At 35.3% G+C, this 142,141-nt stretch overlaps 8 protein-coding genes and 1 non-coding gene across 15 annotated transcripts; 6 read left to right on the forward strand and 3 right to left on the reverse strand.

The window, feature by feature from the left end:
- The first annotated feature begins 19,682 nt into the window (after nt 1-19,682).
- ARO1 (armadillo repeat only 1) lies at nt 19,683-22,300 on the forward strand. Its single transcript, XM_059576988.2, has 2 exons — nt 19,683-20,017; nt 20,121-22,300. The coding sequence occupies exon 2, from the start codon at nt 20,176-20,178 to the stop codon at nt 22,138-22,140; it is 1,965 nt and encodes a 654-aa protein (XP_059432971.2). The 5' UTR covers nt 19,683-20,017; nt 20,121-20,175; the 3' UTR covers nt 22,141-22,300.
- A 20,307-nt stretch (nt 22,301-42,607) lies between these two features.
- Nucleotides 42,608-43,658, forward strand: LOC132187834 (cold shock protein 2). The gene has a single exon (XM_059602272.2). It carries the CDS (start codon nt 42,698-42,700, stop codon nt 43,301-43,303), a length of 606 nt encoding a protein of 201 aa, XP_059458255.2. The 5' UTR covers nt 42,608-42,697; the 3' UTR covers nt 43,304-43,658.
- A 9,707-nt stretch (nt 43,659-53,365) lies between these two features.
- Nucleotides 53,366-57,187, reverse strand: LOC132167057 (auxin transporter-like protein 2). The gene is made up of 8 exons (XM_059577952.2): nt 56,879-57,187; nt 56,578-56,763; nt 56,347-56,459; nt 56,026-56,209; nt 55,818-55,915; nt 54,790-54,997; nt 54,443-54,700; nt 53,366-53,911 (listed from the first exon to the last, which is right to left on the reverse strand). Exons 1-8 carry the CDS (start codon nt 57,044-57,046, stop codon nt 53,648-53,650), a joined length of 1,479 nt encoding a protein of 492 aa, XP_059433935.1. The 5' UTR covers nt 57,047-57,187; the 3' UTR covers nt 53,366-53,647.
- Nucleotides 57,188-63,220: 6,033 nt separating this feature from the next.
- Nucleotides 63,221-66,055, forward strand: LOC132167018 (uncharacterized). The gene is made up of 4 exons (XM_059577909.2): nt 63,221-63,372; nt 64,829-65,176; nt 65,271-65,343; nt 65,417-66,055. Exons 2-4 carry the CDS (start codon nt 64,844-64,846, stop codon nt 65,908-65,910), a joined length of 900 nt encoding a protein of 299 aa, XP_059433892.1. The 5' UTR covers nt 63,221-63,372; nt 64,829-64,843; the 3' UTR covers nt 65,911-66,055.
- A 1,355-nt stretch (nt 66,056-67,410) lies between these two features.
- Nucleotides 67,411-74,479, forward strand: LOC132167855 (Pathogenesis-related thaumatin superfamily protein). Of its 3 annotated transcripts, XM_059578889.2 has the most exons (5): nt 67,411-67,604; nt 67,703-68,080; nt 68,225-68,534; nt 74,135-74,238; nt 74,352-74,479. In XM_059578889.2, exons 1-5 carry the CDS (start codon nt 67,541-67,543, stop codon nt 74,357-74,359), a joined length of 864 nt encoding a protein of 287 aa, XP_059434872.2. In that variant the 5' UTR covers nt 67,411-67,540; the 3' UTR covers nt 74,360-74,479. The 3 variants fall into 3 exon arrangements, with proteins under 3 accessions (XP_059434872.2, XP_088369253.1, XP_088369254.1); XM_088513127.1 differs by lacking the exon at nt 74,352-74,479 and having other exon boundaries at nt 74,135-74,345; XM_088513128.1 differs by lacking the exons at nt 74,135-74,238; nt 74,352-74,479 and having other exon boundaries at nt 68,225-68,538.
- A 14,655-nt stretch (nt 74,480-89,134) lies between these two features.
- LOC132191948 (Pathogenesis-related thaumatin superfamily protein) lies at nt 89,135-91,509 on the forward strand. 2 transcript variants are annotated; one of them, XM_059607095.2, is made up of 3 exons: nt 89,135-89,529; nt 89,694-90,363; nt 90,800-91,509. In XM_059607095.2, the coding sequence occupies exons 1-3, from the start codon at nt 89,460-89,462 to the stop codon at nt 91,089-91,091; spliced, it is 1,032 nt and encodes a 343-aa protein (XP_059463078.2). In that variant the 5' UTR covers nt 89,135-89,459; the 3' UTR covers nt 91,092-91,509. The 2 variants fall into 2 exon arrangements, with proteins under 2 accessions (XP_059463078.2, XP_059463086.2); XM_059607103.2 differs by lacking the exon at nt 89,135-89,529 and adding an exon at nt 89,534-89,599.
- A 1,343-nt stretch (nt 91,510-92,852) lies between these two features.
- On the reverse strand, nt 92,853-96,960 carry LOC132162559 (Glycosyl hydrolase family 10 protein). 2 transcript variants are annotated; one of them, XM_059572816.2, is made up of 9 exons: nt 96,756-96,960; nt 96,615-96,649; nt 96,416-96,509; nt 95,697-95,869; nt 95,501-95,602; nt 95,274-95,420; nt 94,665-94,869; nt 94,145-94,578; nt 92,853-93,420 (listed from the first exon to the last, which is right to left on the reverse strand). In XM_059572816.2, exons 1-9 carry the CDS (start codon nt 96,820-96,822, stop codon nt 93,085-93,087), a joined length of 1,593 nt encoding a protein of 530 aa, XP_059428799.2. In that variant the 5' UTR covers nt 96,823-96,960; the 3' UTR covers nt 92,853-93,084. The 2 variants fall into 2 exon arrangements, with proteins under 2 accessions (XP_059428799.2, XP_059428791.2); XM_059572808.2 differs by having other exon boundaries at nt 96,350-96,509.
- Nucleotides 96,204-96,276, forward strand: TRNAE-CUC (transfer RNA glutamic acid (anticodon CUC)). Its single transcript has one exon. It is a non-coding gene; the product is annotated as a tRNA-Glu (tRNA).
- A 2,923-nt stretch (nt 96,961-99,883) lies between the features above and the next one.
- On the reverse strand, nt 99,884-104,910 carry LOC132180837 (protein NUCLEAR FUSION DEFECTIVE 4). Of its 3 annotated transcripts, none has more exons than XM_059593812.2 (4): nt 104,495-104,907; nt 103,425-103,922; nt 102,969-103,336; nt 99,884-100,550 (listed from the first exon to the last, which is right to left on the reverse strand). In XM_059593812.2, the coding sequence occupies exons 1-4, from the start codon at nt 104,828-104,830 to the stop codon at nt 100,070-100,072; spliced, it is 1,683 nt and encodes a 560-aa protein (XP_059449795.1). In that variant the 5' UTR covers nt 104,831-104,907; the 3' UTR covers nt 99,884-100,069. The 3 variants fall into 3 exon arrangements, with proteins under 3 accessions (XP_059449795.1, XP_059449804.1, XP_088370039.1); XM_059593821.2 differs by lacking the exon at nt 104,495-104,907 and adding an exon at nt 104,270-104,319; XM_088513913.1 differs by lacking the exon at nt 99,884-100,550 and having other exon boundaries at nt 102,965-103,336; nt 104,495-104,910.
- Between the last annotated feature and the right edge of the window lie 37,231 nt (nt 104,911-142,141).

The following is a 142,141-nucleotide window of genomic DNA, read 5'->3' on the forward strand; positions in this document are numbered from 1 at the left end:
AAGGAGTAGAGAACTAGTGGGGCCCACGTGTGATGGGTGGCAAGTCACACCTAACAATATGATCCCTTATAACTGCCCCTAGACCCACCCTCCCATTTTCCTTATCAGTCCCTGCATCACAATTCACCTTATACCATTCTTGGGGGGTGGCCGTTCACTTTGGTGCCACAGTGTGACCCGATGAAGAGCTCTCCTGAGATTGTACATTCTGTGCATGTTGGAACGCCTCTATCCCTTGTTTAGCTTGCTGAAAGACCATACTGGGGTGCAAAAAGGATCCCTCTTGAATAAATGCATTACGCCTCAACCAGATTCTTCTGGTCACTCCTACAAATTGTTGAAATTCCATCGTGGAACATTTCCGAAACATATCTTCAACCACGAACAGAAAATCTGGTTTATGATAGTAGCTCTTCTGAAAAATAACATTTCCGGCACTCCAGACATCCCTTGCCGAACCACATTGCCACAAAATGTGAAATGTAGTTTCAGCCTCAGTTTCATAAAAAGGGCATGTAGTATCAGAAATGAGTTTTCTGGGACACAAATTGTCAAGAGTTGGGAGAATATCCTTACAAGCTTTCCACAAAATTTTTTTTCCTCCACTAGAATGTTTAGCTTCCATAAAGCCCACCATATAAGACAGGTGCTAGCCCGAGAGGAAACCTCTGCTTTTGTCGCTAGTTCCTTTTCCTCCTGAGAGTGGTAAGCACTTTTGACCGAAAAAACACCAACAGTTGTTCCTCGCCAAATTTGTTTATCTTCCTGGTTCAAATGACTTATAGGAATTGATAGGATGGCATCAATCTCCCCCTGTGTAAAGATCTGGTCCAGGAGGGGTTTATTCCACCATCTTAATTCCTCATCGATGAGTTTGTTCACCGTATCCAGCGGGTCAAGCACCCTTGGGACTGATTACACCATAAATGTAGCTGGACATGGCAGCCATTTATCCCCCCAAATACGAATTGAAGTACCAGTCCCAATCCTCCATAGTAATCCCTCTCGAACAAGGTCACTCGAGCTGTGGATAGTTCTCCAAGCAAAAGAAGGTTTAAGCACAAGAGGAGCCTCAAGAATCGAACACTCAGGATGATACTTGGCTTTAATAATTTTAGCCATTAGGCTATCTAGTGCTTTCCACATTCTCCAAATTTGCTTGGCTAAAAGAGCTTTATTAAAGCATGATAAATCTCTAAAACCTAGCCCTCCCAAAGCTTTAGAAAAGCTCATTTTCTCCCAACTTATGTCCCAAAAAAAACCTTGCCATCAAAGAATTTATTTCCGAACAAAGGGATTTGGGAATTTTGAACATACTCATACAATACATCGGAATTGCTTGGATTACCACCTTCAATAAAATTTCTTTTCCCACGTTCAATAAGAATTTAATTGTCCAGTCTTGAAGACATTTCCATACTCTCTCCTTAATGCTCTTGAAAGCCTTGATGCGTGAACGACCCACAATAGCTGACAATCCTAAATAAGTATCGTAGCACTGAGAGGGTGAAATTCCCACTACTCCTTGAATTATTTCCCTCACAACTAGAAGGGTATTTTTGCTAAAAAATATACCTATTTTGTTGGTATTCATTTTCTGCCCAGATGCCATTTCGTATTGATGCAGAATAAAGTATAATTGATTCCATTGGGAAAGAGTAGCCCTGCAAAAAAGAAAGCCATTGTCTGCAAAAATGAGATGGCTTAATTCCGAACCTTTTTTTGATGTGGGCGCCCCTATTAGCAAACCTTCCTTACGTGCCTTGTATAACATGGAACTCAAAGCTTTTACACACAATAAAAAAAGATATGGTGAAATGGGATCTCCTTGTCGGAGTCCCCTAGATGGGGAAATAAGCCCATGAGGAGTTCCATTGACAATAATAGAATACCGAACCGAACTAACACACATCATGGTAAGCGATATCCATTTCTCATTAAATCCCATTTTTCTCATTACGGCCTCCAAAAACCGCCATTCAACCCCGGTCATAGGCCTTACTCATATCAAGTTTAATCGCCATATATCCTTTTTCCCCTTCATTCCTGTGTTCATCGTATGTAAAGTTTCGTAAGCAGCTAGAAGATTATCCGAGATGAGTCGTCCCGGAATAAAAGCACTTTGAGTAGCATCAATAATAAGGGGAAGAATCCTTTTAAGTCTATTTGCCAACACCTTAGATACAAGCTTATACAAAACGTTACATAAGCTTATTGGCCTAAATTCCGACACACTTTTTGGATGCTTCACTTTTGGGATTAATGCAACATGGGTCATATTCATCTCAATAGGCATCTGGTCAGAGTTTAATATATCAAGTATTACGCTACATACCCTAACTCCTATTGTCGGCCAATTTCTCTGAAAAAAACATGCATTCCACCCATCCGGGACCGGTGTTTTTAAGGGCGACATTTGGAATAGAGCAGCAGTAACTTCATCTGCTGTAAAAACTTTTGTGAGCTCCAAATTCATCTCAGCTGCAACACAGCGAGTTATGGGCTGTATACAAGGGTTGATATCACCTGCTCGACCACTTGTGAATAAGCTGGAAAAATATTGCATAAAGGCCTCTCCTACCTCTTCTGTCTTACTCCACATCACACCCTTCTCATCCATAATACCCTCCACACAATTGTTGTGCCTTTTTGAATTAAAGTAAGCGTGATAATATTTTGTGTTCCAGTCTCCGAATTTGAGCCACTCCTCTTTCACCCTTTGCTTCCACCACATCTCCTCCTTATCTAAGAGCCCCTGTAAATCCATTTGGATATGTTTTGCCTCATGAATATCCCCCTGGTCTTCAGATTGCAGCAGCCCCTTTAACCGCTTTTGCTTCTTTGAGATTTCGGTTTGAAGAAAATCTTGATTTTGTCGCTTCCAGTAATTTAACTCCCACATGCAACGTGATAGTTTTGTTTCCATCCCCTTCCATTTACTACCCTGTGGGCCCCCTTGCTTCCAAATTTGGTCAATGATGTCTTGGAATATTTTTTCTGATGCCCACCAAGCCTCATAACGAAAGCTATGACATTTTTGATATGGAGCAACTTTTCGAACTAAATGAATAAATAGAGGGGCGTGGGCCGAGTTTGTACTTACATGCACGTTGTTCACCGTATCCGGGAATAAATTTCTCCAAGCCGGATTAGCTAGCCCCCTATCAAGTCTTTCTCGAATAAGTCGCTCGCCTTCTTGACAATTGCTCCAAGTAAATTTGGGTCCACAATAACTCAAATCCGTTAATTCACAATCCTCCAAAGTTCATTGGAATGCTTGCATGAGCCCCCATTGACGCATATTTCCACCACTTTTTTCCGACATCGTCAAAAATTCATTGAAGTCCCCAACACACATCCTAGGTATTGGAAGCAACCTAGCCAAATATTTCATTAATTCCCATGCCTCATAACATTTGGCTGTCTCCGGATGACCATAAAAGCTAGTAAATTTCCAATCTATTGAATGAGTATGGCTGTGTATGATCGCGTTAATGTGGCGGTGGCTGAAATTTCGAATTTCAACTCCGCTCACCTCCTCCCAAAGTAGCGCCAAACCTCCACTTTTGCCCACGCAATCACAACGAACATATTGTCATATCCCAATTTCATCCGAATACTTTCCATTTTATTTTTTTGTAGCTTGGTTTCCATAAGGAAAACCAAGTTGTGCTTCTTCTCCTTCACCATACGCCGAAGGTCATGAATTGTACGAGGGTTCCCAAGCCTTCAACAATTCCAACTCAATATTATCATTGCGGTCGACGGGGCTGGATACCAGCCTCCGCCAATCCCAATCCATGTAAAGAATTTTTCAACTCATTCTTATTAGAATTTTTCTCTTCTTTTTTTCCTTTTCCATCACTCCAAATACCCATTTTCTTCCAAATATTTTGTAGGGTAGATGAAGCATCCTGCTGTTCATCTTCCCTCACCTTCCTCTTCCAAGAGCCCGCCAATCGCTCAAGTTCTCCCTTAGTTTCCTTTCTCCCCCTTGTAATTTCTGCATGTTTTCCTTGCATAGATTTTGCTACATCTGCCAGGATTGGGCCAAAATAGGACCCTCCAGGGCTAGAAAACGTTCCACCAAGGCCCATAGAATTCGGGCTTGGGTATTCTCACATCTTTGAATAGTCCACGAGCCAGGCACCAACACACGGTTTTTGGGTCAAATCTGTGAGCAGTAAATTCTTCATTATATCTGTTGGCTTTACTCCCTCATGATTGCGAATCCCTTTCTCATTTATTTTCATTAACTGCTGTATCTCGCCATTACATCCCGGCTATCCCTCATTATTTAGCTTTGTATTCGCAGAAAATCTTGTATCAAGATTCCCTTGATTCACGCCTGAAGATCCGCCCTCCCCTTTCTTAGATGAGTAACGTTGATTTTCTGGGATAACGCCTTCCCGCTCGTCGTCTTCACCGGAGCCAGAGAAATGGTGTTTCCGGCCATGCCTCGTTCTGCTCTCCTGAGTTTTGCGCCTGGAAAAATCATCAGCTTTGGTCGAAACAGAGCTTGTATTTTCTCTTCTGGCAGTATTTCTTCCAAATATTTTTTTCAGATCTTCTTGTCGGTGATGATGCTCTAAGCCATGGACCGAACCTAGGGGTTTCGTCCTCATTCCGGAGGTTGCTTCTATTCGGGCACCCTTCCTTTCCATGGGTGATGACTCCACATTGAAAACAAAATTTTGGAAGTCTTTCATATTGAAAGGCCACCAAGGTTTGTTTCCCTTCAAAATTCATCAATCGTCCCCTTGGTAGAGGTTTCGACAGATCGATTTGAATCTTCACCCGTAGAGATTCTCCCAGCCGATGCCATCTGAATCAGTGTCCACGTTCTCTACAAGACCAAAAGAAGCTCCAATTTTTAATCCCACCTCTCTCCCCATACGTGCTAGGGGCAGATTCAACATTCACACCCAAAATGATGCTTTGTCAAAATTAAGATCCCTAGGGGAAATTCTTCCGTCAAAATCCTCAACCAAGAAAAGATAGCCTTCAAAAACCCAGGGTCTCACTTCCAATACACGTTTTTTGTCCCTCCCATGTTCAAATTCAATCAAAAATAGATTATCTCCAATCACTTTGAAAGTTAGATCCGCGGACAGCCTCCACCATCGCATAAGCTCCTTCTTGATTGTTTTTTTGCTCACTGTATGATCCGTCACTAGTTTGCCCACAATACACGATTTTCTCCTCGTGAAGGCCCCTTGCACATTATTTGCCTGAATAGCAATCTCAACGCCATCTCCATTCGACAGAGACAATGCTTCCCACAGTTTCGAAAGATCATCCGCCATTGTGCTTAAAGAATACCCGGTCGTCAACCAAATATTTCCTTTCCACGATCTCAAAAAAGCATGAAAAAACAAATCCTTCTCCTCCAGGTCTAAACTAGAGAGAAAACGTTAACAATATTGGAACGGTAAAAACCAGAAAACAATACCAACAAAAGTTCTTCGGTTAAGAAACATAAGCCTAAAAATCAGCCAACACCCACTTCCACCTTCTCCCTAATAGAATACAGACAAAACAGTATGCACCACCTCAAAGGTTCCACCAACCGTTGCCCCCTTTAGGTTCTTCGAAGCTGGAAAAATTTCAGAGCAGCCTAAATCAACCGGGTTAGTCATAATATATGTGAGTATTCCTTTCTTTTACTGTGCAAAACTCTTGGTGCACAGTTTACAAATATCATTTAGTGCAAATTATAAATATTGACAGATGCAAAAGTTTTACATAAATATATTTGTTATTCGCAAAATTCATTGCTCCAAATTTATTGTTGCTTTAAAGAATTAAAATTAATGTTATGGTAGTAAATGTTTTGTCTTTAAGACATTGATTATTTTATTTCATGTTTTACTTTTGTTATTTATAAACATGAATATTTATGTCAATAAATGTTAAAAATGCGTATTATGACTATTCGGTTTACATTGTCATTATTTCGAATTGAGATATATATTACGAAATAATTTGGTGATCACCAAAGTGACCCAACTAAAAAGATTCAAAGATTTCAAGTCGTATGTTTGAAACTTACTATCCATATCCCAGGTATTAAGATAATGGCATTGCAAATTTTTGACCCTTTTTCTAATCATAAGAATATTTTGGATTGGCAGGTGCACCACCTTTCCAGTGACTGATAGACTGAGATATGATAATTAATATGTATCCTTGATTGAGAGTTGTAACCGAATACCCAAAGGTAATAGACCTATCAAATTATGGATACATTATTAATTATTCCTATAAGTGAAAGAGAATCATTATAATGATTAAATTTTTAGTATATCGTTATTTTCACCCACAGGTGAATTGCGATAATGCTACTTATTGTTCGTTGAAATATTATTTTATGCTTGATAACTCAAAGCATTAATGTAGTGAGCATTTATTTAATTGAAGTGTTAGTCTTATTTCGCTACATTTGCATACTTCATCTGTTGCGATTTTTAATGAAACGAATTTCTCAGACTAATTTGAACAAGTTCAGTTTCACCTTAGTGTTCTAAATCTTGATTTGATACTCCAGACTGAGAAACCGTATGCTATTACTGATTCAAGCAGTGCAGAAGAAAAGACTGTATTCAAGTCTCGACAAATTGAGCATTATGTTTATGTGGATGAGCATAACGAATAATATTAAGTAATTACTTTCTAACTGGGAAGAACGTTTTCGTTCAGCTAACAAGACTCTTATTGTGACATTGATGGCTGAACTTACTACTATGAAATTTGATGGTAGATATGGGGATGCATGATCATATCCTTGAAATGACAATCTATCTGCTAAATTGAAGGTTCTTGGGATGAATGTGGATGAGTTCTTTCTCGTGCAAATTATCTTGATTTCCTTGCCTTCTTAGTATGGGCTATTTTAATTCATTACAACACTATTACAGATAAGTGAAATGTAAATGAATTGGCCAGTATGCTTGTTCAAGAAGAGGCAAGGCTTAAGCAACAAGAATATCATCTAGTTCACCATGTAAGTCAAGGAGCTAGAAAGAAGCTTAAAAGTGGCAAAACGATAGAGTCAACTATAGTTAATGGATATCCTAAAGCAATTGAGGTTCATGAGAAGCGATAAAATAGTGTCAAGTGCCATTTTTGCAAAAAGTTTTGGCATGTTGAGAAAGATTGACAAAAACTTATGACATGGTTCAAAAAGAAAGGTAAACATTTAGCTTGTGTATGTTTCGAATCAAATCTCATTGAAGTTCCTTCCTATACGTAATGGATTGACTCAAGTTATAGTGTTTATGTTTTTATTTTGATCCATGGCTTTCTTTTTTGTTTGTTTCTAGATATTGGTTATTGTTTAGATTTGTTTTCAGACACTTTATGTTCCTTCTATTTCTCTAAATTTGGTTTCTTTGTCTAAACTTGATCTTGATGGCTATTACTTCACATTCCGCAATAAAAGCTTCAGTTTATTTTATTTTATTTTTTATTAAAAAAAATACTTCTTTTTTTGGTTTTGGGATTCTACGTGATGATTTGGATAAATTGAATCTTAATAGCCATTTTGCCGAAAGCCTTTTAACCTTGCATCATAATGTTGGAACTAAACATAGCCCGATTAATGAGAAGTTCTTTTAACTCACCATTTTTTTGGTAGAGAAAAGTATTTTATTACTTTTATTAATGACTTTTTACGTTGCAGTTATATCTATTTGTTACATAAAAGAATCTCAGGCAGTGGATGACTTCAAGGTATACATGGCTGAGGATGAAAGACAATTAGATAAAATAGTAAAGGTTATCAAATCAGATAGCGGTGGTGAGTATTATGGAAGCTATAATGGATTGGGTCAATGCCTGCCCCATTTGCTAAACTCTTTAGAAAGTATGGCATTTGTACACATTACACCATGCCAGGTACATCTCAGCATAACAAAGTAGCTAAATGGCATAATCGTAGTCTAATTAGTAATTTCTCTTTACCTATTTCATTGTGGTTGAAAGCCCTTAAGACCGCTTTATATTTATTAAATAGAGTTCATACTAAAGTAGTTTCAGAAACTCCTTTTGAACAGTAGACTAAAGACACCTACATGTTTGGGGTTGTCCAGCGGATGCTAGAATTTACAATCCACATGAAAGGAAATTGGATTTCAAAACAATTAGTACTTACTTTATTGATTATCTAGAAAAATCCAAAGGATATAGGTTTTAAAGTCCTACATATAGTACGAAAATTATTGAAACTGGTAATGCCAAATTCTTTGAGAATGGTGAAATCAGTGGGAGTGATAAACCACAAAATGTGGTTATTCAAGAAGTTAGGGTACAAGTCCCACTATCCATAACTTCTTAAGAAGTTGTTCCTAAAGTTGTACAATCGTTTGACAATTTTGAACAATAAGTTAATGATTGGTCACTCCATAATGAGATTATCACAAATTATAGAAAAATAACAAGAAATGGTGTTAAGGAGTTCTGAAAGAAAACAAAGATTCGCTATTTCAAATGATTATGTGGTTTATTTACAGGAATCTAATTTTGATATAGGGACGAGTAAGGATTTGGTTTGATTTTCATAAGCCATTGAAAGTAATGATTTTGTTAAATGCATTGATGTCATGAATGATGAGTTGAAATCAATGGACCAAAGTACAGTCTGGGACATTGTTGAATTGCTTGAAGGATATAAGACAGTCGGTGTAAATGAGTCTTCAAGACCAAGCATGACTCCTATGGGAATATCAAACGATATAAAGCGAGACTTGTAGCCAAAGGTTTTAACTTAGAAATTAGGCATTGATTATAAGGTGTCTTTCTTTCTCGTTTCCAAGGACTTACTTAGAACTATTATGCCTTTGGTAGCTCATTATGATTTAAAGTTGTACCAAATAAATAGAAGTTTAGAAGAGGAAGTTTATATGGACCAGCTAAAGATTTCTTAATAAAGGGAAAATAGCACATGGTTTGCATATTAAATAAGTCAATATATGGACATAAATAAGCTTCCAAACAATGGTATCTTAATTTTAATTATACCATTACTTCCTTCGGTTTTAAGGAAAACACTGATGATCAGTGTATATACTTGAAGATTAGTGAGAGCAAGTTTTTGTTCCTGATTATCTATGTATGACATTTTTGCTTGCTAGTAGTGATCTTGGTTTGTTGCACAAAAGTCAAAACCAATGAATTTCTCTTTAAGAACTTTGAAATGAAAGATATGGGTGAGGCAACCTATGTAATAGGAATTAAACATTTCGAGATCAATCACATAGTTTGTTAGGGTTGTCTCAGTAATGATATATTGAAAAAGTTTTAGAGAGATTTGGCATGGAGAACTATTCAACTAGTGTTGCTAAAATTCAAAAAAGGGATAAATTTAGTCTTATACAATGTCAAAAAAATAATGGAAACCTCACGCTTCTATTGTAAGAAACTTGATGTATGCATGGACTTGCAATAGACCAAACATCAATTTTGCAGTTGCTATGTTGGGCACATATCAAAACGATCCTAAAATGAATCATTAGAAAGCTACAAACAATTGATGAGGTATTTGTGAGGAATAAAAGATTTTATGCTCATTTTAAAGAGGTCTGATCATTTAGAGAAGATTGACTGGTCTAATTTAGACTCTATTGAATTTGTGGCATGCTTTGAGGCTACATTTCATTTATTATGGTTGCAGAATTTTATCTCAGGACTTGGAATTGTCAACACTAATGCCAAGTCGCTGATAATTTATTGTGATAATTTTGCATTTATATTTTTCTCGAAGAACGACAAATATTCTAAAGATGCTATAAGCATATGAAGATTAAATATTTTGTCATTAAGGAGAAAATTCAGAAACAACGAGTGTCTATAGAACATATTAATAAAGAGATCATGATTGCGGATCCATTAAAGGGTTACCAACAAAGACATTTAAGGAACATGTTAACATAATGAGTCTTGATTGTAACCTATAATGTCCGTTTATGTATTGCATAGTGTTTATTTATGTTATTAGATACTTTTGAGATCACATTAAATATGTTTCTGGATTTCTTGTTTTCCATTTTGTACGTTCATATAAGATTGGATGAATCATGAATGATAATAGGAATAGTCTTTGAAAAAAGACATTTTTGTGGACCATTTTTTAGACACTTCTCATTTATGAACCATGATTGAATAGGTTGCTAGAGTTGTGGTACATGGAAGGGACTACGTTGTCTTTTGATGTACAATCACCATGACTTACACTAGTAGGTTGTTTAATTATGATATTTAGGATTATCAAATTAAAGTAAGAATGGATTAAATTTTTGTGCACATAATGCTATCATCATTGAGTCTAAAATAATATTAGTCATATGGGCCAGGTGGGAGAATGTAAGAATTTAATGTTCTACATTACATGGCACATATGAGTATTTATTAGACTCCTAAAGTTATGAGATTATTTAATCATAATCCTTAATAAATTGTTGGTTAATTAATTAAGAGAAGTGGTTTCCTATTGAATTAACTTTTACTTTAATGGAAAGTTGAGTTATAAAGGAATAAATGACCGATTTCTGATGTTTACGCTTTCAAAAAAAAATTAAAGAAGCAATGGATTCGGGTATGTTTCTTTTTATTAATTTATTGTGAAATTCATGATAGTTAAGATCTTGGAAGTTACAGTATGTTATGTCAATTTTATGTTTACAACAACCTCTTCGAACCCATAATTGACGAGTTGCGTCCGATTCCATACTTGTCGTGGTAGCTGGCTCCGATACCAAATTAAATTATCTTATCCCAAAAGTTTAAACAGATAGAAAGATGTAAATTTAATCATTTAATCAATACGTTCATACTCCTCCTCATGCGTGGGTTCAAACTCCCTTTAAATAGGCGATTCATAACGCATGAAATATTTAATTTAAATAAGGGGTGAATTGACAGAGTCAAGGTTAGCGCAAGAACTCTAGCATTAAAATATGATGAAGCACTTGAAGTTTGTTAAGAAAACTAAATACGGAAATGATGGCGGAAGCAAGCGAGAGACAAATAATTACGGGTGGTTTGGCGTTAGACACCTATGTTCACCACTTAAAATGACCCTTAAGGCTACAATGTGTTTTCATTCACTTATTTGTTTACAATACAAAAGTCTCTATTTATATGGTAGTAAATAAATACAAATATGGTAATTAAATCCTCTCGATTTGATTACAATCTCAAAATTTGATTACAATTAACCCATAAATAACGAATATTTCAATATCAACCAAATTAATATGTTTTTTCATATATTCTAACCAACAAAAAAATTTAACATATGAGGTTCAGTGAAGGGGTTAGGTAGTCAGAGGTTCATTACAATTTCTTAAAGTTAGAAGAAAAATAAAAAATAAAAAAGTTACAAATTGGATGATAAGAAGAAATTATTTTAAGAGTTTTATAGTAATAATAGTCATGATAGCTAATGGCTGTGTGAATGGATGTCACACTTTAAGGAACATTATTTAGATTTATGTGATTCTATATATTTGTGGTATATTTTTTGAATTGTTAGTAATTTGAACAATTCAATTAAAAAATGAGACTGTAAAGCCTACTTCCTTGGGACAAATGACGTTCACAACGCTCTTCTTGATGAAATTATCTGACTTGTTAGCAATTTAAACGCTCTAAAAGCAAAGGAAATCCTAATTTTAAATGCACAGCCAAAATAGTTGGATATAGGGTTTAAGACATGCAATTGATGTCAAAAACTTTTTTTTACAAAAAAAAAAAAAAAAAAAAAAAGAAAAAAAAAGAAAAAGGATAATGATAGTGAAAAGATGGGATGAGTTGATTTTAGAGAGGACACAAACAAAAGTACTGGGGGAGGAATGGATGAATGGTTAAGGTACCTCATGGCAGGGTCATCTTGTCCTGCATTCAATGGAATCTTCACTGCACTTTCCATTGGTTCCCTGTGTTGAGGGGAAGAAGATCCTCTCCGGTCCTTATGCATCGGAGAGGTCTCCGGTTAATGGCGATGATAGCCTTAGGAAAAGTCTCAAGGCCATTAAACTATCATGTCTCACCTATTAAAATATAAAAAAAAATATATTATTTTTTAGTTTAAAAATAAATAAATATTAAATTAATATATATTTTTTCAAATTTTTTGTATGGCCCTTGTGGGAGGCCGGACCACCCCCAAGGGCCACCATTTGGAACGCCAACCCCAGGGGCCGGTTGGGGTTGGTTGAAGCCAGTGGCAGAGCCAGCCTTTTCATATTGAAGAGGCCGCTGAACTAAAATTTTTGTTCTTAAGGTTTTTTTTTTATTATTAGGAATTTTTTTTTTTCACCATGTAATGAACTGGTACTTTTTTCTATTTTTTTATTCTTTTTCTAATCATTGGTACTTAAATACAATGATGAATTGAGCTTAGAATTGTGTTAAATTCTCCAGTTAAATGTTTAAATTCTAACCACCAATATTCTCAATAGTTAATAACAAAATATTCAAATTACAAGACCACTTAGATTAGGAATTGAACTTAGAGTACTAACCTCAAAAAGTGTGACATGCGTTAAGTTACTTTGCTCCTCGTTGATTAACATCATATTCTCATATGTAATGATACAATCCAGGATCAAACTTCAATAAACTAATATCAAATTTACATACCAAAAGCCCTAATTTAATAAAGTTGAAACCTGAGAGAGTTTTTGATTTGAGAAATTGAGAGGGACTAAACCACTGAGGGAGAGAGAGGGAGAAGAGAAAGGGAGAGAGAAGCCGGAAGCTTGAGATACGGAGGAAAAAAAAATAAAACAAAAGAAAGAGAGTGAATAGTGGGAGACAAAGAAATAAAGTAAATAATATAAAACAAAGTGAGTGGTGGGAAGGAGACAATAAATAAATAAAATAAAATAAAATAAAAATAAAAATAAATAAAAAAAGGGAAAAAAGAGGAAGTTGACAAAGAAGGTGGGAAAAGAAGAAAAATGAGAAAAAGAAAGGAAAAGAAGGCTGAAGCGCTAGATTTAAGAAGCCAAGAAGTAATGGAGGAGTTAAAAAAATTTAACGTAGGGGCCACTTATATATTTTTCTTTTAATAGTTTGAACGGGTCTGTGTATAATTTTTTTTTTTTTTTTTTTTAAATCTCACACAGGGGCCGTGGCCACCTCTGGCCTCCACGTGGCTCCGCCACTGGCCGAAGCCATCTCCATGGCCCTTGGGGGTGGATCAGCCACCCCCAAGGGCCAAACAATTTTTTTAAGGTGGCGTTTGACCACCCTCAACCGGCCCCTGGGGGTGGCCGAACGCCACCCCCCATGGCGAAATGGTGGCCTTTGGGGGTGATCCAACCCCAAGGGCGAATGCCACCCCCATGCCGAAATGGTGGTCCTTGGGAGTGGTTTGGTCATCCTCAAAGGCCATACAAAAAATTTGAAAATTTTTATTATAATATTAATTTAATTTTTATTTATTTTTAAAATAAAAAATAATATTTTATTATATTTTAATAACAAAGACACATGGCATGAGGATGACCTTAAGGGGTGGCCGATCCACCCCCAAAGTCCATGGGGTGGCCAACCGGCCGTTAGGGGTGCCCAAACGCCACCCCCATGACCAAACGGTGGCCCTTGGGAGTGGTTTGGCCACCCCTAAAGGCCATACAAAAAATTTGAAAATTTTTATTATTATAATAATTTAATTTTTATTTATTTTTAAAATAAAAAATAATATTTTATTATATTTTAATAACAAAGACACATGGCATAAGGATGACCTTAAGATTTTTCTAAGGTCATCCCAGACCATTAATTGAAGGCCTCTCTAGTACAAAAGTACTGGAGAGGATCCGAATCCATGTTGAGGACCAAACGAAGCCTAAAAATAGATAACTTTAAAGTCAAATTCCATTACATTTTCTAATTTGTTTAGGAAAAAAAATAAAAAATCCCCATCTTCAATCATTCATCACATTTCATTGTGTTTTCTGCTGGTGTTTACCCGTGACCTGTGTGCAATATCCACGGGTACTGATTTGGCCAGGGTTTTCTGCTGGTGTTTACCCGTGACTTGTGTGCAATATCCACGGGTACTGATTTGGCCAGGGTGATAAAAAGAGGGCTTCAAATTTCGGCTTCCCTAGATATACTTACTAAATTTAGTGTATCAAAACTTTAAATTTTGAGAAAAATATAAAAAAAGCCCCCTAAACTACTAGCCGTTTTCAATTTAGCCCCTTAATGTTCCAAAAGTGATAAATTAGCCTCTCAAACTACGAAACTATTGCATTTTGGCTACTCCGTTAGTCAAAACCGTCAGTTTGGACGGAAACTGTAAAACGACGTCGTTTTGCTATGGGTAAGTTACTACAATACCATTTTATGAAAAAAAGAAATTTTGGGAAAAATATAAAAAAGCCTCCCAAACTACCAGCCGATTTCATTTTAGCCCCCTAATGTTCAGAAAGTGATAAAGTAGCCCCCAACAAAACGACGTTGTTTTGTAGTTTCTGTCCAAACTGACGGTTTTGACTAATGGAGTGGCCAAAATGCAATAGTTTGGTAGTTTGGAGGGCTACTTTATCACTTTCGAAACATTAGGAGGCTAAATCGAAAACGACTGGTAGTTTGGGGGGCTTTTTTATATTTTTCCCTTAAATTTTCTAAAATCTATTTTTTTTTTAATAGTAGGCAATGAAGTTTTTTTTTTGAAAACGTATAAATTTAAATGCTAAATTATAATTTTAAATGTCAAACTATAATTTTACTATACATTTAATTATATTTTTAAAGATAATATTTTCAAATCACAAATTTTTAAAACGCATTTTTTTAAAATAACAAATCTAAATGAACTATTCACTTTTATCTAGTATCAAAACACTTTTTTCAAAAAATATAAAATTTATTCAACTTTTACATCATATCGATCAACAAAATTAAAATATAAAAAACAAAATTAAAAAAAAAAAAAAAAGTTTTTAAAATAAATAAATAATTAGTCACTGTAGTTGACTTAAATTATAAATTGCTTCATGTCGTATTAAAGTAAAATCAATTTGGTAGTTTGATGGGCTACTTTAGTATTTTTTTTTTTTTTTAATGCATTAAATACTCCATACCCCCTTAGGGTTTCTCAACTTTATTTTTTCCTCCCTGTGGTTTCATTTTTATCACAGGAGGTACTTGTGGTTTTGATAAGTGATCAAATTAGTCCATCCGTTAGTTGACCGTTAGGACTAACACGTGGACCAATCAGACGTCGCCACGTGGCACATATTTAATTTTTTTTTTAAAAAAAAAAAGGAAAAAAATTGGCCACCCCCAATTTTTTTCCGTTTCTTTTTTCTTTTCTTTTTTTTTTAAAAAAAAAATTAAATATGTGTCACTTGTGGACATCTGATTGGTCCACGTGTCAGTCCTAACGGTCAACTAACGGATGGACTAGTTTGGTCACTTATAAAAACCACAGGGACCTTTTGTGATAAAAATGAAACCACAGGGGGAAAAAAATAAAGTTGGGAAACCCTAGGAGGTATGGAGTATTTAACCATTTTTTTTAATATCTCAAGAACCGTACTTTTTATTTTACTTTAATATGACATAAAGCAATTTGTAATTTAGGCTAAGTACAGTGACTAATTATTTATTATTTATTCCAAAAAACGATCTTTTTTGTTTTTATTCGCCCATTGTTTTTTTTAAAAAAAAAAAAATTGTTTGTCTTTTTTTTTTAAATAAAAAATTATTGTTTGGCTTTTTTTACAATTATTTTATTAGTTAAAAGAATATGGGTATTATAGGAATATAAAAAAAAAAAAGTACTTTTTTTAATATATTTTGATATTTTGAGAGGTTATTTTAATACTTTTGAAATATTAAGAAACTATATTACAAAAGATGGCAATTTGAAAAACTTATATTTTTTCAAAAAAATAAAAAGTACGAAGTTCACGTGTTAAATCTCCAAAAGTTCATAAAAAAAAAAATAATAAATAAAAAAATCTCCAAAAGTTCTGTTCATAACATTGATCGTACCATATGAATAGGAACTTGTGGCAATAATTGAAAGCACGTACAACAAACGACATTGAAAGATCAATTCAACAATAAAGATTCAAGTAATTGCCCCGAAAGCACCTACTCGCTTTTGACGGCTTTTTCGATCTGATTTTTTCGAAATTACATTTTCTCATTTTCGCCGCTCTGATCCTCCTTCGCGCCTTTCCATCGACTGCTCTACTCTCCGTACTCGATTGCTGCTAATCTTTTGGGGGTGGGGACTTTTCTTTTAGATTGTTATTTGCCTGTTTTGTTTGTTATGGTACAATGATACAAGAAAAAAAAATGTTAGTTAGATATGTGTTATGGCCTCAAAATAAATAATTAATTTGAAGTCTCACTAAATTTTTTTATAAAATTAAGTTTCACTTAATAACTAAGTAATATGAGACTTAATACTCATTATTATTTTTATAAAGCACTCATTCTATATAAACTATTTCTCATTTTTCTAACATGAGACTATAGTGTTACATATGGTATGGCCGCTTGTCGATGACCCAAATATAGCCTTTCGCAGTGCAGGTTCTATTCTGCTTGCGAAGATTCCGGTAGGCTTACCTAGAACTCTTTGTTTTGCCTTGATAGCAGCCCTTTGTGATCGCTTCGGTTCTCTCTATGGGCCAAATCATTTATTTGACCCATTTTTTATTATTACTTTGTTTTGCATTGCCTTGTTTTTGCACCATTTTTTGGTTAATTTTGGGCTGTAGTTTGGGTTGCCCCTTCCGCTTGTTTGATAAGGAAAAAAAAAAAAAATCACTTGCCCCAAAAGAGTAGGATTAAAGTGAAGGAATGACAAGTATTTGACTAATCCTTAGAAAACATTTTGGACGTATAACGACTAATGAGTATTTGGAAACCCACCAGAAAGTAAAGAAGCCTTCAAAGTAATTTTATTGACAAAATTGAATTCTTACATTTGTTTTACGATATAGGGGTGAATTTTTAAAAGTTTAAAAAATATTTTTCATATAAAATGTGATTAAAATAATTTAACTAATGTAAAAAATAAAAAATAAACTTAGGTTGTATTTGATTTCAACTTAAAATATTTTTCAATATTTTCGGGGAAATTTTTTTTAAGGAATTTTTTTTTTTCACTAAAGACATTTTTTGATGTTTGGTATGTACGAAAAATCACAAATATTTGTTTTTAATATTTTCATTCAATAATATTAACCTATAAAAATTAATTTTTATTCACAATATGAAAATCTTAATATAAAATAGGCAGTGGCCCGGTGGTGGCTTAACGGTGGCCAAGCAATGGTTCGATGGAGGTTCGACAGTGGTCCGTTGGTGGCTCGTTGGTGGTCCGACTAAAAACCACTTTTTGCTTTCCTATCTAAAAACACTTCATAATAACTTTTCTTATATTTCCATGTACCATTAAAATATATATACAAAACACAAGTTCTTTATGTACCATTATCTCTTTTACAAAACCCCATCACACCCCCCAATGAAAGGCTAAGTATTATCTCTTTACAAAGTATTTTCTGTTAAAATAATAGATATTGAAACTAAAGTGATATCCGGTGCATTAGGTAGGCTTGTGTAGCTTAAGGAGAATACGAGCGGTTGCAGGCAATCGCCTTAGGTGATTATCAAATTTTTTGTAATCGCAATTGTTAGAATAATTTTCTGTCTAAAAGTTTTCGGCATGGTGTGAACTGTGCGTTCTTCAGGGCGTCCTAAATCTACAGTATGTTTTTCGTGTTCCCACAATAGCTACAAAATAACAAGAGTGTCAAAAGATCTGCCAGCGTTTGTGCCGAGGAAACTCCGATGCTTAAGTCAATTTCCGAAGGAAATAGTATGCTTCAGCGAATAAAATTTCAGCATGCCCAATATACAATAATTGAGCTCTATTCTGTATTCTCGAGTATGGTTCTTCTTTGAATTAACTTGAGAGTCCTGAGAGCTATAATTGGACCTAGACTCGTACTTCAGTTTAGATATTGAGTATGACTCTTTACCCAAATTCTCTCAATAGAACTACATCGATATTATATCTCATGTTATTCTGTCATTGGCCTTGAGGCCCAAAATTTGATAGACTTGTAGTGCAAAATTATTCCCAATAGCAACCACTTTACCTTAAGCAGTTAGCGGTTTTAAAATAACTATCCGTTAGCATTACCGAAACTCATAACCGCTTTTTAGAAATGAGCATATTTTAGTGTTTTAGACCTTCTTTAGCCTTTTTTTTTTTATAATCTATTTTAGGTGGTTTTGAGCCTTGTTATCTCCTCCTTGTTGGCATTTTGGAGAGGACGGTGAGCTCAACACCTTTAATCTTTATAAAGCCACAAAGAAGGATGAGTATTTTGGGCAGACTCCAATTGAAATGTCATTTTCAGGGACGTAGTAGTCAAAAAGTAAATGATAATTTTCTGCACATGTCATCGTCACCCTTCGTCGGATGCATTGTATGAAAATAGAAGCTTGAAAGTGAAAGCATTTTTTTTTTTTTTTTTTTTTTTTGGGGGCCTCTCTTTCATTGGAGTAATTTTCTTCACTGTTATTGATTGGTTATTTGAAAAGAAAAATAAAAGTAAAAAGTGAAAAATAGCGGGTGAAATCAAGTGGTTGTTTGAAAGAAAGAATACGATATTAATTATCTACTATTCATAAATATAATTAAATACCGACAAAAACCTTATTGTTTGTACTTTCATCGCACTTCCTACTTTTCCCCACCGATGTAATTTCTTTTCATCACCTACAATTTTACTTTACCAAAACAGAAGTGATTGGCAAACCATTTTCAGACACCCCCTTTTTTTTAATTTTTTTTAATGTGATATAAAAAATAAAAAAGTGAGAATATTTCTATATTAATTTTTTTGAGAAAATGAAGCGTAAATAGTGTTGAGAGGTGGGGAAGGGATTACCAAACGGTGCCTTATATTCTCTTTCATTTTAAGTTAAATGGGAGGTAGGGAATAAGGGATAGAATAAAAAAAAATTATTATTAAAAGGGGTCAAAGTATTAGTAAAGGGTCAAGTTCAGGGCAGAACCACCCCTTGACCCATAGGGTGGTCCAAAAAAATAATAATAAATAAATATATCTTTAAAAATTAACTTTTGCCTCTCTCAAGAATTTATTTATTTTATTTTATTTTTTAAATTTTCCCCCAACTAAACGTTCTAGTTTTACCTCTAATCAAATTTAATTTCCATAAACATCAATATATATATATATATTAAGAAAAACTTTACTTAGTTTCTTTCGAAGCATCAAAGATTTTACAATATTAATCTCGAATAATTATTAAAACTGTCAATGTTGTGCTCCAAATTATAACCATTTTTAATGCCACCCTTATCATATCAGTGTCTAACAGTATTTATATATATAGTCATGCATATTGTAAATATGTTGTTACGTTATTTAATAACATGGTACCTAGCTTACTAAGATTTTTGTTCAATTAAATACCCATAAATTCAAAGGATTAAGCTTTGAAACAAAGGGTTGCGAAAGAATGGAAAAAATTTCAATTGGGTGGTGCAATAATTTTTTTATATTTTAGCTAAAGATTGAAAATTAGTACTCATTAATCTATTGTATTGAGTAATATTATTTATACCCTGCTGCTGGGTTGACAAACTCTCATGCACAATCAAAGAGAACGCAAGCACGTCATCATGCAAAGCCATTAATCCCCCCACGTCCATCTCATGCGCGTAACATCACCTTGTCGACATGCAAAATTTTCCCCCACTCCGGAACTTAAGCATTACCTTTAGCTTCAGATTTCAAGCACCAGAAGCCAATGGTGTATTGAAGGCGCTTGGGCTTTTCCTTTCCTCTTCTTCCAAACTTTCCCAACCAATTCTCCACCTACTTATAACAGAAAAAAGAATGGTGGGTTTTTCCCTTTTTACATAAAAAACGGGAGAAAAACCCGTTTGACCGTCACCAAAATCTCCTCCTCCAAACACCGGCGGCGCCACAACCCCCACGTGAATGTAAAGGAAATGGAATTCACCGTTTATAACAAACCCAACTCTCTCTTTTTCAAATTTGCATCGTTCCTTGCGGTAATTTTTTTTTTTTTTTTTTTTTTTTCAGGGGTGGTTGATTTGTTTTTAAGGAGTTTTGTTTCGGTGTTAGGTCCGCTTTGGCCATGGCGGACATCGTGAAGGAGATCCTGGCGAGGCCAATACAATTGGCGGACCAGGTGGGGAAGATTTCTGAGGAGGCACAATCATTCAAACAAGATTGCCTAGAGCTCAAAGCAAAGACAGAGAAGCTGGCAGGCCTGTTGCGCCAGGCGGCGCGTGCAAGCAACGACCTCTATGAGCGTCCAACCCGCCGCATCATCGACGACACAGAGCAGGTCCTCGACAAAACACTTGCGCTCGTAATCAAGTGCCGCGCCAATGGCATCATGAAGCGGGTCTTCACCATTATACCCGCCGCAGCGTTTCGGAAAACGTCGATGCAACTAGAGAATTCAATCGGCGACGTGTCGTGGCTCCTCCGAGTTTCCGCCTCTGCGGATGATCGCGACGACGAGTATCTGGGTCTTCCTCCAATAGCAGCCAACGAGCCAATTCTCTGCCTCATATGGGAACAAATTGCGATTCTACACAATGGGAAATCGTTAGAGGAGCGCTCCGACGCAGCTGCCTCTTTGGTTTCATTGGCTCGGGATAATGATCGATATGGTAAGCTTATTATTGAGGAAGGTGGGCTTATAGGGCTTCTGAAATTGGCTAAAGAAGGGCGCATGGAAGGCCAGGAGAATGCTGCCAGAGCCATTGGGTTGCTCGGCCGTGACCCGGAAAGCGTCGAACACATTGTGAATGCTGGTGTCTGCTCTGTGTTTGCAAAAATCCTCAAAGAAGGCCACATGAAGGTTCAGGCTGTGGTGGCATGGGCAATCTCGGAATTAGCTGGGAATCACACCAAATGCCAGGACCATTTTGCGCAGAACAACGCAATTCGGTTGCTTGTTAGCCATATTGCCTTTGAGACCATTCAAGAACATAGTAAGTATACGATTCCCAGCAAACAACAAATGTCAATTCATTCGGTTGTCATGGCGAGTAATAACCCGAACCCAAATGATAAAAAGGAACAATTACATGATCAAGACTATGACAAGCAAACCAATGCTCGAATTCCTCACCCATTGGGCAACCAAATTCCGAGCCAGATGCACAATGTGGTTACTAACACCTTGGCCATGAAGCCAAATACATCGCAAAACCAAAACCCATCAACACAAACTCACAGCAATGAAAAAAAGCATCACAATCACAATCACCAGCAGCAGCAGCAGCACGTTTCGCTATCGGGAACTAGCATTAAGGGGAGGGAGCTTGAAGATCCGTCTACAAAAGCCCAGATGAAGGCAATGGCGGCAAGAGCCCTTTGGCAGCTGTCCAAAGGAAATGTATCTATTTGTCGGAACATCACCGAATCAAGAGCGCTTTTGTGTTTTGCGGTTTTGTTGGAAAAAGGGGCTGATGATGTTCAATCCTATTCGGCCATGGCATTGGCTGAGATCACGGCTGTGGCAGAGCAAAATTCTGAGCTGAGGCGCTCTGCTTTCAAGCCTACTTCCCCTGCTGCCAAAGCTGTAGTTGAACAATTGCTCAAAATTATAGAGGTGGCTAACTCCGACCTCCTCGTACCATGCATCAAATCTGTTGGAAACTTGGCAAGGACTTTCCGAGCAACTGAAACAAGAATCATTGGGCCGCTTGTGAGGCTGCTCGACGAAAGGGAAGCTGAGATTTCTATGGAGGCTGCCATTGCACTTAACAAGTTTGCTTGCACTGAAAATTTCCTCCATGATTATCACTGCAAAGCCATCATAGATGCAGGAGGAGCCAAGCACTTAATTCAATTGATTTACTTTGGTGAACAGATGGTCCAACTTCCTGCATTGGTTCTTCTATGTTACATTGCATTGCATGTTCCTGACAGTGAGACACTTGCACAAGAAGAGGTGCTTATTGTGCTTGAGTGGTCATCAAAGCAGGCGCATCTGGTTGAAGAACCTTCTATTGAATCACTACTACCCGAAGCCAAAAGTAGGTTGGAACTCTATCAATCCAGAGGTTCAAGAGGATTCCATTAATTAGCTACAATGTTGCCAAGAACAATTCGAAAAGCTTTTTGTTTTGTTTCTGTCATTTTCATAAGATGTATATAAATTAGCATTGCTGCAATCATCACTGTTGTGCCATTTGTAGTACATTCTTCCTTCTCTTGTTTTTCTTCCATTCTCCATAATATTGTTTCAGTTGTCATCCTTGTTTTCAATCTTATTAGTCTTATGTTTCAAGCTCCATTTGCCGGCATTGGCTGCTTTTGAATCCCAATGACTTCCCAGCTTGAAGCTGAATTAAAGCATGCAGTTGAGACTTTTTTTATATAAAGAATTAACTTTAATCTACACACACCAATAACTTCTAAATCTCTCAAAGGAGCTTCATTGGATTATCGTACTACGACTTTCGTACAAACTGACGTAACAATTTAACAAATACTTATTATGTTAGTCACTAAAATTTTAACTGTCATATGACGGTTCACATATATAGTACTTATCACATTTACAAACTGACATAGCACTACACGTGACACTTATCAATTCAATTACTAAAATATCAACTATAATATAAGTTTAAAAGAAAATTATAGTAAACTGATATTTTCCCCTGAGCGTGCTTGTGCTTGAATTGACCTTCATAGTAGAATGGGAATCAGGATGCTATTGTATTGGACTAGTACTGTCTTCAACATTAGCCCACAAGACAAAAAAGGTGATGGCTCACGAACAACCATATGATATGAACATTGAAGAAAGGAAAACTGCTGTAGATTGCACAAAGTATGGACCAGTAGTCCTGTTTTGGATGTGGACGCTTCGAGAAGCTAGGTATGCTGTCTTGATCCAACACTCTCTTTGTGTGAAAGTGGCACACCCGAAATAATTTCATTATGTTTCTAAATTCTCTCACGTGGATAAAGTCAATACAGCATGTCAAGTCCGACCCCAACTGTTCTTTACCTTTTGAAATTGGTTTAATCTTGATTTTTGTTGAGAATTGGACAGCAGCAGAAGTCACTGACACAGAATTTTTCAAGCTTGGTGGGCTTCTCAGTTCTCTCCAGTCGTTTCAATGGAAGTATTTATATTCCTTTTCGTCACTGGTAGGTACAACTTGGCATGTCACATCCATTTAATTGAGATTACAGAAAGATCTAGACCCTTTTTATGGTAAGTAAAAAAAAAAAAAATGATTTGAGTCTCATTCTAATGATGCCTAATGACGTATTTGAGCATAAAAAGAAAGTACAGGGAAAGTTCTTCCATGCTTAATCAGCTTTGTTAGTGTATCAGCTTCAGACAACCCTTCACACAACTCATCTGCTGACAATGCAGTAGCAGATAAACATCAATATGATGCAACAGCTCACAAAGTATTGTAATGTAAGGGACTATTTTTTATCTTTTATTTTTTTATACTTTGTGACTTTTAAAGTGTTTAGTAAATATCATGGAGTCGACACCGGAAGATGATGAGGCAGAGCAACAACCTAAGCAGCGCCATAATTTGAAGTTTGATCGAGATAAGATGACAGCTATGAATTACAGATTATGTGGAGATTAATTGAGATTGTATTATTTATCATTTCACTTGGAAACTCTGTTCTTAGAGTTTGTGTTTTGGTGTTTGTTGTTGTAAGTTGCTTTGCAGCTTGTGTTCCAGTGGTCAGCTACTGGAGAGATCTTGTAAAGTTTGTCTTGCTATAAAAAAAATTTCATTCATCCAAAAAAAATCAAATTGTACTCGACTGTATATATAAATGCAACAAACTGAGTTTTTTTTAAAAAAATAAATAAAAATTGAATGAGGGAAAAAAGACTAAAGGAAGAGGATCTTTCCTATTTCTAATCCGGATGGAAAAGAGAATAGGAAATCCTGTAAGAAGTGGCCTATTTGGTTAAAGTATGTGTACAAAAATTGATAAATCGGGACACTTTCAAAACATTTCATCTTTGAAAAGAAACTAAAACTAAATTAACATCAGCAATACAAATAGCAAAAGTCCAAGAGAAAAATAAATGATGGTTGTTAATGGTCAACACCACTAAAAGAGCACTTCCTTTCAAAGAAAGACGCTTGCACCCAAAAGAAGCTGCCAAGCATACAGCCAACAAGGCTGCTAGAGCCTTAAGTTCACCAAAATCATTCCTTCAAGGATTTGTTCACCCTCTTTAAGTATAAGGAGAAATGTTTTTAAACTTCTAACGCAGATCAACTAAGAGTGTGTTTGGCCGGTGATTTTGCAGACCAAACATGCATTTTTAAATAAAATCGTAGAAAGTGTTCCATTTGAGAGTTCATTTGAATAAAAAATAAAAAATAAAAGGATAGTTTGAAAACATGAAAAAATGTGTTTCCAAAAAACAGATTAGCGGCAAGTTTTAAAAAATGTACGATTTTAAACGTCGAACCATGATTTTATCAAACTCTTAACTGCGTTTTTTAAGAATCGTGTTTTCATTAACAACATTTTGAAATCGTTATATTTTCAAACAACGTGTCTTAAAACCAAACGAAAACTAAGACAAACTCATACCAACTAAACAAGATTTATAAAGTCTTAATGCAGAAAGATCCATTACATCAATTTTTCCCAGTGTTGATCTTGCTAGTTAAAATTCCTTCTTTCTTTCTTTTCTTTTTTTTGTTTTTTTTCACCATAGGGAATTGTAAACGGTGCGTTTCAATTCAGGTTAAATTTGTCACTCAAAAAATGTTTTCAATTACCGGTGGATCCACGCACATTCTCAGCCCACTGCTGCCCTTAACTCACCACACGGAGAGGATCTTTAGGTAACTTGCAGTTCTGGATGGGCCTTAACCTGGGATATAGGCCTCAGGCCCATCTTACAAACAAAATGTGTGGATCATTGAATCGGGCCCAAGAAATATGCGTGGGCCTACGCATTCTATGGTGTTGGATTCTTTCCATCCTGGAATATGTGTACGATTATGAGAGAGAGAGAGAGCGAGTCTCATGCCTTAATGGGATCCCCCTAAATAGCCCAATGTATTTATTTTCAGATACGGATCATTTATTATTTCTGTCCAAAAATAGGGCCCAAAGATAATTACAAGAAAATTGTGAAAATGACTCCCCCTTACCTGCACATAGGGGCTCCACCCTGTCTAAGGAAAAGAGGGGTAAAAGTGGGGGATTTAGATCTCTTCTAATTACTCAAAATTAGAGATTTTTACGTTAAAAAATTGTAGTTGTTCATTAAATCTAATGGTCTATATTATTTCGGTAATTAAAATAGTTAGCTTGTAAATTTACTATACTACTTCCGGTAAAACAAAAGCAGCTTAAAATCAAAATTTATTGTCTCAATTATACAAAAATAACTTATATTTTATAGACCATTAAATTTAATGAACGGTCACAATTCTATAACATGAAAATCTTTCATTTTAAATAAGTAGAAGGAATCTGAATCCAAAAATAGGTTTTTTTTTTTTTTTAAGCAAATACAAACAAATGGGTATCTTAATTACAGGACCATTTATTCCTTCCCAAGGGGGAAAAAAAAAACAAAAAAGAACACCTGCAAGTGGGTAGGTGGTTTTCTTTCAAGTTTCAAGGATGTCTTGAAAGAAGGGTGTCGTTTACCTCATGCATTTATAAAACATGATTAATGCATAAGTGTCTGCTGTTTTACCAAATGGCAAATTATTTTAATTAGGGTTGTCAGTATTTTCACTTTTCCAGGAGGGTATTTGACAGCTGGTCTCATCTCATTCATTTCATACCATGACAAACTTGTCCTTCTCCTCATCAGTTATATCAGCTTGAACTACTACCATTACTCTGTTTTTTTATAAAATAAATAATAATTTGTACAATCTTTTTGTTATTTATTGGAGTAATTACATTTTTTTTCTCGTAAAGTATAATGCATTATCAATTTGTTTTTATGAACTGATAATCTTATTGTCTAACCTCATCAAACTACTATTTTGTGCTTAAAACTCTCATTCTGTCAATCAAAGGCGTTAACTCAGACGGTTAACACATCACTTTACTTCCATAAACTATAACGTATTGTCACTTTTTCCTCTTAAATTACAACGCATTGTCACTTTAATCGTCTGAGTTAACACCTTTAACTAATGGAAATGAGTTTTTGGTCATAAAATAGTAGTTTGATAAGGTTGAACAGTAAGATTGTCAGTTTATGGGGACAAAGTGACAATACGTTGTATTTTATGAGAGAAAATGTAATTACTCCTTATTTATTTATTTATTGATGTGATAATAAAAATTAATGTTAAGAAAAATAACAAATAAAAGTATATGTAATATATAATATTAATATTCATCATCACATCAAAAATGAGTATTTGAAAATAAGCAAAGCATTTCTTATTTTCTATGCAAGAGAATTGTATTAAATGTGTCCTTTTACTCTCTTAGGGGGAGCAAGGCAAATTAGGATACTCTCCGATTCAAATGAATTGAAGAATATATTCAGTAAGTTATATTGAAATAGTATTTTTGTCCTCCTTAAAAAGTGAAAAGATAAAAATATCTTTCAAGTATAACGAACTAGATACTCTCTAATTCATCCTATTCCGAAGAGTAAAATCATTTATCATGATGATTTTTGTTAGAATTAGCAAAAAAATAAAATAAAAGGAGGAGAAGAAGAAGCAATAATTAAGATATAAAAATTTAATGTGGTATCGGCTCCTTCTTTATGAGATTTTTTTTTTTTAATGAAATTACTTAGGTGAATTAGGCAATCACCTAAGGCCCCAAATAGAAATAATTTCATTAATTTTTTTTATTAACAAACTCTTAAGACCCTAATTATAGTAAAGAGGTTAGTCAATGCGACACGCCGACACCCTAAAAGCAATAACTAAATTTGTAATTTCGCCTGAACTTAAAAAAGCAATAATTAAATTTGTAATTTCACTTGAACTTAAAACCAACATGTTGATTGAGGTCGTTCATATTAATTTATACATGAAAACAATCATATATAGTTTAACACCAAAAAAATGTCATTGTTGAAGCTAAATGTGTCACAGCACTGATGAATTCATGTTGTTTAAAAAAGTCAAGAGTAAATGTGTTTATAAGCTTATTAAAATGGGCATTATTTATAAGAATAAATAATTCTCTCAAGAAAAGTAGGATTTTTAGGAATATAAGTGAAATTAAGATGAATCATTTTTTGTGGTTGAGTTTTTATGTTATTTCATCTAATGGTGTACATAATGTCACATGGTAAATATCCATATCATTTGAAAATTTTAAATTATATTACATTATATACACCATTAAATGAATCAAAATATTTTTTAGGTAAAATAATTCCTCCCTCATTCCATTCCACTTTTTAAATGAAGAGCATCTTTGTTTGTATTGTTAGTCCTAAAAAAATATTGGACTTGTTTGATAAAACTTTTTAGATAGTATTTTTTGATTTTTTGATTGTGACGTGATATAAAAATAAAAATGATTTTAAATGCTTTGTAGATATTTTTATGTGTTAAATTGATTATTAATACGTTTACTTTTTGGTTTAAATTAAAAATAAATAAATAAATAAACTCAAAAAATTGACTTTGAAAATGAGAGGATTCATCCCTTATTTTATAAGGGTAGAATAACCATTTCATATTTTTTTTAGACCATTCTACTTTTATAAAATATCAAACTGACTCCTCTCAATTTCAAAGAAAATAGAGAGGATTCTCCTCCTAAAAACATGGGCAAGGAGCCCATTAGGATTCAAACAAACCTGCATTAAGTGGTGATGGTGGTACTCTTTATTAGGTGACAAGACTTTTGAGGGTGCACTTGAGACTTTGTATATGTCTTAACTTTTTCTTTATTTTGGGCCCCGGGGGGGGGGGAGGGGGGAGGGGCCTTATTTTGAAAAAAAGGAAAGAAGGAAATGTGGCATGAAGTTTCAAACAACAAGCAACTGCCTTATTTTGAAAAATCCAATTTTGAAAATAATGAACTTTCATTTATCATAACTTATTTTTAGGCTAGAAAAATAAACCAAGACGATGAATTCCTCATTCCATATTGAATAATGATACGTTTCACACTAATTTATCACATTTATGTCACATTGTTTGAATTAACCTATTTTAAGTGGTTTAAAGCTACGAACAGCTTAAGACACGTCCTAAATGTAATAATTATGTGTGAAGTGTAACATTATTCTTTCAAAAACATTTTATTTTGAAAGCCACCTTGTCATTCAAGTATATCATCTGCAATACAACTAGACATGTTCAAAGTAGTGGTGCAAAGAACATGTCACCAGTAAGGGGCGGAACTGTATGTAACTATGAAACTCTCCAAAAATTAAAAAAAATATATATATGTTTTTTAATGAAACAAATCCTCTAAAATTCATTTATTACCCTTCAAAAAAGTTTTTTTTTTTTTTTTGCCCTTACACACCTAAAATTATAATTTCCGCCCTTGCTTGTAGTCCAAATGAGGCGTTTTGTAAGTGTTAGGAAGTTTAACCTATCTCCTACCATATTATCTTCCACCCTGAAATGACAGGGTAAAGAAAATTTTCATAGAACGTTAAAGTAGAGTTTACAGTAAGTAGAACGACACTGTTGCACCTCAACAATTTTCAAATAAGAGAACATATGTGATAGGTAAGATATCCTAGTGTTTGAGTATTTGAGTTAGGTAAGATATCTTAGTGTTTGAGTATTTGAGTTAGTACGAGCTTAGGAGTCTTTGAATTTGTTTTGCATTAAAGAGTAAATTGTTATGATTATAAGTCTATTTAAAATGAAGATAAAAATTTAATTACTTAACATATGTTTGAAGGGGTCCAAATTTCTATTGGGTGGTCTTGGGCCTCTCTCAACCCCAAAAGTTAACTAAAGAGATAAGGTTTTCTCTCACACTTATAAAGTGACCACCAGCCCTTTCCACAACCGATGTGAGATAACCTCAATAATCTCTCCCTCACACATCGGGCTTTTGGTCGAAACAGCGACAATCCGTTTTTCCCATGAACTGTTGGGCCAAGATTTGTTGGTAAACTTAAACTCTGATACCAGTGTTAGATGGTCTTGGGCCTCTTTCAACCCCAAAAGCTAACTCAAGAGGTGAAGCTTTCCCTCACACATATAAACTGACCACAAGCCCCTTGCACAACCGTTGTGAGATAACCCCAACAATTTCTTCAAAGAACCTACCCTAATTTCAAACATATGCTGATGTCATCCTCTTTCCAAATGGAAGTAAAGTCAACAGTTCTAACAAGAGTTTCAAGTGGATGGATGGATCGGGTGGTCTCCATCCATTTACTTGTATTACTAATTGGAAGATTTGTATTTTCCTTCTATTTGCCATGTATTAATTTCTCATATATATATAAGGTTAATATAGTCAACATACTGAACATTATAACCTAATTTCTAAGGTCGAATTATTTTTGTTGTACATTTAAAATACGAGTCAAAATATCAAAAGTCAAGAGAAAATCCAGGATTAACATCCAAGCATATATCCCATTCATAAACGGTCAGCGCATTAATGAATGGGGGTGCATATCTCATTCGTAACCATCAAATTAATGACCGAAATCACATTGATTACAATGGCAGTTTCACATTGGTCATAACGGTCAAGAGACATGGTTATTAATTCACCCATCAATTACACTTGAATCTCATTTTTTTTCGTCTGGTTACCATTCTAATTATCAAGCAACCTATATATAGGCATATGCTATGGAGCCTAAGGTACGCAATACATTCAAATTCTTGAGAATATCAAACTCATAAAGAAACTAACTTAGGCATCAGAGTAAGACCTGCTGGCTCTCCACCGGCGACTTCTTTTGATGGGCTATTGTTTTGCAGGAATTAAAGGAGCACGAAGACCAACGAAATTGAAGATCAATGATGCCATGAAGAACACGCGAATCTCACCAATCGGAGACTGTTGGACCGAAAAAAATGCACCAACAATTTCAAATCTCTTTTCTTCTTTTTTTTCTCTTTTCTCATAAACACACTTCCGCTATTTTATTTATTTAACATTTTCCATACGAAAAATTATAGAAGATGGATAAATATGAGTTTTGCTAGAATACAATTAGAAAGAAAATTATAGATAAAGATGAAACAAATTATGCAAAATTTCGGGCAAAGTGGATGGTAAATAATTTGTGGAATTTGGAAACCAATTATGTAATATAATATGATAAAATTATTAAGGGTTTTTTAAACAAGTGAAGCTTCTTCTACAATTCTTCTAAGCAATCACAAGGTTCAACATAGAATATACAATATTTGTTTAACTCAAGAGAAATGCATTCATAAAATTTAGGGAAAACTTCACTTATTCTCCCACAAAATTTCGTGCTTTTTATAGACACCCTTTTATTATTCAAAATCTCTCACTTTGGTATATCTAACTTTTGTTTCATTCCAAATACCTCCTTACTGTTACATATTGGAGTTAAATCAAATGGTAAAATAATTAAAATACCTTCATACCCCTACAATTTTTAAAAATTCAAAATTTATCCTTATTTAATTATGAATAAAAAATTATTATTTTTTTAAAAAAAAGTGACCTCCGACGGGTCACGACTCAACGGAGGGTCTGTGCCGCTTTGGGTCACAAGTGACCGTTTGGAGGGTCACCTTTCTTCTTTTCTTTTCTTTTTTAATAAAAAATTATTTTTTAATAAAAATTGAGGGTATTTTAAGAATTTCATACCCCTCCGTTATGGGGAAAGTGAAAGGAAATAAAAATTAGATACATCAAAGTGAGAGATTTTGAACAATAGAAGAGTGTCTGCAAAAAATGTGTAAGTTTGTGGGAATAAGTAAAGTTTTTTCTAAATTTTTTTATAAAAAAAAAAACAAAAAACTAATTCAATAGCAAGTAATTTTACATGCACTGATAAGAAAATTTTAAAAATTAGAAAAACAAAAAACAAAAAAACAAAACCAAGAGGGTTGCTTTCTACTTTCTAGCCCTTTTTGGCCATGTGGTCGTACAGTCGTACCCACCAAGTCTCAGAAAGAGATGCTTTGACCACCCTTTACCGTGGATTGACTTGCAGTAAATTTTACGAACTTCAAAACTATTGTCAGGACTTTTTTGTAAATAAATAACAGAGTTTTGATATGATTCTTAAGAGAAATAAAATAAATATTAATTGAAAACTAAATACTTGTCCATTAGCCTTAGTTTGATATCTTACTTTAAAATTGCTTGATTTTCATTTTTCACATATATTTTAAAGAGAAATGCTAGACTTACAAAAAAATTTATAATTTTTTTTTGTTGGTAACTTAACTGAAGACCTCTAAACTTTTACCCGATTTGACAAACCCTCCATAAACTTCAAAATCTCTCAATTTAGTCTCCTGAACTTTCAATTGTTCTAAATGTGGACCCCCAGTCAATTTTAGCCTTTAAAAATACAAAAAAAAAAAGGGTAAAATATCACTGATTTTTGTTTTTGTTTTTTTTTGTTTTTAAATAAAATAAATATTTCGGAAGTTGAAATTTTATACAAAAGTCAGGGGTATAAATGTCATGTAACATTTAAAATTTGACGGAGGGATCCAAATTGAGAGCAATTAAAAGTTCAGGAAACTAAATTGAGAAATTTTAAAATTTAGGGAGAGTTTGTCAAATCAGGTGAAAGTTCAGGAATTTTCAATGAAATTACCCATTTTCTTTTTTACAAAGTGATATGTCATATGTTTGTTTGTAATCCTAAAAATGGTTTGAAAAATAAGCCTTCCATAAAATTCGTCAAATATTTATTATATTTTCATATAATATGAGGTAGCCTCCAAACATCAATGTTTTTCTCAATTGTTAAAAATGAGTTTGAGCCCACACGTGTGAAACGAGTATTAAAATAAATCCTAAATTTTCATCTTCTTACTTAAATTGCTTGCTCCAAAGTGTGGTAGATATGCATAAACTGGTTTGTGCATGTGAGAATTGTAAACTATTTTCCGCTTTGTGAATATTATTTTTCTTGGGTAACTGCAAATATTTTTAAGTTGATCAATATTTCATGCTATGATAAAATAAAATAAAATAAAATTAAAAAAAAAAAAACATTTTTAAAAGTCATTTTGCCACAAAACAAAGGGAGTCTAAATTAGTAAAGTGAAAGGTCTAGTGTAATTGGCAAATATTTTTTAGAAGATAAATAAAAAATGAATGAATCCATGTGATATAAAGGGAAACCCCTTTTTACCATTTTCCCTTTATTAATTGTTATTGTAGTTAATGTAGACTAATGTAAAAAAAAGTAAGAATATTTTGTATAAAAAAATAAAAATGTTTTATTTTATAGTGATTTTTTATTTAAATAGTAATAAAAAATAAATAATATGATATAAAAATTAAAAAATAAAAATATTTTGATGCTTTTTATTTTTTATTTTTTTTTAAAATGAAGTGTGAATAGCATCGAGGGAAAGAGAAGGGATTGCTAAATGATGCCTTAATTTTGTATGAGTGAAAAGTGATAAAAAAAATAAAAAAAAAATAAAAAAAAATAAAAAATTGTTAATGTGAAGAAAAGATGTTGGGATTTTTAGATTTTTTTTTTTTATAAAAGAGTGGGTTATCCAAGCGACAAACAAAGCTTGGGCCCGTTTGGTAATAGTTAAACATTATTCATAAAAAAAATTTAACTTCCAACACTTTTACTTTTTACATTACATTAATCAATTTAAATATTTTTCTATACAAAATATATATATATATATATTTTTTTCACATCAATCAATATTTATTAAAAAAAAAAAATCCTAAGAGTTTTACCAAAACAGAGCCCTTGAACAACTTAATCAGAAACAAATACAAGAACAATTACATTAAAAAATTAAAAATAAAAAATAAAATAAGTTAATAAGACAAAATAGCATAATTAGTGTCTAAGTGGAAGCATATGAAGCTCGTTTAGGATTTCATCTTTCGAAACAAACTAATTGAAAACTAATATTTAAATAAAAAAATAAAAATAAAAAATTGAAAACTTGTGCATTTCTTCTCTGCTTTTAAGTGCACGGAAGCTTGAAATCTATTGGATGAAAGGGACAAGACACATTGATATCTACGTCCCATCCTACACTTGTGTTGACTGACCATGGACCTTTTGACCACTCCTCTCTATCTTTGACTATTCTCTTATCCTTTTAAAAAAAATCTAAAAGAAAAAAGAAAGGGTTTTTCTGGTCCATTTGCCACTTGCAAGACACGTTTCGTTGTTGAGTATTCATTAATTCTTAAGGCAATAGTAATGAACATGCTAAACATGTCCGTCTTCACAACTACCAAAACACCCCTACTTTTCTACATAAATTTTTTTTTTATGACCAACTACATTTATCCCCTTAATTCACAATGCCACAATGTTTTATACCGGTTAATGTACCATACCGATTTACTATAAGAATTGTAATGTCACTTTTTTAATTCTTAAAAGGATAAAATCATCTCTACAAATTCTCCAAACCACAACAATATCCTTACAAATACGAAAAAGGCCAAAAATAAAAACCCACTGCTGCGTTGTGGGTCATATTGTGACCACAACCAATGCTTTCGGTCTTGGGATGAGTTTGGCAAATGACTTGAAAAATGAAGTGAACTGAAACTGTATCAGATTTGATTGATATGATAAAAAAAAGTAAAATATTTTGGATAAAAAAAGAAAAAAAAAATTGTTTTATAGTTTTTTTTTTATTTGAATAATAATAAAAAGTAATTGATATGATGTAAAATGTAAAAATGTTGAAGTTGATTTTGAGAAAAATAGTAGTCTTTTTTTTTTTTTTTTTTTTTTGAGTCATTTGCCAAACACACACTAGGTCTTATTAAAGAAAAAATAATAATAATCTTTTTGGCTTTTTTTATTTTATTTTATTTTTTAATTTTGAGAGATCTTTTTGTCTTATTAGGCAAAAATGAGAGACTACAACCTCAATGGTAAATAATATGGTACATTAAATCAAATGAAAGTTTAGAGAGATATTACAAATGTAGTGGTAGATTGAGGGGGGTTAAGTTGATTTTTGGAGTTTTTTTTTTTTTTTTTGAAAAAAATGTTTTGATGTGATATAAAGGTGAAAACAATTTTGAGTTATTTGTTAATATTTTTATTTTGAAAACTAGAAACAAAAAAGAAGACAATAAAAGGCTTTAACAAATAAAGATATATTCCATCCCCGCAACCTACCTCTTTAAGGGTTGATAATAGGTTGTGGAAAACTCCCACACTATGGCCAACCTCGGCAAGGATGGGGGATGACAACAAGGAAACTACCTTCATTACAGACAAAAATTAGCTACAAATTGTAGTTAATCATACAAATTAGTCTGATAAAGTGAGCTATTCCATTCCATTCCATTCTTTTTTATTTTTTTTATTTTTTCCTATTTAGGTTTTAATTTGTATCACAATTGGTTCCTAATTTATAGGTAAATAGTAGTTTAGCACCTCTCTCACTATTGCGTCAGCCAAACTAACATATGCAATGGGAGTGATTTTGGCCACCCCTACAGCCGGTCTAGGGGTGGTCAAACCACCCCTAGGCGAGCCACACCCAAGGCCTTTTGGGTAGTTTTGGCCACCCCTTTTTGGCCACTGGAGGTGGTTAGGAGTGGTTTGGCCACCCGAGACGGGCCACAAGGGTGGCTGAAACTATCCCTATGAAGTTTGGCTTACAAATTAATGACAAAGGTACTAAATTTATATTTGACCATATGTGATACAAATTGAAACTTAGGTGGAAAAAAATAAAAACATAAAAACTTAAGTACTAAAAAGGTAATTAACCATCCTTATTTTAAGAAAAATGTTGATATGAGATTGTTGAGAATGTAAAAATGACAATACTTTACATCTTACATTTTTATTTTTATTTTGTTTCTATATGCATGCCAAAAGTTTTGTTTTTCTTTTACACAGAAGATGAACGAAAAGTGTTATTCACCGGCCCTAGGTTTTCTCTCTAGCAGGAAACTTTGAGAGAAAAAACATGTGGGGAGGACCCCTCCCCCCTACTCCCATCTTCTTTTCTCCCCCATTCGCCCTTTTTTTTTTCTTTTTTTTTTTCAGTTTATTTTTTTTTTTTTTTTGATCAGTCTAATTGCTTAGGCCATCCTTTTGCTTATATTGTGCTATCTCCGTCCGCCGTCCACTGTGTTGTGTTGCTCTTCACCTCCCTAAAATTGGTTGGGCTTTAGATCTAGTTTTTTAAATATAGATCTAGTCTCTTCAACTAGTTTTGCTCAGCCACACGCCGGCCCAACATGCTCTCCGGCCCCTTAGTTGCCCATCGGCGCAAAATGGCTCCATTTCGTCCACCACGCGCTGGCCAGTGCGTTTTGCCTCCATCGTCCTAGCTGTTGTAGCTGCTTGCAAGCTTTTTTATTGTGTTTTTGTATTGTTTTTGTTTTGTTTTTTTTTTAATTAAGGGTTTGACTTCTTCTTAGATTTACTTTTCACATGCAATTTTTGAGGTGAAGGTTTTTATCTTGTTCTTTGGGTCGAGGAGGATTAGTTTTGATGTGAGGGTTTTACTCCCATGGCCAAGAGAATAAAAGTTGAGGATATGGGTTATCTATGTATTAGATTCAGTCTGCCTGGAGTAGATATGTTCTATAATTGAAGTTTGAACATGGGTTAGCGAATGTTGAAGTCATAGATAGGGCATGATTGTAAGATTTTTATGTTTGTCTCTATGACATTGTAATCTCATAGTTTTGGTTATAATTTATCAGAGCTTTATGCTCTTAATCTTTTTTTAATGAATGAATATGAGAGATTTCCCTAAAAATAATAATAAAAGAAGATAAACGAAAAGTATAGTTCCGTTTGTTAATGCATTTTAAATGGTGTTTTATTTACTTATTTATTTTAAAAAAATATATATGTTGATGAGACATATAGATAAAAGGAGTTTTAAATAGTTTTATATTTTGGGCTATTGGTTAATGTTTTATTTTTTATTTTGACAAAGCTAATGTTTTTATTTTGAAAAGAGCAAATTAAATGTTTTATTTTGGATTATATATATATATATATATATATATATATATATATGAAGTTGGTATATTAAGGCTTTATTTTATTTTATTTTATTTGTAGATTTATTCTCCTATTTATTTAGTTTAGGTTTTATTGTTTACAATTCATTAGCCTCTTTATAAACAGAGAGCATTGTAATATAGTTTAATATACTTTCAAAATTCAACATCTAGCTCTACTTGTTATTCTCACTCTTTCCTTTCGTTATAATTATCATATTTTATATTTTGTATAAAATTCTACATGGTATGACAGTGCCTCTCATAATTATCCTTTTATCGCCCATGTCATTTTCCCCCTCACTTAACTGTTTCTTTGGCCTTTTTTTCTCTATGAAAGCAGCACACCAAACGCTTTATTGAGGTTAGCATTGCACTTTACCAAAGTTGGAGTCTATACAAATGTCATCACCTCCGGCTCCGGGCATTTCACATATCTTATCCGGTTGTGCAATTTTTTTTTTTTTTTTTTTTTGGCAAAAACAGCACACCAAACGCTTCGTTGAGGTTAGCATCGGATTATTGGTCATGTGAGTTGACATCGATTTTGTTATGTTTATCACGCTCACAATTGCTTTTACATTGAGTTTGAGGATTGACGTTAGAATATATATTTCATTGGGTTGGTTTATTTTCCTTTAAGAATATTTCTCATTTAGGTTTTGGTTGTAATCAAATCTATATATTTTGTTACCACTTTGTATTCTACGTATTACCGCTCCATTCTATTAACTCGTAGGTTTATTATCTTTCTCATTTAGTTTAAGGGTCTATTTAGGATTGTAATTTCAAAATAACGATTTAAAAATGTGCGATTTGAAAATGTGATTTTTAAAAATGCAGTTAAGCGTTTGGCAAAATCGCGATTTAGCTTTTAAAATTGTGCGTTTTTAAAAAAGTACTTCCTTCCTTGCGATATGAAAACTCTAATTTTTTGTGTTTTCAAATTATAACTTTTTAAAAAACGCAATCCGAAACAATTAATTTTCTGGGATTTGGTTTAAAATTGTACTTTTTGTTTATGAAATATCAATGCCAAATGCATTATAAATTTTATTGTTTACCACTCCTTAGCCTCGTTATAAACAAAAAAGAAAAAATGTGAAAAGAAAAAGAGAAATGATAGAGACACAACTTTTTGACACAACTTTTGCTTAACTTTTCTCTTATTTGGTAATTTTTAAAAATAAAATAAAATAAAAAATTCTAAATAATAACATTCTATGTGGTCCTTTTTTATTTAGTATTTTTTTTTAAAAAAAAAAAGGTATTTTTTTTCATAATAATGACAATTTTTCTAAAGAAAAGTACCATTTTTTTTTATATATAAAAAAATATCAAAGAAAAAAAGGACCACATAGGGTATTATTACTTTAGAATTTTTTTAAATTTTTTTTTTTTAAAAAAATGACCAAATAAAATAAAAGTTGGGCCAAAGTTGTGTCAAAAAGTTGTCTCTATCATTCCTCAAAGAAAAACTTTTTTTTTTTTTTTTTTTTTTTTTTTTTTCATTTGGTGAGTGAATATCACTATTAATAGGGAGTACTATTTACTTACTATTTTTTTGGGTCAAATTGGTGAGGTTGAAAATGAAAGTTTTAAGGCTTTTTCACCAAATTAGCTCACCAAAATAACCAAAAAATAATTTTGGTGAGACTGCAAATAATGCTATGACGATCTAAGGTTTGCATTATGCTCACTAATTTGTTAGAATCTGTTTGAGTGTGCATTTGAGAGGCTTAAAAAATGCGTTTAACATTAAAAAAGCCCGTTTGAAAAAGAAAAAAAATATTTGGTAAAAAGAATTGAAATCGCTTTTAAGGGTCGAAACAGCCTAAATGGTCAAAACACATTTTTTGCAAAAACTTAAAAAATGAAACTTTTGCCAAAAAAGACCTTTTTTTTTTTAACTTAAAAGCTATATTTCTCAAACACAATCCTAAACATGCTTTTAGACTATTTGGTTTGCAAAAACAATACTCTTCAAATTTAGTTGATATTTTCGCTTACCAAGTGTAAAAGAATATTAAAGTATTTAGAACATTCACTTTTCTCTATTTTGTTATCTTTTATCCTCATATTTCTTTCTCAAGCATATACTAGGAAAAATATCACAGAACTTGAAAAATGCTAGGAACATAACAAATATAAGAGTGAAGAACAATCACCTATATAAAATAGGATTTCTAAGAAACACATTAAGCCGATGCATCGTGGTGCTGGTGGATTGGGTTCGGGCCAACCCGCTTTACCACCAAATTTGATAACGGTAAACACGAACAAGATCCATTTAGCTAAATGGGTCGAAGTCTTAAATCGAGTACAACTCGTGAGAGACTTGACACAACCCGCTTGACAGCTTTAATAAAATGGTCACAAACATATCAACTCGTTTGACTCATTTGGACCCAAACACGACATGTTTAACTTATTTGACCTAACACAATACAATCCGTTTAACCCATTTTGACCCGAACATGACCTGTTGGTCATGTTCAACCAGTTTTTACATGTATTTGTTATATGAAATATATATATAATTTCATAAACGGGTCATGCGGGTCGACACATTTATGACCCATTTATTGACGGGTCAAGCAGGCCAATCCGATGCCAAACCCTAACCCTATAATTTCGTGTTGAATTCGCATGTTGTGTAAAAAATTATTAGCCCTGGTACATTATTGGAGAAAGAATAAAGAAACCTTTGAAAAATAGTATTTAAACGGAATTTTGAAAGTATATATAACTAAAATGTCGAGCCTAATGTAAATGATTTGAAAAAAAAAATGAATAGTTTGTTGGGTAATGGATCGGCCACTCTAAGCCCAACAGACCTCTAGGCTTGGTCCAATGTGCAAATCCACTAAAGACAGGCCCAGATAGAAGCAAACCTAACCCACCGTGGGGCATGACAGTCTTTTCACCGCGGGTACAATAGTCCTTCAGCAAGTAAAGAAAACCCACGTTCACTAATGAATGTGGGATGCATCCAGTGCCCAAGCAAAGCCCTCACGTTCAACTCAATGTGGTCCAACTATCAGCGCCAAACCGAGACATGTGCACCTAAGAATAATTCGAGAACCCACGTCCAACATAAGCGTGGCCAAGCCACTCTCCAAACTCACGATCTCAGGATCGTGGAGTAACCCACGACCCATGATCCACTTTGCCACGCATTGCGTATAGTGGATCCTCGGGAACATGGGGCCGAGAATCAGGGAATGACAACTACTTCTTGATGCTTATAAAAGGGAAGCTCTAGTTCATTATTTGGTAATCACAAATCTCTCAAGCTCTCATTTCTTAATTACTCTCCCTCTACAAACACTAATTTAGGCATCAGAGCTATCCCCTGCCGGCACACCCCGGTAGCTCTTATCCTAATTTTTCTCTTTTGCAGGCCAACGACTCATCGGACTTTGTGCAACGTCACTCCTCAGAATATTGTCATCAACAATTTGGCGCCGTCTGTGGAAACTTGATTTTCATCAGTTCTTAACACTTAAAATCCAACATGGTGACTACATGCTCTAGAGACGATGCTGGAAATCCTGAGACATCAAATGATCTGAACGGTCAAATCGCTTCACTAGAAGATGACATGAAGCGTATGACCGAAACCATGAAAGCCTTGAAGAAGCAGAATGAAGATCTCGCTTCCCGACTCATTGCTAGAGGGGACCGACTATCGAGACACGTGCACCTGAGAATAACTCGGGAACCTACGTCCAACATAAGCGTGGCCAAGCCACTCTCCAAACCCACGACCCATGATCCATTTCGCCACGCATTATGCACAGTGGATCCTCATGAACGTGGGGCCGAGAATCGGGGAATGACAACTGCTACCTGATGCCTATAAAAGGGAAGCTCTAGTTCATTATTTGGTAATCACAATTCTTTCAAACTCTTATTGGTTAATTGCTCTCCCTCTACAAAACACTAATTTAGGCATCAAAGCTATCCCCTGCCGGCACACCCCGGCAGCTCTTATCCTAATTCTTCTCTTTTGCAACCCAACGACTCCTTGGACTTAGTGCAACGTCACTCCTCAAAATACTATCATCAACAACTGGGCGCCATCTGTGGAAACTTGATTTTCATCAGTTCTTAACACTTAAAATCCGACATGGTGACTACACGCTCTAGAGACGATGCTGGAAATCCTGGGACATCAAATGATCCGAACGCTTGAATCGCTTCACTGGAAGATCACATGAAGCGTATGACCGAAACCATGGATGCCTCGAAGAAGCAGAATGAAGATCTCGCTTCCCGACTCACTGTTAGAGGGGATAGACTACCGAGACACATGCACCTGAGAATAACTTGGGAACCCACGTCTAACATAAGCGTGGCCAAGCCACTCTCCAAACCCACGATCTCAGGATCGTGGAGTAACCCACGACCCATGATCCACTTCGCCACGCATTATGCACAGTGGATCCTTAGGAACGTGGGGCCGAGAATCGGGGAATGACAACTGCTACATGATGCCTATAAAAGAGAAGCTCTAGTTCATTATTTAGTAATCACAATTCTCTCAAGCTCTCATTGCTTAATTGCTCTCCCTTTACAAACACTGACTTAAGCATCAGAGCTATTCCCGTCGGCATACCTCGACAGCTCTTATCCTAATTTTCCTTTTTTGCAGGCTAACGACTCCTCGAACTTCTTGCAACATCACTTCTTGAAATACTGTCATCAACATAGTTAAAATAGAAAAATGTTATTTTTTAATTAAAATAAATAGTAAATTTGTTGAGCTGATGTTAATGTTAATTTTTTTAAAAAAAATTTTTATAAAAGGAAAATATTAGAAGTAAAATAATTTTCATACAATTAGCTTAGGTACGACATAACACTCCCACATCTATTAAAAAATAAATAAAATTGTACAATCATTACCATGGAGTGCCTGACCACCCCCTTGGAGGTAAAGGGGTGGTCAGTCACTCCCGTTGAACCTCTAGGGGTGGTAGTAACTACTTTGATTTTTGAAGACCCAAATCTTGTCTCTCTAACTATGTGATCTAGGGGTTACAATGACTGCCAGCGTGGTGGTTAGGGTAATGCCAACCAAGAGAATAAGATCCTTGCATCTAACGGTGTTAGTGGTATCATATTGTACCATATCATTTGAAATTTTTAAATGACACAACAACATATACACTTTATTATTAGTGGAATGATTGACGTCAATATATATACATTTTTTTTTTTTTTTTATCATACAAATTCATTATATCAACCATTAAATTTGTGAACTCAACTCTAATTCGATGTAAATTCATCCATTAACCATAAATATGGTTAAAGGATTGTTAAAAATAGAATAAATTATATTATTTATCTTATTATTAACATTGCTTTAACGAACCAACTTAGTCGACATGTTAATTTTAAGTTTAAGCAAATTTACGAGTTTAGTTACAGCTTTAATGTAATTTTTCATTTGGACAATTGAAAAACTCTATATAAGGATCTCCTATCTTTTTTCGTTTCGGCACCTAAACTAAATTCTTTTTTTTTTTGGTAAAAGGAAAATTAATTATATTATTGTTTGAAGCCTTATTCTCTTGTGGCCTTAATTCATTTGGCCAATTTATCCCCTCTTTGCCCCCTAGCCACACCTTTTCTTATGTTTCGGTTTTGTTTTAAAAGAAATGTTGATGTAACAATTCTACATATACACATGTAACAATATTTTATGGGTGTTGGTGACTTTTACCAGTCGAGTAATGTTATACATTATCTCGTGTATAATTAGGATTAGTTTTTTAGGTGGTGAGACCATGTCACACCAATTTTCAAAATATGTAAAAATAGATAATCGAGTGATAAATAAAATTACTCAGAACCCATCATTGTAAAAATTCAAATAATTTTGTTAGGGGATAGATAGATGAAGGAGTAAGATAAAAGCCAATTTTTTTTTTTTCATGGTAAAATGATAAGTCAATGTGAACAAATATGACATTTCACCCATCAAAATATAATATCCAAATTAACGTTGATCTCAAAGTCCAAGAAGATTAATATTTATAAAAGAGTAATGCTATTTATAACTCTTTTACCATTTGATGACAGGTGTTAGAATACAATTAGAATTAAATCAGCCACTAAATAAAAAGACAAATTTAAATTGTTAATACCCTTTAATTACATTTTAATATGTGCGTCCACAATCTTTTTTTTCCGAAACCCTAAAATATATGAACTTTGAGAAGAAACTGACCGTCCCTTATTTAAATCCAACGGTCCAAAATCCGTCGCTTGGGATTCCCAAAAATAGGAAATCCAAAACCCCAGCAAATCACACTTAAAAAGGCAACAAAATAACAAAAAATTGATTCAATAGGAAGAAGCCATTACGCTGCGTCGCACTCACACCCGAATTTGCTCTCCCTAGGTTTGGATATAAGTAGTCCCTCACCCGTAACGCCAAAGTCCACACACACAGTCGCAAAGAGAGAGAGAGAGTTTCTTTGGGGTTTGCGAGAGAGATGGGCGAGAGGCTGAGCGGGACGGTGAAGTGGTTCAATGACCAGAAGGGTTTCGGGTTCATAACCCCCGATGACGGAGGGGACGATCTGTTCGTGCACCAGTCCTCGATCCGCGCCGAGGGCTTCCGGAGTCTGGGCGAGGGCGAGGCCGTAGAGTACCAGATCGAGTCCGGATCTGATGGCCGCACCAAGGCCGTAGACGTCACCGGCCCCGGAGGGGCCGACGTGCAGGGAAGCCGTAGCGGATCTGGTGGTGGCGGAAGAGGAGGCCGTGGTGGCGGCGGCGGGGGGTATGGAGGTGGTGGTTACGGTGGTGGGGGTGGGAGATCTGGTGGGCGTGGAGGTGGTGGGTATAGCAGCGGTGGATATGGCGGTGGTGGCTATGGAGGTGGAGGGGGTGGCTATGGAGGTGGAGGTGGTGGCTACGGAGGCGGCGGCGGTGGGAGTTGTTACAAGTGTGGTGAAAGTGGCCACTTTGCTAGGGATTGCTATCAGGGTTCTGGTGGTGGTGGTGCTGGCGGAGGCGGCGGCGGTGGCGGTGGGAATTGCTACAACTGTGGGGGATCTGGGCATTTCGCTAGGGAGTGTCCTAACAGTGCACGTTGAGCTGTGTGCTGCCGAAAAGTGGTGTTAACCCTCTTTGGTAAACACATTTTATTGCTTTCTCTGGTTTTGTGTTCTGGGTAGGCCTTGTTTATGGGTCAGTCTCGTTATAATGTGTTTGGATTTAAGTAGTATTTGATTAGTTTCTTAGATGGTTGTGATGGGTTGAAGGTTATTTTTAACTCCTTAGTTTTATGTTTTTTTTTGTTATCAGCGATATGGTACTGGTAGTGTGTTTTTGGCTGTGACAGAGTAGAGGTTCTGCAAGTGGTAAAAGAGATGCTCATTGAATGTTAACTCTCTCTGATTTAAGTTTCTATACACACATTATATGAATACAAGCTGGTTTTGGGTTCAATTGTTTGTTGTTTTTTTTTTTTTTAAAAAAAAAAATTCTTGATGTTGGTTTTGTTGTTATTTTGTTTTTGAGTATGAAAGTATTTGGATCTTATAGTGATTGGAATTGTTCAATACCTTATGTTTGATTGGTCTACAGGAAAAAGGAAAAAGAAAACTTCCACTATGCACTCTAGTGTTTGATTGGTTGATTGTTTGTGCCCTTTAGTGCTTTCCCTTTTTCCTTTTCATAATATGAGGGGAACAAGTTACTGAGGGGAAGGAACACTGCCTTTACTGCTTTTGGGAAAAGATTTGAGGCTCATTGGTCCATAACAACATAAATAATGCAACCTAAAGGCATCCAATTGTAGGAACCATTTGTGCTTTTCTTAGAGATTGCTTTGTGCTTCATTCTTCTTGAAACTTGTTGTAATGAGTTCTTTGTAGACTAAATATATTTAGTCTTATTTAGTTAAACAGGATCATGTTGTACCTCTATAACTTGCTCTACGGCACTGGTACAAAATGTCTCTTTCAGGAAATGGGAGACCATGTTGAAGTGGGTGACTTTCTAACACACTATTTAGAAAATTGTCATAAGCATAAATTTTTGGTTGAAAAATTCAATTCTTCTGCTACTCACAACCGATGGCTTTTGTCTGAATTGAAAGCAATCCCGTCTTATTCAAAGCTAGCGCAACAATGAATGGGCATCCTCCTAAATGAGCTTAAACTTTTCGCGACTTTTTCATCATATCAATCTGAGTAGCTGAGCACCTGTCGGTGTAGTCATTTATTGCTTGTTTTCAATGACCAAACCGATGTTGTTTGGTCGTCGGAATATACCCAATGAACGGTGTTAATTGTTGGAGAAAACTTGAGCTGATTCCCACAATATTACTAGTTTTGGATCATCATATTATTAAGTCTAAACATTTGTTTCTTAGACCTTGCTTGATCCATTTTAGCCTTTCAAGCTCTTCTTCGATTTACTACGAGGATTTGTTTCGACCTCCTAAGTTCAGGGGTCTAGCTTAATCCGTTTGGGCCTACACCAAGTACAAAATATGGCCCACCATGAACAAATTTTAAGTTAATCGGTTTTAGATTAGGATAGATATTGACTACCCCTTGGGCCTCTAGAAATATTGTCCTAATTGGATTGCAATCTAATTAGTTCTTTTAGAATGTTGAAGCAAACATGGCTAGGGACGCCCATACATTCTCAACAGGGAAAGGAAAGTTGGACATTTAAATTAAAGGTATGGTAGGTCACGATTTGTCAATGTCGGACCACATTGATTTGGCGATATATGAATTTATATCACAATGTCAGACTAACAGAAATCGATTGATGTCGGTTGGTGTTTTATCTAATGACAAGCCTTGTTGGAGGTCACCCAGACATTCGAAAAAGAGAGCAGAAAGGACAATGCATTAATGCTAGATTACAATTACCTAAAAAGCATTAGAACAACTTTGACATTTACTTTTGTGCAAGATTCTGTGGAGGATGGAGTTGGGGTGAGATAGGCTTAAAAGTTGTTTGGGTTAGAGTAGGATTTCAATTAGTAAGGATTAGCTTGGGTGTTTTTATATTAGTCCTATTGCAAGTGGAGTAATGCTGCAATCTCATATTTCATCTAACTCTCATATCACTAGCCAGGGGTGGAAGATTTTTTTTTTTTGGTTGGGGAGATGGACAGACTTATATAATACAAAAGTATATAGATACATATAATCTTTTTATATGTGTGTTTGTGCGCTTTTATATAAAATAAAAGCATAGAAGTCTTACATTTAATCTCATGGCATCATAAACACACAATAGTATAAACAACTTGCAAAATAAACTAAACGATCTATAGGGTTCAAGAAAACAGTACATTTGAGTGTATACTATTTTTTTCTAACAATTTCCTTAAGCTCTAAATAACAACAATGTTAAGAGTCGAGCTAAACAATGGTAATTGATTGTTGGTTGAAGCTACTCAAAGAACCCAAACCATTTAACTTTTCCTTCTATATATTCAATCAGAATCTCAAACAAAATTGAGCTTTTGGTTAGAAGCGAACTAGAATATAAAGGGAAACAAAATGAATGGAGTATTTTAGGTTTTTGATGTTGAAAGAGGGGGTAACCTAGAAAAAAGAAATAAAGGGGACACAAATATATATATATATATATATATATATATATATATATATATATATATATATATATTTGGGGGGGAGCAAAACTAAAAAGAAAGAATTAATATGGGGCACGAATGTTATTTTGCGGGGACAAAAATATTATTTTTGGAGGACAAATTTATAAAATTTTCGTATTTTAAGCAAATTTTTAAAAATTTTGGGGGGACATCACTAGTTAATCCAAAGGTGGATAGGGAGTGGGATGGGATACGAGTATTTAGAAGTACTCTCGTAACAGTTAAAAATTACTAAATTTTCAAGAAGATATCTAGAGAATTATTTTCAAACTTTGTTTGAAGGAAACTCAAATTAGAGGGCTAATACAAAGGTTGATAGGGAGTGGGATGGGATGCAAGTATTTAGAAGTACTTTCGTAACAGTTAATGACTACTAAATTTTAATAAAGATATCTAGAGAATTATTTCCAAACTTTGTTTGAAGGAGACTCAAATTCTTTTTAATAACCTATCCTAAACTATCATGTTATTCGCATGAGAAATTGATGATATATAAGATTCAATATAATAATTTCTAATAATCCACCTAGTTTCACCCTCATGCCCTATTTGAAGCATATTAGTTGTGTTTATGTGCAAGAAACACATGGCCGCAATGGTATGTGGTGTAAGCTTAGATATGTCACTCTTTTTAAGTAGCAAGTTTTTTAGGTACCGCTTCCGCCATTGCCTTAGGCGGTTTGGAATTTTCAGGAATCACACTACCCTTCAAATGAACTAGGAATCGCACCACCACAATCCTAAGCGATTATTTATGCCCTAATCGACCGCATCCCAGGTATGGGCTTATTTTGACATTTTGGACTTTTTTGGGCCCCTTTTCGAGCATGTTTTAGACCTTTTTGTGGGTGTGTTTGATGACATTATTTTTTAGTGTTTTAGGCTCTTGTGAAAGTGGGTTTGTTTCTTGTGTTGCAGATTAACTTTAATTAATACAACAATTAGATATAGAGGTCTCTACCTTTTTTTTCACCGATCGAGAGTTATGCACAATAAAATTATAAATGAAAATGGTGTGTCACGGTTGGTTAGCGATGGAGCGGCGGTCCATACATGTTTTTTATGCACTTCTCCTTACTTGCTGACATGACACAAACACATTAACAAAAAATTGCACATCATCTCATGGTCGACGCCACCTTTGACCACCACGTGGGGTGATCGTGACTACTCCAAAAGTTCAATTGGAGTGACTAATCATCCCTTTAAAGTGTTACCATGCCATGAATAACTAGGATTTCCCCCAAAATTTGATAATATTATGTGGTTACCAGCTTTCTCATATTTAAACCTACTGCCCGCTATAAATATTTGCTAGACTACGGAGCCAACTCAATGCTGTCAATTCCATCGTCTGAGTCATTGATTTGTTTTAGTCCCTTTCAATAAAGGCCGGAGTTATGAGGCTATGGCCCAACATTTCTATTTCAGTGGCCGGGCTTCCTTTTTGCTGCACTCCTGCAAACAGATGTACAGCGGGGAAGAAAGAAATCTAGCTGGTCTTGTTTCTCTTTTTGTAAGAGCGAGTAATAATGCTGCTTTTCAGGCTTATTTATTACTTTTCATTTTATATATATATAAGGTTTTTTTTTTTTTTTTTTTTTGGTCGATTGATGTAAAATTGCTATAATAAATGGGTGTAAATAATATGATCATCACTTTTTTTCAAATGTCTTTTTTTTTTTTTTTTTTTTTTTTATGTGTTCTATTAAAAATACATATAAGAATAATACATGTTAGTTTAATACATTGAATTTAAATAAAAATAAAAAAACTTAAACTTAAAATTTCAAAATACAAAAAGGTTTAAAAAATGGACAACCCATGGCATGGTGACCGTACAAGCAAGCGATTATTAACCATTAACTACTTTGGTATGGGGTTGGAGAAAACAGTTAACAATATTCATCAAAAAGTTATGGGATTCTCTCTCTCTCTCTCTCTCTCTCTCTCTGTGTGAATGATAGCACCGATTTTAGCTAGGGCCGGCAATTTGGACACGACCCGCGAATCCGACACGAACACGACACGAAATTAGCAGGTAATGGGTTTGGGCTTATCGGGTTCGGGTCTTAATCGGGTCACCCGATTAAGACCCGGATAAAATTCGTGTCTGGCGGGTCGACCCGGCGGGTCCACGGGTCGACCCGCCAGACACGTTTAAATTAACGGGCCTGGCGGGTCTGGCGGGTTACCCGACCCGCCAGACCCGTTAACTTGAAAAAAAAAAAAAAAAAAAAAAAAAAAAAAAAAAACCCCACCCCAAGCGTAAGCCCAACTGCCCAATTGCCCAACCCACAAGTGTGCTGTGTGCATGACAGTGCATCCTATTACTGCTGTACTGCAGTCTGCATATGTGCAACCCACCGACCCGGTAAGAACTAAGAAATTAGAATAACTTGAATAAGTGAAAAAGTGAAACCCTAAATTCTAAAATCAAACATTGATCTCATTGTCTCACGCTCAGTGCGCTCACCCCTCACCAGCGGCCAGCCTCACCCAGTCACCCTCACGCCTCACCCTCACCCTCACGGTCACGGCCTCACGACTCCTACCCCACCAATCGCGAGCCGCCAACCCCCCTCCCCCCCCGCTCCCCACCGGCTGACCGGCGACGCCTCTCTCTCCTCTCTCCCTCTCGGCTCTATCTCCCTCGGACCCTCTCTCAAAATCCCCTGCATCCGCCAGCTTCCCCCCACCCAAACCGACGATCGGTCTCCCTCTCCGGCTGTCCCTCTCCCTCTCTCACGGTCACTCTTTCAGACTTTCAGTTTTCTGTTTTCTGCATATTTTCAGATCGGGTCGGGTCGGGTCGGGTCGAATTACCTATTTAATATATGTTTCGTGTCGGGTCGTGTCGGGTCGTGTTTACCCAATCTTACCCGGTAATGTTAAACGGGTCGTGTCGGGTTACCCGGGTATTTTCCGAGTCGTGTTCGTGTCAAGCCTATTAACCCGATTAGCTAATCGGGTCGTGTTCGTGTTTTGGGTAATCGGGTCGCGGGTCTTAGCGGGTCTTAATCGGGTCTACCCGATTACCCGAATTGCCAGGCCTAATTTTAGCTCATGTTAGCATAGCAAACCCACACAAAGCGACAACTATTCCTATCTTAGAGCTTGTTTCAGTTGTTTGTGGTTATGTTTGAGAAACAGAGTTTTTGGATAAAAGTTTCATTTTTAAGCTTTTGCCAAAAGTGTTTTTTTGACCATTTTTAAGCTTTTTGATTATTAAAAGTGCTTTCAACTTTTTGTTTTACTAAACGAGTAATTTTTTCTTCAAACGGACTTTTTAAGTATTAAAAGCACTTTTAGGCCACTTAAACGCAATCACAAACAGATCCTTAGAGCCTGTTTGAGATTACGTTTGATAAATAGAGTTTTTAAGTCAAAAAGAGCTTTTAGACAAAAACTTTATTTTTAGGGTCTGTTTGGGATTGTTTTTAAAAGGCCTAAAAGTATTTTTAACACTAAAAAAGTCCGTTTGAAGAATAAGCTTTTTGAACCATTAAAAACACTTTTAATTTTTTTACCAAATGAGTATTTTTTTTTTCTTCAAACAGACTTTTTGAGTGTTAGTACTTTTAAGCCTTTCAAATGCAATCTCAAACAAGCCTTTAGTCCTACTCCCCCTTTTTAATTTTTTTTGCAAAAATTTTTTTTCACTCTCTGAGAAGATCGATTTTACTTGTAAAAAAAAAAAAAAAAAAAATCAAATGTTGCGGATATGATAAGTTGATAACTATTTTTGTCATTTTTAAACTGGAATGTCGAATCAAGGTATCCATATATGGATTTAATCTAAAACACTAAATCCTTTTTTTTTTTTTTGTTTAAATTTTAAGAAAAAGAAAAAACTAAAAACAGTCCCACAAAAAAAAAAAATCGTTTAAAATAGGCAATAAAAAGAAGCCAAAAGAAGGCCTAATAATCCATATCTAAAACACTAAATCTTAAAAAAAAAAAAAAAAAAAAAAAAAAAAGAAAAAGAAAAAAGTTCCAAAATTGTTTAAAATAGAGATAGGCAATAAAAAGAAGCCAAAAGAAGGCCTGAAATACAAAAATATGCCTAAAAGACCCATCATCTCATAGGCAGTTAGCAGTGTGGTTTTGCCTTTAACAATTGCATTAACACATGGTTAGCAATTAGTAACCGCCCACATAGGTGGACAAAAACAATTATTTAAAGGATATGGTTATAGCCTTATAGGCAATAACAACGCAATCGCTTGTATACTGTGGGTGACATTAAAAAAAGGTAATTTAGAAGTTTAGAGGGGACATTAAAAAAGGTAATTTAGAGGGTAATTAATTAATTTTTTTTTAAAAAAAACCATCAGAGGGATAATAAAACATGTTCATTAAAAAAAATATAAAAAAAAGGTTGTGAAAGACCCCGAAGCCCCAAGTCCCAACTACTTTTTTGTTTTGTTTTTTTGTGGACGAATTTTATATTACGACAAATCTCGGAATACACGCGTGTTAGTATTGACAATAGAGATATCATGGCGAAGGTGGTCTCCTGTATATATAGAAGTATAGAACAAACCCTTTTCGAGATTCCTTGTGTTGTGTTTCATGAGATGAGATTGTTTAATCACAAAACTAATTAAAGCTATCTAATCTAATTCCTAAAAAGGGTTTATCACTTTATGTGGTTAAAAAGACACTTCATTGCCGGGTAATTCCAGATTGTGTCACTCTAAGAATAATGAAGTTTTTAAAATCATCATTTAATTAAAATTTAAAAATAATCACTTATAAAACTAATGATAATTTTAAGAGGCAGATCATTCTTGAAGTGACATAAGGACACAAGAGTGACTTGTAACATTGCTTGTCATTGCCAGCTCAGCTACAACAGCTAAAAATGAGGTGACTTTTAAAATTATCATTTAATTAAAATTCAATAATGATCAATCATAAGCCCAATAGTGATTTTAAGAGTCATATCATCCTTAGAGCTTAGAGAGACACAAGAGTGACACAAGAACTTGTATCATTACTCCCATAATATAATATGCGGAGAGTTTTTTTAATAATATTCTAGCACAAATATGGCAATATTGCAACAATGGTAATATATATTAATAAAAAAAATAGAGAAATGATTATTATTATTATTATTATTTATATTCTCTTATAAGTTCAATAGATCGACTATAAGATTTGTGGGATCCATCATTGACTTATATGAGATTCACATGAGTCCACAAATCTAGTGGTTGATTTGTAAGATGATATGGAAAAAATTAATATAGGAAAAATATCGACACAATCATTTTTCTAAAAAATATTACTATAATATGTTGAAAATATTATGAAAATATTCTAACACAAATATAATAATACAATAATATACTGACATATTATATAAATATGGTAATACCGTAAAATATAGACTATAACACTGCTATTGTCAAGTCTAATTTGCTCGACTTCCTTGATATATGTACGAGAATAAAGGCTTATAAGAAATAATGAATTTAATTTATATTTTAACACCTCTTTTCATGCTTGGATTCAAATGTTTTTTTAACAGGTAATGCTCAACACGATAAATATTTAATTGAAATAGAAGGTACATTAAGAATTTCGAGTTTAAATCCAAGACCTCTAACTCTAATACTGTATATTGAATTGAATCACACAAAACACAGTACGGAATGAGTCTATATATACAAGCCATGCAATAATACATATACATATACACACATACGTACGTAGCCGATGTAGGACACAAAATGCGTATAAATACTTATAATCTAACACTTAAGAAACATGGTAATTCCCCATGTGCAAGTGAGTTCTAATACTTATGAAATATTCCAAAAAAAAAAAAAAATATTCTAATTTCAGGCAACTTATTGCAGCTAGTAAAAATTATCAGATAAAACTAAAATTCTACCTTTTGAGAAATGCTTTATTCCATGTACAACTTTTGTCAAACGGTAAAATTATGCCAAACATTGTGAATTTGAGGCTCCAACTATGTCTCCCATGCATGTTCTTATCATTGTTATTCTGTCTAGAGAATAAAGGAGGGAACCATGTACAAGACAAAAAAAGATATGAGACTTTTTTAAAAAAAAATTTTTTCCTAGGGTTCGCATGCTCTTATAAAAGTTAATAATGGGGGAGGACAGTAACTTTGTTACTGTGTATGGCAGATTATTAGATTCCCCTCAAAAATACTTTTATTGATGTGTATAGCAGCCTTATCACCCAACATTTTAGCAACACCCTCAATCCCCCTACGTCACCCATCTCCTTTCCCTTCTTCTTTTTAATTATTAGGGTTTTGTCTGGTTTGCTTTTTGTCATTAATTCACCTCTCATAATCATACAAAGGGTCTTGGGAAGACATATGGTTGTGAAAAGAAGCTTTAAACTATGTATATATGCTCTCTCCTCTGCACAATTCCCTTTTCTTTTTGTTTTTTTTCATGACAAATCGTTTTCATGATCTAAACGACTGTGTCCACAGATCGAGAGCTAAAACCGGGAGCCTCAGGGGATTGTCATAAACATTTTGAAATGAACATTTATGCCATGAGCTTTTGGTGTGTAGAAATTTCTACAGGACTAGGGTGATCATAAAGCAAATTGGATAAAGTTAAGTTAAAGATTGATAAAGTGAAACACTCTTTCCATCCGGTGTAAGAACTAGATTGAGATTCACGCCAATTTGGACCGATAATGTAAGAGACCCCATATAAGCCTACTATTGAGTATTCTAGCTGTTCTTGAGTTGTAGCGAGGGACCCTTGTTGAGATGTTACAAATGAAATGTGTTGTCGGGGGCGGAACTACATAAAGGTTTGTGGGTCTTCTCCGTTTTTGTTTTTTGTTTTTTGTTTCTTGATTTTTTTTATAAAAAAAATACCCCTGTAACCCTTTGTATTAAGGTGGAGTGGTGGGATCTTGAGATCTATCAATAGAGACTTAGAGAGTCTCTTGTCTTGCTCTAGTTTTGGGATTCTTGCTAATTTGTTGTTGTAAAGGCCCCTGTGCATTGTATTTCTTGAATTTTTGTTTTCTTTTATGAATAAAAATAGATGCTGAAACTCTCAGGTTCCATCATCAACAGTGTTGAGAGCAGTCCAAAATACAGTCCCATGCAAATTATACCATCTATGGTCAGAAGAAAGATCGAATTGAAGATGCTACCTCATTCCTATTCACCATCATAAATGTTGTACTAGTTGGTCGGGATAAAGGAAGATACAATAGATTTCATTCAGGAATAAGATCCTCTTCAACTATAAATATATATATATATATATATATTTTTTTTTTTCTTATTTATCATATTCATTTTATACTGACCGATTATATGATGCAGCAAAAATTACTTAAAACACGCGACGTAATTGTTTATAGTTGACCGCAACACTGTTATGTGAAAAATCCCCCGACCACCATTATCTCTGCATTATTGGATTGTTTATAGAAAGAGAGGGTAATGATTGTTTATATGTAGAAAGAGAAATTCCGAATATTTCAATATTTCATACAACTCTTTTTTTTTTTTTTTTTTGAAATAACAGAGACCCTAAACTAAATAAAAGAGACAGAGAAAGTTACAGGAAGCAGAACAAGATCTGTGCTTTTTTATGGATGGAAATGGCTATTGGCCAAATGCATTTATCTCCTCTGTCTATTTTCTAATTAAGCAAAAGATGCAATGACATAACATGATCATCATGGGCCATGGCGTTTAGGTAGCTAGTGATTCTGATATGTGAAGCCATTGGAGGTAACTGATCAGCAGCACAAGTGGGTGTACGTGGACTAATCAAGGGCTGTGATGGTGGCCGGGGTGGTGGAGCGGAGGCGGCGCCGTGGCATTCAGTAGGTGAGGTGGCGGCGGTAGCGGCGGAGGGCATTGGTAACACTTTGTGAAGAGCCCAAATGTGTCAATCTGGCGTACGAAATTTGTCACGCTAGCCCACCCACCGAATCCAAAGCCAACAACAAACACCCAAACCACCACAAACACATTGATCGTATACGCCCCCACCCATCTCCCCACGAACTTTGGTGGCCGATCCACTGCATTCTGCATCACAACCGTTGATCACAAACCGTTAGACCGTATAATTCCAATCAATCAGTGCATCCCATCAGTTTATTTGTATGTATTAATGCATTAATACAAGAGTTGCAGGCTGAACAGGGGAAATTTTTTCCCCGACATGGGAATCGGGTACGAACAGATATTCTGGATCATCGTTGCAGCACGAATCTCGTGCCTTTATGAATTGTAGCTGCCAATATTTATGACTTTTTCTCATGGGCATTTAGTGAACAAGAGTTTCAGATAATTTGAAACAGCAAAATCCGACATATTATCAGTTTGGGAGAGTGCCCCGCAGCTGGTCTGCTAGACTGTGACCTTACGCAACCAAGCTGTTTTCCTTATTCTTTACAAAACATTTTTCTTAAATAACAAATTTAATTCTTTCTCTGTTCATGTTCAGTCAAACATCTGACACTTATGTTTGAAAAAAGTTTTGTGTTTCTGGGGTGCTTGCAAATGGCTCACTATGGTGTAAATGGAGCAAGATATTTTAGGGTAATGGTATGGTACCTCTCGTGCAGCCGCAGATTTGAAGGTGAAGATGTGGGCCAGAGCGGGGATGATGTAGACAGTGAAGCTAACGAGAAGTGATCCGACGGTGGAGTTGATGGGACCAAAGAATGGGAAGATGATGGCCAGGAACCATATGGGGACGACCACAGGCAATCTTGCTGCCGCACGCTTGCAGAGGCTCTTGCACTCATGCATACCTATGGCTTTTTCCCACACAAAGTATAAGGGCGTGCATGCAAACCCAAATGTTATGAACTGCACAAACCCCCAAAAAGATTAAATTATCATTATTTAGTAATTCCTAGAAGAAAATCAATTAATTTGTATTAATTATATGTGCATGCCTGGTGGATGAGCATTAAAATGACAGCCATGTCTCTGAAGGGTGATTTTGGGAGCAGAGAGAAAGCGTTGGAGTGGTCGAGAAGCAAGTCTCCAAATGCCCAATATACTGCTGATGCAGAGGGAAGTGTCAGTGTGAGCACATACAGGGTAGCCAGTAAGTATATGGCCTTGAACTTCTGAGGCTTCCACATTGCGTGCATGATTTCCCTGCACGTACAACCAAAAAATTTATCATCTTCAGCCATTGCTAGCACATGCACTAGCAGTAATTAATGACATGTATTTTGAACAGTTTAATAAACCTAACTGCAATGGACATTAATGCTAATTCAACCTTGGGTTATATATATTATATGGGTCTTACAAAGAATTCCTATAAATATTGTAAAAGAAAGCATCCTCTATATATATATATGGGAAAAGGGCTCTATAGAGCTTTGTCACAAGGCCCATGATGTAGTAAGTAAGAGGATTTCTTTTGGTTATTTTTACATGAAATATATATGAACATGACAAGAAAACCAGCTGGCTGAGTGTTTTTATCTTTTGGTGTCGATCTAGGATTCACTGATCAATCTGGACCCCCCATTGGCCTCTTCTCATGATAAAAGCAAAAGCAAGAAAGAAAAGAGTATTGGCTTTCTACATGAAAAAGGAAGAGAAGGTTTCCCAAGAACAGAAAAAAAAAAGGACTACTTTTTCCCCCTCCCACGCCTAAGAAGGGCAATCAAGGAATAACAAGTTTTTATAATAATTGGGAATATTTCGGAAATAATAATAACCCTTCAGATAAAAGAATATTGGCCATTAGATGATCACATGGTTAGATCATGTCTATGGGCATGAAGGTTCAGTCACTTTCAAAATGACATTTAGCCCTTTTAATTTGTTTCATATTTCTAATTATTATTTTATATTTCTGTCACGATCTATCACTAGGGTCAACAGGCAAATGAGGAGCAAGATACATGAGCATATTCGTAAATAACGTAAAAAACACTGATTTCTGTATTCGAGCTTGTCTTACACAGTAACAGCATGTCCCCCGAATGTGTAGAGAATGTTTGTGGCCCCTGTGAAATATAGCACCAGCTTGGACGGACCCGAATGCTTAACACCCTCAACCTGCAGAAGAATACACACATTAAATAGTCCTTAGCAGAAATTAATAGTACAAAAACATAACAAAAACAACTGTTATATGACTGTGAAAAACGCTAACATGTATTATTTACCTGGCCGTGGAGGAGGGAGGCAATGGTGAGATACCAAGCAGTGTAAGTGGTCATGACAAGGCCTAAAAAGGACCAAATTCTGTAGTTGTGGAAGGAAGGAATAAAGACAGTGGTGGCACAGCAAGCTCCGAAGATGTAGGTCCAAGTCCTCTTGTCCAGATTATCATTTATGTAATATATGTTGCTGCAACAATAAAAAAAGATACCCAGTTGCAGAAATATTTGATGAGATTAATTTGGTAGTACAGTTGTTTATCAGGAGATTAAATTCATATAAAATGAGGATAGAGTTAAAGCTAGGGTCAGAATTGGCAGGTATACCTTGCACAAGCTATGAGTTGAATGACAGATCCAAACAGAAGAAAAGTGCAGTTAAATGCCAAGCCCACGTTCCTCCAGTGCTTTCCAAGCAGCCCATCAAGAACCTCAAACCACTACAATGTTAAGAACATGGAACCCCCCATGTGAGAAAACTGCAAAAATAAGAGGAAAAAAAAAGAAGCTCGTCTTTTTTTTCATTTCATCAAGTTGGTTGAAGGCGTGAAACCAAACCTGGATGACATGGTTCCTGAAATCAACTTTTTCCCTTTCTTTTCTGGTTCTGTATTCTACATAGAGCACGCTAATGAGATATGCAGTCCAGCTCCCCAGCAACCCGTAGAAGAGCTGAAAGAGTATGCCAGACAGCATTCCCAGCTGGGAAAATGAGTATGGCAGAGTAAGCAGAACTTGAGCCACCTGCAACAAACCAAAAAACAAAAACAACCCAGAAACCATATTTAGCAAACTACATCAAAAACACAATCTTTTTTCAAAGAGAAATTAAGAAAGATGGTAAATTTTAGTTAATTACCTGGTTTGAAGCACAGCTAAACCAAGCATCATATGCGGAACCCCCATGCCAAAAGAACTTAGACAACTTGGTTTTGACATCCTTGGGCTTCCCTTCTGTCTCCATTTCAACATAATTGCCCACTATCACCGTCTCCACTACCTTATCAGATGCCATGATGTCTGTCATGCACTCCTCTGTTATCTTTCTTCTTTGGCTCTGTTATTGGAGATGGTGGGATTCAATGCAAAATGGGGAGATATGGAGGAGGGGCTTGGAGGAGGGTGTATATATATATACAAAGACACGAAGGGTTCTCGAAGGGTGGGAAAGGCTGTGTTTGAAAGCTATTTTAGAGAGCGGTTTTGGGAAGCGAGTGCAGTGAATCCGCTTTTTGTTTGCGGGGGGGCCTTTTGGCGAAATCCTCTGCTTCTCGACCCCTTTTTTGTAATTTAATTTATTTTTTGTTGTTTAGCTAATTAATAATATTATAATTGCAATTTGTTTAAACTAATTATTTGTTTAGTGAGCGTGAGTGCCTTGTCCGCACGAGCGGGTTTCCCGTTTCCCGAGCTGATATTTAATTACCACATTCCTTCGTGGTCTTCCTAAACTATCCCTGTTTTATGGCCGGTTGCCTTTGAAATTTGGCCTATTTTGTGCCCATAGTTGGTACAAAGTTTTTTCTTTCTCTTTTGCAAATTAATATTTGTCAATTTAATAAACTAAATTAAAAAAAATTAAAGAGACTTTTTTCGGCCAAATAAAAAATATTTGTAGTTGATTATTATTTTCTGTCGCACCAAATATTTAAAAATACAAAAATATTTTCTAAAAATTATTTTACGCCAAAACAAACGGAGCTTAATTTAGCGGGTTTGAGGGAATTCTTTTAATCACTTTCCCCCACTCACTTATTATTAGATATATTGTGTGTGTGTGTGTGTGTGGGGGGGGGGGGGGGAGTAAAATTAATTGAAGAGTTTCTTAATTAGTTCAGTAATAGTTATGTAGAAGAAGAAGGTAGTTTAGTGGGGGACGAAGGATAAAAAAGAAAATTGCGAGGGAAGAAGTGAAGGAAATTATAACAAAGTAGACCACATGATTGCACCCAAACGGGCGTGGTCGCTTTACAAGAAGAAGAAAAAGCTGCTTTTATCACATGGCCTAAGCTTTGTGGACTCGAGAATCCGCCCCCCTAAATCCAAACCCCCATTTCAAAGTTCTCACTTATCATAACAACTAATATTTTTCACATTAATTACTTATTCACATGGAGTTTTGCATAAATATATTATGTGACAAAACATATGGACAATATGACGAGATATTTAGAATGTTGTTACACCACCATGTGCCCTTGGAAATCGGCTTCCTCTTGGGAACGTTTCCTTAATATTCTTGCATTTTAATTACTTGTATTTTTTCCTCTTTTCTTGAAGCTAAGGGCAACTAGATCTTCTCTTTTAAGGGTGATTCAAAAGCTTGAGGGTTGTTGGATATTGATTTGGTTAAACGTACCCTTAAGCTTTAGGAGCGCAACACTTTTCCATACCACCGAATGCAACATCTATAACGGTTTACTCTATTGAGTCGCATTTTTTATGATTTGGACCTGTGACGTGAGGTTAAGGTCCTAACTATTGATCCAAAAACCCTAAAATTGTTGGATACTTATTTGGTTTTTTGAGCAACTCTAGATCCGGAGGAGGATTTTTGTTAAAGTTGTGCTATGGGGCTTGAAAAATGTAAAAATTGCTATGGAAGGATATGCAAATCAAATGGCACATACTTGGGACAAACAGTGTGGAAACTAGAGCCTCTCAAAGCAAAAGAAAAGAGTTATAGATTTAAGGGATTATGGTGAGGAATACATGTTTTTGGTTATAAAAAAAAAAAAAAAAAAAAAAAAAAAAAAAAAAAAAACTCACATAAAATAGTAGATCAAATGAGTACAAAATTTCAAACATGGGGGGTACTTGCAATATTAATTAAAAGGTAAAGTACTATCATTTACCCCTCTATAATCCCTCTTCTATTGTCTTTTGGTCTAAGTCTACCTTTTGAATTTGAAACAAGTGACCTTGAGAGATTATTGATTATCTTTCTTTCATCTCATGATGATAAACCATAATGAGTTTGTCTTCTTATAAATTAAGAAAACCCTCTTACCTATAAAATGATATTATGAGAAAAGCATGAGAGTTCATGGTCTAAAAAGCTCTGTTTTGGTGCAGTGCAACATATTCATAGGCCTTGTTGGACACCCACATCTACTACTTGTGTTGTCATGCTTTCTAGTCTCCGGGACCAGAAACATTCCCTGTAGCTACTGTCTCCTTGACCACATGTACTACAGCACAACGGACCAAATTTTGTTCATGTTTGATTTTGTAACATAATCTTCCCGCCCTTGATCCCCTTCACTGAGCCCCTAATTTGATGGTTATTATCAAATGAATGGAGATTACAGTTCTAATCTGTTACCGTTGGATCAACTAGATATAAACTAGTGGTTGCTGAATGGTATCTGATGATATTTAGCTTCAGCCTGCCAGGTGTGCAGATTTGGAAACAACTTCAAAGCAAAATGATGTCTTTATTAATAAAATTTTGCTTTACTCCTACATCTTATTGTAGCACAAAAAGTTCTATTACTTTAATGTTGTATGGTGTCTCTCTTAGCAATATTGCTTGATTGGTGCATGCCTCCCGGCTCCTGAGGACATTCAAATGTTAGTGGTCACCTTATTCACCCCGAATGAAACAGTGCCTTTATGCTTGTCTTCCTTAAAAGCTTTCTTTTTTGTTGGTTCTTTAACCATATCCCTTCTATATGTTGGGAGAAATGGAAAAAGATGACCACATAAGCAAAATGGTGCTCGTGTATTGATTCAGAATTCGAACTCATGATCTCTACTCTAATATTATTTTAAATCACTACAAATATATATATATATATATGTGTGTGTGTGTGTGTGTGTGTGTGTGTGTGTAAAAGTATAAAGTCAAACATTGAAAAAATGTAAGGAGTGTGTGTGGTTAATATAACATTTTGGGTCTAAACCCATAGGCTTAAGCTTTTGAGTTATGTAATATCTCAACATAGTATGCTATGATCTCACTAAAAAGACTCTCCAACATATCTATCTTCCTAACAAGTGGTATCAAAACCGATGGTGGTGTGGGTATGGTGGAGTGGCGCATGCTTAGACAAAGGGCACTGGAGGGTGTAAGGTGCAAGCATGTATGAGCGTCCTTGGAGTGAAGGGCAAATGTTCGTGGCATGGCTTAATAGTGGTTCTACAAATTGAAAGCATGGACGAGAGTCTCTGGAGAACGAGCAAAAAGGTTCATGGCACGTGTTTGACAGTGGTTTGTGAAGTTAGAACACGTGTAAGTTGTGAGCTTGAACGAGGGTCCATGGAAAATGAGCAAAAAAGTTCATGGCATAGGCACAACGAGAGTACATGGAGTAGGGACAAAGGTGTACGTGTGGTGCGGGCAAAAACCATTTAGCGTACAAGTGATCTTGGAGAAGGTCTATAAGATTGATAAAAGACTGGTATTTGAGGGGAAGTGTAGCAATGTGATGATGGACTCACACATAAGGGGGAGATTGTTGAATATATATATATATATATATATATATATATATATATATATATATATGTCTCTGTGTGTGTGAGTGTGAATGGATAAAGTCACACATTAAAAAGATGTAAGAAGTGCGACTGTTAATTAATATGGTATTGTTGGGCATAAATCCATAGACTTAAGGTTTTGGGTTGTGCGATGTCTCAACAAACTATGTTATGATCTCATTAAAAGGACTTCTCAAAGTATCAATCTCCCTAATATATACGAAATGATGGATTTAATAATTTAAATTAATATTCTAATCGTAGTACGAAATTCTTTTGATATCTTTTCATGAAGGATTGTAGAAAAAACAAAAAGTGCATGCCCTAGACAATCCCTTCCCATAAAATAACTTTCCTATCATTAGCTGTTATTTAGTCCTCTGATAAACCAGCATTGCACATGAGGAGAAGGGAATGAGAGTTCGGCTACCATAATAGCATATGTAGACAAAGCATGTTAAGTGTAACGAATGATCTTGTCATTGATCTATATTTGGAGTACTTAAGGGGGGAGAAACCATTAAAAAAAAAAAACATATGATTGAATTGTGATAATTTTGGTTCAGAAAGAACCAAACCTTCCAAAAAAAGGTTAATTACTAGTCATACTTATTAGGAACACAAACACAAGCAACTAATAATCCTGCAGCGTGGCAAAGGTCTTGGCACGCCAGCCAGCCCCAACCGTTGGGTGGAACTGTCAAAGATCTCACGCTAACTCATCCTATGATGAACAATAATTTCCCAAGGAATTATTATTTGAGTTGGAGTGGGAATGCAAGAAGAATGTTGAGCAGAAGCTCATCATTCTAGTCATCAATTATCAGATTCAAATCCACTCTCAATGATTTGTATACCAAATGAAACAGGACACATGTAATTTAATACCTCATTATCTTGCTCTCATGCCTTCATTTTTGGCTAAATTTAGTGATACATTTGCTTAGAGTCAGTTAATATAGATTATGATCCTTAATTGGCAATGATTAAAGTTCCATAAGGGTCAAACTTTTGCTGTTCTTCTTCTCCCATCATGCTGAGAATTTTTTTTTTGGTTTTGATGAGGAAACACCTTTCCCTTTTGGTACTTAAGTGGGATAGGATTGAAAACCAGCATTGACTTGAATTGCAGATACACAATGTGGGTCCTTGGTCTTGTGCTGTGCATCAATTCAATGGTGGTCAACTCCATTAACAGAGAGTATGGGCTGCCTATTTTTATTGCTGCAGTATGATTGAGTAGGAGCCATTTATCCACAAACACCATCATGCTCGTTTGCCTTTATGGCCTCCATGCTGAGAGCAAATTTCTGGACCAAAGAATCCTATTTTCAAAGGATTCTTTAGTGCCCTTTTGATCACACCACTAAAGCTGCATTTGGACATGAAAAAGAGCACAAAGTACTAAAGTTTGCTTTACAGCATCTCTTGTTACTACACTTGATCATAGTTAGAAATTTGGTCTGAAGTTGTTACCACAACTGGCCCATTTATGAGTTGGATCTGTACCTCAAAATGCTACACAAAACAAAATAAGGTAACCCATTTGCCCAATTTCCTTGTGACATCTTGTCACACGCCGGATTAATTTGAACAATTTTGAAGAAAAAAAAAAAAAAAAAGGCAATGAAGCTTAATAGAGGATACCTCTGATACTTAAGTCAATAAAGATTTGGGGAAAGAGACCAAAAGTTTCGTTTACCTGTTTTTTGCCTTTTTTAAATAACTCACCCCATGTCTACTTGCATTAAAACACGACTTATCCTTGAAGTTAGGGGCACGGTTTATTTATAAATTATGGGTATGTATTACGATCATGGTTTGAGAATAGATTTCCTGCCATGTGTGTTTGGTACTTTCAAATTAATGGATCAATGTTGGAATTAAGTAGACTTTTGGTATTTGAATCATGTGAGCTTGCCTGCCCACAACCCTACAAATGCAATTGCAATATATGCTGATTCATTATTAGTCGACAACTGTTAGGGCATTCAAGGCCACAGTAAAACCCAATTTGTTTACACAATCATACATTTTCCATTATTTTGCACACAGTTTTAGCAAATGAAAGGGTTTATTTGAGGACCACTATAACGAAAATTGTCTAGTTAATTGCAGCAACAGAGGCCACCCCAAGTTTAAGCATTAAGAAACATGATCATTGCCTAAATGTGCACAATTTTTTTTTCCTTGAAAACATGGCTCCATGTGATCTCTCATGAGTGACAAACACAAATCAATTGGGAAATGGGAACTTAGGGTGCTTTAATTGAGCGGTTTAAGGCCTAAACGACTCCTTGTATCAAAGACAAATTAGAATTTTTACAATTAGGGTAGTCGAATAAAACTAAAATTTGGCATTCCGGTAACCCGCTGAAAATAATTATAAAGCTTACTTGTTTCACGTAACTTTAGAATCTTAGATGTATGGCTCATTTGCCCGTACAGGTAAACATCTTGTCTCTTATCTGTAGGTTACTTGAATTGTACTGTAATTTGAGCACTTTAATTAAAAGATATTCTAATCCAACAAAGAACTGACTACTCTTTATCTTTATTACACATCACTAATAAGGAGGATAATTAATTACTACCTCCCCCAATATGTTAACTAAGCAAAAATCTGACACTGTTCTTTGGACGGCTAGGATTATCCAAGAAACCATTGACATGGCAAAACGTGGGTTGATCATAGCCCATGCCCCATTCATAACGGTAAACCCCCACGGAACGTGCCGTTTGGTTTTCCTCGTTCTCTCGTCTTAAGCGTTAATCTACGCACTAGGCGCACTTTAGCGCCCAGTCGCTTCGCTCGTTCCCGGTCACCGGAGCTCCGATCTCCGATCACCATTGGTCCAGGCGAGTGATCAGGTAACCAGTTGTAGTTATCTCTCCGTATGTTAGCCAAAGTTTAAATGTTATATGCTCCGTTTGGTTACTGAGAAAATGTGGGAAAGTAGGAAATAAGGAAATTTTCAACCTTAAGAGGGTGCCTGTGTCTGTCTAACTCTAGAACTGAACCCTCAAGGGCTTTCCCTTTGGTTTTTTTTTTTTTTTAATATTTGTTTACTGCTTGAAGTCGAATTGACAGCTAAAACGTTGATGCAAAGTTCTAGTTTGTGTACTTTCTTGTGGGTTTTCTCACTAACCAAACAGTGGGTAGCATAAATTATTTATGGGTTTTATAGTGGCTTTAATATCGCATTGCATATTTATACTTGGGTTTTATGATTGTGGGTGCCGTTATGTAGTATTGGAATTTCGAAGAAATTTGAATAGTAGCTAAGAGTGAAACTGAGGACAATATTGCGGAGGATTGAAACCAGCAGCTAATTTTTATCTTTCTAAACTGAGTTTGCTAGTTATGCATTTGGGTCTCACTGCTTTGTAATGTTAAGATCATTTTTTATTGTCATTTATCTGCACAAAAGGCACAATAGGAATCGATCATAAGTAAAGGGGCTCTTTGATTGGTGTTTGGTTGTTTACCAAAGATTTTGGGATGCTAATATTTGTCATTGGGGTTCTTGGAGTTGTCGGATACTTCCTCAAAAATGGTTCAATTGGTTGTGGAACATTAACTTACCTATGGAAAATAAGTAGCAGTGTCAAGTCCTTCCAAAACCCATATAGGGTTTCAATTTTGATGACGTGCAAGTTTGTTATGTCTATGTATTTATGATTTTAGAGAAATAAAAAGAAATCAAGTGGAATAAACTTCATGTTATGTTATAATCAGAAAAGTAGGGGTGGCTGAAATTTATAATCAGCAACCAAATTTAAATTTCAAGTTTTAGAGGAATGCAAGATGGTAATGATCCAATGAGATAGGGATACTTACAGAACTCCCACCTCACTCCTCTCTTTTGCTAAAGATTATATCCACCAGAATGGATTTATAGAATGCTTTCAAAAATTAGGCAATTAGGAATCTATCAATACTTTTCATTGGGAAGATTGAGCTTCACTAGATTCCTTTTGTGAGAGGGGAATGAATATATTCATGTTATCTCAATAGTCCTCAGTTTATGGTGTCAAGTTTACATATTTGGTTTTGAATTTTGATAGATTAATCATTTTAGAGGAACATACAAAACTAAGCCTGAATTACTAGACCTATTTTTTCATGCGCTATGTTTCACTGTTATTCTTTCCTGAATTAATAAAGAACTTGAAGAAAACTTGATTCAGTAAACCTACATGGAGTTTCCAGCATGGATCCAATGTTTTTACACTAGAAGTCTTGGTTTGATTATTTGTTCCTTGATTCAGCAATCTCTGTTGTGTTTGACTAGGTCTATTTATTATTTTCTTTTTTTCTTGTTAGTGGGCAGAAGTCAAGATGTCTGCTGTACAAGATGGAATCCCAGGTCGAACCAAGGCAGAGTGGACACCATCTCGTGATGCCTATTTGGTTGAGGTTTTCATTGAGCAACACAATTGTGGAAGGACTGCTTACAATGACTTCAAGAATGAAGTAATTAAATCTGTTACACATGATTTCAATAAGAAGTTTGGCTTGAATTTAGAAGAGAAGCAGATAAAAAACCGTTACAATGTGATGAAGAAAGATTATGGTGTTGTTAAAACCTTGCTTGGTCATATTGGATTTGGCTGGGATGAAACTCGACAAATGGTTGTAGCTGATGATAAAGTTTGGGAAAGCTATATTGCGGTATGTAGATATTATAATTTTTAATATTGCAATACGTATAAATTTAATTTGAAATTTGGATGCGCTGGAAGACGTTTATGACATATAATTATAGGTACGAAGTGAAGCACGGCCATTTCGACGAAGGAGCTTTCCTCTTTATAAACAAATGTCAGTCATTTTTGAAGGTAACTGAACTTCCCTTCCATTTCTCAATGCTATTTCAAAATATTCCTGCCATTGTTGACACATCTGGTGCAGGAGAAAGAGCAAACGGCAAATACCAATTTCCAAGTGGAGTACCTGCGAAAACTGAGGAGGAGAATAGCAACACAGAAACTGTGCGATCTTCGGAGCCCACTAACCTACCTACGCAAGTAGTTGATGGTGCCCTGGATTCAGATTCAATAATCCGTACAAATGACGTACAACACAAGAAGCGCAAATCCTTTGCTCGGACATCATCGGGTCGTAAGAAAAGAGCATGCTTTGCCTATAAAGTTGGGGAGACCATTGAAAATGCTCTATATGGGTTTTTCTCGGCAGCAAAGTTGAATGCTATGCAAAGGAATGCATCAAATGAATTAACTTTGTATCAGAAATGCCTGGAAGACTTGCAGCAGTTGGAAGAGTTGGATGACACTGAGTTTACAAAGGCTGTTAATGTTCTTAGGGATGATAAAAATGCAGTTGCATTCATGACAATAAAAGGACACCGGCGATTAACCTGGTTGAGGTCTCTATGGCAGGTATAGTTTGCCTTATAAATGTAATTTCAGTTTCTTATATATTCCTCCATACAAGTCTTAGAAAGTTAGGGCACAAACTTCACAAGACAGTTGTTTTCTTCTGTTGTAGAAGTTCTGTTTATGAACTTTATAAAGGTTTTTCTCCTTGGCAGACTGTTGAGAATTGTTAGTCATCATTCAAGAAAAAAAAAAAAAAAAAGTCTGTTTTATTCGTTCTAAATCAGAACTATGACCTATTGTTTCTTTTTGTTCAACCAAATGTTTTTTCTTTAAAAAAAAAAAAAAAAACCCTAAGGTTACCTGCTTTGGTTTCTCGGATTCTTCCTGTCCTTAATCTTCCTTTTTTTTTTTATTTGGAAACATCAAACATCCTTCATCTTCCTTTGAACCAACAGGGAAAGTAAACTTGATTTTAGACATTCTTTGTTTTAACTTTTCTTTTTCATGTGTAAAATTCTTATACGTAGTTAATGCATTAGTAAAGTTTAAAGAAATGTATAAAGAATACCATATTTGATTCTCTGATTTTTTTTTTTTTTTTTTCTTCTTCACAAATAGGAAAAACAATCAGAACAAAAGAAAGAGAGGTCGGGTATGAATGTTGTCTAAGATGACACTTGATTCAAATTACACGAGGGGGGAAACAGAGGGATGGGAATGTTTTTAGAGGGGAGGAGGAGTTGGTGACTATCTATTTAATCATAATGCATCACCATTTGTTCAAAATTTAGTAGTAATTTTCACTATTACATAGGAAAGCGTAAAGTTGGAAGTGCAGATAACATTTCTTAACGAATATCCCTGATAATTTGCTAATCAAAGTGCGGTCACGTTTGAAAGAGGAAAGTTAAAAATACATTTCTATTCAATCATTATTTCACTCTGCTAATGCAAGAGTGCCAATTAGTCGTTGATTTTTTTTTTTTTTTTATAATAATAGTTGATCTAATAGCTGATTAATGTTGTCACATCAGTTGAATGCGATAATGATAAAATGAAAATATAATTTTTAACATTGTTTTTAGAAAACAGGTTTCGGTTTGAGAAATCCTCAAATGCTTGTGTGGTTGCTAACATCATCGGAGTCATGGCTTCCCCCATTTTTCTTTTTTAAAATTGAAGCTGAGCTTTAGAAAATAATGAGGTGGAGGGTGGGACCCATATTTATTTATCTGGTTTGGGATCATTCGATTGTAGAATTTGTAGTCAAACATCAGCTCATCGTTTACTGTGTAAAGTTTAGCTGGTTTATCATCAACCATTAAATTTATAATATTTGTATAAATAATAATCACAATCACGTATTCTCTTGTATGTTACGACACCAATAAACAAAACCATTATTACTTTTTAGTCTATAAAAATTGTAAATAAAATTATTTATTAATAACTTTTTTATCCACCGTTATCATCAGCTTTACCCAAAATTAATTAATTAATTACCAAAAAATACAAATGACAAATGTATAAAACAGAAAAAAAAAAAACAAAGACAAAAGTCAAAAGCAAAAAAGAAGCAGCAGCAGAGTTCAGTGACCCTTCGCACTTCGCAAGAAAAGTAGAGTTCTTTGCGCCTCTCCAACTCAAACTCCACCTTTTCTTGCTCGAATTTTCAACCCTCGTCTTCTTCAGTCCAATGGGTCTCCGTCTGCTACTCTCCGCCGCCGTTTTCACTCTCCTCACCATCTCTTTCTTCTCAGGTAATCACACAAATTCACACCCACAACGTACGATTTCTCTAAATTCTTCCATTTCCTTCTGACCCACTTCGTGTTTTTTCCACTTTTGGTTCTCGCAGAGGTCCACTCCGCTTCCTTCAAGATAGTCAACAAGTGCCGGCGCACGATATGGCCCGGCCTGCTATCCGGCGCCAACGCGCCACAGCTCCCCACCACCGGGTTCGCCCTCAAGAGCGGCAAGTCCAAGACCATAACGATACCCAAGTCATGGTCGGGTCGGATGTGGGGTCGGACCCACTGTGGCCGAGACTCCAGCGGCAAGCTCTCATGCCTCACCGGCGACTGTGGGTCTGGGATGCTACAGTGCGCTGGCTCTGGGGCAAAGCCTCCTGCCACGCTGGCAGAATTCACGCTAAATGGCGCCAACGGGCTGGACTTCTACGACGTGAGCCTCGTCGACGGCTACAACCTCCCGATGCTTGTTCTACCAAAAGGAGGTACTATTAAATTTATTATTTTCTATTAATTTAAAAAATTTTATTGTAGCCAATATGATATCTATTTTCATTTTGTGTGGAATATTAAAATTTTAATTTTAATTAAATTTATTATATCATTTAAAATAATTGATAATTTAATAGGTACAAGAGGCGGATGTGGCGCCACCGGATGTTTAGTGGACTTGAACGGCGCGTGTCCGAAGGAGCTCCGTGTGGCGAGTGGGGGTCGGGTGGTGGCGTGCAGGAGTGCGTGCGAGGCGCTCGGCGATCCGAGGTTTTGTTGCAGCGAGGCGTTCGCTACGCCTGACACGTGTGGGCCGTCGATGTACTCACTGTTCTTCAAGTACATTTGCCCACGCGCGTATAGCTACGCGTACGATGATAAGACCAGTACCTTCACGTGTGCCTCCGCCGATTACATGATCGTATTCTGCCCGTCACCTTATACCAGGTAAAAATTACGGATTAACCCTATCATACGAGTTATTTTGCATTGGTATCTTATGGAAATCTGGGGGTTAGTTTAGTCAATTTGTTAGGATGCACGATTTGCCTCGCTGGCACGTTCTATAAATTTCACCTTCTTTTCTGTATGAATGATAGAGTAGATAATGAAATGGAGAATTTTATTGAGCTGTGGGGCCTAATTAAAAGTGGGGTATGTTTTGCATATTCATACTCCATGGTGCACAAAATTTGGACCTATATGTCTTTTTTGCCACAATCACTTTATTTTTTAATATGTCGGCATAAGAAAAAGGAAATGGGAAAAATAGATTCGATCTAGTAACCTCAACTTCATGAGACGTGCTCTGCAACCGATTGAGGTACCCCCTAAAAAATCACAATTTAACAATCCCCCAACCCAATTTGGAAAAAAAATAGTTCGGTTTGAATTTCATCTTCATTTCTAGGACAAATTTGTAATTTGATGAATAACCCTAACCAGTAACTTTCACTTAACATGTCCTTGTAGTGATGCTTAAACTATCAAATAGTAGATGCTTTCGGCACTAAAGAAGGTAACCCCACCAATAATTTTTATCTTTATCTTTAATTTTTAATGACCAAGGCTTAAGGCTTCACAACGAACCGTCCTTTTCTATTAATAAATGATTGATTTGCCTGCTGCTATTATACTCTCCTTTAATAAATATCTTCCTTATTGTTTATCATGAATCTTAAGGGCATAATAGGATTTCTCATAACATATCTCTTTTTCCTGTATGATTGTGAGCACATGGATCAGGATGTGCCTGACCCACTAGGGGTCCTTTTTAACTTCAAGGTCACATTGGAAGATAGTTTGGTTTGTCTAAATTCTAATAGGATCCCCATTATATCCCCATAATATTTTTTTTTGGAATTATTCTATAATAATTGCATGATCGCAATCTTTTCATTGGTAGGTGATTAGGTAATAATCATTTTGCTAGAATAAACTGCAATCCTCTCTATAAAAGGATGTTGTAACAACTAGGGAAAAACACTAATCACATATGCATTATAACCTCATAAAGACTAGTCAATTTGGAGCTTCTTTAGAATTCTTTAGAAAACTCAGTTTTACTTAGGAACTAGGCAATATGAAACTTAGCACTCATGACTATCTTTATAAATCATTCACTCTATGTAGGCTATTCCTTATCCTCTCAATATGGGACTAAAGTGTTACATATGTAGATGTCGTATGACAATTCAATAAGTGATTATTTTATGTAACATTAGAAAGTTGATCCACTCAAAGTAGGCCCCGTTTGGTAAACGATTTTGGTTCAACATTATTCATCTCACTTTTTTCATTTTTTTAACATTCTCTTACTTTTTACATCATCAATCACTTTTTATTACTATTCAAATAAAAAAATCATTACAAAACAAAATTTTTTCATTTTTCCATACCAAATATTATTACTTTTTCACATTTTTTTTTTTTAAAACATTCTTATTTTTTTTAACATCAATCAATTTTTGCTATAGTATTGGACCAAAACCCTTTAACAAACACACCTGTAATTATTGGAGATTCGATCCCTCAAACGGTTGATTTATCCTTTTATTTTCCTTATTTATTATTTATTATCAACCGATAGAACCACTTGGGTTCCTATAATTGTCACAATATGTTGCCAGTATTTCTCATTTTCTGTTTTTCTAGCCAACTGACTTTTAGTTATTGGAGTATGATATTTAGATTAAAATAGGTAGTAGAGGGCTGATGGTGGGAGAGAGGGAGAGATTGCATTTGTCATTTGTACAAGAAATGCAATCTTAAAAATCCATCCAGTTACATGACAAGATGGGTCAAAACCAATCAAATCATCCTTTTATATAGGCTCTTCAAATATTTCCTTGACAGTCAACATGATAGATTTTAGGTTAGACTAATAGTTATAACCAGCTGTTTGTTGCAATTTAGGCTTATTTAGTAAAATTGACTAAATAATTGTAGAAAGATCAATGCTTCGAGTATGGATTAATGCCCAATGAAGGAGGAGTAATGCTAAAAGTTTTTCTTGTAGCTTTTAACTCTAATGGTAATTTTAAAAGTCACATTATTTTTAGAGTAACATAAGAGGAACACAAGAGGGATTTATAGCATTACTCGTTGTTGGATGGTCTTGGACCTTTCTCAATCTCAAAAGCTAGTTCAAGAGGTGATGCTTTCCCTCTCACTTATAAATTGACCACCAGCCCCTTCCACAACCGATATGAGATAACTCCAATAATCTCCCATTCTCACACATCGGCTCCTAGGTCGGAGCAGAGATTACCTGTTTCTCCTGTGGACTATTGAACCAAGACTTGTTAGTTGAATCTGGGCTCTAATACCAGTGTTGAGTGGTCTTAGGCCTCTCTCTACCCCAAAAACTAGCTCAAGAGGTGAGCTTTTCCTCACACTTATAAAGTGACCACCAGCTCCTCCCACAACCGATATAGGATAACTCCAACACTCGTGAGACAGTAGTGTTGTATCTGTAAATAAAATTGAATGGCTAAATTACACTTTGAATATTCTCTGGAAGCGTCACATCATGGTGATAGATGTGTGTTGTATGCGTAGAAAGAGTGGAGAAACTCCAGATCATCTTTTTCTTTGTTGTGGTGTCGCTAGAGAGTTGTGTATTATGGTTTTTCAAATGTTTGGGGTAGAGTGAGTTATGCCTAAATAAGTGATCGACCGTGATCGACCTTTTTTGGCGTGTTGGTATAGGGGGGTTGTCCAGCATATCAACATTATTGTTTCGAATGCAATTCATTCCTTCTTATTTTGGTACATGTGGGGAGAAAGAAATGCTCAAAGCTCCAATGATCAAGAGAGACTGAGTGCAGTTCTAAATACCTATCTTTTCAAAACCTTATTTGAGTGGAGCTTTGCCACGGCTTTACCTCGTGTCTCTAGCTATGCAGATTTTTTGTTCTCTTTTTTTCTTGTTCTTGATTTGTTGGTTGTTTTCTCTTGTATACTATATGAATTTTCTTTACTTATATATAACAAAAGGGTTTTACCATTCTGTGGGGCATCTGCAAGTACATGCATGCACACTATCATACATTACTCAGTACAATCATTTAAGTTCAAGTCCTTTGATTAGACGTGCTTTAGGATGACTTTACTTGAATGAAATCTTACAAGTGCTTTTACAGACATGAATACCATAAAATGGTTGTGCCTAATATTACCAAGATGGTATAGATTATAGTGAATCTAGCAATTTATGAAGGCAGTTCACAAGTTCTCCTTTCTTGTAGAAATGATCCTAGTTTTTCTTTCATTCTTTATAGATCGAGGTGATGCGGTAGGAACCCAAGTTCACAATTTTTTTTTTTTCATTTTTCCATACCAAACATTCTTACTTTTTCACTTTTTTTTTTTTTAAAAAAAACATTCTTACTTTTTTTCACATCAATCAATTTTTGCTACAATATTGGACCAAAACCCTTTAACAAACACACCCGTAATTAATTGGAGATTCAATCTCTCAAACGGTTGATTTATCCTTTTATTTTCCTTATTTATTATTTATTATCAACTGATAGAACCACTTGGGTTCCTATCATTGTCACAATATGTTGCTAGTATTTATCATTTTATTTTTTTCTGGTCAACTGACTTTTAGTAATTGGAGTATGATATTAAGATTAAAAAAGGTAGTAGAGGGATGATGGTGGGAGAGAGGGAGAGATTGCATTTGTCATTTGTACAAGAAATGCAATCTTAAAAATCCATCCAGTTACATGACAGGGTGGGTCAAAACTAATCAGATCATCCTTTTATATAGGCTCTTCAAATATTTCCCTGACGGTCAACATGATAGATTTTAGGTTAGACTAGTAGTTATAACCAGCTGTTTGTTGCAATTTAGGCTTATTGGTAGTAAAATTGACTAAATAATTGTAGAAAGATCAATGCTTCGAGTATGGATTAATGCCCAATGAAGGAAGAGTAATGCTAGAAGTTTTTCTTGTGTCACTCCAAAAATGATGTAGCTTTTAATCCCAATGCTAATTTTAAAAGTCACATTATTTTTGGAGTAACATAAGAGAAACACAAGAGGAATTTATAGCATTACTCGTTGTTGGGTGGTCTTAGACTTTTCTCAACCTCAAAAGCTAGTTCAAGAGGTGGAGCTTTCCCTCACGCTTATAAATTGACCGCCAACCCCTTCTACAACCGATGTGCGATAACCCCAACAATCTCCTCCTCACACATCGGGTCTTGGGTCGGAGCAGAGACAACTCATTTCTCCCGTGGACTGTTGGGCCAAGACTTGTTGGTTGAACTTGGGTTCTGATACTAGTGTTGGGTGGTCTTGAGCCTCTTTCAACCTCAAAAGGTAGCTTAAGAGATAAAGCTTTTTCTCACACTTATAAAGTGACCACCAGCTCCTTCCACAACTGATGTGAGATAATCCCAGCACCCGTGAGACAATAGTGTTGTATATGTAAACAAAATTGAATGGATAAATTACACTTTGAATAATCTCTGCAAGTGCCACATCATGGTGATAGATGTGTGTTGTATGTGTAAAAAGAGTAGGAAACTCCATATCATCTTTTTCTTTATTGTGGTGTCGCTAGAGAGCTATGTATTATGGTTTTTCAAATGTTTGGGGTAGAGTGGGTTATGCCTAAACAGGTGATCGACCCTTTGGCGTGTTGGTATAGGAGGGTTGGCCAGAATGTCAACATTATTGTTTGGAATGCAATTCATTCCTTCTCATTTTGGTACATGTGGGGAGAAAGAAATGCTCAAAGCTCCAATGATCAAGACAGACTGAGCGCAGTTCTACAGACCTGTCTTTTCAAAAACCTTATTTGTGTGGAGCTTTGCTAATGCTTTACCTCGTGTCTCTAGCTATGCAGATTTCTTGTTCTTTTTTTTTTTTTTTTTTTTTTTTTTTTTTTTTTTTTTATCTTATTCTTGATTTGTTGGGTACTGTTTTCTCTTGTATACTTTATAAATTTTCTTTACTTATATATAAAGAAAGGGTTTTACCATTTTGTGGGGCATCTGCAAGTACATGCATGCACACTATCATACATTACTCAGCACAATCATTTAAGGTCAAGTCCTTTGATTAGACGTGTTTTAGGATGACTTTACTTGAATGAAATCTTACAAGTGCTTTTACAGACGTGAATACCATAAAATGGTTGTGCCTAATATTACCAAGATGGTATAGATTATAGTGAATCTAGCAATTTATGAAGGCAGTTCACAAGTTCTCCTTTTTCGTAGAAATTATCCTAGTTTTTCTTTCATTCTTTATAGATCGAGGTGATGCAGTAGCGTTTGAGTTCTCTGGTAATTATAGCATTGGAACTTCAGGTAGTGAAGAAGCTGGGGACAGTAGTCTATCTAGGCAGGGCATTTTCCATTCCCTAAGGATACATTCTAACACATAATGTCCTACAGCTATTATATCGAATCAAATTGAGTCACAAGTCCCTTAATTGCTTCCTTTTGAGTCTATAGTGATCATATTACATTGTAGAGTAGAATTATCTCATTTAATACAGAAACATATCATGTATGGAAATTTGCAGTCAAAAATTGCTCGGAGCTCGGAAAGATGGGGCACAGCTACCACTGGTGAACAAGACCACAATGTACATACCAAGCCACCATGCAAACAGTGCTTCATACTCAGGTCTGGTCCATATGCAATTTATAGCCCCTGCTGTCTCTGTTGTAGCAGCAACTTTGCTCTTCTGGTTGCTTTAACCACCTTTTTTTGACTAACATTGGCCTGAGCTTTTTCAGGCAGATAGTACCTCGAAGTTCAGCTGAAGAAATGGTGTCATCTTCTCTGTTGTGGTTCCAGCTCTTTGCTTCTCTCTCACTCTTCCCATTTGTTGCTGGTTTAATAGCTCAATGGCTAAAATGCAGATTGGCCACACGAGGCAGGACCCGACAAATTCCGCGACAAATCTTGTATATACCTTCCTCTGCTCCCTTAACATGGGGGTTTCCAATATGTTACATATAAACGCCAATCTTTCCATGATTTGATATAAGAGTTCAGAAATCTGAGATTAGTGTAGTTGGTTGCTGTGCAGTCTGGAGACAGTTCTCTTTCTTCATTACTCGAGTAATGCAAACAACTCAACACAATTAGGCTTTAAAAAACTCTCTTTGAAGTTTGTTGCACTATATTTTGAAGATTTTTGGAGGTATTTTAATATTTGAAGTTAATGACGTGATTCATAGGATCAATTTTGGTTCTCAGTTAGGAAGCCCTGATATTGGGAACTAGGCCTGTAAAATTGCTTGGCACAGTTTTGAAGAGTATCTTAGGTAGTGATGGTTTCGGCTGCGAAGTGATGTAGATGATTCGGGTTTGTTTGATAGAACTTTTTAGGTGAATTTTAGGGTTTAGGGTTTAGGTGCTGGACCGTGGCCTCTGCCTTTAGATGACCGCAAAGCCACCCAACTTTTTTTAAAAGCTTTTTACTATTTGTATTTGTTATTTTTGTAATTAGCACCCCTACACTTGGGGGAAAAAAAAAAGTATACATGAACAATTACCTCCCTGGAAAATAATAATAATAATAATTATAATCTGAAAAATAATTTGCGTTATATTTTTTGAGGAGCATTTTTTAGTTTTTAACATATTTTAACGTTTAACATATGTCTACACTAAATCTTGTGTAGACATATTTTTTTATGTATAAAAAATAAATAAATAAATAAATGAGGGAATGGGTGGCAGCGTGGTGCATGATCACCCATTTGTTGTGAAAATGGGGTGGTCGCCATCTGTTGTGAGAAAGGGTAGTCAAAAGGTCAGGATTTCAGTTTCTGAAATTTCAAATTTAGGCGGTCTATTTTTCATTCAATGGTCATTGTTTTGCCACCTGTCTCACTACTAATAAAATAATAAAATAATAAATATTTATTATTTTATTAGTAGTAGAACACGTGGCAAAACAATGACCATTGGATAAAAAATGGACGGCCTGAATTCAAAATTCCAAAAACTAAAATTTTCTAGGAATTTTAGTAGATCCTAATCCCAAAAGGTCATCCCTACCACAATAGATGGGGGTGGACGAACCCACAATAAATGAGTTGGTAGCATAGTCATCCATTCCGGCCATCACCTCCCTTACTTTTTTTTTACATGAGATTTTGTGATTCATTGGCAAAGTATTTTTATTGGAATAGCATTTTATGATGTGTCACTGATATAGCAATCCACTGTGGTATACATCTGACATGGTGAAGTTTATTGTGCAATATATACACATATCACAAAATTATTGGATATGAAACAACATAAAATAGTTATATCTTAACTATCGATTCGATTAATTTGAAACTCCAATGAGTAATTTGAATACACTTATCACAAAATTATTGGATATGAAACAACATAAAATAGTTAAACCTTGAGGATCGATTCGATTAATTTGAAACTCCAATGAAAAATTTGAAAAAGGTCAAAAACTACTTTACTTATTATTTTTTTTTTTTTCTCAACAATAAATGCTGCCCATGAAACTTTAAGCACATTTGTCTTCTATGTGAGATGGGAATTGCCTAATGGCAACAATCACGGGCAACCAACCCCAACTGTTGTCGACATATTTTCTTTATATGCAATCTTTTGATTTGTCAATGAAAGATCGAGTACATCTTTTTCATAGACAAGAAAACGTCAATGTTGGCTTCATGTGTCTACATAACAACGACCAACTACCTAACAACCAGAACATTTACTATCAAAGAAAGGTATATGGATGCCCTATACATGAGAGAAAGGGCTCCTTGGGCTGGCCTAAATTTGGGTTCAAGATGGGAGGGAATGCTCGTCACCAAAGCATATCCTTGAGGAATGAGGACCACAAATTTTAGTACTTGAAAAGAGTCCACATTTACTCAATGGGTGATTAGGATATATATCTAACCAAAGGCCTAAGCCCTAAGGGATAGTCTTCTTGTCGAGGAGTGCCAACTTCCGCATGCATGTGCCATCCCATGTTATGATCATTGATCATGACATTGTCCTACCATTCTCCATCAAAACAAAACTAACTTCTACTCTATACATATATATATGTACGGCTAGCAAAACAGGTCTGCAGGTCGACCCGTGGCGACCTGTGACCCATTTAAGGTACACCAAAACATGATCAGTTTAGTTAACGGGTCGGCCCCACCAGACACGACACGACACGACAATTTTTACGGGTCACCCAACACAACCCGTGAGACCTGTTTGAAATAATGAGTCGTGTCGGGTCAACACCCGTTTGATCCGTTTAACTCTTTTTACTTTTTCTTTTTCTTTTTTCTTTTTCCTTTTTTTTTTTTTTTTTTTTAATAATGAAATAATGATAGTTTTAGCAATTATCTCTTGAAATTAAACTCCTAGCAGGCTAGCACCAAAACACTTAATAGTTAATAGGCTTAATTGTCTAATCTAATAAAATAAAAAAAAATCATCATTACAATTTACAAATTTACAAAAACAAATTGTGTTGCATCGTTGGTGCGAGAGATAGAGGGAGGCGACATCGGCGGCGTGAGAGATAGAGAGAGAGAGATGAGAGAAACTGAGGGTGAGGCCGTGAGGGAGAAAATGAGAAAAATGAGAAATGGGTCTTTGGGAGTGGGAGACGACGTGACTCAGAAAGAGAGTGGAGAGAAAATTTTTAGGTTTATGTTTCACTGTTTTTTAAGATTAAAAAAAAAAAAAAAAAAAAAAAAAAGGTCTTGTGGGTCACTCGTAACACGACCCATTAAAAGCAACATAAACAGGTCGTAAAGACCCAAACCTGTTAATTTAATGTCGTGTTCATGTTGGATTGTCGGGTCATGTCAAAATTGCCAGCCCTACATACATGCACTTTCTTCTGATCAAATTTCTAAGATAGGGCTAGAAATGAGTTGATCAGCTCATACATGCATGTATGTTGTATATTGTCTGCTTGGAACAGTGCAAAAGGGTTATAAGAAGATAGGTTGTCTATTGGAGACTTACTTTGTCGCGTTTAATTTATACGCCGACATATGTCTATTACAACACTAGGTTTATCAGCCTTTTCTTCTTACGCCAGTAAAAAAGAAAATTAATTAATTATCAGCGTTTAGTGGCCACTGGTAAATACCCTTTTTTTTTTTGGTAGTGCATTGGGGATAAAATCCATCATGGGTTATACTAAAGCAACCCTACTCAAATAAACACCTACATTATATCTACCAAAATCTCCTATGAAAAGGAGAACACATCCCAAGATCTCTTGAATACTCCACATCAAATTCCATCTCTCCCTATTTTTCTCTCTTTCTACAGACATGTCAAAAAAAAAAATTACATCTCTCCCACTATATGAAACATGGAAAAATACTCTCTAAATACTATGTAACTTAAGCATCAAAGTGTTTCAAGTCTTCTTAAAAATACATCTTTCTTTTGTTGGTTTTCTAACTCTCCATGTACAAGAAAAGAATGGTGGCCACAATGCAGGGCTTGTTTTCTTTTTAACAAAAGAAAGATGTAGAGAGGGGGACAAAGAAAGAGATGAAGAGGGTCATTGTCTCAGAAAGCATAAATTAGGAATCTTATCCACATTTCCCTTTCCGCCACAAATTAGCGCGCACCTGCTGTTTTCGCCTTGAGGCGTCGGCGCGACTATATACCTCTTTCTTTTCTTTATTTTTTTATTTTTTTTTAAGAAAAAGGCAAACGTGGGAGAGTCACTGTAACTATTTTATCTAATGTGTCCGTTGGGTGACGTACATAATGGGCTTAGACAGTTGAAACTGCAGGCAATAGCGCTCAAGTTCAATTAAGCTGAACATAATTCCTTCAGATTATTAGTCAGGCCCAGAACGACTAATGTGTACCTCTGGTGCATGATTGATCTACGAATCCACCTACCTCTCCTGGGAGCTCACGAAAAAGAAGACAAATAATTAGCCAGCCCGTGACAATACTCTCAATATCACTGGATTTTGCTTGCCCGTGAGAGATTTTGTATCTCTCTATTTGGAATCATGCATTCGTTAAGTGCACATGAAAAATAAGACTATTGGGCTGGAGAGTGTGACACCCTCATAAGCCAAAATGGAGTGGTCAGTCACCTCACAATTTTTTAAAGGTAAAGTCCACTTAACTACTTCAAATTACCACCTCTAATGACAATTTATTCCACAAATTATCAATTGTGACAATTTACCCCCCAAACAACCAAAACAATGACAATGTATCCTCCAATGTTAGCAAAATGACTAAATTACTCCTATAAAATTTTCAATACGACAAAAATACCCTTAAAATTTTGAAAAAAAAAATAAATTTTAGTATTTTTCTTTTTCTTTTAGTAAGGGTAATTTCGTCATTTTGTTAAAATTAATGGTACATTGTCATTGTTTTGGTAGTTTGGGGGATAAATTGTCGCAATTGATAGTTTAGGGGGTAAATTGTCATTGTGGTGGTAATTTAAGGAGGTTAAGTGGACTTTACCCATTTTTTAATTTTAATTTTTTTTCGTTTTTTAATTTTTTTAAGGAAAAATTACAGTTTACCCCCCAAAGTTGACAGCGTTTTTCAATTCGAACACCAAAGTTTCAATTTTTGCAATCCACCCTCTCAAAGTTCCAATTTTTTGCAATTTGACCAATTGTATCCAAAACTTCCCATATTGCCCCTAATTTTTATTTTTTTATTTTTTATAAAAAAAAAATTAAAAATTAAAAATTCGGGGTGGCCGTAGCCACCCTTTGCCCATCTGGCCATTTTTGCACCCCCAAATTTTTCTCTTTTTTTTTTCATTAAAAAAAAAAAAAATCAGGGGCAATATGGGAATTTTGGGATAATATTGGTCGAATTGAAAAAAATTGGAACTTTGTGAGGGTGAATTGCAAAAATTGAAACTTTGATGTTCGAATTGAAAAACGCTGTCAACTACTCAACTTTGAGAGGGTAAACTGTAATTTTCCTTTTTTTTAATTACTTTTATTTTTATTTTTTTAACAACACGTGACATTTTTATGTGACGACACGTGACAGTCCGTTATTTTTTGTTTAACGATGTTCATGGTACCACGTTATTTAAAAATCTTAAATGACATAGAAACATATTCACGGTGTGACAACATACATATATAAAATCTACCTTGAAATAAAAAGGCATGGGAGGGGGGCTTTCAATATTAAGAGAATGTTCGTCTCGTTTGGTTTCATTTCATTTCACTTCAACCTGATGGATTAGTCTAATAATTAATTGGAATGTCAAAGAACCTCTTAAATAGCGAGTACATAAGCTAAAAGATTGCATTTTGGTGGGGGATGTATATAAACTACCACAAGCTCACTCAATAAACCTACTATATGGAAAATTATCAAAGGGTTGCAAGCCCGCCACATGGCTTGGCTTGCATCAAAGGACCATTTTCATGGAGCCTCTCACAAAAAGGCCTCGCAGCCTCCAAAATTAGGTGTACACACTCTCTTCCTTCTATATTCATATATTCTTTCTATTCAATTTTTTCTCGGTGAACTATTTACTAACTTAAGCATTAGAGGATTTTTGATCACTTGAGACCAACGGTTTCAGTGACCTTTTCTCTTTATTTTGCAGGTGGCCAGCCACCAATCCAGTAATCTAGAAATTTGCTTCAACATAATTATTTTATTATAAAAAAAAAAAAGGGAAGATAAATATTTAAGTAGACGTCAATTACCTAACTAACAAAGTCTCTTGACGGTGTTTCAAAGATGTGAGACCAAATCCTGCTCATACTAAGGATTGGGGATTTGTAAAGGGAGGAGAAAATTCACTCCATTTATCCTTCTAAATTATAATATAGTCATTTCTTCCGCTTCATATGATTCTTGACTAACTCGAGCATCAGAGGTATTTGTTATCGACACTCCCAATTCAATTTCTCTCACAAACATTCTTGGTTGGGAGTAAGGTGTGATCAACTGCAACATCACTTTGTTTTTAAATTGACATGGAAAGTTATCAGCCAGGAGGGTGAGGTGAAGTTCATGAAAGAATGTCCAGTTGTGTAGAGAAATTAAGCAAAGATTCTCATATTTGTAACTTGTAAAAACAAACAACTGAACGGATTGATTTCCAACGGGCAGAGGATGGTTGATTTCCAAATGGGGGTTTATAATTAAGTCACTCATTGGGGCAACAACAATGATAAACTTTTCGAAAAGACCAACCAAGATTGAAATTCAAATACTTTCAAATTTCAGATTTGAAGGGATTTAGTTGGCAATCCAGCAGATGTCCATGATCATTCACATTGATTGCAATATAAAACTTGATTTTTAAAGGAGATTGAGTCATGATCATTCAAACTATTCAGAATCAAAACCAATCAACAGAATGAGCAATCCGTATAATCATAATAGACATTCATGATATCATGTCTTATATTACATAGAATGGCAAACACCATATGAGCATCTTTCCACAGTACAATGGGACCTTTCCCATCTCTCAAAATCATTTGTACCAATTGACAACGGAAACCACCCCTCCCAAACCCCAGCCTTGGTCCTATTTTCACCTAGGGACAAAAAAAAATAAAAATGGTTAAATACTTTTTTAGCACTTGATTTGTCTCATTATTAAATAGCCACTTCAGTTTGCAAAAGTGTTGCAAATAGTATTTGTAGATAAAAAAAAAATGGAGGTGGTTGAGCCGTCGTGTTAGAATATAAATTAAATGATTAAATTCATCATTTCTTATCAGCTTTAACTTTTAAGACAAATGATAATTTAATATAGTATCAAAGTAAAAGTTATGAATTCAAACCTAACTCCACAGTTCATCCCTCATTTCAGTTAAATATTTCACGTTGAGTTAAGAGTTTAAGCTCACACTTGAACGTGAGAAGGGATATTAGAATATAAATTAAATGATTTGATTAACCATTTTCTATCAGCTTAAACTTTTAAGATAAGCAGTAATTTAAGATGGTATTAAAACAGAAGTTCTGATCGATTTAGAATCGTGTCTTTGTCATTCACTTCTCATTTTAATTAAATATTCTATATGTTAGGCTTTGCTTATTAAATGAGAGTTTAAACCACCCCATTTGGCCAACTGCATTTACATGTACCATTTGAGGTAGTTTTTTTTTTTTTTTTGAGTAAAAAATTGGATTTCTATTATCATTCAATCACTAAATGGATTTCTACTAGATAGAATTTCACAAGTCCATCTCCAATCAATGACATCGGTAGTCGCCTCCTTAACCACTCGGTGAGTCACATTATTAGCCTCTCGACTTACATGAACACACTCCCAGCTTGAGAAAGTTTGCAGCATCACAAGTATATCCTCCACAATGTGTCCATAACGACTTCAAGAGCTGCCCCTACCCGTTATTGCATCCACTACTTGCTTCGCATCACCCTCCAAGATTACAGTTTGCAGGCCATGTTCATTACATAACTGAGCTGCATTTGAGGTAGCTATTTGATAACAAAACAAAAACAATGCACCTATATTTAAAAAGTAATTAATTTTTTTAAAAAAAAATTAAGAAAACGACCAAGAATAAATTCCAACAAATGCTGGTTGGTCTCTCATATGCCTAGTAGTGGCATCATTTAAACGATTTTACCCTACCATCCCACTCATGTCAATACATTATTCAGCCAAAAGAATCGATTTAAAGTTCTCCTTTCACATTATATTCCTTGAAAAGCTTACTTTATTCTCAAGCAAAAGCAATAAAAATCACTTTTACACGAGGTAGAAAACAAAAGCAAAATCATTTCCCTTTTTCAATTTTATTTTGTTTGTTTTCATTCTATTTCTCTAAATAGGCAACAAATAGTTCAGTACTTTCTCAATGAAAATGGTTTGAATAATGGTCTCTGCAATCGTGTGGTGTGTGGGCCTCATAATGATGTTCATCCTTAAATTAAAAGCTACTCTCCTGGAATCATGTGTCACTTGGCTCTAAACCTTGAAAAGCAATGGAAGGATGATGGGGTGGCCCATTGGGATTGGTTTCTGAAGTTCTAATCTTTATTGGCGGAGAAAAAAAAAATATTAAAATCACTTTTTAGGTTATTGTGTTAATTAAATGGTAATTATTATAATCTATTTACATCAACTTGTATTACATATATAAATATATATAACCACTGGTCTTCCATGGTGTAGGTGTAACCGTGTAGCTGAAAGAGGTAATCGGTTTGACTTCAAACTTAGACCTTTTTTTTTTTTTTTTTTTTTAAGGCACTTGGAAATTCTTGCATATTAGTTTTTGTTTGTTTCGGTATAAAATATTCTGAGTTTTGGAGGTGGTGCACTTAGACACATTTACGACATCATCGAGATATTATTGGGACCCGCCATAAATACACGCAAGTATATGTAATGTTCCGGCCAGGTAATGGTCTCGACAACGAAGTCACGGCAGAGCCCAACAGTGTCATGGCAAGGTCTTGGTGAAGTCCTAACACTGTTCCGACTGTTAAATTACCATTTATCTCAAAAATTTAAACAGAAAGGAAGATATAAATTTAATCATTTAATTTATAATTTAACATGTTTCCTTACGTGTAGCTCAAACTCTCTTTTAATAGGTGAGACTCAACACGTAAAATATTTAATTTAAATTTGATGTGAATTGATGGAATTCAGGTTCAAACTCAGGACTTTTAGTTCTGATACCATGATAAGTATAAATAACATTTGTTTTAAATAGCCCAAGTAATTTCTTTGGGTTTGTATTTCATTTATAAAAGATAAATAATAGAATGAACCTTATTAGTTCATTGATGATAGATACGATATAAAATTATTACCTGTCCTAAGAGCTTAAGTTAATAAGATACTTATCCCAACTGCGTCTTCTCTCACTCACCCTTGTTGCACATCTATTCAATAAGATTATGTCTTCCCCTTTCAAAAATAATAATAATAATAATAAGATTATGTCTTCCACAAACATTAAAAAATGTTCTCATATAAAAAGGTACAAATTGTTTTTTGAAGTGTTTTCTAATGGACTCTACATTTGAGAAATTTTTTTAGTACACTCGTTTGTTTTGAAAACCCCAAGCCTTCCTTACCAAAAAAAAAATAACAAATAACAAAAGAAAGCTCAACCATCAACCAGCTGGGTGGCCACAGATGACAGAACCACCCCAATAAGCACTTGTTTTGTATTTTAAATTATTTATTAGAGTGTTTATCTTGTATATTACAATTAAAGAGACGAGGGCCATAATGAAAAGTTTAAAATTATGTGGGTACGAAAATTAGTATAATCACATGCAAATTTTCTCTTTTTTGTTTTAATTAAAAAGTTATCTTTCCATATTTTAGTGGTCAATTTTTTCAAAATCCTTGTTATACATTTACCCTAAAATACTAATTGGCTAGCGGCTAGTTAGAAGAAAATGCTCCACTTCTTTTTTCGTATGGTAAAGTTCACTTAATTCCCTCAAACTATTATCCACTGACAATTTATTCCCCAAATTATCAATTGCGATAATTTAACCCATAAACTATCAAAACAATGACAATGTACCCCCCTCCCCCCTCAATACTAACAAAGTGACAAAATTACTCCTATGTAATTTTCAATAAGACAAAAATACTCTTAAAATTTTGAAAAAAATAAATAAATTTTAGTATTTTTGTTTTTATTTTAGTAAGGGTAATTTTGTCATTTTGGTAAAAGTAGGGGATTGTACATTGTTATTGTTTTTTTATAGTTTATGGGTTAACTTGTTGCAATTAATAGTTTTGAGGGTAAATTGTCATTGAGGTGGTAGTTTGAGGGGATTAAATGAACTTTATCTTTTTTTTTATATGTCTGCACGAGAAAAAAAAAAAATATATATATATATATATATATATATATATATATATATAAACTAGTGACATTTGCTTCATAAAATATAATCCACAGCCGATTGAGCTACATATAAAAAAAAAAAATGTTACAGAAAGTCGTAAATGCACATTCCTTGGTGTAGCGTTACAAATTATCATTAAATTTTAAATAAATAAATTATAATTTTTAATGTCATATTAAAGAATATGCATTTGAAAACGTGGTAATAGAAATTTGAGTAGCTGGGGAAGAAAATGAAATTTGCAAGAAGTATTTGTTGTCGTCCCAAAGCAAAAGGGACAGGAGTGTCAGAAATGTCAATAATTTAGACTTACTTTCAGCTACTGTTTTAATGACAAATAATTTTTAAAGTCAATTTTCAGATTCCAATAACTAAAATTACATGAAAAGACGAGATCGAGTGGTAGGGAGGGAGGGAATCCAAAGCTTTCCCCATAATTGCTCTTCACTGGCAACCAGCAAGGATCACCCTACCCCACCCCTCCCACGTGGCAGGCAAACAACGGTCATAAGTTCCAGCGTGGCATGGGTCCAGCGTCAGCATGTTGACCATACATGTAATTTTTGTTAAAGGAGAGCTTTGGTGGGGCCCTGATATTTCTCAAAGCTTCGTTTCTTTTTTGACTTGTCCTGTGTGTTCGTGAAAAAATCAGGCGGTGCTCTGTACAGAGCATGTGATGGGGTCTCATGTAGTAGATAATTGAACGGAGTTCCCCCACAGTGGGGATGCATGCAGTCTCGTACAATTCACTGGCAAACGTTACATCATGGTGCTGTATTTTGTCGTATCCATTATTTTATTTTTATTAAGAGTATTAATAGCAGTTTTTTTTTTTTTTTTAATAAAAAATAAAAAATAAAAACTAGACAACAAAATTACTTTTTACTCCTTTATTTAAATAATTAAATATATTTCATAATAATTTTCTTTTCTCTTTTTGTAATTTTTGTAATTTTTTTGGATTTTTCCTAAACTTATGGGGAGCAGTATGTTGGGTGTTTTTGGCAAATAATTTTGAGATGAGAAAGTTTAGGAATTCATATATATATATATATAACAACGTTTATGTGATATAAAACATAAAGAAATTTTAAATTTTTTTGAGATAAAAGTGAAGAAATAAGGTTGACTTTTTTAATAAAAATGAGAAGAAATGGATAACAAACAAGCCCAAGAAAAATACATAATAATTTAGAGGAATGATAGGTTTACAAACATATTTTATAAAAAATCTTTACGAATTGATGTGGCATAACATTATTGAATATGAGATAAATATAAATTTTAAGAAATTCAATCATGTTGTGTCACATCAGTTTGTAAATTTTTTTTTTTGTAAAATATGTTTGTAAGCCTAGCATTTTTTAATAATTTATTTTGATTACTTTTGTGTTTTGGCTTCCAATAATTAAGGAAAATATTTGAGCCTCACATACTACCAAGCTATGAGAAGTTAGGTTCTTTGTTAAGTCTTTTTGGCATAATAAAAGTCATGTGCAACACATTTTATCACCTAAAAAAAATAAAAAATTGTGCAATACAATTAAAAAAAAAAAAAACTAAAAGAAAAAATAATAATAAATAAATGTGATTTGGAATTTGGCTAAACAAGGGTGGTCAACCACCTCTACTAAGGGGGTGACTCAACTACACTCTAAAGTTGGTTCGAGTGGCTAAAATCACCCCCATAACCATCGGGGATAGTTGTTGGCCAATGAAATGGTTCAGTACCTCCAGTTGGTTGTACCGAATGTGACTCATTTGGTCAAAGGGTGACTCCAAGTCCCACAATTTTTTATTTGTTTTTTATAGTTTTTTTTTTTCTCTCCTTTTTTTAGATTTATTTTTTAAACACTTTAATCCCAGACCATATTTGGGAGTGCAGGGACTAAAATGTGACATGGGAATCCATTCCGTTCTAAAAGACAAAAAAAGCAAACATATAGGCTAATTTTTCAGAGTTTAGTAGTTAGTTGGGGGTCAAAAACACAAAGGTGGTCATACTTCGCCAAAGAGGGTAAATTGTATTTTTCTCGCTTATTTATATTAAGAAAATGAAAAATAAATGAGAGTTGATCTAATGATTTTCAATGAATAAATGTACATATATTATATACGTGGAGACTTGGCGTAATCATAATTTTGGTTTACATAAGGCAAGATTAAAGTCCACCTCGGACACAAGCTAATTTTTTTTTTTTTTTTTTTTGAAAGAAGTACATTCCAATTTTATTAATAATAATCACGAGCATAAAGCTCTTACATCGCAGGAGCACAAACCCCTGAAAATACAAATTATAGCCGAAACTATAAGGATACAACATCACCTAAAACCTCCGCTAACCTATAGCTAGTTTTCAGTTGAAATAATAGATATGCATAAGACAAACGCAATCCAACGCATAGGTAGTGCAAATTCCTTTTCGACCCAAAAGTCAAGATGAAGTTCACGTCTACAACTCGAAGGTTTGGACTAAAATTCACATCCACGACCTAAAAGATCTGGACCAAAGTTCAGTTCACATCCAAGCTGGCAGATCGAGTGGCCAAGCCTTATTACAAAACAGAAGCAAGAAAACCGAAATAAAATGTGGGCGAACTAAAGAGGCAGGGCCTTATTACAAGTAAATAACAGGAATGAAATGCATACAAGGAAAAAACATGAACAAAGACAATACAAGGAAAATAAAACAAACGGGAATAGGCACACGTAGCTGGGATGCCGATCGTGCACTCGCCAGAAACCGACACTGGAAGGGAACGATGGAAGCTCGACACTGTGGGGACGCAGAAAAAGCCCAAAACAGTGGACGGAGGGTGGTGAAACCGATCGCCAGTAGGCCGGAAAACCATCGCAACAGGGGACGTTGAAGCTCATCGTTGGAGGGGCACGAGGAAAGACCCAGCATTGGACAGTGAACGGCAGAGCGCGCAGAGGATATTGGCGGCGAACACAAAACAAAACTAGGGGGAGTTTGAAAGAAACCCCCAAAATCAACACCCACATCGAGTGACACACAAGCAAGGCTACAAGAACATCACACAAAAAACATAGCAAAAAAACAGAAAGGAAAGGAGCAGAAAACAACAAGAGAGCCCCGCCAAGGACAAAAGCGGAACAAAAAGGAAAGGGCGGCAGAGAAAGGGTAGGGAGGAGGCAACCTGGGCCAAGGACATCAAATAAACTATTGGCACTCGGTGCAAGGGTAGGCGAGGGGAGGAGGGAGGCAACAAACGGCCATCCCTCCTCCCCTCACCATGGGGGAGGGGGCTTACCTGAGGCTGCGGCGCTAGAGAGAGAGTGAGAAAACCCTAAGGCCTGATAAAAATTCAAGTGAAACTCAATAAAAATATTTTTGCCTTCCATGATCTCATATAACTACAATTATATATATATATATGACCAAAGTAGTTGGGCCTAAACCATACACCAAAATTAATGGGTCAAATGAACCTATCGGGCAAGTACTTAGATTACAGTGGGGAACACAACTCAAAGGATAATAGCCCCATCACGCCATCCTAATTGTCTCAATATTCTTGACAATTAATCAACCAACATCCTTAACCTACCCGTGAGCAAGTAGCACTACACAACATTGGATGCATGGTTCTAGTTTGCTAGGAGATAAGGGATTCAACGTCACTACTTGCCATAATCATACTTCCCCCAACAAGTGATACATGCATGGTGAAAGATATACCACACTAGAGAACGTAAATCAAATGCAATGCTTAAGTAGGGTCGTGCCTAATTAATAGACCACATGTAACTAAGTTCGTATGAAGAGAAAATCACTCCGCATAAGAGAGGGACGGCCGTTCCAGGTACATTCATTCAATCATAATACCTGTGCATTTTATCATTTTCTTAGCAAGAACTCTTTGAGATTGAGATTTTCGTATTGATTTAAGTATTAGATATATCTCCACCGAAAACCCTAGTAAGTCCCAATCTTATGTTTCACCTCTTTTTCAGAGATTCGTGATCTAAAGTTAGCTATGTGATCAACTGCATCAACAAAATCAATGGTAAATTTTGAAGTCATGTATGATGTGAAAGATGAAGGCATATATATTTGTTTTGTTTAACGTTTTTAATTTGTTTTCTTTTTGCAAATAGGTGTTGTGAATTTGAAGTAGTAGCTAATACATCAATTTTTTTAGGAGATGGCCGTTAAGAGTGAAAGGTTTTATTAAAGCATTTAGATTACGGGTGCACGTAGAGAGAAACTCTTCACACCCAATCATCATTATGCCTATTTTGAAATAGAGCAAGTGACATTATATATCTAAAGTCCGAAAGTGTTATGTGATTCAAAATAGGCATAATTAATGATGATTAATACAAATAAGATGGCCCAAGCAAAAGTTGAGAGTTTTTCATGACAAAGTAGGAATTAGGATCTTCTCCAGTTTATTTGAACGGGATAATATTTTGTTATTTATAGTAAAAAGGGTATTTTTATTTCTTCTAAAAATAAAAAAAAAAAAGATAAAAATACTCTTCAAATATAATTAAATAGATATTATCAAATTCAAATAAAATGGAAAATAAGCAGATAGTTGTACCACTGTAGTAATAAACAAAAGAGAAATAATTGTAAACAAAAAATCAGGTGAGAAGGGGGAAGAAGAACTCAGAAGTAATTAGGGGCCTCATTGGGGTAAAACCAAACTATATATAACTATATCCAAGAAAGAGACAGAGAGATGCCATTATATTACAAAGTTGATTTGGATTTCTCCGCTACAGAGTACACACTGGCCAGGTGCTCACTCTCCCTTCCCTCCTTCCTGGCTCTTCTCCCCAGGATCATCTTTGTCAGTTTATGAGCACTGTTGTCAGCAGTCCTCACTTCTTCACTCCTTCCGGCTACCAGGCCGTAGAATCCCCGGCATTGTCCTCTCTCTTCTTTCTCCTCTTCCACCACCCCCCCCCCCCCCATCTAATCCACATCCCACAACCACCACACTCAACCCACTCCTAAAGAAAACCCAACAAAGCAAAACCCAGATGGACCACTGCTATTGGTGCTCCACTTTCAACACTGTCACCCTTCTTCTTCTGCTTCTTACCAGTAGAGGTAAAAAAATACATATAAAGTTACAATTTTGCTTGGTTTTTCTTGATGGGTTTTCCCTTCTCTCATCTGGGTTTGTCTCACATTCTCATCTCACTTCACTTTTTTCACAGTTTTACACTCGCGAAACTTACTCTGTCTGTGTGTTTGGGTGAATGTGTGCGCAGGTGTTTCAGGTGCAACATTCACATTTGTGAACAGGTGTGACTACACCGTGTGGCCAGGCATTCTCGCCAATGCAGGCAGCCCTAGGCTCGACACCACCGGATTCGAGCTCCCCAAGGAAACCTCACGCTCCTTCCAAGCCCCTACGGGCTGGTCTGGTCGGTTCTGGGGTCGGACCGGGTGCAATTTCGACGGATCCGGGTCCGGGTCTTGTCTGACCGCCGACTGCGGGTCCGGCCAAGTCGAGTGCAACGGGCTTGGAGCAGCCCCGCCCGCGACTCTAGCGGAGTTCACACTCGGGTCGGGTGGTCAGGATTTCTATGACGTGAGCCTGGTGGACGGGTATAACCTGCCCATGATCGTGGAAGGCTCGGGCGGGGCGGGTCTCTGCGCCCCCACCGGTTGCATCTCGGACCTGAACCAACAGTGCCCCCCGGAGCTGAGGGTCGGGAACGGAGACGCGTGCAAGAGCGCCTGCGAGGCGTTCGGGAGCCCGGAATACTGTTGCAGCGGCGCGTACGGCTCTCCCGCCACTTGTAGGCCGTCGGTGTACTCCGAAATGTTCAAGGCCGCGTGCCCAAAGTCGTATAGCTACGCGTACGATGATGCTACGAGTACGTTCACGTGTACCGCTGCCGATTATACGGTGACGTTTTGCCCTTCCTCTCCAAGGTAAAACAAAACACTCTGTTTCTGTTTTTTTTTTTTTTTTTTTGGTTGGGTGTTAGTTAATTCTTATTTCCAAATTTCTGTTTTTAGTAAAGAATCTATGAAAGAAGATTTGTGAGTTCTTTTAAGGTGGGTGGCAAATGCCCAAGATTTTATTCTCTTTTCCTTTGATTAAATCAGCTTTAGCTTTCTCCATGTGGGGGTTGGTGGGATAGAGCCAAATCCAATTGCCATAATGCTAAAGATTACCCTTTTAATGATGTTCTTTAATCTTTATTATATGTTCAGGATCTTTTATGAGCTTCAATATATATGATTATATGTATCAGATACTCAGGACTTTAATGGAAGTTGTTGAGTAGCTTTGAATGTGAGCCTGACCCATTTAATTCTTTTGCTGCAAGAATAATTATTGTTTCTCCTAATCTCTGGTGTGCAGTCAGAAATCTTCAAATCCAACGCCAATGACATCAACAGCATCCTCACAGGGGGGGTCCGGGTCAGAATACTCCGTTCCTGGGACAGGTTATTCGGTTTCTGGGTCCGGGTCCGGGTCAGTACCAGGATCACAATCAGGATCTGGATCTGGAGAAGCCATGTTCGCAGATGGGTCATATTTAGCTGGTCTAGCCATGGGAGACTCATCCAGAACACTCTCTCCTTCTGCTCTACAGTCTGCATTGATATCCTGGGCTACTCTGTCTCTTACCCTCTCAATGCTTTACTTGTAAGACACAGATTCCGGCAATTTTGTTGTTCGGCTTGTTAACAATTTAATTTATGGTCTAAATTGTTAGCGATTCGAGCAGAAAGCGGGAATTGCGAGAGTTTTTACGAGAACCACTTGTCTGATTAAATAATTGAACAGATAAATCTTCTCAGAGCTCTCTCATGATTCCTGTATGACAGAAAATTGCTGGAAATTTCAATCTTTTGCTTGGGTGTAGGCCATCCTGCTTGACCTCATTTCATGGCTTTTGCTTGTGTGAGTGCATCTTGGATTTGCAGCCTTAGTGGGTACTGGGGTGGGGCTTTTGGCCTTTTCTCAAAAAAGCTGGCAGATTCCTCCAGATTGTAAACCATCCACTCCCTAGGGTTCCCCCCAAAAATATTCAGTGTTATATATAACATTAAAGGTGTTTGTTTTGCTATTTATTTATGGAAATATTAGCTGCCCTTTTGTTTCACATTCAAGCTTTTTAAGGTTCTGCCATTGTGGAGTTAATAGCAACAACGAATCAAAAACTAAGACCAAATTTCCCGTCTTTGGGGCTGAATTTTGTACTCGTTTTCTTTTTTGGGGTAATGGGTTTTGTTGTAAAGAGAGGTTAGCTTGTTGAAAGACAGTGTAATGTGAATACTTTGCTCTGCTTTTTGTCTTGGATAGGGCACTTTGCGGTCTTTGCGGGTGTTGCAAGTTTTTCTTGCCTTTTTGTCTTTGTGTGCTGTTGAAACAAGGAATTTCTTCAAGACTAATGCGCCATGTTATCATTTCATTTGGTGGGATTGCAAATGATGTTGAAATTGTAGGTTGAATATTAAAGGAGATGACTTCAATCATTTTGTTGAGTTGTGGAGCAATGTCCAATCCATATTTCGGCTGTTTTAATCCTTTTTTTTATTTGAAAAAAATATTTTGACGTGACATAAAAATGAACAGTTTTGCGTGTTTTGGGTCATTTGTTAATGTTTTTATTTTGAAAAGAAAAAACAATAGCGGCAAAAAGAGATAGTGTTATCAAGCAAATGATAGTTTTCCTTTTATTTGGATATAATCTATTAATTCACAATTTAGCATAAATCATAGATCAAATGATAGGTTCAGATGCACAATCACATTGCAATCATAATTAAGTTGCAAGAATAACAAGTTTCATGATGCAAACACATTGAGGAGGATTCCTCTGTTTGTGGGTCCTTCCCACAGCCCTAATCTTGATCATATACCGACAACATAAAATGAAAAGAAATCCCTTTAAAGAATAAAGTTTGCTCAATAATTGTTCATTGGACAGCATATAGGACAAGATGGAGTTCACAGGAAAGCCAATTACTGTCTGTGCTAAACAAATGTAAAAGGTATACTATATGCTGTAAAACTTTTTGGATGCCCATTGAGGTCCATACAATTGGCAATTCTTTGTAATTGGGCAGTCAATTGTGAGATGGCCTCAACCAATTCAATTCTTTGTAAAATGAAGATATTGTGTGATGCTGTACGAAGCCTATGAGGAATTGGGAGTCTTGTGTAAGCTTTCTTAGACACGAGATTTCTTTTTTCGAGTTGTGAATCGTCTTTCTTTTGGAAGTGAGATTCTGTCAAACTCCATTATTGGCTAGTAATTAAAACTCTGATCAACATGAATTTATCTTTATTTTATGTTATTCTTCTTTTGTCCCGCATCACTCGATCCATCGGAGTATCATAAAAAAGGTATTAAAGTTAAAAGTTGCAGAAGATGTGAGATATAAGCTGCATATTGTAAGGCCAAACTAATATGCTCCACTTATAGTGGATTGTTGATTGAACACATTGAAAGGTCACCATTCTACCCTCTATACAATAATAGAAGACTAGAATACTTGGAATTATTTCTGAATTACACCCTCTCCTCTCCTCCCTCCCCAAATCCAATTTTTTGTTTTCGTTTTTTTGAACCAATCTCTATTGTGAACACCCTAAGAGTGCATGAATTGTGTATACAATAGTTTTACTATGACATGTTACAACTGAATATTATAATGTCTGGTTTCATCACCTTGAAAAAGGGACAAGGTTGAAACTGCAGTTCTATTGGCATAATGGACACTTATTTTGTATTCTCCTAAGAAGCCATAAAAGCTGTAAGAACCATGCTCGTCTGTCTCACCCTTTACCTCCCCAGTTTGCCATTCTTTCAGGAGCTTGTCGACCACATCTCCGGCCGGGAGGTTTCTAAAATTGTTGTCGGTCAGGCACATTCGGTAACACCCATTTGGATGGAGTGCAGTCCAGAGCATTATCCCGTTCACTGAAGGGTGTGAAAAGCCTTCTCTCAATACTTCTTCTAAGTAAATAGACTGCATTAGAAAAGATAAATCCCAAGTCCATGAGTCACACATTCATTGATGTTCCCAAAAATTTGTTTCCAAGAGCAATAAGATTTGAGGTCTATGTTGTTAGTACCAATAAGGATCTCTAGCAATTCAGGCATTACATTGTGAGAAAACTCAAACGAAATCTATCTGTACAAATAAATTTTGAGCTGCTCGGCCACCTACTCAGACAGGTAAGTCCCATGTAGGGTTCTCTTACATTTGCTGCCTAAATTACCAAAAATCTTTATACATACTGTTACAGTATTAATTAAGTGAAACTTTTGAGATAAGATGTGATTTAAACATAAGGTAAAATAGAATTAATAAAGTAATAATTTTAGAGTAATACTATATGCTATATAAATATCCCGCAAAATTGACATGACATGGTCTAATAGCCCTTGGATCAAACCTTGTTAAAAGAGAAGAAAAAAAAAAATTCATTGACTGTAAGACCTTACCACATCAGTTTTGTAAGATATTTGTAGGATGTTTGTGTGGTACGTAGCATTTCTCATAATTTTATATAAAAGCATGATGGGTGAAGTTCTACAGAATAGTATTGGGTATTATGCATAGTACAAAAAATGTTAGTAACTCGACGTGGTAAGTGTCACATGGCCGGTAACTGATGTCATAAATGTCGCATCAGTTTGTAAGGGAAGCTATAGAGAAAGACTAAAGAGTAAGAATTAGAGTTGCTCACCTGTGATACTTTATCAAGTGTATTGCTAATATCCACCTCTGTGAGCCATATGGGAAGCCCTAGTGTGGCCAATTTGTCAATAATAGCTCTCATCAGGGGAGGGTTTGGTATAGTAAAGTGACCCTCAAGCCCAACTCCATCCATTGAAGCACCACCACGCTTGAGTTCTCTCAGCCTTGAGATGAAGGTGTCAACAGTGGAATTCACATCGCTGCAAGTCTCCACCACATTGAATTCATTCATAACCAGGGTTGCCAATGGATCCGACTTGTGTGCTATCTCATAGAAACTCAATGTGGCATTACTCCCAAGCCGTTGCTCGTAGAAATCAAAGTGAAGCATTTCATTGCTGACATCCCAGTGAATGAATTCTTCTTTGTAGTTGCTCATTAGACTTTGTATTCTTGAGTTGACAGCGGATTGTAACTCAGAACCTGCGTTAGAATATAAATTAAATAATTAAATTCATCGATTAATTCCTATCGACTTAAGCTTTTAGGATAAGTGGTAGTTTAATAACCTGTAAGATCACGAACCCATGGCGGCGTGTACTTGGGGTCCTCCCAGAATATATTGTGTCCTCTGGCAATGATTTGGTTAGCTCGAACAAATTCCAACATCTGGTCTGCTATGGTGTAGTTCACCTTTCCTTGTTCGGGTTCTGTCGCATACCACTTGAGTTCATTCTCAAAAACTGCTGCATTGAATCGCTTAACAAACCAGTTCTGCAACAATACGAAAGATTATTGGAACTAGTGACTCATATTTGAACACCAGTGGTTGGCTAAGAAGACTTTCACAGAGCAAGGGTACCGAGTAGTTTGGAAATTTCTAAAATACGTATGTACAATTTGGGTTTAGAGTTATATTATATATATGTGTGTATGTTATGATGTAACCCTGAATCATTAATAGGAAAATACAGCCGCACTCTATGTGGACATAGGCACATTGCCGAATCACGTTAAATTTGTGTCTCTACTCTCTCTTAATCTCTTTCTTTTCGATTATATATTATTCATCATTGTTGTACACGATAACAAAAATGATTTTTTTTGTTTTAGCTGGTCTTTTCAAAATTTATTAAATTAATATATATTTTTAGAGCACGTGAATGAAGTGAACTTACTTGATATGGCAAATTTCCGAGAATGGTCTTAGCTATTGCAGATCCAAATGGGAAATCTTTGGAGATTTGCTCTATGCTAATAGCTGCCCCTTGCAACCTTTGGCCTTGTCCATCTGAGACATGGATTGTTACCGCACGTTTTCTTTGCTGGAAGACAAAAGATGTTATCCTTAAATGTTGATAACATAATTGATTCTAATAAACAACTTAATGTCTCTAGTACTCACAGTGTTGATTATATATTGCTGATTTGTTCCCCATTGCTGCTCTGTAAATGGCTGTAATGAAGCGCTTGTAATTGCTATATTGACATTCCCATTGTCCCAATTCTGTGCAACAGAAACAGAACAAAACAAAAAGGTTGATTTCATTAAGTACTAGATTTCATGTTTTAGTTGCTTAATTAATTGAGGTTAAATTCACCTGAAGGTAAAGAATAGAGAAATCAGAGGGTGAAGTTAGGACAAATCCACCCTTGAGAAATGACCAGCATCCACGCTTTGCTATGACAGTCCCTATGCAGTTGTACATGGCATCTTGTGTCTTCAGGCTTGCCCTTATGAGACTTGATTCTGCACCTTGTATCTTCACCCAACCTGTTAACCACCAAAAGACTATTAATTGTAACCCACCATGAAATCCTACACAATGGTTCCTGTGTGACTTTACTCTTTACATCCATTTATCATACTAACTGGCATGATATATTTTAAGTAGTTTCTTAAAACACGGGTTTGAAGCAGATTGCTTTTTTGTGAGGCCAGAAATAATGAGTGCATACTGCTTCACAGGCTTAAGCTTAGCCCAGTTTTGAAACCAAATAGCCCAAATTATAATATCATAAAAAAATGGTACCCATTGGGCTTGGGCCGAAAAATATATGGAAAATTATTAAAGTAAGAATACCGAATAAGAGTCTTGCACTAACAATCCGTTGTAGTCTAGTTGGTCAGGATACTCGGCTCTCACCCGAGAGACCCGGGTTCAAGTCCCGGCAACGGAATTTTTTTTTTGTTTTTGTTTTCTCGCTCTATCTAAAATTACAAGAAGAAAAAGAAGAAAAAGCAGAACTTAACTGGAGAAACAGTAAAAGCCCTGGGTGAGATTGTGGAAAATGAAAGCCGGAAAATAAGCAGCATTACTTGCAGAATCAACAATGCTGCCATGGACACTCACAAGCTGCTGACCTCTGAGAATCCCTCCCTTGTAAAGTGCCTCTTCCGGCTCCTTTTTACACTGCCAAATAATCAAACATGTAAGTAACAGCATTGAAGAGCTTGAACTTGGGGGGAAAATCTCTGCTAATTTAATGCCTATTTCCCTCTTGTTCTTCATATATACCTCAGTGTAAGCAGTATGGTCATACAATGGCCCATCTGCAACATAGAACACAGGAAACTCATTATAACAAGAACTCCACAAAAAAAATAGTCCTTAAAGACCAATGAAAGATGGGTTTTTGATAGAGTTGAAAGAAAGAACCATATGAAGCAGCCAAGAGAAGGAAACAAGCCAAGAGGGTAAAAGAAAGAGCATCCCTCTGCCTCATGCTAATTTTCTGCAGAATGACAATATCTCTCACTCCAAGTAATCAAAGTTCCCTAAATAATGGAGGGCGCCAGAGTATTCACAAGAGAAAGGTGGGTTTCACAAGGGAACAGTGGCAGGGTGTGAGAAGAGAGCCCCGTGCCCTGCTCACATGTTATATGGGAGGCTTCTTGTGAGCATAATTGCGAGACAGAGGTTAAAACTTTTGACTCATTCTTTGGTGGATGGCAATTGGGCATGTAATGTTACTACATGTTCATTCAATTGTCATTGACTTCGACTGACGCCCAACTGCGCACACGACACATTCATTCGAAGAATTTATATTTGATATTCCTTTTTTTATTTCTCATCAAAATGAATGGTATCTTCTCCATCATTCATTTGGCTTTATCGATCTTTACCTACTCTCTAGTCCCCTTTGCTCTGATGGGTACTTAGAGAGCAGCTAGCTGCTAGATCAGCATTCCCAATTCAAAGATTCGGTAGGATTTATGTAAAAATTAATGGGTATTCTAAATTGTCTGTCTAAGTGAAAATTTGAGCATTGCTGGCAATCTGGCCTATTGTGTAAATGGAATAGGATCCCCTCCACTACACTTCACTTGAAATAGAAAAAATTATGAGTGATCATTTGTGTTCGGATCGTATTAACGTAAGAGTATAAAATTATATAGGTTAATTACAACCCGACCCGTTTAATTAAACGAATTAGACCCTTTAATCATAACTCACTAATTTCATGTTGAATTTGTGGGTCATGTCAAAATTGTTGACCCTAAATATCGAATGTCCGAAATAGGTCGTATGGAGACATGGGTATAAGACTTTATAGGTCAACCATAATCTAACCAATTTAGTTAAACGTGTAAGATCCATCAATCCTAATCTGCTATTTTCATGTTGGGTTTGCATCAAGTTTGCGAGTCGTGCCAAAAATTGTTAATTAGTCCTGGTCCATATTAAACTTTTGTAACTGCATTTAAAATTTTAAATCACATGACACCATATACATAGTTAGATAAAACAAAACAAAATCTTAATCGTATAATGGCCGGCTCCTCTAGCTCCATTTCAATTGAAACAAAGATCCTGATCCTATGCAAATGAGTAATGCTAGAAAGAGAACTATATCAAAATTAATTAATAATGATCATCTCAAATTTAATGATAATTTTTAAAGTCACATTACATTTAGAAGGATTATAATCCTCCGTAGCATTACTCTTTGTGGTATACTAGTATATATAATTATACTAAGAGCATGTTTAGAATTGCATTTGAAAAATAGAGCTTTTAAGCAAAAATCACTTTTTGGGAAAAGTTTTATTTTTAAGCTTTTGTCAAAAGTGGGTTTTCGAAATTTTTAGGCTTTTTTTTACCCTTAAAAGTGCTTTCAATTTTTTTTTATTAAACGGATATCTTTTTTTTATTTTTTCAAATAAACTTTTAAACCTCCCTCAAACGCACACCCATAAAAATCAAAGCGTATTATTATTGTATTATGGAAAGGAATAGGCATGAATGGAGACTGGACAGTGGCCCTCAAGGAAGGAGGGTGGTGGTGGGTTTCGTAAGGGGGAAAGGATGCTTTGCTTGCAAGTCTACTCCTCCTCCAGACCCTCTCTGCTCTGCCCTTTGTAAGCGTGTCTAAAATGCTTTCATCACCAAAGTTCTCACGCGTACGGCGTGCATGCTACATGGGGACCATGGTGAGACTGTCATCCATCCCTATATACATTATTGTTTTTCTAATTATGGCTATATATATTATATTCGTCGCTAGATGGTGTACGGTGTACCCCAAAATAATTTCCCTACATAATGGGCTTTTCTCGGCCCAAAGTAGCTAGGCCCAATGCCATGCCCGAGCAAGCCCAAGAAAACAAGTCTACTGGGCTCAAAGAGGCTACACCCGCAGAAGAGCACGGGTCAAGCCACGTGTAATCTCAACGCCCCGATATTCTCGAACATGCGAAAATGCTCGCCTAACAAAACGGGCTTGATTTTTTTTGTTCTTTCTTTTTCTTTTTCGTTTTAACAAAATATTGACTTAAGCAACAAAGTGACTGGTTTGTTGACTCACCCGACAAGGTCTTTTGTGCCAACTAATCCTTCTGGAGACATTGTGGAAAATAAAAAAAATATATAAAAGGTTGATGATTTACCTACCATTGCCAGAATATTGTGGAATCTTGGTAAAAAGTGCTCCACTTTTTAAAATTATTATGAGACCTACTGCTTAATGTTGGGCATTTGTGGGTATACCTTCCACTCCATATATTTTTTTAACATATTATTGTCACTCCCTCGTTGGTCAAACAAAAAATCTTAAAAATTCTTCCTGATCTGCCCAATATCCAAAGCAAACCGTTGAAGCGGCCCAAAATATAAATTTTTTAAATTTTATTAAATTTTATTAATGTATAAAATTGTTAAATATATGAGATTATATAGCCACGATTTTCAATGTGAAACATATGTTAGAAAATATTTTTAGTATTATTTTGGAAGTTTAACAATAATTAATCTAAGAGTTAATTAGTGTTAAACACTTAAACTACTATTTATCCCAAAAACTTATTCTCTATTTATGATATCGAATATTCTCTATTTATAGGCTAATTGTAATCAAATATTGAGATTGCTTTTCCAAATTGTGCTGCACTAAAGGCGTGGAAGAGACTGAAGGTGTAGGCGGAGAGCGTGACGGCGCTTGAACGATCAGAATAGAGAGATCGCCGAAAAACGTCAAGGAAGTTGAGAGCTACAAGAAAGTGGCTCTGATACAATATTAAATTATCATTGTTCCCAAAAGCTTAAGCTGAAAATGCTTAAACTGATAAAAAAAATATAAATTTAATCACACTTAACTATTACTTTAACAATTAAGAATGCCACGTTAATATTGTTGGATAAATATTAAAAAAAATTATAGTATCTAGCATTCCATTAGTTTTATTCAAAATTGGCAATGACAAGGCCCCCTCAACTTCTGTATCTTGGGAGAAAAACTTATTTGGACGCCCAAACTAACAATGACCCATAAAAAAAACAAAAGATCTTCCAACTTAGCACTCGAATTTCAGAATTTGAACTTAATATAATCTCTTACATGGAATGATAGGCAGAAATAATGGATGCCTTACAAAACTTGACAAACAAACCAATGCTTAATGTAGGATATCACTGAGCATAAAAGCTCATCAATCCTCACTAATTCTTGTCCTCCTGATCTTCAGAAATTGTTAATGGCCATTAGATGCTGCTGCTGACAATCTCTTCGATTTCTTGCTTGTGAAAATCTTGGCATAAACAGCCTTGGATCTAATTGACAACAAAATGTCTAAACCAAACCCAATAATGCAAGCAACAGCCATGATCACAAACACCAGCCTGTAGCAATGGGCGCCAACGCAGGTATTGCCACCGCCAGCAGTGGGAGTAGCCTCCATATCGTATAGTAATCCGGCGAGAAGGCCGGAGAAGAGGAAGGACCCCAGGGGTAGGTTGAGGATTAGAATGTTGTAGATGAGACCATAATATTTTAGACCAAATAGTTCAGAGGCGGTCGGGACGGTGATGGCTAGACGGACACCGTAGCAAATCCCGACAACGATTGAACCAATGTACAGGGAACCAGGCACGGCTAAGGCCATGAGAACATAACCAACAGCCATTACAATCTGAGAAGCTGCATTCCAAAGAGGTCTTGGTGTTCCAGCTTTCCTGTGAGCAAAGGATATGCCAAAAAAAGGGTCATAAAAGTTGAAAAAAAAAAAAAAAAAATTGTTTATAGTCTATTTTCAGATCTACAACAAAATCTTTTTGCATGACCAAAACTTTTCAAAGCCAGTGAAAACTACGTTTACTGACACAACAGCTCATTGAAGACTCTGAAGAGTCATTAATCCAAAGCATTAACTAGGGTGAAGACTTTGAAGTGCAGAACTATCCAGAAGTAAAGAATTTAGGGATTGTTTGGAAAAACTTTTCTTTCTTTTATTACTGTTCATGCACCATTTCCCAACAAAAAAAAATCTATATAAAAATATTCTAATTTTTTTTTTTTAACTTTTTATATTAAATAATTCTCTTTTTATTACTATTCAGATAAAAAAAAATACTACAAAACAAAATTTTTTTCCTTTTTTATATCACCTTTTTTTTTCCTTTTTTTTTTTTTTTTTTTTTTTACTAAACATTCTTACTTTTTTACATAAACGACAGTGTCTAAGAAAAAAGATTTAACAAACAAACCCTTAGATCCAACCGTTGATCAAGAGAGAGTTAACCTTGATGTGAAGGATAGGCACGATTGGTACACTAGAATGATGATTACTTAAAAATACAAGAAGCTAAAATAGAATAACTATTCCTATTCTACTGCATCTAAATATGTAGTTTCATCCATTGAGAAAAAAGCATATGAATCAACTTTTTCAAATGAAGAAGATGCCACCACCACTAAGAAAGAAAAGATGTCCATTCGGTGAATATCTTTCTATTGGCAGTAATGGCATAAAGTCAGTTGAGAGGACGGTGAATATCTTTCTATGGATAGTAATGCTATCAACTCATATGACCATGTTCTACTTGGTAGAATAAAACAAAAAACAAGATGACACAGAAGAATGGAAACCCCAAGGCCTAGTTGCTACTGGCATATGTGATATAGTTGGGATCAATATGCAAAGCCACAAGCTAGGAGTATTTTCCATAGCTTTACCTTGACATTCGGCCTAGATATTTTATAACCCTGAACTAGTTGACCCAATTCCTTAGCTTAAATTAGGATGATACTAGGGGCTATTTATATCAATAACAACAACATCTTGTATAAACTATAAAGTCCTGCTTGGCAATTGGTCATTGGTCCAAATCCATAGCAGACAACACAAGAATAACCAAAAATTTTGACACAGGAATAACACCCACTTAGTCGGCACCACCACCCACTACCGCCTTGAGGAATAGCTATTCTTCATTTTGGGAGAATAATCTATAGGGAGGGATGTTTTAAGGAATGAAAATGTAACCAAACAACGAAATAAGTACTTCAAAAAAAGAGTTATTCGATTCTCGAGTCTTCCTGCAGACCTAATGCTTCTGAATGTGTGTTTAGTTTACATGGCCCATACACTTGAACCCACTATAGAGACAAACATCAAAGGAGGAAGTCTATTTTTTTTTTTTTTTTTAATGTCGGTAAACCTCTCCAAGGAAAGGCCCTTTAGACCCACTCCTATAGGGAAACCCCAATCCCCTACACATCAATGGAGAAAGTCCATTACAAAGTCCCACCACAAAATTTAGCATCCGTGGCACGGAAAGAAAAGCAGAGACATGAGACAACAACCTTAAAGGGTAGAGATTTTTATCATCGTTGGGAACCAAATCAATGGTTACCAAAACGCATACAAAAGACATGCCACTAACTAACCCATTGCTTCAAAAATGTAATACTTAAAGCTTAAGGAAAAGCAACAGGATTAAGCTTACAATCAATCAATCAAAGAGATTTATAATCCGAGGATGGAAAGGGAACCCGTCTTTTATTTTCTGTTCTCAAAGTCAAAAATATTACCAAACAACTCAAAACACAGTATATTTTCATCAAACCAAAAGAAGAAAAAGAAAAAAAACGCTCTTTTTTTGCTGTACAGGACACCTAATGGTAGAGACAGAGGATTTTGTCTTCATGGAAAGGAGAATATTTTTTAATAATGAATAGCAGATCAATAATGGTGACGAAGAAAGTGAAGCAAGCACTAAGACAAAGTATGGGGGGGTGGAAAAAAATTAATGAAAGTCGGTCGAAGATGACTTAATTGTACAAAGCCATAACTGTCTCATTTAACCCACTTGTTTAAATTACCTGCTCTGGTTTAATAATTAATAACTTTTCAACCCAGAGAAGAGTAGACTGGGAAAATATCTGACCCCATCAAAACTAGCCCCACCAAATGCATTTTGAGAATATGTACAAATTTCACAATCAAAATAAATATATAAAAAGTTACTTAACCACGAAGAAATACGTGGTCGCCAGCATTAATTGTAATTTGTAAATACGATTTGACTCCCATGGTTACTTGTGAAACAATTAAGAAAAATAATTAAACAAAAACCAAAGGGCAAACTTACTTGATAAAGTACTCCGAGACGGTACCGGAAATGATCCGCCCGAAAAATCCCCAAATACTGGTGAGGGATACAAAGATGGACACGTCAGCGTAGCCAAGCGCCAGGCCTATCTGCCCCATATTGTTCATCACAGCCAAGCCAGTCCCCACCCCACACAGAAACGATATAAACAAGACCCAGAAATCAACGGTCCTCAGAGCCTCGACGATCGTGTGCTCCTCTCCAATCAACGGCACCTTCTTCCCCACCTCCCCCTCCTTTCCCTCCATGGCCGCCACGTCCTCAACCTTCTCCACCGCCACGTCGTCCTCAACCTTATCGTGACTCTCCGTCGTTTTTACCTCCTCCACAAGCAAAGGTTCACGTTCCTGCACCCACAAGAGAAAATCGAATATATGTAAATATATTTTGTATTTAAAAATCTTTATTTATAAATTAAATGGTTCGATTTATCACCTGCCCCTCGATATCCGGGCTGGTTCGGACTCGGTTTGCGAAGAAAGAGTAAATGGGAATACCCAGCGGGGAGGCCAAGAGAACGAGAAGTATGGCGGCGAAGACACGGGAGAAGGTGGTGCTGGGGCTGGGTATGAAGTCGTAGGCCAAGAGATAGAGGGCGACGACGACGGCGACGGCGTTGAAGACCCAGAAGAAGCGGGTCTCCTCTTGCTCCTCCGCGTGGGTGGCGGCGGGAGGGGACTCGTGGAGGAAAAAGGCGGCGATGACGCAGACGCCGAGGGGGACGACGGCGAGCATGACGAGGAAGGAGGAAGCGTCGTCGGAGAAGAGCGCGACGCAGAGGTCGGTGAAGATGGCTGTGCTGAGACCCACGTAGCCCTTGAGGATGCCTGCGACTGGGCCTCGATTCCTCCGGAAGTTGCGTATGCAGGTCACCAGCACCGCCGTGTTCATCCACGTCGTGCTGTTCCCTCCCATGCACAGGAATATGCACATCTGTCGCAGTAGTGGAGTGTAAATATCATAATCAACATCAATTTTTCTTTGGGTTTATTCATCAAAAAATAAAAAATAAAAATTTGTTTGGGTTTTTTTTGTTTTGCTTTGTATACAGAAATGAAAGAACAAGAATAAGAGACAAAATAAATATTTACTATTTAATATGTGAAAGTATTTATTCAATTAAAAAGATGAGTTAAAAGCTTTTAGAAATAGATTAATTTATGAAAATATTTCATTAAAATCAGAAATAAACTTTAGAGTGTTATAAAAGTAAAGATGAACATGTTAAATCATGAATTAATCAAGTTTAATTAATATTCTAATGGTTTCAAAATACATACAAATATGTCATGTCAAATTCATATTCCACAAAAATTTGTGCTGTTCCTTCCCATACAAGACACCCAAAAAAAAAAACAATAATAGAAATTTGGGATGGTGTTTGAATGGTTGCACCAGGCCCTCTGTTCATCGATTGAATTTATTTGAACTGTTCTGCAACCAAAAACAGTACAAAAGTTGGACTTTTGAGTAGTTGTTTTGTATATATATATATTAATATATACCTGCCAATAAGAAAGAGTAATCTTTTCACTGACAACGAGCCACTGAGCGCCGTACCCGACAAGGCCTTCGACGGACCCAATGAGCAGAATGAGCCAGGTGGGTAGCCTATCGGACGCAAGGCCGGCGAGGAGGCCAAAAGCCTTGCCGACGTCCTTGGCGACGGAAAGATTGTTGAGCTCGACCTGGGTGAGATTCATTAGGGACTTGAGGGCGTCGGAGTAGTTTGAGAAGGTGTAGTTGTTGCCGGAGATGGCTTGGACCCATACCGCCGCTACAAAGCCGAGCCATTTGAGGGCTGTGGAGGAGCTGGGGGAAGAGAGCCGGAAAAAGCCCATGAAGAACTAACAGTCTCGGAAATGGGGAAAAGATAGAAGAATGAAAGGTGGGGGGTGATGTTGGAAGCTGAGGCGCAAGACCGGTATTTAAAAGGTTAGATTTTTGTGAGGGTGTATATAATATAATATATTTTTGATCCGGAAGTGACACCAACGGTTGTTAGTTTGTAGCTGTTCGAAACGAAGCCGTATTAGCATTTAGCCGTCACTGTTCTGTTGCTTGACTTTGTGCTGAATTTAATTGAATTTGTGAGATTTAATCAAATCTCATAAATTTAATAATCAAATGTGAACACGATAGAGCATATTTTCATCGCAAACTATTAATTGTGACAACTTATCCTTTAAATTATCAAAATAATGACAATTTATCCTCAACTTTAATAAAATGACAAAATTACTTTTACTAAAATAAAAACAAAATACTAAATTTTTTTTCTCAAATTTTCAAGAGTAATTTCATCATTTTGCTTGCATTTGGGTATATTATAGGGGTGAAATTTAAAACTGTCTAACCACAACCGCTAACCACTATAACCGTTAACCGCTAACCGCCTAACCGCTTTGAAAGTGATTAGTAAAAACCGCTAACCGCTTAAGCGGTTGTGGTTAGCGGTTAGTGGGTTTTGAAAATTCGCTAACCACTACCCACGACCGCTTTTTTTAATATATATATATATATATATATATATATATATATATATATATATATCATACAATAAATAACAATAAGTCGTGAGTTTATGAACTTTTTTTGGTTAATTGAAAATGCGCCTTAAGCTTAAAGTTCAGCCATGTTCCTTTTTTTGGTTGCTTGTGTTTTATTTTATTTCTATGTGTGAGTTTATGAACTTGCTTTTGAGTTTATGTATAAGATTAAAAGCAGTTATTCCAAAGCGGTTAACCGCTATCTGGTTAGCGAAGGTAGTTAGTAAAAATTACTAACCACTTAGGCAGTTGCACTTAGCGGTTTTAGCCACTAACTGCTAACCGCAACCACTATTTCACCCTTAGTATATTGTTATTGTTTTGGTAATTTGAGGGTAAGTTGTCGTAATTGATAGTTTGATAGGTAAATTGTCATTGGAGTAGTAGTTTGAGGGGGTTAAGTAGATTTTATTTCTTTATTTTTTTTTTTAATTTTTATTGATACTAGGCTCTTTTGGCTCAACAATTTTTTTTTTGGTACATTAACAAATAACTTTAAATAAAATTTACTAATAAAACTTTCATATCGCATCACCAAAAAAATACAAAGTAAATTTTTTTTAAAAAAAAAAAGTAAAAAAAAAATCCCTAAAAACGTCATGGCTTGTGGTACGAAAATGGCGAGCTACTTCAAAGAGAGAGGATGACATATAATATATTAAAAAAAATTGGCACATTTTACAGCTAGATGAACGGCCTCCAACCTTGTATTTAGAAGCATTATCTCTCGGTCACATTTTCTTTATAACCTTTTTTCTATTGGCTTCAAATAAAAAAAAATTAAAAAAAAAAAGGAGATCTCAAACCAATATCATAAATCACTTCCTAAACACGTTAACAAAATTGCAATTGAGTGGTAATTAACCTATGTAAAATTAGTGCTTAATGATATTTTAAACCCACGTGAGAATAAAATAAAAGACTATGATCCATTATTTAACTATTTTCTAGAAATGGACAGACAGGCATCAAGCATGGTTTAGAAAAGGAAAGTGTTAGGTGTTTTTTTTTTTTTTTTTTTTTTAGTGTTTTTCTGATTTCAAGTAAATATAATTTTTAAAAAATTGGATATAAAAATAAGAGTCATTTAAAAAAGAATAATAATAATGTTCACTTAGAATAAAAGAACACTAAAATAATACTTATCATTTATAAAAAAAAAAAAAATTATTATTATAATGAATTATGTATCGATCCAACTCATTTTGCAGGTATTTCACTTTACGTTTGGTTCGCTGTGTGAGACAATCCCAGGTCATAAAATCCTCTCCATCTCGAAAGGTCGGGACCCAAATTCCGAGAAAGCTGTTTTCCCGAGAAAGTTAAGAAAAAGAAAAAGAAAAGAAATCGTATAAAAAAGTGTACAAAGAAAGTAGTGGAAAGAAGGATCGGGGGCATTTCGCGTGAGGATAAATCGAATAAGCGAAAATTCTCTTGCACGTGATCCATGACGGCACGTTACCTAGTCGTTAGTTTGCATTTTGGTCAAGCTGAGAAGACCGCCCTTTTTCACTCGGGGTGGCCTAACTACTTCACGGGTGGTTAGGCCACATCCTTTAGGTCTTTTTTTTTTTTTGTTTTTTTGTAGTTTTTTAAGTTTAGTTTTTCTTTTTGGTTTTATTTAGGGTTTTAAGTACATAGGAACGTATTTTAGGAAAAAAAATGCATTTTTATCTATTTTAACTAATGTCATTGACGGAGTGGTCTTTTTGACACGAACTAGTAGTTTTAAGTGCCCAAATGCCACTTCTTTTTGGTGCAAGTGAAAAAAGTCGTATTAGTTTAGGAGGGTCGAAGTATGTTTTTTCTTAAATTTTATATTTGCAACTTTCATTTTTTTTAAAGTAGAAATTCAAACAATCATTAAAATCGTGAAATAATATGTTGCTATGCAAATACAATATCACATATAAAATCAAGACAATTTTCCATCTAAACTTGTTATAATTGTTGTTTAATAGCCGTACTCGCTAAACAATGAGTTGCTATGTCAATCAACTCCCCTTAAGATGGGTACTCTTGTAGTCATTCTATCACGCTCCGCCTAATAAAGAAGAAAAAAAAAATGACCATTAAGAACAACAAAATATGTGACCGATGTCACACATCATAATTAATTAAATTCACCTCTCTACAAACACAATCCTCCACATTATTGCATCTAATAAATTTCATTCAACTATGTCATTGACGTTACTCATATCAAGTTTTAAAACCATATATCCTTCATTCATCTTCATCCGGGATTGTATAGTATGTAGGACCTCAGTTGCCATCAAAATATTATCTATAATATTCAACCTCCTAGGAATAAAAGTAGTATGATTTTTTGAAATAATATTTCTTCAACCTATTAACTAATACCCTGACAATTAATTTATACAAAACTGTTAATCTCCTTAGCTTTCTTATACTCCTTCACCCTCACCAGTGGAGATTATATTTTTTTCCTTTAAAGATCAAATAATCTTGATGACATCATTTTGTTCATTTGCTTTTTCTTTAATTTTGTCACTGGTTATATTGACCCTACCTTGTCCTTGGCTTCACACAAACACAATCCACAAAGATGAGACAAATTTCTTTACTACTGTTTTTGCCTCTCTTTTTTTTTTTTTTTTTTGGGGGGGGGGGGGGGGGGGGGGGGGGGGTGTTGGTTATTGAATACATACTTGCAAGTAAGAGATACCATGTTTGCATCATTTTGCAATTGAGTGTACGGTTGAGAAAAAATATATATTTTTAAGAAATGTTTTAGTAAAACTATGATGGAAGCACAGAGTTGTTATGAAATTCAGTATATTAAATTAAATTTTATCCTTCGAGTATATAGTTTTTCAAAGTATTTTAAACATTAAATGTTTTATTGGAGAGAGGACAAAAAGAAAAATCAACTGGGAGAAAACACAGGGGAGCCCCTTCCATGTTTTTGTCCCTCTTTTTCCTTGTAGAAGTGTTTGGTGTCTTCTTTGTAGTTTCTTTCAGATGTGGTTTTGTTTTTAGATATAGTTTATAGATCCAGAGATAAATCTAATTTTTCAAACTCATATCTACTCGTCTTCACGAGCCTAACCGAGTCGAGCCGAGCTTACTTCGTTTAATATTCAAGCCAATATTTATGTTTACAAAATGCCTAATTTAATAATCGAGTCAATGACAAATCGAGCTTATATGAGCCGAGTCGGAGCGAGCTCGCGATGGCTTCACTCACTTAACACCCTTACTTGGATCCTCTCCATAAATTTTTGGCAGTGATTGGCAAACATTTTCAATCTTCAGTTACTGTTCACGCTTCCTTTTTCCAAAAAAAAAAAAAATCAACATTAAAACATTTTTTATTTTTTTCTCTTTTTTATATTACATTAAATACCTTTTATTACTATTTAATTTTTTTTTTTTTTTAAAAAAAAAAAAATCACTTTTTAAATAAACAGAGTGGTCTATTTGACACAAGCTAGTAGTTTTAGGTGCCCAAATGTCACTTTTTAAAATTTTGGAAAATTATATCTAAACACCTTGGGTAAACGCGTCAAATTTTTTTTGTCTCTTAAGTTTTTTTTTTTTTTTTCGACAATTTACTCCCTGGGTCAATCGAAATACCAAAAAAATCCTTACCGTTCAATTTTTTTAACTGCCGTTAGATTGGTTGAAACACACCGTTTTGCCACGTGAGCATAATATTTTTTTATTTAAGTTTTCAATAAAAAATTAATAATATATATATTTTTTTAAACAAAAAGGATGGCCGAAAGCCACCCCAAACCACCCCTTGGGTTTAGGGGTGGCCCGCACTAGGGGTGGCTTTCGGCCACCCCAGGGGTGGTTTGGGTGGCCAAGAAGCCACCATTTCTATTTTTTTTAAAAAAAAAAAATTATTTAAAAATTAAATAAAAAATTATTATGCTGACGTAGCAAAACAGTGTGTTTCAACCAATCTAACGACAGTTAAAAAAAATTGACGGCATAGATTTTATTGTAATTTCGATTGGCCAAAGGAGTAAAGTGTCGAAGAAACAAAAAATTTAGGGACAAAAAAGTTTTGGAGCGTTTACCCAGGATGTTTAGATATAATTTCCCAAAAAAATTTTGGTGCAAGTGAAAAAGTCGTACTAGTTTAGGAGGGTCAAAGTATGTTTCTTCTTAAATTTTATATTTGCAACTTTTATTTTTTTATTTTTTGAAAGTAGAAATTCAAACATTCATTAAAATCGTGAAATAGCATGTTGCTCAGCAAATACAATATCACATATAAAATTAAGACAATTTTCCATCCAAACTTGTTATAATTGTTTTTTAATGGCCGCAAAACAATGAGTTGCTATGTCTCAATCAACTCCCCTTAAGATAAGTACTCTTTTTTTTTTGAAAAGAGAATCCAGACTTGAATTAATTAACAACATTCCTGCTCAACAAGAACAATCTCCTGGATACATGTAGGACATTCCAGAAACCAAACTTGCTCTACAGTGGAAACAAAAGCAAACTTAGCTAATAAATGGGCAGCCTCATTACCCGTTCTTCTAACATGTTTAGCCTCCCAGAAGGCTGCCGTGTTAAGCAATAATTTTGCCCCTTCAATCAGATGCCCATAGCTCTGCATACAGATTGAATCTGTACGTAGGGATTGTACAATCTCTAGTGCATCGCCTTCCACCTCAATCTTATGGAAACCCCTTCTGGAACAGAAATCAGCCAACTTCCACACACCATAGGCTTCCGCAGATGAAGGGTCAAGATGAGCAGATAAAAAACAACTAAGAGCTGCAACAACCTTTCCTTCATAATCACGAATTACTACACCAATACCTATCTTCCCTCTCTCTCGATCCACCGCAACATCCCAATTTGCCTTGACTGAACCCATATTCGGCGCCTTCCAACTAGCTTCCAGCAAAGTGTTTGGCTTAAATAGGTTATCACGACGGACTTGATCAGCGGAATTAGAGACCTCTTGCTGCTCTTTTGCTCTACGAATTAACAAGGAAGGAGACAGGAATTCGCCACCAAAAACAACATCATTACGTCTGAGCCAAATGAGCCTTGCTGTGATGGCAATAAACTGTAATTCTTCCATTTCAAACTTGTCATGCATTTGTTTAAAAATGTTCAAAAAAGAGTCCTCAACCACAACACATTTTTGGATCCGTGAAGAGCATTCAAGCCAAACATCCGAAGCTGCTGGACAATTCCAAAGAACATGGCTTACTGTTTCAGGTTCCATCTTACAAATGGGGCACATAGGATCTTCAATCACACCTCTTCTATGCAAATTCTCTCTTGTAGGTAAGATATTAGCACAAGCCTTCCAAAGAAATGACATTAATACCCGAGGTCCCTTTACACGCCAGATATCCCTCCAAATTTGGATGCTATGGTCTGTACTGGAGCTGCTGCCTATAGTACTTTCCATCATGGATTTAGCAAAGTGATAGGCACTTCTCACACTGAAATCTCCCTTGCGAGATCCTACCCACACCATACGATCACTTTGCGGTCTAGGACATATAGGCATACTACATATAATCTCTGCTTCTTCCTTCCTAAAAATGCTATAAACCAATGCCTTGTTCCACCATTTAGTATCTTCATCAATCAAAGAACACACCCTAGCATCATACTCAATAGTATTAATAGAAGATTGAACTGCATAAGTAGTTGGTAGAGGAATCCACCGATCATGCCAGACTTTAATTGACTTACCATCTCCTACTCTCCACATCATACCCTCCTGAAGAAGTTTTCTGGATGACCAAATACTTCTCCAAGCATATGAGGGTCTTCTCCCTAAATTGGATGTTTGAAAGGATGCATTAGGGTAATATTTCTCCTTAAAAATCTGAGCAACCAAGGAATCAGTATTATGAATGAGCCGCCAACCCTGCTTGGCAAGAAGAGCTAAATTGAAACATTCTAAATCTCGAAACCCCATCCCACCTTTCTCCTTTGCCCTTCCAAGCTTCTCCCAGCTCATCCAAGCCATTTTAGTGTCATTCTCCTTATGCCCCCACCAAAACTTGGACATCATGGAATTGATTTCATGGCAAAGCGTTTTAGGTAGAAGAAATACACTCATTGAATATGTAGGAATCGCTTGAATAACTGCTTTAAGCATAATTTCTTTCCCAGCTTGAGATAGAAACTTTTCTTTCCAACCACTCATTCTGTCCCAAATCCTCCCTTTTATACTAGAAAAAGCAATCCTTTTTGATCTACCAATTAAAGCAGGAAGCCCTAAATATTTCTCATACCTTTGTGTGGAAGAAACCCCTGCAAGAGATAGGATAAGGGCTCTTGTTTCTGCCGGAGTATTCCTACTAAAAAACAAAGAAGTCTTCATCTTATTCAATTTCTGACCTGAAGCTCTCTCATAGATCTCCAAAATCTCCTGAATATGCTCCCACTCAATCCTATTCGCTTTACAGAATAGGAGACTATCATCAGCAAAAAATAGGTGGTTCAATCGGATACCCCCTCTAGTAACCGGGAGACCTGTAATTCTTCTTCCCTGCTCCGCCTTTTGTAACAAGAAACTCAGCCCTTCCGCACATAGTATAAAAAAATATGGTGAAAGTGGATCTCCCTGTCGAATACCTCGAGTCGGTATAATTTTGCCATAGGGTTGCCCATGAACTACCACTGAATAAGAAACAGTACGAACACAAGTCATGGTTAGCTTAACCCACCGTTCATTAAATCCAATCTTACGCATCATCAACTCCAAGAAATCCCACTCCACCCTGTCATAGGCTTTGCTCATATCCAACTTAAGTGCCATATAACCCTCCCTCCCCATCATTCTACTATCCATAGTATGTAGAGCTTCAAATGCCACCAATATGTTATCTGTTATAAGTCTACCTGGTATAAAGGCACTCTGAGTAGAAGAAATAATCATGGGTAACACTCTCTTCATTCGGTTAGCTAGCACTTTAGCAATAATCTTGTAAATAACATTACATAGACTAATCGGCCGAAATTCTGTAATTCTTGTGGGATTGCTAACTTTTGGAATAAGAGCTATATTGGTAGCATTGATATCCTTATCAAAAACATCAAAATTTAGAAAATCAAGCACTGCATTACATACCTCTCCTTGCACTGTTTGCCAAGAGTTTTGATAAAAACAAGCTGAAAAGCCATCCGGACCCGGTGATTTCAACGGATGCATTTGATGGAGTGCAAATTCCACTTCAGCAGCCGTAAATGTCCTAGTGAGTGTAGCATTCATCTCCTCCGTCACTCGGGCACTCATACCCTCCAAACACTCTTGCACACCTTGGACTTCCCCTGCTGTAAACAAAGCTGAATAGTAATTAACAAAAGCTGCTCCAATTTCCTCTTGCTTCCTCCATATGGCCCCAGACTCATCCACAACCTGTTTAATCTGGTTGATTTTCCTTCTATGGTTTGCCCACGCATGAAAGAAAGAGGTATTCCGATCCCCATGTTGATACCAATTTTGTTTGGCTCTTTGCTTCCATTTGAGGTCCTCCTGCTCCATTATAAAATCAATCTCATGTTTCAGCACTTTAATTTGCTCACAATTTTCTGGTCCTTCATTCCTCTGCAGCAACTCCAGCTGTTTGGTTTTATTTTTGATTTTCTTGGTAGCATCTCCAAATTTACGTGAACTCCAAGAGGATAAATCAGATTGGCAATTAGCCAATTTCTGCCTTACCACCTGCATTTTGGACCCTCCCATCCCACCACTGACCCATGCTTCTTGCACTACCTGTTTATAGTCTTCGTCTACCATCCATGAGGCTTCTATTTTAAACTTCTTAGAATGAGCTGCACTTCTCACCTCTCCCCCACCCATCCGCAAGCAAAGTGGTTTATGATCACTGGATCTCGCCGCAAGGACCCATACTTCAGACAACTGATGCCCTTCACACCATTCCCGATTCCCCACAGCACGATCAAGACGTTCTTTTGTGAAATCAGCCCCCTCTCTACAGTTAGTCCATGTAAATAAAGACCCTCTATAGCCTAAATCAAACAAAGAGCAGTCTTGTAGTACCTCCCTGAATGCTTCCATTTGCCCCTCTCTTGTCATAACCATTCCGAACTTCTCAGATTGTGAAACAATCTCATTAAAATCACCAATGACCAGCCATGGTTCTGGAGTGAAATACTGCAAATGCCGCAATAGTGACCATGACTCATATCTTTTTGTCCAATCGGGATGCCCATAGAAGCTTGTAAGCTTCCAAGAACTGTCACTGTCTGCCTGCATAACTATGGAGTTAATATGTCTTCTTGAAAAATTTTGTATTTCCAGCTTAACATCATCCCTCCAAAAAAGAGCAAGACCCCCACTACTCCCCACCGGGTCCACCACAAAAAGACCCATATAACCCATCTTCACCCGAAGAAATTCCAGCTTATACTTCTTACACTTTGTTTCCATAATAAACAAAATGTGGGGATTATTTTCCTTTACCAAAAGGCAAAGGTCACGAACTTTCCGAGGGCTCCCAATTCCCCGGCAGTTCCAACTTAGCAGATTCATAATGCTAGGCGAGGCTGCTCAACAGCCTTCGCCTGTGTGGATTTACTTTGGTAAGAATCAGCCACTATCTTTCTACTTTTCTTACCTGCAGCCATCCCCTGCTTGTCAACCACTCCTCCTACAACTTTCCGCTTCTGCACACCGGAAGAAACCGAAGCCATTCCTTCTTCTGAAAATTTCTTAACTCGAGCTTTCTTCTTCCAAGTGCGTGCACTTTCCAAACCTGGCCGTGATAGCCCTTCCTGTAGTACCCCTGCAAAATCTCCTCCATTCGGTTCCATTTCATCACCACTAAATGTAGCCTTCTCTGCATGCAAAGTATCTATTATCAAAGCACTAGAAGGGGACACGTGAACCATAGTTTCATCCTCCATTATGGGAATCTTCTGGGCCACCTCTTTGAATGTGGGAGTCACATTGGTATTCTTAAATATTGGAACATTTTCACACGTGGCTTTCAACTCTGTTTCAATAGAAACGTGGCATTCTGGAGAGTCTTGAAATAAAATTTCCTTGCCCTTACGTGGAAATTTATCTACCAACTTACTTTTCCCATGCGTACTAGCTAGAGATACATGATCTCCCTCACACGATCCATAATGTCCTGAATCATCTCCACCCTCCTCACCACGTGTATGACGATTATTTCTCACGTTCCCGGAAGAAGGGGAACTACGTGAATCAAACTGCCGCTCATCACAACCGCCATCATCAGAATTCTGCTCCTCCGCCATTCTGGAATTCCTAGGCCTACCACCGCTGTCATTTGAAAAAATTTGCTTACGCACCTCCGCCCTCAACGAGGTACCCCACTCTTTCTTATCCGCTGCTGCATTCACCCTTGAATCTTGCCTTGCAGGACACCCCAGCCTACCATGAACCACCCTCCCACAGAAGAAGCAAAACATTGGGAGTTTTTCATACTTAAAAACTACCCAATATGACTGTTCACCCAAGTGCAAAGCTCTCCCTCGCTCCAATGGTTTTGAAAGATCAATGTGCACCCGTAATCGCAGACAACGTCCCCAGCCTGCCCCATCCCCCGCTAAATCCACATCCTCCAGTTCCCCCATAGATTCACCAATCTTTATGCCCACCGCCTTAGACATGCATAATAGCGGCATCTCATGAACCTGAATCCATATAGGAGAAGACATGAATGTCATCTGTGATGGAGGAGTATTCCCGTCAAACTCAGTAATGACCAGAATCTGTCGATCAAAGGCCCACGGCCTTCCTGCCAAGACCCTCCTCTTATCAATGCCATTAGAAAATTCAAACAACCATAGATTGTCTTGAATTTCTTTGAAGACTACAGTCCCAATAGTTCTCCAAATCCTAGAAAGGACAGATTTAAAAGCCTCTTTATTTGTAGACTTCTCTGACCATAATCTACCTACCAGACATTGTTCACCTTGCTTCCTTACAACAGATACCTCCCCTTCTGTGATCGAAATCCCTTTCTGTTCTCCACTGGTCAGTGTTATCCGGCTACATAAATGTTCCAAATCTTCGGCCATCTTCTTTCTCCACACTCAACTACAAGGACAAACCACCCAAACAAAACCTCCCCTCCTGTCAATCAGAGAGAGACTTTCCCCTCACCTAGTTGTGCCACTCCAAGAAACCCCAAAAAGAATCCCAGAGAGAAACCTAGAGAGAGACTTAAGATAAGTACTCTTGTAGTCATTCTATCACGCTCCGCCTGATAAAGAAGATTTTTTTTTTAAGTTGACTATTAATAAGAACAAAATACGTGACCAATCTCACACATCATAATTAATTGAATTCACCTCTCTACAAATACAATCCTCCGCATTATTGCCTCTAATAAATTTCATTCAACTATGTCATTGACATTACTCATATCAAGTTTTAAAGCCATATATTCTTCATTCCTCTTCATCCGGGATTGTATAATATGTAGAGCCTCATATGCCATCAAAATATTATCTATAATATTCAAACTCCTAGGAATAAAAGTAGTATGATTTTTTGAAATAAGACAAGGCAAAATTATGTTTCTTCCACCTATTAGCTAATACCTTGACAATTGATTTATACAAAAGTGTAATCTCCTTAGCTTTCTTATACTCCTTCACCCTCATCAGTGGAGATTATATTTTTTTCCTTTAAAGATCAAATAATCTTGATGACATCATTTGGTTCATTTGCTTTTTCTTTAATTTTGTCACTGGTGATACTGACCCTAACTTGTCCTTGGCTGCACACAAACAATCCACAAAGATGAGACAAGCTGCACACAAACAATCCACAAAGATGAGACAAGTTTCTTTACAACTGTTTTTGGCCTGTTTGTGTGTTTTTTTTTTTTTGGGGGGGGGGGGGGGGGGGGGGGGGGGGGGGGGGGGGGGGGGGTTGGGGTTTGGTTATTGAATACATGCTTGCAAGTAAGAGATACCATGTTTGCATTATATTGCAAATGAGTGTACGGATGAGAAAAAATATATATATTTTTAAGAAATGTTTTAGTAAAACTATGATGGAAGCACAAAGTTGTTATGAAATTCAGTATATTAAATTAAATTTTATCCTTCTAGTATATAGTTTTCCAAAGTATTTTAAACATTAAATGTTTTATTGGAGAGAGGAGAAGAAGGAAAAACCAACTACGAGAAAACATAGGGGAGCCCCTTCCATGTGTCTGTCCTTCTTTTTTCTTGTAGAAGTGTTTGGTGTCTTCTTTGTAGTCTCTTTTAGATGTGGTTTTGTTTTTAGATATAGTTTGTATATCTAGATCTAAATCTAATTTTTTAAACTCAAATCTACTCGTCTTCACCAGCTAAGGCATGTCTTTTAGAGAATGTCTACGATGCCGTGCTCCTTCGCTGCTACTTATATTGGGAATTTTTTAAAAAATTTATTTTCTAGTTTTTATTTTTTGTTATTTTTATCCCGGTCTTTAGGTTGAGGGCTTGAGTTGTTTTCTAGACCTTTTAGGCTGAAGATGAGTAAATTGGTGTAGGGATTATCTTTCACGACTGCAAAATAAAGTTTGAGAATTTGGGCTACTATGTCTTAGATCTAGTATGCCTGGAACAAATCTGTTTTATAAGTGTAATTCTATATGGGTTAGCGGAAGCTCAAGTCATAGATAGCATTTGATTGTAAAAATTTTCTGATTGTATCTATGATTTTGTAACCTTATGGTTTTTTATTATAATGTATTAAAACTTTATGCTCTTGATCTTTTATCAATGAAATCTGGCAAGATTCCCGTTAAAGAAAAAATGTTTTAAAGATAAATAAAAGTTTAATTGATTGAATTAAAAAAAATATTAATCCGATGTAAACAAAAACATTGTTTTCTATGGAATATCACTGATTCAATAGTTTAAATTCATTAAAGTAATTCCAATTATATTGTATTAATTACTTACACATTAACCTCTATGCAATGAAAGATTTGACCTTATTTGGGACATAAATTCCATTTAGAATTTAACATTTTACACAAATTTCTGGCTGCTAGCAAAAATAAAGCTCAAATGGGTTTTCGATAAAGTCCAACCTATTCGACTAGTCTTAAAAAGGAAACATTTGAAGGTTTTTTTGTTTTTTACACTTTGGCCCCCAAAATTTTTCAATTTAGTCTGGCCCTCAAAGTTAAATTTCTAGTTTTTATCTATCTCTTCAATTTATAGTGTAAACCAGCCGAACTTAAGCGAGCTTTCTTTGTTTGGGCTTGGCTCGTTTAAGTTTTATTCGAGTCTGAACTCGAGCTCATAAGGCTCTTATATTCATTTTAATCTACTTTTTCTTTATTATAAATTTAAACTTCAAGTATTATTAAACGGATCAAGAAGCTAGCTTGCATATGAGCATTTGCTTAGCGACTAGACGAGTATAGAGTCTGAGTCAATACAGTAATGCACTTGGTTTCAAAGAGAGAGGATATGCATCCTTTTATAATAAAAGGATGCTATATATATATATATATATATATATATATCAATTTTTAATATTAATATGAGCAACTATGTGAACAACTACCAATTCGAGTCTTATACGAGCTGCTCACGAGCCTAACTGAGTCGAGCCGAATTTGCTTCGTTTAATATTCGAGCCAGTATTTGTGTTTACGAAACGCCTTATTTAATAATTGAGTCGAGCTTATACGAACCGAGCCAGAGCGAGCTTGCGAGGGCTTCGCTCACTTAACACCCCTGCTTGGATCCTCTCCGGAAATTTTTGGCAGTGATTGGCAAACCTTTTCAATCTTTTGTTACCATTCATGCTTCCTTTTCCAAAATTTTAAAAAAAAATAAATAAATAACATTAAAATATTTTTATTTTTTATATTACATTAATTATCTTTTATTACTATTTAAATAAAAAAATCACTACAATATATATATATATATATATATATATATATATAAACTTTTTATACAAAAAATTCAAAACTTTATATAACATCAGTCGTGTTATATAACATCAGTGCACACGTAGCTACAATAATGAAGGCAAAAGAGTTCGCTAAACACTCCCTTTATCTTTAAGCATCAACTGGACCGGTCAATTTCCGACGTCTTTCTTAAAAGCAAGGACTTAAGCACCATTTGTTAAACTCTTTTCCCTCCTCTCAATACTATTCGATATTCACTTCATATTTTTTTGAAAAAATAACATCAAAATATTCTCATTTTTTATATCACATCATTTCTTTGTTATTACTATTCAAATAAAAAATAATTACAATTTTTTTTTTTACTTGGGGAAACTTCACTAAGCCCCCCTGAACTTCCGCCCGATTTTGTAGACCCCCCCTAAACTTTCGAATCTCTCATTTTGAACCTCTGAACTTCCATTTGCTCTCACTTTGAACCCCTCTGTTAGTTTTCATCGTTAGATTAAACGATTTGACTTTTTATACTCATTATACCCTACGTTAAAACTACACCGTTTTGGACTTCAAAATTACAACACTCACCCAGCCCAAAACGACGTTGTTTTGGGCATTAATTTTTTTTAAAAAAAAAAAGAAGAAAAGAAAAGGCAAAATATTAAAAAAAATAAAATAATAAAAAGGAAGAAAGATCGGGGTGGCTAGAGCCACCCCCACGGCCGGTCTGGAGGTGGTCGAACCACCCCCATGGCCAAGGGGGTGGTTCGGCCACCCCCAAAAGGCCCTAAGCCTTTAAAAAAAAAAAAAAAAAACAACGGAATGGCTTTGGGGCTGGCCGGACCACCCCCAAAGGCCTGGGGGTGGTTTCGGCCACCCCCATATCGGCTGTAGGGGGTGGCCGAAACCACCCCAGGCCGTTGGGGGTGGTCCGGCTACCCCCAAAAGCCCCAAAGCCATTCAGTTGTTTTTTTTTTTTTTTTTTTAATTTGGCCTTTTGGGGGTGGCCGAACCACCCCCTTGGCCAAAAATGGGGTGGTTCGGCCACCCCATTTTGGCCAAGGGGTGGCTGGAGCCACCCCGATGTTTCTCCTTTTTTTTTTTTTGCCCCTTTTTAAAAAAAAAGAACAAAAAAACAATTTTAATGCCCGGGGTGTTTTTTTTTTTTTTTTTTTAATATTTTTCAATTTTTTTTTTGGTTTTAAAAGAAAAAATATATATAATTTTAATGCCCAAAACAATGTCATTTTGGACTGGAGTGGGTGCTGTAGTTTTGGACATTTTCAAAATTTTAAGTGGGCTGGGTAAGGTTATAATTGGCATAAAAAGTCAGACGGTTTGAATTTAACGTTGAAAACCAGCAGAGGAGTCCAAAGTGAGAGCAAATAGAAGTTCAATGATTCAAAATGAAAAATTTAAAAGTTAGAGATCTACAAAATTGAACAGAAGTTCAGAGAACTTAGTGAAGTCTTTCCTTTTTACTTTTTAATAAAAAAATTCAAAACTTTGGACTATATCAATTCACAAGTCAGCTACAGTAACCCCAAAAAAAAAAAAGTTTTTGCCAAACATTCCCTTTATCTTTAAGCAGCGACGTGACCCGTCGGTTTTCGACGTCTCCTAAAAAACAAGGACTTATTAGACATTTTTTTTTTTTGTAACAAAGACTTATTAGACATCTTCAGCTGTGACGAAGACGGGAGTCTTCGTTACATCATCGTCTCCGGTAACTTTTAACTATTGTGATTGATTTTGACTTCGATATTTTCTCAAAAATCACCTCCTCCGGCAATAATATGTCGGAGATTTTTCTGACTGTCCTCGGTAGAAGCCGGAAAAAAAGAGTTTTTCTCGATTGGTGCACACTCTCAACTGCTATTGAACCCAGAAGAAAAAGACAAAAGAAAACATCGCCATCTCTTTACTAATTTATTTAGTGCGCACATGACACTGATGGCAGCGTGCAACATGACTCGTTATAAGCTCTCGTTCTTATCCATGGCGAAATTGCATGGCTGGAGTTCTTCGGTACGGATCCAAACAGCTCAGCCTGGGTAATCAATTAATTTTTGTTTGTCCACGTGTGTTTTTGGTTTTTTGTGGGTGAATGTGATGATAAGGGGATTATAGGATATGGACACTGGAATTTCTCCACTTTTATCAAACAACAATGGAGCTTCTCATCACATACTTAATTATATTACTTCTTTTTTTTTAAAGTATTAATTGCGTGTGTTTAGCAAAGAGTTTCAAGTGAAAACAAATTAAACAATAAAATTAACATTTAAATTTAATTATTTTAAGATTAATAGCGTTATTAGCAGTCTCATTAAAGACATTTTTTTAGTTATTTTGGTAAGTAAATTTAGTAAAAAAGTTCAAAGTATTCAATTGGGATTGCGATTCAATAATTACGTTTTCAAAATTGCGACTTTTTAAAATCGTAAAGGCTTAAAAAAAAATATATATATATATTTTATCAAACATTTGTTATGCAAAATTATGATTTTGGTTTCTATTCTTGTTTTTTCTATTAAACACTCCTAGCAAGCTTATAGAAATTGTAATTTTTTTTTTTCTTCCTAATTTAGATTAAGTGCTTTTTAAATTGCAATATCAAACTCCATATGTTTATTCTTATAAAATTACAATCTCAAACGCACCTTAAGGGCCTGTTTGGGATTGCGTTTGAGGGGTTTAAAAATTTTTTAATACTTAAAAAGTTTGTTTGAAGAACAAAGTATGCGTTTGGTAAAAAAATAAAAAGTGCTTTTAATGGTCCAAAAAGCTTAAAAATGAAGCTTTTGTTCAAAAGCTCTTTTTGACTTAAAAACTATATTTCTCAAACCCAGTCTCAAACAAACTCTAAATTGATTCACAACTTCCCTGTCCAAAAAATTGTAGTCAGCGACACCAAATACATAAAACAATGATTACAAACTTTTTTCTTGTTTTTTTTTTTGCTCTTTCTTCTTTTCTTTTCATTTTCTCACTCATGTCTTTCTCCTCTATTTTCTTTGCACTATAAAAAATATAAATGTTAGAGAAAAAATAAATAAAATTTTAAAATATAATATTTAAATTAAATAGTAAAAATGAATTGTTAAAATTATAAGACTGTTAGAATATTTTAAAAAGTGAATAATTAAAAAATATATATATTTTTGACAATTTTGATAAGTAAAATTTGATTAGGACGTTAGTAATACTCTAACATGACAAGTATCACGTTGATTGACATGTACCAACATGTGACACTTGGACCTTTTTTATTCTAAACATGTGGGAATCAAGATGTGATTATACAACCAAATTGAAAAACTGAGCACGGCTCATAAGAGGATTTTCTTTTTTTTCTTTCCGACAAGATGCAGAATAAAATGTGGTAGTTACTGCGATTGTACACCTGTCATTCATTCATAATAAAGATACGACAAAGCTTGTGCGAGCAGAGATCACAGATTCACAGGATACCATGTGGGTTTATCGCTTTGGGAATATATTTCTTGATTCATTCCCAAAATCCTTTTTTTTTTTTGTTTTTTCAAAAATCTCACCTTCAAGATTAGCTTGCTATTAGTCATGGAGGTGGGGGCGACAATGTTCCCATGAAGTTGTATGGATCTCTACGACTTCACCTCAATCACTTTAGTCTCTTCATTGATGTGCACCGTGATGGCCTTGCAAAAGATCATGGCCTTTTAGTCAGAAGAGATATCGAGGATAAGAAAGGAATTTTTTTTTAAATTTAAAATTTTTAAATTTATAAAATTCAGTCATTTATTTTATTTAAATATTTAAAATAAATAAATGTTAGAAAAAGTGAAAGAACAAAGAAATAATTATTTAAAGAATAGAGAAGTTGAATAGAAAAGTAAACAATAATAATTTGATAAAATGATTATGGACAGGTGCTTATCACTCTAAAATGTCAGATGCCCATGCGACTTCTCATCTATGACAGCTTGTATCAGTATGGCCGTGTTCCGTACCTGTCTTGTGTCTATCTGTCATATTTGTCATTTAGACAAGCACATATTTTCTGACCATCGCAATCGATTTAAAATATTATTAAATTTTAAATAATAGCTAAATGAAAACAACGAGGCTGAAACCGACAGTTATGCGGTTATTGAAGACGGGTTATTAACTTATTTTTATAAATAAGCTATTATCCATTTAGCAATGCGGAAATATGATGAAAGAAACATAGAAAAAGAATACAAAAAATTATGGGTGGTTCAGTGTTAGACACTTACGTTTATCATTTGGAATATCATTTAAGGATACATTGTGTTTGTTAATTTTTTTTTTGTCTCCAATACAAAAGTTCCTATTTGATTACAATCTCAATATTTGATTATAATCAGCCCATAAATAAAGAATATTCGATATCAACATAATTATGAAATATACGAAAAATATATTATATCTTCCGTATATTCTAACATCCCTCTTAAACTCAAGGTGAAATATTTTAGAACCTTGAGTTTGAAATTTGAAACAATAATGGTAGCGAAGGTCGAGAACAAGCCGTAGGTGGTGGTGAGGAGGAGATGCGAAAATATGATAGAAGCAATATAGAAAAGGAACACAGAATTACGGGTGGTTTGGTATTAGACACTTACGTCATAATATCATTAAGGATTATATTGTGTTCATTAAGATCAATGTAATTATGGAATATATTCTAACACATCCCTAATAAATATCCAAGCGTGATTTGTTGAATTGATTCAATTGACACCCACCAATTTGTCGGTGCCACAAGTTGGCTTCCACGTAGAAAGATATTGAAGAAGCCGATCAGGAGCAAATTTTTGAACATTTTCGTTAGAAAATTACTTTTTTTTTTTTTTCTTTTAAATTTATTTTCTTTACTGCTTTTTTAAAAGCACTTATATTTCCCTTTATTTTAACTATTCAATTTTATTATTTTATTTAAATATTTTTCTTTTTAAATGAACTTACATTTCAATTTTTCAAAGTTATGTATATATCCTTATCAAGAATCAAGAATCAAAAAGCTTATTAATTACCAACTTCCCTTGTACCGCGTTGGTAGGTGGCATCTGTCCAGGGCAAGGGTTCGAGTAATGGTGCTTGCGAGATAGAAAAAGCTTATTAATTATGTACTTATAAAAATGTTGATAAATCTTAACATAAAAATTTGTAATAGATAATTAACTAATTTAATTGATCAATTATTAACTGATTAACCTATTAACTAAAAAAATCAAAATTATTTTTGATATGACATGGATTAATTAATCAACTTAATCAACGTCCATGATTTGATAGGCAAAAATACCGACCACCAAACCCATACCAACCATTAAATGCACCCATAATTTCTGTCAACAATATGGGAGAGAAGGATAAGATAAGGAGGAAGGCAAATCAAGTTTTAATTCCAAAGCCGAAAGAAAGTATGTCTACATCAACTTGTTTAAATATTATTTTGTTGGTATTCAGATTTTTATGTTTTTGGTGTAGATGCGTGACTGGTGGGTGCATGACTTTTCCCAGAAAGGATAGGTGAGCCTTCAAATCATGTGACCCACCGACCTTTGTCAATTTCTCTTCTTTTGGGTGTTTGCACGACACTGGGCAGAGAAGGACTATTCGTACGGCATCGTTTTCATATTAATTAATTGACGAAGATCGCTTTCACACAGAATAAGACATGAGCATAAGAGCATTACTACAAGTCTACAAGTTTTTAATTTTTTTTTTAATTTTTAGTTTCCTCAAATTGTGATTTTAATAGTTATATTATTCTTTTAAGAAATTAAGAGACACACAAGATAAACTTCTAAAATTATTCAAAAGACGTAACTTCAGTTGTAGATCTAATGTGATGGCAATAAATCTTAAGAATGTTTAGGCTTTGTTTGGTAATTTTTGTTATCTTTGTTATTGTTTACTTACTATTTTTTCTAAAAAATTAACATCAAAATATTCTAATTCTTTTCACTTTTTATTATTATTTAAATAAAAAAATTACTACAAAATATATATATATATATTCACTTTTTTATATTGAACATTCTTCTTCTTCTTCTTCTTATTATTATTATTATTATTATTATTATTATTATTATTATTACATCAATTCACATCAACTATTGTGTCTAGGAAAAAGACTTTAACAAGCAAATCCTGAGTATTTTTTACCAAACTTTTTGTTTGGCATAATTTTTTAAATACTAAAAATATATTTTAATCTCCCTAATGCAATTATTTCTGTATCAATATCACATGAAAAACTTTACACTTTGATTAAATTTATTGTCCAATAGGCGGTGGCGGCATATGATTTATTTATGTATCTATCTCTTTTTTTATCTCAATTTTTTGTGTCTCTCATCTCATGTTCTTCTCTCTATTTTCAAAAGGTAATAAGAAAGGAGGTGAATGAAGAAGAAATTCTAAAACGTCAATGTAGAAAGAAAAGGCAATAAATTTTGGTAACTTACGGTGTTGGAGCAGAGGCGGAGGCAGTGGCTTTCAACGGAGGTGAGGGTGGTGGCATTTGCACTCTCTTAAACTGGGAAATGGGAATTTTTGTGGAGTTTAGAGGACAATGGTAAAAGAGAATAACGAATAATACGGTATTTTTGTGTTCCTCGCTAATGTGACAATTTATTATTAAAAGGTGAAAAAACTCAATTTGCACAGTTTGTGGTCTATTGTGTGCTTTTGCTCTCCCTATTATTTTTTCATTCTTCTATATGTCTTCATTATTCTAACATGCACCAAATCTTAATAAAACTTATTCTCCTAGCATTGTCAATGCTGTAGAATTTAACCACATGGATTGACATGATCCCTATACGTTAGAATGTCAACATATTACACCATGACGAAATAGAAGACCACTTAATTGTACACTGCATATTCGGACAAAACTGAACTGCCTAATTATACACGTGGTGCATCCCAACCATTAGAATAAATTGAGAGAGAGAGAAAGAGAGATTGAGAGAAATGTCAAAGTATATAATAGTTGTAGCACTTCAAATATAATAATGAAACTAGATTCCATTTTGTTTCGGCATCAAATAATTTTAGAAAATTTTTTTTTTTATTGGGTGTTTAGTACAACGAATAATAGTAAAAGGAAAATATTTTTGATTTTACCCAAAAAAAACATATTTAATTTATGAAAAAAGGTTTTCATTTTTTAAAATCATAAACAAATTTTCCAATTTTGAACATCTCATTCTAAAATTGATAGACCCAACTACGATGTCATCAGGACCCCGCCAGGACTCAACTGAGACATCAGTAGGACCCCGCCGAGCTCGACTTGGACTATGCTAGGACTTGACAGGGACTCGACTGAGACACCGTCAGCACCCGGTTAGGACCCAATCATACCCAGTTAGCACACTTTCGGGACTCGGCCGGGACCTACCGGGACTCAGTAAGGATACCGCTGAGACCTGATTAGGTCATTTTCATAATTTAAAGTTTAACATGATTATATATATATATAACAGAAAAATTGTAATTCCAAACACTGAAAAATGTTTTACAAAAAATTATTTTACAGGCATTGAAAACATTTTTTGACAATAAATATTTTACATTGAAACAATTGGAGCCTTACGTAAGATTTATTGTATTTTTATAAGCATTTATGCATTGTATATCAAAGTCATCTCTTGGACCCAAAAAAATAACTCAAAGTTGTACCCATGTCTAGCTATATAGAGAGAAAAGGGTTCTTGATGTGTAATCTTTCAACAACGAACTTTCTAAAAAATTAAAAATTAAAAATTGAAAAAGAATCTAAAACATAGAGACAATCACAATATAATATTATAGAATGAAAGAAAATTCTTTGAAAAGATGATGCTTCTCGATCTCCACGTTTTTTAGGCTCGTGAAATTTTAATTGATAAATGCTAGGATTATTTATTAAAAATTAATAAAAATAAATATTATTTATCACATTATCTTGATAAAATATTTAGTACCTCTGGAATTTATCATTTTCATATACAACAAGCTTCTTCAATGGGGCTTAATTTATTAGTCGCTGTGATTAAAATTTAAAATGGTATTTATCTTCTCAATTAAGAATTGAGAGCTTAAACTCCCCCCCAAAAAAATAAAACAAAATAATTGGGAGCTTAAATGAATGAGATTTGCCCTGTTATACTATTTAACTTTAAAAGAAATGTGTATTAGGGTCTTAAATAACATTAAAAAAAAAAAAAAAAAAAAAACAAGGAAAACAAAGCTAAAATAAAAGGTTTTACCAACCAACAAAAGTAACCGGCTTTATTATTAGCAAGACTCGAACAACCCGCTTATATATTTGGACAAATTGTTTTGAAAATCAACAAATTAGATGGGTTATTTGTTAACCTCCTTCCCTCCCTTCTCTTCCCCTCAATACTATTTACTTTATTTTTTTTTTTTAAAAAAAAAAAAAAAAAAAAAAATCAATATCAAAACATTTTCACATTTTATATTATATTATTTACTTTTTACTACTATTTAAATAAAAAATTAATATAAAATAAAACTTTTTAGACCATTTTTTCACTTTCTATACTAATCATTATTCTCAATTTTTTTTTTCTTCCCAAAAAATACATGAACAAACAAACAACCCCTCTAGAACAAATGCATTGACTAAAAGTATTTAACTTTTTGCCTTATCACCTTGTTTAACTTTCTCAAATGACTCAAGAAATTTAGTAAATTTGATTTTACCCTTTTCTAGACCATAGAAGACCTCTGATTTATTCCCCAACAACCTCACCCGTAGAATGGTAAAACTTTTTTTTATTTTTTTTTAGTTATAATGGTAAAACTTTTCTTTTGCAGGAAAAGAGCAAAGAATTTATTTAGGTCTTCTTTACCAAAAAAGACGTTTCCGTATGTACTTTTTTTTTTTCTTTTTTTTTTGGTAAGTAATTTCCGTATGTACTTCTTGTATGTGTTTGAAAGGTATAAGAATAAATTGGAATTTGGATTAAATATATATAATTTGTTTTCTTCAGTCCCCACTTTTGGTCTTCAGGTTTTTAAAGCCCATTTATTTGCGCAGTTGGGCCTCCCTCGCAGTCTCCACATAAATGGCTATTACGATGGAACAGATTCTATTAGAGCATTCTTAGCAGTCTCACCAAATTTTATTTATTAAAATAACTAAAAGTACATTTTTAGTTATTTTAACAACTCACCTTTTTATCGCACCCACAACAGTCTCACTATTTTAGCAATCAACTTTCACTATTCCATTTAAATATTATTTTTCAAATATTTATTTATTTATTTTAACTATTAAAGGGGGAGAGAGAAACAAAAACAAAAAAGGAAGAGAGAAAAATGAGTTGTTTAATCAATATATGAGTGAATAATAATTTTTAAATTTGGTGAGTATTGTTTACCTCACTACTTTTTTTCGTTAAAGTAGTGAGGCTGAAAAGTAGTTATTTAGGCAATTTTGGTTAAATTTCCTCACCAAAATAACCAAAAAAATGGTTTTGACGAGGCTACAAGGAGTGCTCTTAGCACCAAAAATCCCGTCATTAAAACTCACACACACAGTTATGTGTTACTAAAATATAAGAGAAACGTTAAAAATAACTACTCCCCTAGTATATATATATATATATACACTACTAGGGGAGTAGTTATTTTTAAAATATGGAGACAATCACAACATAATATTATAGAATGAAAGAAAATTCTTGAAAAGATGATGCTTCTCGATCTCCATGTTTTTTAGGCTCGTGAGATTTTAATTGATAAATGCTAGGATTATTTATTAAAAACTATCAAAAAAATTAATAAAAATAAATATTACAATGAATAAGTTTCACATTATCTCGATAAAATATTTAGTACCTCCACAATTTATCTTTTTAATATACAAGAAGCTTCATCAATAAGGTTAAATTTATATAGAATAATATTGTTTTTGTGTTTTCTGCACATTCAATCATATGGCAGTGTTTCTTATTTATAATAATAAAGAGATTATTTTGTTTACAAGATCAATAACTGATAGAAACCTAATTCTAAATTGTCTTTGATAAGTAATTCACTTCAGTTCTTGTTCCTGCAAAGAGTTTATGTTTGAGCAAAGGTCCCTTGTCATTATCTTTATCACAATCGGTTGTTCGTAATTTTTCTATTCCAATACGACCCCTCAAACTTGACGTGGGCATGCTAACATTGAGGTTGGATTTTAGCACCAGGAACTTTTGTGAAACTAAAGGTTTGGTAAGGATGTTAGCTATTTGGTCTTTCCATGAAATGAAATGAATTTCAAGTTCCTTGGTAGCCACTAAGTCACAAACAAAATGATAGTCGATGGCAATATGTTTTGTTCGTGCATGAAACATGGGATTGGAGGAGAGATAGGTGGCTCCGATATTGTTGCAATGTAAGATCAGAGGATGCAGAAAATGTTGACCAAGTTCACGAAGAAGAGCTTGAATCCATACCAATTTGGACGAGGCATTTGCTAAGGCTTTATGCTCCGATGCTAGATCTTAACACCGTGGGCTGCTTTTTCAAACTCCATGAGAGTAGATTTCTACCGAGAAAGGTACAATATCCAGAAGTTGATCGACAATCATCGAGGCATCCCGCCCAGTCAGAGTCAATATGTTGTGAGAGAATGTGAAGATGAGCGATATATTGAGAATGTATGATCACTTGTGAACTTTAAGTAACGTAGGATGCGCTTGACTGCTGTCCAATGGGTGTCTCAAGGTTCCTGCATGAATTGTGATACCTTATTTACGGCAAATGACAAATTTGGCTGTGTGAGAGATAGATATTGAAGAAAGCCCACTGTGTTACGATATAATGAGGGATCAGTGATTGTGGAGTCAGCAAACTTGCTTAAAGGGGAAGAAGCTGACATTAGAGATGATATAGGCTTGACAAACATCATGTTTGTTTTTGTAAGCAAATCATATATGTACCATTGTTGAGAGAGATGAAGAGCATCTTTTGTCCAAATTACTTCAACGGCTAAGAAGAAGTGCAATGGTCCAAGGTCTTTGATGGCAAATGATAGTTGCAGGTCAGCAATAAGTCTTGGAATAGCCGCTTGGTGGGAGCTCGTAATGATGATATCATCGACATATATTAAAACAAAGATAGTAACACCATTACATTTATAAATAAAGAGAGATGAGTCAGATTTTGAGCCTTTGAAATTTAGGTCATGAAACCATGAACGCAATCAATCAAACCCAATCCTTGGTGCCTGTTTTATGCCATATAACGCTTTGTGCAGTTTGCAAACTGCATTGGAGAAGTTTGGATGTGTGAATCCTGGAGGTTGGAGCATATAGACGTTCTCCTTGATGACACCATGTAGGAATGCATTGCTAACATCAATTTGATGAATAGCCCAATTTTGAGTGACAGCAATAGTAAGGACAGTGCGTACAATGATAGGTTCACCACGGGACTGTAAGTTTCATCAAAGTCGACCCCTGGTTGTTGGTGGAATCCCTTGGCTACTAGCCGAGCCAAGGACATTCATTGAGGGAGATAATAGTACAAAGGACTACGTACCATTTTTTAGAAGAGCATCAAACTCCTCATTCATTGCGTGACGCCAATTTGCATCCTTGGCTGCTGTAGTGTAGTAGGTTGGTTCAATGGCAGCTGAACTTAGAGTATGTTTGGTATTGCGGTGGGATGTAGAGCTTTTGAATATAGAACTTTTTTCTGTGAGCTTTTGTCAAAAGCACTTTTACTGAAAGGCTGTTTATATGTTTGATAACTGCATGTCTTAAGCGTTTTTTTGAAATTATTGATGTTTGGTAACAAAACTAAAAATGTGCTTTTAGTTGCAAAAATGACAATAGAGGACATGTAGGATTATTGATGTTTTAACTTTAAATACAAAACCATAATAATAGTATAAAAAATAAAGAAACATGAATGGGCAAAAAAGAACAATTCAACAGGAAAAAAAAAAAAAAAAAAAAAAAAGGCTAAGCTGACATACCCATATATAGCACACATCTCTTTGTTGGAATTTCAAATACCAAGGCAATAAAGTTTTATTTTCGATTATCAAGGGATATAGCACAAGCTGAACAACGACAAACCCAAAATAGAGATAGAGATAAAAAAACAGTGGGTTCTCAGTGAGTTTTCTTCTCTCCAAGAACTCTCTCCTTCAGTTACAAATTTTTCTTTTGCCTAAATCAAAAGAACCATCGTCTTTCTCTCACTCTACAAATCCCTTCTAATCGCTCCAAGAAAACTAGAGTGTACTAAGAAACCAATAACCCCAAAATTCATCTCTTTATCTTTGACCCCAAAAAGTCATCATTCCAACGGAAGCTCATCTGTACATTAATGGCGGTCGAGAGTCTTGAGACCCAAAAAGACTCAATCGAATGATCAAACTTACCACAATATCTAGCTATCGAAGAGAAGCGACGAGCTCATCAGTTCTCCAAATCATAGAAGGGTTTGCAGCTCTCGAATTCATTGAAGAGGGTGTAAGACGTGGAAAATATATATATATATATATATATATATATATATATATATATATATATATATATATATATATATATATATATATATATATATATCAGTATTGTTGTGATTATGTGAATTTTGTTCGCATATTTTTGTCCAATTGTGATTTTGATTAAACCAAAATTGCGGCGCGCATTTTGGTTGGAAGTCCGTTTTGTCAAAAGCCTCGAATTTGAACTTTGGACTAAACGTGGGTTTGGAGCATTTGCAAACTCAAAATTCCTTTCAAAGGATTTTACCAAACGACCCTAGTTTTTCTGAAACAGGCTTTTCAAGGCTTAGAAGCGCTTTTTGGGTCTGCGGTTACAGGCTCTTAAGGTGGTGGTGAATGCACTTGGTGCATACCTGATCATCCCTTTAGGAAGAGGGTTCGGCTTGAATATCTAATTTTGAGACCGAGTTGTCATCTGATGAGTACGTGTAAGAGGAGTTGTCACTTGTTCATCTTCTAAGGTCGTGGATGAAGTTCGAGAATCACTTGTAGCAGAAGGTGTGATGGTGGGGGCTGGGACAGTAGGTAATTGAGGTGAAGTGTGAGGATTGCTAATTGGAAACCTTTGGTTATGAGGAGTTTCCGTGGGTGGGGAACTAGTGGCAACAGCGGTAGGGGTTGGATGGAGGGAAATAGAGAATGTGAATGGAGACTGAATTACAACAGTTGGTGGTGAGGGTGGGTGATTTGTTTGGCTGTGTTTGAAGGGAAATGATGTTTCATTGAATACAACATGACATGCAAGAAATATTTTCCCTGAGGAAATTTGAAGACATTTGTAGCCATGATGATTTTTACAGTATCCAAGGAAGACACATGATTTGGATCTATAGTCAAGTTTATGTTTGTTGTATGGACGAATGAAAGGCCAACATTCACAGCCAAAAACTTTGAGGAATTTGTAGTCAGGAGTGACTTTGAAGAGAAGCTCGTAGGGAGATTTGTTTTTGGTTATTTTGGAAGGAAGTCTATTGATGAGATATGTGGCTAAGTTAAAAGCTTCATCCTATAGGTAAAGAGAAACATTTGCAGTAGCAAGAAGTGAGAGGCCAGTTTCAACAATATGTCGATGTTTTCACTCGACAAAACCCATTTGATGATGATTGTGTGGACAACTTAAACAGTAAGAGATTCCAAGTAAAGGGAGATTAGATTGAAGAGGACGAAATTCCCCTCCATTGTCACTTTGAACATATTTTATTTTGCTGCTAAAGTAGTTTTCAACAAGGATTTTGAAACGTAAAAAGGTTGTATAAACTTCAGCCTTTTGAGATAAAGGAAAAATTCATACATACTTAGAGAAATCATCCACAATGCAAAGAAAAAATCTTTTATTATTCATGGAAAGCATAGGAGCAGGGCCCCATACATCAAGAAAGAGCAATTCTAAAGGATTGTTTGATACTGGATTTGAAAAAGAAAAATGTAAATGATGACTATTGCCTTGTTGGCAGGAGGAGCAAACTGAGGAGACTCTTGAGGGAGACACGGGCATGTTGTTGTTGCGGAGGACATATCGAATAACAAGAGGAGCATGATGGCCTAGCCTTTGGTGCCATGTATCCATGGAGGCTTTCTCATCGTGATAGGCAGCAGGTTTGGTGGAGGAGTGGCGTGAGAAAGGCCATTGATATAAACCACCTTTACTAAGGCTGTGGAGTAATAGGGTGCGAGTTTGAATGTCCTTGACACAGAAAAAATTATGATGAAATTCAATGAAAACATTGTTGTCTTTGGTAAATTTGTTTACTGAGAGAAGATTTTTAGTGATTTCAGGAACATGTAATAAGGAAGAAAGACGAAAATTGTGATGGGGAGATGATAAGTTAGCAAGACCAGAGTGATGGATTCTCCATTGCCCACTTGAAGTTGATTAGTTCCAGTGTATTCATCTGCATATACATTGAGGTTGGAGAGCTCATTTGTCACATGATGGGTGGTGCTGGTGTCATGGAACCATGGGTAATTGGGACCAGGGCTGGATGTGGCCATGTCGGCAGTAGGTTCACTTACTTCAACCTGATAGGTTTGATCAAATCGATGCTAGCATGAGGTAGCAGAGTGTCCTGGTTTATGACTGACTTGGCATATGAGTCTGGGAGCAGGGCGGTTATTGGAGAAGTTTCGGCCACGACCTCGACCTCTGCTGCGGCTGAAGTTCTGATTCTGGAGACCATAGTTTGAAAAAGATCCACGATTCTATTTGGGATGAGAGAAGGGCTGCCGTTGGACCATGTTGGCAGTTGGAATAGATATATCAATCTCTGTTTGATGTTGGTCAAGTCTGATCTCATGAGAAAGAGGATAGCCATATAAGTCATTGAGTTTAACTGAATCAGAACGTGTGGTTACTGAGGTGACCAGGGAGTCGTAGTCAGCACCAAGACTAGCCAGAATATATGACACCAATTTGGAATCTTGAATTGGTTGATTTGCGGCAGCCATCGCATGAGCAAGATTTTGGGCTTTGCAAAAATATTCAGCAATTTTCTGGGATCCTTTCTTTAAGTTGGTAAGTTGTGACCGGGTTTGCACGATGCATGCTTGAGAGTGAGCCGAGAATAGAGTTTCAAGTGTGAGCCAAACCTGTCGGGAGGAGGACAAGTTGTCAGAATTCAGTTTGAGGGTAAATAATATTGTTTTTGTGTTTTCTGCACATTCAATCGTATGACAATGTTTCTTATTTATAATAATAAAGAGATTGTTTTGTTTACAAGATTAATAACTGATAGAAACCTAATTCTAAATTGTCTTTGAGAAGTAATTCACTTCGGTTCTTGTTCCTACAAGAGTTTCTGTTTGAGCAAAGGTCCTTTGTCATTATCTTTATCACAATCGGTTGTTTGTAATTTATCTATTCCAATAATTTATTAGTCGCTGTGATTAAAATTTAAAATGGTATTTCTCTTCTCAATTAATTAAGAATTGAGAGCTTAAACTCCCAACAAAAAATAAAATAAAATAAAATTGGGAGCTTAAATGAATGAGATTTGCCATGTTGCACTATTTAATTTTAAAAGAAATGTGTATTAGGGTATTAAAAAAAAAAAAAAAAAAAAGCTAAAATAAAAGGTTTTACCAACCAACAAAAGTAACCAGCTTTATTATTCAGACCGTTAGCAAGACTCGAACAACCCGCTTATCTGTTTGGACAAATTGTTTTGAAAATCAACAAATTAGATGGGTTATTTGTTAACCTCCTTCCCTCCCTTTTTCCTCCCCTCAATACTATTTACTTCATTTTTTTTTTTTTAAAAGAAAAAAAAAGGGTTAAATACTAAATTAGTCTCTTGGGTTTCATTACTTTTTTTTTTTTTTTTCTCCCCTAAGGTTTCATTTTTATTACAAGAGGTCCCTGTGGTTTTGATAATAAACCAAGTTAGTCCTCCGTCAGTTCACCGTTAGTTGACTTAAAAGAATTCCATATGGATCAATTAAATGTTGACACGTGACACCTATTTAATTTTTTTTTTTTTAAATTTTTTTTAAAAAAAGTAGTTTCAATAAAAAAAAAATAAAAAAAATAAAAAAAATTGGGAGTGGCTCTTGGCCATTTGGGGGTGGTTTCGGCCACCCCCTTGGCTCCATGAGGGTGGCCGAGCCACCCCCAATACTCACTGGGTGTGGCTTTGGCTACCCCCTTGGCCTTGGGCATCAAGAGGGTGCCTCTTTTTTATTTTCAAAAAAATGAAAAAGATTAGCTTTCTTATTTTTTATTTTTTTATTTTCTTGATTGATTTCCAAAATCTTTTTTATTTTCAAAAATCTCACCTTCAAGATTAGCTTGCTATTAGTCTTGGAGGTGGGGCCGACAACGTTCCCATGAAGTTGATATGGATCTCTACGACTTCACCTCAATCACTTCTTTCGTCTCTTCATTGATATGCCCGGTGATGGACTTGCCAAAGATCATGGCCTTAAAGTGAGAAGAGCTTGCTGCCTGCAAATGGGATATCGAGGCCACGAAAAGAATTAAATAATATAAATTTAATAATATCATTTATTTTAAACACTTAAATAAGATGAATAATTCATAACGTCAAATTTAAAATAAATTCTAAAAAAATCCGGCCTCGAAGCTGAGTTTGTGAACGTCGGAAAAAGTGGAAGAACAAAGAAATAATTATTTAAAGAATAGAGAAGTTGATGTGGGGGTGAAATTGAATAGAAAAGTAAACAATAATTGGTAAAAGTATTATGCACAGGTGCTTATCACTCGAAAATGTCAGATGCCCATGCGACTTCTCATCTATGACAGCTTGTATCAATTTGTCCCTATCTGCAAGTGTTCCGTACCTGTCTTGTATATCTGTCATATTTGTCATTGAGCATATCAAGCATATATATATATATATATATATATATATATAAAGGTGTTGTTTGTTAAACAATATCACATTCCTCAACATTATTCATCTTATTTTTTTAAAAAAAATCAACATCAAAATATTTTCACTTTTTATATTAGATAATTTATCTTTTATATCATATCATTCACTTTTTACTACTATTTAAATAAAAAAATCACAACAAAATAAAATTTTTTCACTTTTCAATATAACTTTTTCACTTTTTGATACTAATTATTACACTTATTTTTTTCCTCATTAATCATGATCAGTGCATTGTAAAGTCATTGTTGTTTACCAAACATGGCCATATTTTCTGATAATCGCAGTCGATTTAAAATATTATTAAATTTTAAATAATAGCAAAATTACAGCAACTAGGCTGAATCTGACAATTACACAGTTTTTTTTTTTTTTTTTTTGACACATATCATACTCATTCATTGATAAAAGTTGCGAGCCTAAAGCTCTTACAAACAGAGCAAAAAACTCCGAAGTAAATCATAGCTGAAGCTAAAGATACAGTCATCAACAACAGACCAAATCAACCAAAACACAGCATCTGCTAACCTATGACTAAATATCAGGTTGAAAACTCAGATCTGCATTAAACAGACACTATCTAATGCATAAGTAGCGCTTATTCCTCGGCCTTAAGAGCAAAACCCCCAAGCCAATACTTATTCCTCGGCCTTGAGAGCAAAACCCACAAGCTGATACACATCCTCCTCGACTCGAAAGCCAGGATAAATTTCACATCCACAACCCAAAGGTTTAGACCAGTAATATCGGGCAGCAACCGGGCGCAACAAAGCAGGAGGAGAAAGCCTTATTACAAGCATAAATAAAACCATACAGGGAAATAAAGGGAACAATAAAACTAATGCAGGAAAAGAAATTACAGTAAATAAAACCAAATATAGGGGAACTTAAAGGAAATACAAAGCAGAAAAACAACAAAACAATAAAATAAATGCGAAAAACACTCAAAGCGGGCCACGGCAGCTGGAGGAGGCCAATTGCGAGCTAGCCGGAAACCGCCGCGGAAGGTGGCACAAAAAGCTTGGCGCGGGAGGGGCGCGTGAAAAGACCCGACAGCGAACGGTGAGCAGCGAAGCGAGCGCGGAGGAGATTGGCGGCACACACAAACAAACAGGGAGGGGGAGAGTTTGAGTGAAAACCCACAAAAGCAGTGCACACTGAGAGAGAACACAAGCACAACAGAACAGAAAACACCAAAGACAGAAACAAATCTAAAACAAAAATCGGGAAGCAAGGAAGGGAGGAGAGATGCAGGCAACGGGCATCCCTCCTCCCCTGAGGCGGCGACACTCCGGAGGGGGGCGTAGGGTTTCACAAGGCTTAGGGTTTCTCTAATTAAGACATCCTAATCATAAATCGACAATTACACGGTTATTGAAAACAGATTATAAACTAATTTTTATAAATAATTTCATTATTATTTTTTATTTAATATAAAACTTCAAATTTATTAATTCAAATGAGAAACAATGTTTATATTTCATAATATATTGTTAATTCAAACTACTAGAGTATTAAAATCATTATTTATTTGTAATTTATATCACATCTTAAATGTAATCCGGGAACTATACATGTTAATTCATAATTCAAAACAATTACAAATCCGAAATCAATCTATAACCAATTCCCTCTATAAGGCTTCCTTAAAAAATTTACAAATCCAAAACATAAATCACCATTACAAATTTAAAAGTGGAAGTCAATGACAATGAATCTACGACACACCACGACAATGGATCTATAGCTACAAAACTACGGTTTTAAAGTAATTTTAGCCAAAATTTAATCTATATTATATAATAAAAAATTCCGTACCCGAGCCTAAGCAATTATCCATTTAGTAAATTTTAAGTGGTTATTTAGCGATTAATAACCACCCTACTTATACATCACTAATAAATATCCAAGCGTGATTTGTTGAATTGATTCAATTGACACCCACCAATTTGTAGTCGGTGCCACAAGTTGGCTTCCACGTAGAAAGATAATGAAGAAGCCGATCAGGAGCAAATTTTTGAACATTTTAGTTAGAAAATTACTTTTTTTTTTCTTTATTATATTTCACTTTATTTTAACTATTCAATTTTATTATTTTATTTAAATATTTTTTTCATTTTAAATGAAGTTGCTGTATGTGCTTTATTTATTTTATAGTTATAAGAAAATTAATAAATCTTAACATAAAAACTTGTAACTAATAATTAACTGATTTAACTGATCACTTGTTAATCGAAAATATCAAAATTATTTCTCAGTAGTATGAAATCGGTTAATTAATTAACTTAACCAATGCCCATGATTTAGCAGGCAAAAACACCCGTACGGACCACCGAACCCATACCAATCATTAAATGCACCCATAATTTCTGTCAACAATATGGGAGAGAAGGATAAGATAAGGAGGGAGGCAAATCAAGTTTTAATTCCATAGTGGAAAGAAAGTATGTCCACATCAACTTGTTATTTTCAACAGTAAATATTATTTTGTTGGTATTCAGATTTTTATTTTTTTGGCGTAGATGCGTGACTGGTGGGTGCATGACTTTTCCCAGAAAGGGTAGGTCAGCCTTCAAATCATGTGACCCACCGACCTTTGTCAATTTCTCTTGCTTTGGGTGTTTGCACGACACTGGGCAGAGAAGGACTATGCGTACGACATCGTTTTTTTCTTAATTAATTGAAGACGATGAAGATAGTTACACACAGAATATGACATAAATAATGTTATAAGTTTTTCTTGTATTTTTTTTTTTTAAAAAAAAAATAATGTGATTATTAAAATTATTATTAGATTAGTGATTGATCATTACTGAATTCTTATCAAATGATAATTTTTTAATGGTGGTTTTAATAATCACATTATTCTTAGAGGGGCTCAAAAGAGATACAAAAGAGACTTCTAGAATTACTCAAAGGACTTAACTCCAATTGTACATCTCATGTGATGGCGATAAATCTTAAGAATGTTTAGGCTTTGTTTGGTAAATCTTAAGAATGTTTAGGCTGCTGTGACAATTTATTATTGAAAGGTTAAAAAACTCAATTTGCACCAAATCTTAATAAAACTTATTCTCCTAGTATTGTCAATGCTGTAGAATTTAACCACATGGATTGACATGATCCCTGTAAGTTAGAATGTCAACATATTACACCGTGAGAAAATAGAGGACCAATAAATTGTACACTGCATATTCGGACAAAAGTGGACTACCTAATGATACGTGCTTCATCCCAACCATTAAAATAAGTTGAGAGAGAGAGAGATTGAGAGAAATGTCAAATTATATAATAATTGTAGCACTTCAAATAGAATAATGAAACTAGATTCTCTTTGTTTCCGCGTCAAATGATTTTAGAAAATGTTTTTTTTTTTTTTTTTTTTTTTTTGGGTGTTTGGTGCAATGTAAAACAATAATAAAAGGAAAATATTTTCGATTTAACAAAAAAAAACATATTTAATTTATGAAAAAAAGGTTTCCATTTTTTAAAACCGTAAACAAATTTTCAATTTTGAGCATCTTGTTTTAAAATTGATAGACCTAGCTAGAATGTCATCAGGATCCTGCTAGGACTCGATCGGGACATTGCCAGTACTCAACTGAGACATCGGCAGGACCCCGCCAAGCTTAACTTTGACTCTGCCGGGACTTGATAGAATGATAGGGACTCGACCGAGACACCGTCGGCACCCAATTAGGACCCGGTCATACTCAGTTAGGACACTTTCGGGACTCGGTCGAGACCTACTGGGACTCAGTAAAGATACCTCTGAGACCTGATTAGGTCATTTTCATTATATATATAACATAAAAATTGTAATTCCAAACACTGAAAAATATTTTACAAAAAATCATTTTATAGGTGTTGAAAACATTTTTTGACAAGAAACATTTTACGAAGCCTTATGTAAGATTTATTGTATTTTTATAAACATTTATGCATTGTAAATAAAAGTCATCTCTCGGACCCAAAAAATAATTCAAAGTTATACCCGTGTCTAACTATATATAGAGAAAAGGGTTCTTGATGTGTAATCTTTTCAACAACAAACTTTTTAAAAAATTGAAAAAGAATCTAAAACATGGAGATCGACGATCACAATATAATATTATAGAATGAAAGAAAATTATTGGAAAGATGATGCTTCTCGATCTCCACGTTTTTTAGGCTCGTGAAATTTTAATTGATAAATTTTGGGATTATTTATTAAAAATTATCAATAAATTAATAAAAATAAATATTACCACGAATAAGTTTCACATCTTCTTGATAAAATATTTAGTACCTCTAAAATTTATTATTTTAATATACAACAAGCTTCATCAATGGGGCTTAATTTATCGGTCGCTGTGATTAAAATTTAAAATGGCATTTCTCTTCTCAATTAAGAATTGAGAGCTTAAACCCCCAACCCCCAAAAATAAAAAATAAAAAAATTGAGAGCTTAAATGAATGAGATTTGCCCTGTAAGGGCATACTATGTAATCTTAAAAGAAATGTGTATTAGGGTCTTAAAGAACATAAGAAAAAGGAAAACAAAGCTAAAATAAAAGGTTTTACCAACCAACAAAAGTTAACCGGCTTTATTATTCAGACCATTAGCAAGACTCAAACAACCCGCTTATCTGTTTGGACAAATTATTTTGAAAATCAACAAATTAGATGGGTTATTTGTTAACCTCCTTCCCTCCCTTCTCCTCCCCTCAATACTATTTACTTTATTTAAAAATAATAATAAAATAAAATAAAATAAAACATTTTCACTTTTTATATTACATCATTCATTTTTTACTACTATTCAAATAAAAAATTAATACAAAACAAAATTTTTTACTTTTCAATACCACTTTTTCACATTCTATACTAATCATTATTCGCAAAATATATATTTTTTTTTCCAAAATAATACATGAACAAACAAACAACCCCTCTAGAACAAATGCATTGACTAAAAGTATTTAACTTTTTGCCTTATCACCTTGTTTAACTTTCTCAAATGACTCAAGAAGTTTAGTAAATTTGATTTTACCCTCTTCTAGACCATAGAAGAACTCTGATTTATTCCCCAACAACCATTCTTTTTTGTAGTTAGAATGGTAAAACTTTTCTTTTGCAGGAAAAGACTCAACAGCTACGTTTGGCAAGGGGAGGTCCAACACTGTAGCTGGAACGGTACTATTCCAGCTACAGTGCTGTCTGACACCAATGTTGACTTTGCGATTTTTTTTTTTTTTTTTTTTAAAAAAAAACAAAGCATTCAAATGGGGTTAAAAATTGCTGCACGTAATTAATTAATTTTTTTTTTAAAGCAAAAAAAAAAAAAAAAAAAAAAAAGGGAGGAGAACGATGGGGTGGCTCCAGCCACCCCCAGGCCGATCTGGGGGTGGTTCGACCACCCCCATGGCCAAGGGGGTGGCCGGACCACCCCCTTGGCCCAAAAAAAAAAAAAAAAAAAAAAGGAAGGGTGTATTTGGGGGTGGCCGGAGCACCCCCAAAGGGTTGGGGTAGTTTCGGACCACCCCATACGGCGGTGTGGGGTGGCCGAAACCACCCCAGCCCCTTGGGGGTGGTCCGACCACCCCCAAATACACCCCTTCCCTTTTTTTTTTTTTTTTTTTTTGGGCCAAGACCACCCCCAGATCGGCCTGGGGGTGGCTCCAGCCACCCCCTTGGCCAAAAATAGGATGGTCCGGCCACCCCATTTTGGCCAAGGGGTGGCTGGAGCCACCCCATCGTTCTCCTCCCTTTCTTTTTTTTTTTTTTTTTTTTTTTTGCTTTAAAAAAAGAAAAATTAATTAATTACGTGCAGCAATTTTTAACCCCATTTGAATGCTTTGTTTTTTTTTTTTTTTTAAAAAAAAAAAAAAAAAAAAAAAAGAAAAATCGCAAAGTCAACATTGGTGTCAGACAGCACTGTAGCTGGAACAGTACCATTCCAGCTACAATGCTAGACCTCCCCTTGCCAAACGTAGCTAACTTTATTGTTATAGGTATAGCAAAGAATTTATTAGGTCACTCCCAAAAAAAAATATATATATATATATATACAGGTCAGCATGCTCTTTAATTACCTTCCTACCCAGCTACCCTACATTCCCCCATTTCGAGACGAAATCTCAGTCAATTGGATCCGATAAGATGAATATCCTTTCGAAAATGAAACACCAGTGATCTCTTTCTTCTTGACCAAAAACGACGTTTCCGTATGTACCTTTCCGTATGTACTTCTTGTATATGTTTGAAAGGTATATAGAATAAATTGAAGTTTCAATTAAATATATATAATTTTTTTTTCTTCTGTACCCTCTTTTGGTCTTCAGGTTTTCAAAGCCCATTCATTTGTGTAGTTGGGGCTTCCTCGCGGTCTCCACATAAATGGCAATTACGACAGAACAACAGGTTCTATGAGCACCGAAAATCCTGTCATTAAAACTCTCACACACGGTCATAATTATATGTTACTAAAATATAAGAGAAACCTAAAAAATAACTACTCCCCTAGTAGTAGGGGTGAAAACTTGGTACCATCTTAGTTATTGGCAAAAACCGAAAATCGGAATCAGGTACTCGATTAACTGGTTATACAATAACCGGCGGGTTTCGGTTGTTACCTAGTTAGGATAATCGGTAACTGATTTTTTATTTTATTTTTTTTGTATTTTGGGTTTATTTTAGATATTGAGTTACAAAACTAAATTCAAATATATATATATATATATACTCGGTTACCGATTCTCTTCCTAATATGAAACGGGGCTGGATGACTGGTAAAAAACCAGCTGGCCTGGTTGCAGCA

Source organism: Corylus avellana, chromosome 2 (assembly GCF_965113065.1).
Source record: "Corylus avellana chromosome 2, dhCorAvel1.hap1.2, whole genome shotgun sequence".
Lineage (NCBI taxonomy): Eukaryota > Viridiplantae > Streptophyta > Magnoliopsida > Fagales > Betulaceae > Corylus > Corylus avellana.

Coding starts and splice junctions, on each gene's coding strand:
- ARO1 (XM_059576988.2), top strand. CDS start 20,176: ATGGCGGACATCGTGAAGGAGATCCTGGCGAGGCCAATACAATTGGCG.
- LOC132187834 (XM_059602272.2), top strand. CDS start 42,698: ATGGGCGAGAGGCTGAGCGGGACGGTGAAGTGGTTCAATGACCAGAAG.
- LOC132167057 (XM_059577952.2), bottom strand. CDS start 57,046: ATGACAGACATCATGGCATCTGATAAGGTAGTGGAGACGGTGATAGTG. Junction 56,460..56,577: donor TCAGGAACCATGTCATCCAG/GTTTGGTTTCAC, acceptor TTAACATTGTAG/TGGTTTGAGGTTCTTGATGG. Junction 55,916..56,025: donor CCTCCCTCCTCCACGGCCAG/GTAAATAATACA, acceptor ATTCTTCTGCAG/GTTGAGGGTGTTAAGCATTC.
- LOC132167018 (XM_059577909.2), top strand. CDS start 64,844: ATGTCTGCTGTACAAGATGGAATCCCAGGTCGAACCAAGGCAGAGTGG. Junction 65,177..65,270: donor TTTGGGAAAGCTATATTGCG/GTATGTAGATAT, acceptor ATATAATTATAG/GTACGAAGTGAAGCACGGCC. Junction 65,344..65,416: donor AATGTCAGTCATTTTTGAAG/GTAACTGAACTT, acceptor CATCTGGTGCAG/GAGAAAGAGCAAACGGCAAA.
- LOC132167855 (XM_088513127.1), top strand. CDS start 67,541: ATGGGTCTCCGTCTGCTACTCTCCGCCGCCGTTTTCACTCTCCTCACC. Junction 67,605..67,702: donor CACCATCTCTTTCTTCTCAG/GTAATCACACAA, acceptor TGGTTCTCGCAG/AGGTCCACTCCGCTTCCTTC. Junction 68,081..68,224: donor GCTTGTTCTACCAAAAGGAG/GTACTATTAAAT, acceptor ATAATTTAATAG/GTACAAGAGGCGGATGTGGC.
- LOC132191948 (XM_059607095.2), top strand. CDS start 89,460: ATGGACCACTGCTATTGGTGCTCCACTTTCAACACTGTCACCCTTCTT. Junction 89,530..89,693: donor TCTGCTTCTTACCAGTAGAG/GTAAAAAAATAC, acceptor ATGTGTGCGCAG/GTGTTTCAGGTGCAACATTC. Junction 90,364..90,799: donor TTTTGCCCTTCCTCTCCAAG/GTAAAACAAAAC, acceptor TCTGGTGTGCAG/TCAGAAATCTTCAAATCCAA.
- LOC132162559 (XM_059572808.2), bottom strand. CDS start 96,822: ATGAGGCAGAGGGATGCTCTTTCTTTTACCCTCTTGGCTTGTTTCCTT. Junction 95,603..95,696: donor TCTCTATTCTTTACCTTCAG/GTGAATTTAACC, acceptor TCTGTTGCACAG/AATTGGGACAATGGGAATGT. Junction 95,421..95,500: donor AGCAATATATAATCAACACT/GTGAGTACTAGA, acceptor TTTGTCTTCCAG/CAAAGAAAACGTGCGGTAAC.
- LOC132180837 (XM_059593812.2), bottom strand. CDS start 104,830: ATGGGCTTTTTCCGGCTCTCTTCCCCCAGCTCCTCCACAGCCCTCAAA. Junction 103,923..104,494: donor TTACTCTTTCTTATTGGCAG/GTATATATTAAT, acceptor CTACTGCGACAG/ATGTGCATATTCCTGTGCAT. Junction 100,551..102,968: donor GTCTCGGAGTACTTTATCAA/GTAAGTTTGCCC, acceptor CTTTGCTCACAG/GAAAGCTGGAACACCAAGAC.